The sequence below is a fragment of the Oncorhynchus masou genome, chromosome 12 (assembly GCF_036934945.1).
Source record: "Oncorhynchus masou masou isolate Uvic2021 chromosome 12, UVic_Omas_1.1, whole genome shotgun sequence".
Classification (NCBI taxonomy): Eukaryota; Metazoa; Chordata; class Actinopteri; order Salmoniformes; family Salmonidae; genus Oncorhynchus; species Oncorhynchus masou.
The window spans coordinates 78,471,966-78,616,144 of NC_088223.1; the positions used below are offsets into that span (position 1 = coordinate 78,471,966).

The following is a 144,179-nucleotide window of genomic DNA, read 5'->3' on the forward strand; positions in this document are numbered from 1 at the left end:
CCTCCACAATGGAGAACCTCCTTGTGGTAACCCAAATCCACCTTCCCAAAAGACTCCTTCTCCTGGGCACACAATGGGCTCCGTTCAGCCCAACCTGCCCTTGGTCCAGCTCCATAATGCAATGGGGGAGATCAGGATACCGCCTGCCCGGCCAGGTCTTAGATACGGAACAAGGGCGTGAAGAGGTAACGCAACAACTCACCCCCCACCACCTCCCAACCTCTGCGTGACCCTGCATTAGCGGGGCAGCCTCGTTTTCACAGCCTGGTAACCCTATCACCAGCCTGTTTGTCTCCAGAAGCCTAGACTTCCCTCTGTGGAGGAACTGGAACTGGTGGGCCTGGTGCTCCAGTCAGAGAAGGCCCAGGCCAAGGAGACCTCAGCTCAAACCCCTGCCTGGTGGCAGAGCTTCTGCTGGGGCTGGAAGTTGGGATTTAGAGCCGGCCGGCTGAATTGGCTGAGGGAGGTCGCGATGGCATCAGCCAAATGTGTCTCATGTGGTTCACAGTCACATTATGGCTGGAGGATGGGGAGTGAGGGGAGGTGGAGCTTTCAGCACCTCCAGGCTGGGTGACACCAATTAAGCCTGATTATTTTGCAGCCAAGTTGTTGCAGTGATCCAGGCGGTTGTGGGACTGGCTCCAGTTGGAAGACTTGAGCTCCGTGGTGGTGACTGCAGTAGTTGGCTTTTTCAGGTCTCCCACAAAACAGGTCAGGAAAGCAACTTCCTATCAGTCAAAACTATAAATTATGAAATGTACGACCTAAAGCCAGTGGATCATAATCAAAAACCACCCAGACTATTTGCATTGCCCCTCTCCTTTTACACCGCTGCTACTCTATTGGTATCATCTATGCATAGCCACTTTAATATCCCTACCTACATGTACATATTACTTCAACCAACCAGTGCTCCCCCCCCCCCAACCATTGACTCTGTACCAATACCCCTCTGCATATAGTTTTGCTATTGTTATTTTACTGCTGCTCTTGAATTACTTGTTACTTTTATTTCTTTTTCATATCTTTATTTAAACTGCATTGTTGGTTAAGGGCTTGTAAGTAAGCATTTCACTGTAAGGTCTAAACCTGTTGTATTCGGCGCATGTGACTAATACAATTTGATAGGTCTTTCAGACACGGCATAGTTAGAAAGACACCAGCCAACAAGAGTGCAGACATCATTTGCATCAGGAACCAGACAACTCAATTTACAAAGGTGAGAGGCCAATGAGAATGCACCTGAGGAAGGATTCCCATTTCGGTAGAAGTGAGTAAGGTATGACGTGACATGATACATGTCTGTGAATATCCTCAGATGCCACAGAGTTGTCAAGTCACACCCAGACCTGTATAACCTCTATCCCACTAAATGTGGACCCATTTGGGATATGAGAAGCACCTCTGAGCCTAATCTGAAGTCCCTAATGGGTCTTGAGTTCCAGTTGACACCCTTCACCGGGATAGTGTTGCACTGAGTTGCCTTGAGAAGGGGTCTTGTGGTGGTGGACATAGCTATACCACTCATAGGCTCCGGATTAAATACATTTTGGTGGGAAATGAAGGAGGGGAGTAGAGAGGGGAATCCCCAGAAACCCAACACCTGGCACCTATGGAATGGAAACATAGCTGCAGCTAAGCTTAAACATGAATGCCGGAGAGAGAGAACCGAGGTTTGTGGAATGGACCTGACGTGTCTCCCTTACCGAGCCCACAAGGCTACTGCAGCCTATGAAATGGAGCTGCATTGGCTGGACTGTATGCAGGCAGCGTTTACAAAATCGTCAGTGGAAGTGCTTACATCGTATCGTCTGAGAATTCTAGATTGGAAAGCAGCCGTGGTCATCCCCCTCTTCAAAGAGGGAGACACTCTAGACCTAAACTGTTACAGACCTATAATCCATCCTGCCCTGCCTTTATAAAGTCTTTAAAAGCCAAGTTAAACAGATCACCGACCGTTTTGAATCCCACAGTACCTTATCCGCTCTGCAATCCAGATTCCGAGCTGGTCACGAGTGCACCTCAGCCACGCTCAAGGTCCAAAACGATATCTTAACCGCCATTGATAAAAGACAGTACTGTGCAGCAGTCTTCATCGACCTGACCAAGGCTATCGGCTCTGTCAATCACCACATTCTTATCGGCAGACTCAACAGACTTGGTTTCTCTAATGATTGCCTTGCCTGGTTCACCAACTATTTCTCAGATAGAGTTCAGTGTGTCAAATTGGAGGGCCTGTTGTACGGACCACTGGCAGTCTCTATGGGGTGCCACAGGGTTCAATTCTCGGGCAGACTCTTCTCTGTATATATCAATGATGTCACTCTTGCTGCGGGTGACTCTATGATCCATCTCTATGCAGACGACACCATTCTGTATACTTTCGTCCCTTCTTTGGACACTGTGTTAACAAACCTCCAAACGAGCCTCAATGCCATACAACACTCCTTCCGTGGCCTCCAACTGCTCTTAAATGCTAGTAAAACTAAATGCATGCTCTTCAACCGATTGCTGCCCGCACCCGCCCGTCAGACTAGCATCACTACTCTGGACGGTTCTGACTTGGATTGTGTGGACAACTATAAATACCTAGGTGTCTGGTTAGACTGTAAACTCTCCTTGCAGACTCACATTAAAGCATCTCCAATCCAAAATTAAATCTAGAATCGGCTACCTATTTCGCAACAAAACCTCCTTCATTCATGCTGCCAAACATACCCTCGTAAAACTGACCATCCTACCGATCCTCCATGATGTCATTTATAAAATAGCCTCCAATACTCTACTCAACAAATTGGATGCAGTCTATCACAGTGCCATCCGTTTTGTCACCAAAGCCCCATATACTACCCACCATTGCGACCTGTATGCTCTCGTTGGCTGGTCCTCACTACATATTCGTCGCCAAACCCACTGGCTCCAGGTCGTCTATAAGTCTTTGCTAGGTAAAGCTCTGCCTTATCTCAGCTCACTGGTCACCATAGCAACATCCACCCGTAGCACACGCTCCAGCAGGTATATTTCACCTGTCATCCCCAAAGTAAACACCTACTTTGGCCGCCTTTCCTTCAAGTTCTCTGCTGCCAATGACTGGAACGTATTGCAAACATCACTGAAGTTGGAGACATATCTTCATCACTAACTTTAAGCATCAGCTGTCAGTGCAGCTGTACACAGCCCATCTGTAAATAGCCCATCCAACCACCTACATCATCCCCATATGTTTTTCTGCTCTTTTGCACACCAGTATTTCTACTTGCACATCCTCATCTGCACATCGATCACTCCAGTGTTATTTGCTAAATTGTAATTACTTTGCCACTATGGCCTATTTATTGCCTTACCTCCTTACTTCATTTGCACACACTGTATACAGATATTCTATTGTGTTATTGACTGTACGTTTGTTTATCCCATGTGCAACTCTGTGTTGTTTGTGTCACACTGCTTTGCTTTGCTTTATCTTGGCCAGGTCGCAATTGTAAATGAGAACTTGTTATCAACTGGCCCACTTGGTTAAATAAAGGTGAAATAAACAACAACATTAAAACAGCCATGTGACGATATGGTCCTAAAGCCTCTATGTCAGCATACAGTTAATATTAAAAAGTAAAAGAAAAATGCAATGCTTTATTCCTTAGTCCAATATTTACTTATATTATTTCTAAAACAAACAATTATATAACAATTTCCTTCTGGTTTCTTTGGCATTCATTGATACAAAGACCACTACCACAATTTGGTGGAATGTTACCAACTATATTGAATTCCTTGAAGTACCTAGATTAAGTTGCAGAAAATATCCATTGTTATCCCGTAATTCCGTTATACAAGAAGTTCAAGGTACGATCTGAAATAGGGCTGTAAAATAAAGCATTGCCAATATAAGAGAAAACCATAAAACACCACCATAATAAAGCAAAACGTTCTCATAAAACCAGAAGTATCTAAAACATTTATTTACAGATATCAAGGCGATGGTAAAAGGTTGTAGACAGAAGTAAATTACAGTGCTACAAATAGTCAGATTTAACAGTCTGCAGGAAAACATTGGTACATTAATTATCTACGTGTGCATTCAATTTGATTTTAGCCAAAGACAAAATAACATTTTTAAAAATGTACTGGAGGCATTGAAGCTTTCAGAAAAAAATCTTAATCACTAAACAATAGTTATCGATCTGATCATCCTCCAATAACTTCATGTAACATCAGATAAACACATATGTACTATAGTATACACTTTTAGTGTAAGTTCCTCTAATTTGTTAAAAGTCCATGCAATCCCAAATATTAAATGGCCCACTTTAAAAAAAATCCATGGTCCCAGCCCAGTGGCCTAGTGGTTAGAACTAGTAACCGAAAGGTTGCAAGTTCAAATCCCCGAGCTGACAAGGTACAAAATCTGTCGTTCTGCCCCTGAACAGGCAGTTAACCCACTGTTCCTAGGCCGTCATTGAAAATAAGAATTAGTTCTTAACTGACTTGCCTAGTGAAATAAAGGTTAAAAATTTTTTAAATAAAAATACCATATATTACACACTTTACCATTACCAATCATGCAAACACAACATAAAGGATCAAGAAGCACCTGAGATTCACCTAAAATAATTCCCAAAGGACAAAAGTCATCCAGTTATTTAAACAAAGCCGAGCTGTGACAGATAGTCACGTTCATTCAGCTTTTGCAAACATACTTTTCTTACGGTTTCCCACATAATGTCATGTAAAAACCATCACAGAGGAATTTAGATTAAAAAGGGAAATGTAATTGGTAGAGTAATTGGTAAATAAACCCAGTATGTGGTTCACCTTGGTTTACTGATTTCTCCCAACTATAAGAGTAGATGCAAACTAATGCAAACAAACGCTGATTGAAATTATTCATAGGACTGGGGAACAACAAGATCTGATTTCCCATTGGTCATTTCTCACATCTATCCGCCAATTGGAGAAAGTCTCTGAATCTGAAGACACCTATTGGACAACATGCACCAATGGGAGAGCACAAATTCTGGGGGTGTATCATTGACCCAGGGTTGACTAAAACAATGGACACTGGTTCCAGTGGAGGTGTGAGACGGGGAGGGAGGACGAGAGAGGGAGCGATAGAGAGAGGTGAGGAAGGCCACAGCCTGTTGGGTGAACCAATTGAAATCCAAGCACAGAGGAAGTGACCGTGACACAGCGGCCGGTTTGTGGTTTCCCAGTGAGGTTGGGCTGGGGTTCTCCTTCCAACACCCACTCCCCCTCACATCCCATCCCCACTCCCCTCAGCAAGGGGGTAGAGAGCTGCTCCATTCATGAGGAAACAGACAGCAAGACGACCTGAAGCAACCTGAGTGCAGTGCACCTCCCCTCCTCTTTCCGCCAGGTCACCTGTGTGAGTTGAGGTCAGTGATGTTCCGTGTGGTCTCTGTGTGTCACAAGCTCTATCATCCTCAAAGCACAACGGAGCGTCTCTCAGTGCACCACCCTCTAATTCTGACTCAGAGGTTATCTCAGGACATCTGAAGCACGTGGTTCAAGACTGAGTGGGAGAGAGGGGGACTATGCTATTGGGTTAACATTACTTAAAAACCATAAATATTTCTGATAAAAGACTCTTCTGTGCTCTCTTTTGACAGACCAAACGCAATGGCAAATCGCAGTGCGGTGCTTCACAACTAGCCATAAATTGAGCCCTCAGTGTGATAGTGTGCATGTAGCATACATGCTTGAGTCGTGTGTGTGTGTGCGTATGTGTGTAGGTGTGTGTACAGTAAGAGGCTTTGCTAATAAACATCTTTACAATCAACGTAATTTAGGAAACAGAATAAAATAATGAAAAAAAGAGACTGCATAGAAAGTTGGTGGCCAGAAGCTGGTCAGTCTGTAATTAAGCCCTGAGTCCTCCACACACACACACACACACACACACACACCACTTCTTAGGAGTCCGAGGAGGTGGATGAGATGGTGCGGCTCTTGGTTTTGGGCACCACCAGGATCTCATCCCCGTCTTGGATCATGTACGAGTGGAGTGCCCGGCTGCTGTACTTCATCTCTTCAGGTCCCAGCGCGGAGCCCAGCTCGCGGGCGATGTAGTACAGTCGCATGCCGTTGGCTGGCAGCCCCACAAGCGCCCTGAGCTCCTTCTTGAGCTCCCCAACGGTCTGCTCCAGCCGCAGGCTCAGCGCCTCCGTCCGCTCGCCCCAGCGCACCTCCAGGGTGGCCGTGCAGGGCGGACGCAGGTCCACCTCTGCCAACGGGGCAAGCTGCCCGTACTTGGACACCAGGATGTGGTACCTTTTGAGATAGGATGGATGGGAGGTTGGGATTGGTCATTTGTTCGAGAATAGTGGTGATTGGTCATTTGACAGGCAGTCTTGTACATACAGTACCTTCGGAAAGTATTCAGACCCCTTGACTTTTCCACATTTTGGTACGTTACAACTTTATACTAAAATTGATCAAATAAATAAAAAGAATCCTCAGCAATCTACATGCAATACTCCATAATGACAAAGTGAAACATTTATTTTTTTTAAAGTTTGCACATGAATAAAAATAAAACAGAAATGCCTTATTTACATAAGTATTCAGACCCTTTGCTATGACTCGAAATTGAGCTCTGGTTCATCTTGTTTCCATTAATCATCCTTGAGATGTTTCTACAACTTCATCGGAGTTCACTTGTGGTAAATTAAATTGATTGGACATGATTTGGAAAGATACACACCTGTCTATATAAAAGGTCCCGAGCTGGCTGCCCTGTGAAACTGAGCAATCGGGGCAAAGGGCCTTGGTCAGGGAGGTGACCAAGAACCTGATGGTCACTCTGACAGAGCTCTAGATTTCCTTTGTGGAGATGTGAGAACCTTCGGGAAGGAAACCATCTCTGCCCACCAATCAGGTCATTATGGTACAGTGGCCAGACGGAAGCCACTCCTCAGTAAAATGCAAATGACGTCCCGCTTGAAGTTTGCCAAAAAGCACCTAAAGACTCTCAGACCATGAGAACAAGATTCCCTGGTCTGATGAAACCAAGATTGAACTCTTTGGCCTGAATGCCAAGCATCACATCTGGTGGAAACCTGGCACCATCCTTACAGTGAAGCACGGTGGTGGCAGCATTATGCTGCTGGGATGTTTTTTAGCGGCAGGGACTGGGAGACTAGTCAGGACTAAGGCAAAGATGAACGGAGCAAAGTAGAGACATACTTGATGAAAACCTGTTCCAGAGACTCTCAGGACCTCAGACTGGGGCGAAGGTTCACCTGTGAAAAGGACAACGACCCTAAGCACACAGCCAAGACAATGCAGGAGTGGCTTCGGGACAAGTCTCTGAATGTCCTTGAGTGGTCCAGCCAGAGCCCGGACTTGAACCAGATCGAACATCATAAAAATAGCTGAGGATCTGCAGAGAAGAATGGGAGAAACTCCCCAAGTGCAGGTGTGCCAAGCTTGTAGCATCATACCCAAGAGGACTTGAGGCTGTAATCACTGCCAAAGGTGCTTCAACAAAGTACTGAGTAAAGGGTCTGAATACTTATGTAAATGTGATATCCGTTTATTATTTCTAATAGATTTGCAAACATTTCTGAAAACATAATTCCACTTTGACATTATGAGGTATTATGCGTAGGCCAATGACACAATCTCAATTGAATCCTTTTTAAATTCAGGCTGTAACACAACAAAATGTGGAGAATGTCCAGGGGTGGGAATACTTTCCAAATGTCTTCAGAAAGTATTCACAAGCCTGGACATTCTCCACATTTTGTTGTGTTACAGCCTGAATTTAAAATGGATTCAATTGAGATTGTGACATTGGCCTACGCATAATACCTCATAATGTCAAAGTTGAATTATGTTTTTAGAAATGTGTATAAATTAATTCAAAATGAAAAGCTGAAATGTCTTGAGTCAATAAATATTCAACCCTTTGTTATGTTATGCCTAAATTAAGTTCAAGAGTAAAAATGTGCTTAACAAGTCACATAATAAGCTGCATTGACTCACTCTGTTGCAATAAGTTTTTAAGATGATTTTTTAATGTCAGTCTCTAGCTGCTTGCTACTTTCAGTCTGCTACTCTGTGGCAATATACACCGCTGTCCTGGTCCAAACACCACAAAGCAAGCTAAAAACCTATGCCCAAACAGTGGTAAGACCGAAAAACTCAAAAACGGTGGCCTGTGACATTTGTGATGTGTTTGTTCACATAAAGTATGGAGATATCCAACCCATGTCATATAATGAAGTAACATTTAGCTTGTTTGCAATGTATGTTTAAACGCAGCGCCAAACATTGGGATGCTGGACACAAGCAGGGATGATGAGTGCAATCTAGATGAGATAGTCGACTTATCAGTAGTGGGGACAGAAAATTACATGTTTGACTGTTACAATCGGAGAGGACTTCACTTTATCCGTGTGAACGCATGGAGCCTGCAATTGGAATTGGAGGAATTAAAACACCTCGCTTCCAACACCTGGGCTGCAGTAGTTGCTGTGACTGAGACATGGCTCGATGGGTCAATTGAGGACAATAACGTTGAGCTAACGGGGTTATAGCATTCATAGAATTCACCGAAACGGTGGCGGTGTGTTTTTCCTTGGTATTAAGTGTTTTTTAACCCTTGTTTATAACTGAAAATAGGTCTTGAAGTTGGGTAGATACACTTCTTCCTAAATGTCATCCTGTCACTGTTGGTGTCTGCTATTGGCCTCCTAAGCAGAATAATGTCTATGATTTACTTGAATCAAATTGGTGTGATCACAAAGTATTTGCTGATAGAGAATGTATTGTGCAAGGTTATTTTAATACAAATGTGCAGTTATCACCCAAGAACAGTACACAAGTAAATGCCCTGTATAACTTGAATCAGTTATTTGGACTGAAACAACTGGTTGAGCCAACCCAGGTATGTATTGACAGTAAATCAACTTTGGACTTGATTATTGTGTCAAACGAAGAGAACATATGTCAGTCAAGACTTTTAAATATTGCATTTAGTGATCATATGGTAACCTACTGTACCTGTAAGAAATCCAAAATGCTGCTTGAGCCAGGTAATAACTTCATGAAGGTACGGTCTATGAAACAATACTCAAAGGAATGTTTTGTAGAAGTACTTGGGAATTTGGATTGGGCTCATGTACTAAACTGTGATGTTGATCAAACTTGGTATCTTTTTAAAGATCTGTTTGTCGGCACTCGACTCTCTGGCTCCGATGAAACTAATTTGAATCAAACAGTGGTCAGGGAAATGGATCACCTCCGAGATCTTAGACTTTATAAGGAAAGGGATCACTACCTGGCCAAATTCAAAAGGACAAATCTACAATACGATTATGATGGTTATATTAACTATAGGAAAGATACAAAACGGATAAGGCCAAATCCCAACATTATAGCGACGTTGTTAATAATGACAACTTACACTAGCCTCGTAAACTGTGGAAAATGTAAGAACATTGGCTCAAAAACTCCCCAATTAGGTAAAATCCTGTAATATTGGCCTGGATATTGATTATGTTTTACCACTATAGCCTCATCTCTGGTTAAGAAGTTACCCACCTGCTCTGGACACTATGGCCAGTCTTTCATTAATAACCTTTACCATAGCATAGGTATGTTTGAGCTGTGCATGGTAACAGAGGACACAGTTTCCAATCTACTATGCTTAATGAGCACAAACAAAGCAAATGGGCTGAATAACCTTCCTGCAAGATTCATAAAGGATAGCGCTTGTGTCACTAAACTACTACTTTATGCTGATGACTCAGCCATAGCGGTATCTGGGAAGGATACATTTTACATAGAGGAGACCGTGAGTAAGGAATTGCATTTTGTTAGAGATTGGTTGACTGACAACAAATTGTCGCTACATTTAGGAAAAACTTAAATCGATTTTGTTTGGAACAAAACTTAGATTGCTTAGGGCTGACAAGATAAAAAGGTAAACTGTGCAAGCCAGGATAATTAATCTAAAACAAGTGTACCTTATCATGGTCTGTCCCTACATCAATCCCTTTCTGGAGACCTGCTAAAATTATTTCTAAAATGGTGAACAAATTTACATTTTTTATATCATAACACTAGATATTTTAACATTAAAGTTAAGAAACTGCTGGTCTCAACCTTGATTCATTTTGATCATGCCTGCTCTGCTTGGTATAGTGGGCTATGAAAAAAGTAGAAAAAGAGAATGCTGGTTATGCAAAATAATGTTATCAGGTATATGCTTAATGTCCCCTCTAGGACCCATATAGGGGTACAGAAGGTGGGCTTGTTACCTTTGAAGTGCAGAGTGGACCAACTTAAATGTAATCGTATGTTTGACATCTTAAATGATCATGCTTCAGGCTATATGAAAAATCACATTGATATGGGTCTTAACCAACACAGTCACAATACCAGTGCTAGTGTGATGTCTTGTAAAACCCCAAGAGTAAACAGTACTGCAAGGAGCACGTTTTCTATACAGGCATTTGTCTATGGAATAGCCTCGCCTTGGAGATCAAAGCAAAGAAAAAAAGTATAAGCTATAAAACGCAGGCAAAGGTTTTTCATTTGGACATGGTTGTCTAAGGAAGAGAAACCCCTCCACTGCCCCATGTGCCCCCTACTGCTGGTCAGGTGTATTTATTTGAATGATAGGTATGATGTGCAATGAGGTTGAGGTTGAAATGTGAAAGTAATATGGTTGATTTTTAAGGTTAGGGAAAAGTGCAGTGAATAGTGCCACTTTTTAGGATGTCAATATAAATGAATGTATTTATGGTAGTTTGTCATTTTGTCTTGCCTTTTATTCATTTTTTGTGTTATTGTATTTGCCAATCGAGAACCACGTTGGAAACAAGCGTTTTAATTAATAATTTTAAGTGAGATCCTCGGTCCACATTGTACATTTTGTTGTATGTCTGTTAGCCAAAATAAATTAAATTCAATCTCATCTCTGTACCCCACACATAGACTTGTCTGTAAGGTCCCCGAGTCAAGCAGTACATTTCAAACACAGATTCAATCACAAAGAACAGTGAGGTTTTCCATTGCCTCGCAAAGAAGGGCACCTATTGGTAGATGGGTTAAAAAAAGCAGACATTGAAGAATATCTCTTTGAGCCGGTGGAGTTATTAATTACACTTTGGATAGTGTATCAATGCAACCAGTCAATACAAAGATACAGGCATCCTTTAATGGCTGTGATAGGCGATAACCGAGGATGGATCAACGACATTGTTGTTACTCCACAGTACTAACCTAAATGACAGAGTGAAAAGAAGGAAGCCTGTATAGAATAAAAATATTCCAAAACATGCATCCTGTTTGCAATAAGGCACTAAAGTAAAACTTTTTTTTAAATCTGGCAAAGAAATTGGCTTTAGGTCCTGAATAAAAAGCTTTATGTTTGGGGAAAATCCTACAACACAGAGCTTGAAGAATTTTTTAAATAATACATGTTCAAATATTGTACACTCCAGATGTGCAAAGCTCTTAAGAGACTTACTCAGAAAGACATTCAGCTGTAATTGCTGCCAATGGTGATTCTAACATGTATTTGCTCAGGGTTGTGAATACTTATGTAAAGTATATATTTCCATATTTAATTATCAATACATTTGCAAAGGTTTATACTAACAAATTTTCACTAATTGTGTGTTGAAGGGTGGGAAAAATAATCACTTTAAATCAATTCTGAATTCAGGCTGTAACAACAAAATGTGGAAGAATTCAAGGGGTATGAATACTTCCTGAAAGCATTGTACATTATGGGAAACAGACCATTTTAATCCCACATGTTTTGCAGACGTGATGTACACCGAGACAAACTGTTCTCTCTCAAACAAGCATATTATTTTTCAGTTTAATACACAATGAATATATCTGAACGAAAACACCAGCAAAAACATAGTGAAAATGTTTGCAGTATTTTATAGTCTAATCATTATCTAAGAAAAAAGCTTTTTCTGACACTGTGGGGGTAAGTTGGGACAAATGTGTTAGTGAATGAGTGTGTTTGTGTGTGCTCGCTAAGAGTGGTGTGCTCGTTCAGAAAACAGTGAGCCCTCTACCCCTCTCTCAGCCGTGAGAAAGCCCCCCCCCCCAAGGGAACACTGAGGTAGAGATAAGGAACGATTAAATAAAATCCCAGAGAAAAAGCCTTTCTCTTTTCAAAGCTACTATACCATCTGGGCCAATCAAAGCAATTTCCCCTTCCCACCCCCAAAACCCTGCCTGGCCGGGGTTTCAGTGCGTGTGTGTGTGCCACCGCCATGGGAATTCTACTCCAAGGCCCCAGTCAGTGCACAAAGTGCCATTCTGTGAGAAGCCCATTTCTACTCTCACTTAAAGGTCTCATTTAATGTGGTAACTAACCACTCATACACCTCTGTAAATTACATTGCGAGAGATAATGGAGGTATGGTAATGCTAAATGCCATATTTAATGGTCCTGTGGTGCCTGAAAAAAAGCTGTGGCATTCATTTAATACCTGTGTTTCTATACACGGCCAAAAGTATTGGGGCTAATACCTTACCTTGTATCTACCCGAGATCTCTTAGGGACTTATCGTCTGGCATTTCATGCCACTCTCACTCTCTGTTCTTTAATCCTCCTCAGCTGCCTGGTTGAGAGATGACGTGCTAAAAGGTTTGTGTTACGTTGCATTTCCTCACTTCCCCGGTATGCTCTCAATCCCCTTACTCTGTCTCTTAATAATGACCCCATGCCCCATCTCTACATATCACAAGGCCCTTCCTCTTTATAACCCCCCTTCTTTACCCAGACCCCTCTGTAGCCCCTTCTTTCTCTCCTTACCTCAAGTGCACTCCTCTCCTCACTTTCCTTACCACACGCCTCTTGTAAACCCCTCCTCTCTCTCTCTCTCCTTACCCCAAGCCTCCCCAGTCTCTCCACTCTCGCATCGTTTCAATCTCCCCAAGCTGTTTCAGAAAGCTGCTTACGACCACCAAATAGCTCTATTTTCATGTCACCTGACCATAGCACTGGTTCAAATCCAAGTGCCAATTCCGTTTATCAAACTCCAGGCGGTGCTTTGATCAGTTGACATGAAAATATTTATCTTTGGCCATGCACAACAGCGGTGGTTTTGGTGTTGAAAAACAGAAGCATATGCAGAAAAGTAGCTCATACCTACTGTAAAATATGGTGGTGGATCTTTGATGTTATGGGGATTTTATTTTAAAAAATATTTTTTTTTTTACATCCACTGGTCCTGGAGCCCTTAAGGTCAACGGCATCATGAACTTTACTACGTACCAGAGCATTTTAGCCAAAAACCTGGTTGCCTCTGCCATGAGACTGACACTTGGCCACAAGTTGGTCTTGCAGCAAGAAAATATGCCAAAACACATCAAAATCCACAAAAAAAGTGGTTAATTGACCACAAAACCCATATTTTGCAATGGCCATCTCAGTCTTCAGTCTTGAACCCCATTGAAAACCTGTGGTTTGAATTGAAGAGGGCAGTCTAAGAGCAGACGAAGGCTATCAAGGATCTGGAAATATTCTGTTTGGAGGAATGGTCTAAGAACCCTCCCAACATGTTCTCCAATCTCATAAAACATTGTAGAGAACGGCTCAGTGTCGTTATCCTCGCAAGGAGAGAGTGCTACAGTATTGCAAACAGAATCTCTTTCTCTGAGCAATTGTATTAGTATAATAATATATTATTTTTAGGTGATCTGCTTATCTATAGCTATGACTAAAACTAGGCTATGGTTATTCAAAGGCAGTTGTCCGTCAAATCTGTGCAGGCTGCCGTGTTCACCAGTTGTTTAAAAAGCAAGGAGAGAGAAATATAATTAAACAGAGTAAAAGTGAGCAAAAGAAAACCAAGAAAGCGGTTTGCGGCTTTGAAACACTTCCATTGCAGTTCCCTGATTAATCTGAGACACTGTGGGGACGCTGTGTTGGTTTGGAGTCATTGGTCCACTGGCAGAAACACACCTGCAGAGAAAAAGAAAACCCAAGCACCCCCCCACCAAAAAAGGCACTTTCCCCACATAATTAGGAGGACAATATTCACACAGAGCCGAGCTACAACAGGTCTGGTTACAGGGAAATGAGTCAAGCTCTCAATCTCCCCCTTAAAGGAAAAGAAAAGAGAGAGCGAATGAACGAGTGAAGGAGGAGGAGGTCAAAAAAATAATCTACCTGCCACCTTGTGTATCGGTTTTCCGATCTGAGTATTCAGAGGCACAAAGAAGTCATTGAGTAGGCAGTGACTGGTGCCATTGTCTCGCAAAGGTTACTTTCCCCCAGTCAAGGAGCGCGCTTTCCCCCCGAAAATCCTTCCATCACATTCTCCTAAGGTTAAGTGGAATGTGGCTGGCAAAAAGCGTGGGCCGATTCATTTTTATGCATGGGCCCGAAACCCCCCCCCCCCCATCATGGGAAGTCCTGAGATGACAATATGTTACGGGATGTCAGGTGTGTTAGAACACTGAGGGGAGTGTTAACATAAGCAGAGAGAGGTACTGACTCAGTGATTCCTGTCTGCTGTTGAAGTTGTTGTCTCAGAGGAATGATAGTGCTATTAAGAACAACCTCCATCTGGTTCATATCAGAAGAAAAATGTGTGTGTGTGCTTACAGTTCCTCTACCTCAACAGAGTGTGGAGTGTGTATGTGTGTCAACAGTACCTCTGAGGCAGCGTCTCTTCAGAACAGTCCAGGTAATGTCTGATGAAGAACCTCTCAGCGTCTTCCCTCTCTCCTTCCGTCACCACACTCCCATTCAACACAGTCACAGATGGCAACCTGCAAAAGGACAAAGATTATGAGTATGTGTGTGACACATTTACACAAATCAAACAGGTGTGTACTCAATTGTGTTTGTGTGAACCTCTTCAACAGGTTCAATAACCCCCCCCCCCCCCAAACTCAAATAAATGATTAACACCCTGCCATTGTACTTGTACTTTTCTTGCACTAACACCTGTACTTGCCTCTTCTCACTAGTACTGACTTTGCTGATAGCTGCTTAATTGAATAATTTTTTTACATGCTATTGTGACATGTGGTTGCCTTTCCTAGCTACCTTAAGATGAAGCACTAACTCAATCACTCTGGATAAGACTAAAATGTAAATGTGTGTGTGTGTGTACACTCACTGTGCCACGGTGAGGCTGCGTCTTTCTTTGTTGGTGTAAGGCTGCAGTAAGGGAATCCCCATCAGCCTCACCTCCTCCAGCTTAGGGAAGAAATTCAGCCTCTCTATGTCCTCCCATCGGTTAAGTCCTTTAGGACACACATGTGCAAACACACGCATGCATGCACACACCCAAGGATATGGAAATGATCAGCACTCATTCTCTATGGAAGGCCAGGATACAGTATTGACTATGGCGTACAGAAGTAGTACAATACGATACTTAGTCCTCATCTATTTTCACATCAGAGAGATCATAGAGGGCTCTTTCAGTGATTGAATGAGTTTGTATATTAGTTTAATGTATTTAGCCTATATAAAAAGGGGGTAAAATGCCTTTAAAATGCCAAACGTAGTGTTAAAATACATTGGAATGTAACAGAACTCAAGCTCTTCTCAGTAGACCTACTGATTTCCAGAGGGTTCCCTGTCCTGCATGAGAAAGGTACAGCAGAGGAGTAAGAACAGGAGAAAAGGGAAGGAAAACAGGAATAGTGGATGAAGAGTTATTAGGTAGAGGAAAGAGGGATTTGTGTTTATACAACGGATGGGTCTAATCCTGAATGTAGATTAAAACCGCATTCCAGAAGGTGTCTATTCCACAAGTTAACACCAGCTAAATCCTGATGTTAAAATGCCCATTTACTCTGTTCCATCTCACTGAGCAATCTGTCTCATTAGCCCAGCCAGGCTGTCTCATCACCACTATAAAAAGTATCTCACATTTCCTTTAGACTAACATTTTGTTGTTTTCAACAGCGGAGATTTGTATAAACCTTGCAGTCTGTCTCTCCGACATTTGCAACATTGAATTTGCATATTTGAACAATCTCCAGATGTCCCTCCATATTAATGAACATGTCGGGAGTTGGGACGAGACACAGGCAGGCAACCTTTCACAGCCTGTCGAAATCATGAATCAGCATCATTTTTATGGATATATACAGTTGTAGCCAAAAGTTGAGAGAATGACACAAATATTAATTTTTACAAAGTCTGCTGCCTCAGTTTGTATGATGGCAATTTGCATATATTCCAGAATGTTATGAAGATGCAAGATGCAAGATCAGATGAATTGCAATTAATTGCAATGTCCCTCTTTGCCATGCAAATGAACTGAATCCCCCCAAAAACATTTCCATTGCATTTGAGTCCTGCCACAAAAGGACCAGCTGACATGTCAGTGATTCTCTCGTTAACACAGGTGTGAGTGTTGACGAGGAAAAGATGGATATCACTCTGTCATGCTGATTGAGTTGGAATAACAGACTGGGAGCTTCAAAAGGAAGCTGGTGCTTGGAATCATTGTTTTCCTCTGTCAACCAAGGTTACTTGCAAGGAAACACTTGCCGTCATCATTGCTTTGCACAAAAAGGGCTTCACAGGAAAGGATATTGCTGCCAGTAAGATTGATCCGATAAATGGTTGATTTAGGTGCATCAAGAACTTCAAGGAGAGCGGTTCAATTATTGTGAAGGCGGCTTCAGGGCACCCAAGAAAGTCCAGCAAGCGCCAGTATCGTCTCCTAAAGTTGATTCAGCTGCGGGATCGGGGCACCACCAGTATAGAGCTTGCTTAGGAATGGCAGCAGGCAAGTGTGAGTGCATCTGCACGCACAGTGAGGCGAAGATGTTTGGAGGATGGCCTGGTGTCAAGAAGGGCAGCAAAGAAGCCACTTCTCTCCAGGAAAACATCAGGGACAGACTGATATTATGCAAAAGGTACAGGGATTGGATTGCTGAGGACTGGGGTAAAGTCATTTTCTCTGATGAATCCCCTTTCCGATTGTTTGGGGCATCCGGAAAAAAAGCTTGTCCGGAGAAGACAAGGTGAGCGCTACCATCAGTCCTGTGTCATGCCAACAATAAAGCATCCTGAGACCATTCATGTGTGGGGTTGCTTCTCAGCCAAGGGAGTGGGCTCACTCACAATCTTGCCTAAGAACACAGCCATGAATAAAGAATGGTACCAACACATCCTCCGAGTGCAACTTCTCCCAACCATCCAGGAACAGTTTGGTGACGAACAATGCCTTTTCCAGCATGATGGAGCATCTTGCCATAAGGCAAAAGTGATAACTAAGTGGCTCAGGGAACAAAACATTGATATTTTGGGTCCATGGCCTGGAAACTCCCCAGACCTTAATCCCATTGAGAACTTGTGGTCAATCCTCAAGAGGCGGGTGGACAAACAAAAACCCACAAATTCTGACAAACCCCAAGCATTGATTATGCAAGAATGGGCTGCCATCAGTCAGGATGTGGCCCAGAAGTTAATTGACAGCATGCCAGGGCGGATTTGCAGAGGTCTTGAAAAGGGTCAACACTGCAAATAATGACTCTTTGCATCAACCTCATGTAATTGTCAAAAAAAGCCTTTGGCACTTCTGAAATGCTTGTAATTATACTTCAATATTCAATAGTATCATCTGAAAAAAATATCTAGAGACACTGAAGCAGCAAACTTCGTGGAAATTAATATTTGTGTCATTCTCAAAACGTTTGGCCAAGACTGTACAAAGAACTATCAATAGAAAACAGGTAAAACACAAAGTGCAGCTAGTTTGCAGTCTTTCCATTTTCAGTTTAAGTGGTTGTGTTCGCTGTGTTGTTGGCTAACTCGTCTGAATAAGTGTCCGGACGAGAGAGCACATTTTTTACACCAGGCGAAATCGCTCATCATTATTATCTCATTCTTACCGATGTATCCAAATAAATGTCACAAGAAAACAGCTTAAACAAACGCAAATGCAGCTACTTTGCTGTTATTCTGGCTGCACTGTTTGACGTGACTGTAAGTTAGCTGTGGTTGGCTGGCTAGCAAGCAAGGGATAAGAACGTTGGCAGCCAGTATGGCAATGGAACATTTAGAATGAACGACTGGGTCGCGTCTCTGGCAACCGAACCAATAGAATGTTAGACCAGCCGGCTTGGGTAGCAACCCTAGATTTGTGTTGGGACTATATCTTGTGGAAGGATGAAATAGTATGAATAAATTAATCAAAAATATTTTAAAATATGAAAATATGTCAAATCTTTATTTGAATATGTTGGTAACCCATTGTAAAAAAGTGTTAATGCCCTCAAAGCCGGTGTTTGGAGGACATATTGTCCCGGTTTTCCTGCCAGAAATGAAGACTTGGGCCTAACAACACACCAATATATCCTCCAAACACAGGCTTCTCGAGCATTATCACTTAAGTATGCTCCTGCTGTGTGTGTGTTTGCATGTGTATGAGACTCCCTTCGCAAACCTGAGTTGTTGAGGTTGATGCTGCGCAGGTTAGGAAACAGGCGCTGCAGTGTGTCCTGAGGTGTGTCCTCCTCCACAGAGCTGAGTCTGTTGTTGGACAACACCAGGGTGTCCAGGCACGGGTACATCGGCCCAAACTTACGGACCTCACTCCACTCCTGTAGCTGGTTGTCTGTGATCTGGAGCAGGCGCAGGGAGGGGCAGGGGACCGGGGACTCAGCAACCTGGTCATAATCATTCAGACAAAGGAAGAGCTCCTCCAGTCTGCAGGGGGAGATAGTATGAGTATCAGAGGTAGCTGGGTCGTTCCACAAAGAGTGCCGTTTGCATCCCCTTTTCACTTAAAATATCACTTTGTTCACCAATATTGAATTTTAAAAGCCTGTTATGTTAAATGAAGTGCCCTTTAATATAGATCACTTTGAGAATTCAATAAAAATATATTTTTTATATAAAGACTTAATAAGCGGCCAAATTCTGCATTTTGACATGTCCCACCGTCAACCCTGTGCCACTTCTAGGAAGTTTCAACCCACTTAATCCCAAAATGTATCCATGTTTTTACCATCATTGTAAAGCCATAGTTATTGTGTTGCTTTGATAAAGTAATTTCTGAAGATTACTATTTATTTAATGCGATTAGTGATTCATTTGTTCCTCGTTTTATGGTCAATCCTGTTACGTGAACTGATCTCACATTTTAATACTGTATAACTATATCTTTTTAAATAATTTTTTTCAAAACAAACATTGAACATGTAATAGTCAAATCATAGTGTAAAAACTGGTGAGGTCAACCCTGGTACTTTATTTGGCACTTAACAGGCACGTACTAGTGCTTTTTTGTAGCTCTTGAGATTGAAAACGTGTTTATGAAGATGAACATGTCCTCTTTATGACAATGTTAAAATTAGGTGAAATTAAAAATATATTTGGACCAAGTTACACTTCTTAAAAGGCACCGAATTGTATTCACGTGTGCAATGTGTCTGGTTTGTGATTCAGTCCACTATCTGTCATGACTTACTCAGGGGTCTGGCGTGTGAGTGTGTGTACCGTGTCCCAGGTGACACGCGTGTTGATGAGGACCAGGCGGCGGACTCGGGAGAACACCTCAGCCAGGCCTGGCTCCAGTTCAATCCCACTCAGAGGGTTCATACTCAGGTTAAGGAAGTCCAGGTTGGGGATGTTAGACACAATCGTGCAGATCTGGCAACCCAAAAGACAGATTGGAGCCAAAACACTTAGCTGACTGTACAGACAACATAAAAGACAGATTGGAGATATTATACACATATCACACTGTATTTGTCACATGCACCAAATACAACAGGTGTAGACTTTCGCTACAATGCAGAGTTAAAAAGGAAGAAGGATGAGCAAAAAAAACAATCAAATAGTAACACAAAATAACATTGGTTTTGGGTTGTTGCATTGAAAAGGGGCTGATATAACATTGATTCGACCACAGAAAAAAAGTTGATAATATAGTGCAAACTAATGGGGCAAACTCAGTGAAGTTCAATCTCGTGCGTCTCTGTGCAGCATGGCATTTGTTCTGCGCAGCAGTCCTGGAGGAGGTGCGCGGCGGCCAGTTCTGGAGGAGGTGCGTGTGCAGTTGAGGGAACATTGCATGTATGTAGGGGTAAAAGTGACTAGGCAATCAGGATAGATAATAAATAGAATAGCAGCAACATATGTGGAGTGTGAAAGTGTGTGTGTGTGGCATCAATATGCACTTAGAGGAAGGCATCTGTTTTCTCATTTGCATATGCCTGTATATGTTTATGTCTATGTCGCTCTATTAAACCTTTGAAGCAGCAATATGTAACTTTTTTGGTGACCCACATATAAATGTGAGTTATAGATCTGTCATGCTCATAGAACGCAAGTCAGAAACAGTAGATTTCTTCTACGTGCGCTATATATATATATATATATATATATATATATATGCTTCCCGTTATTACATTTAGTTTTATAATCTTTTACTTTTGTACACCAGCGGTTTTGAACACCATAGCTGAAAATACAATATTTTTGGTAATGGAAAATATATTTCACAGCGGTTTAGATGGTACAATGATTCTCTACACTATAATTGCTTGTTTTGTCAAACTGAAATGGTGGAGTGCACCTTTAAATATATAGCCTTATACTTTACATAATTTATACACACGTTGACCGGTTTTGAATTCCTGTAGTATTTACTATAGTTGTTTTATTTTTATCATCTTTTTGTGTCTTTCTTTAAAAGAAACCTTCTGAACAAATACTAAAAGAGCAAAAAGTAGGTAGGATTGGGGCCTGAACGGCTGGGCTCAGCACTTCTGCTCTTTTTTTATAACTTGCACGGAGCACAATATATTAGTCTACACTTGGCATGTACAGTTGAAGTCGGACATTTACATACGCTTTAGCCAAATATATTTAAACTCAGTTTCACAATTCCTGACATTTAATCAGAGTAAAAATTCACTGTCTTGGGTCAGTTAGAATCACCACTTTATTTTAAGAATGTGAAATGTCAGAATAATAGTAGAGAGAATTATCGATTTCAGCTTTTATTTCTTTCATCGCATTCCCAGGGGGTCAGAAGTTTACATACACTCAATTAGTATTTGGTAGCATTGCCTTTAAATTCTTTAACATTGGTCAAACATTTTGGGTAGCCTTCCACAAGTTGGGTGAATTTTGGCCCATTCCTCCTAACCAGAGCTGGTGTAACTGAGTCAGGTTTGTAGGCCTTCATGCTCACAAACACTTTTTCAGTTCTGCCCACAAACTTTCTATATGATTGAGGTCAGGGCTTTGTGATGGCCACTCCAATACCTTGTTGTCCTTATGCCATTTTGCCACAACTTTGGAAGTATGCTTGGGGTCATTGTCCATTTGGAAGACCCATTTGCGACCAAGCTTTAACTTCCTGACTGATGTCTTGAGATGTTGCTTCAATATATCCACATCATTTTCCTGTCTCATGATGCCATCTATTTTGTGAAGTGCACCTGTCACTCCTGCAGAAAAGCACCCCACAACATGATGCTGCCACCCCCGTTGTCACGACTTCCGCCGAAGTTGGCTCTCCTGCCCATTCGGGTGGTGCTCGGCGGTCGTCGTCACCGTCCTATTAGCCACTACTGATCCTTTTTTCGTGTATCTGTTGGTTTTGTCTAATTGGTTTCACCTGTTGTGTTGTTTAGTTAATTAGTATCTGTATTTATGTAGGTTGTCCCGCCCTTGTGTTTTGTGCGGGATTGTTATTTTGTCATTTCGTTTTGTCTGTCGGTGTTTGCTGTTTTTTCTCCCGGTTATTTCTTTTCCCTGTTTTGGTGTTTTTCACCCTGTCTTGCTTTTGGGTTGACTGTTGTTTTGTACACCGGAGAATAAACTTTATTATTCGCATTTCTGCTCTCTGCGCCTGATTCCACCCACCTTGACCAGACGTGACACCCGTGCTTCATGGTTGGGATGGCGATCTTCAGCTTGCAAAAGCCTCCCCATTTTTCCTCCAAACATAACAATGGTCATTATGGCCAAACAGTTCTATTTTTGTTTCATCAGACCAGAGGACATTTCTTCAAAAAGTACGATCTTTGTCCCCATGTGCAGTTGCAAACCATAGTCTGGCATTTTTATGGCGGTTTTGGAGCAGTGGTTTCTTCCTTGCTGAGCGGCCTTTCAGACTCATTTTATTGTGGATATAGATACTTTTGTACCCGTTTCCTCCAGCATCTTCAAGAGGTCCTTTGCTGTTGTTCAGGGATTCATTTGCACTTTTCGCACCAAAAAACATTCATCTCTAGGAGACAGAACACGTCTCCATCCTGAGCGGTATGACGGCTGCGTGGTCCCATGGTGTTAATACTTGCGTACTATTGTTTGTACAAATGAACGTGGTACCTTCACGCGTTTGTAACTTGCTCCCAAGGATGAACCAGACAACAAGGCAGTATGGTCAATTTGCTACATGCTTCTTTAATGCTAGCCAAGAGGTGCTGGACATTTAAAAAGTACAATAGTTGGTTATTTTGTAAAAAACTGTCCAGATAAAACACCTTAGACGTGTAGAAAATAAGTCAAACTTTTATCAAAAAAGTTAACAATCTCTGAAAATTATGAAAACAATGAAAAATGTGTAAAAGAAATGTGTTGACCATGCCTTCGTGCTAATAACTAGCTGCTTATAAATAAATGGTGCATAACATGGAAGCAAGGGTGAGGAGGATAAGGAGAACTACTACCTCCCCCCAGTCTTGCAGCTGGTTGTGGGACAGGTCCAGCTCCACCACATGGGCACAAAAGGTGGCCACTTCAGCCTTGTCCCCAGCTTTACTGATGCCACAGCCGTCCAGGACCAGCACACTGGGCAGGTTCAGACGATCTGGAGCGAGACAATCTTTCTAGTGAATAATTGTTCTTTATTTAATCAAACTGTACCGTCAATAAGAATCACATTCACATTACAGGGGACAACAACCTGGTATCACTTATTGTCATTACTTATTTTGGCATCACTACATAGGCAGTATCATTGGGGAGCTAAGGCATTAGAGAATGACTCATGATGTGTAGATACACTATATCCCTTATAGGGTAAGTACATGGAGTTTAAAGTATTCCTGGGTAACTAGAAGATGATAACTTGTGTGACTTCCCTGTATAACACATGCAAGTAAGCCTACATGGAGTTATTACCGCTTAATTCAGGTGTTTTTGTAAAACAGAAAGTAGGCTGTAAAGTATGGCCCTTGACTCTTCTACCTTGAGAAATAACAACTTTTTCAGTTCATTAGAGTAAAATCACATCGCACCCACCAACTCAGTTTAGCACGTAACATAACAAATGCTACAGAGAAAAGATGCATAGGCCACCATATCACTGAGTTTTTACTCAAAGTGAGCGCGCTAATGCGGCCTTCAAATGCTTGTCGGAACTGGAAAACTTCAAAGTTATGAAGTCATAAGTCCGACATGACTGTGTTCAGGTGGTTTTGAAGTCAGAATAATTCCTCAAACAATGAGATTTTATCTAGCTTGAGGAGCAAGCTAACGTTGCTAATGATAAAGTTAGCTAACTTGTTTAACGTTGCCAATATGGTCAAACTAGCTACATTATCTACATTGATAAGTTTGACAATGTCAAAAATGTATTTGCTTTATAATCGTCACAACTAGTGTAAAATGATCTCCAACATTCCCACGGAACCTCGTATTTCCTACTTGCGAGGAGCATTTGAAGGCAGCATAAGCTACGGATCCAAACACCTTGATTTCTGACCTTTGATGGGCGACCCCTGTGGACGAGACACTACCACGACACCCATGCCGTTCCCACGACAGTATGGGAAATTCTCTGGGTTGTACTTCTCACTGACCACCTGGACAAAGGTGCGCCCCTCCTCTTCATCAGAGGACTCCATGGCCCCAACTGTCTGATCAGAGAGAGCGAGAGGCTTACACCCAGGGGTATGGTTACAAAGTACAGTAGGACTTGTTGGGTACACCACATGTCCATGCCAATCAGACTTGTGTACACTTGGTATAGCATATAGAGGCTATAGGTCTTTACAGATAAAGCACATGGCTTTAGTTACATGCCCTTTCAACTGACTTGTCTACTGCTAGCATACATGCTAACAAGTCAAATCTTGTTCACATACCAAAACATTGACTTAAGGTTAGCAGATAATGTTTGAAATATTGACTCACAAATATGACTCCTCTAAGGGTAAAGTTGGTGTGGACCACAGACAGACACCTCTGGGCTGTAGTGTTGTGAGGAGGTGCTGTCTCTCTCCCTCTCTGGCACCGGCCAGGCCTGGTGGATGAGGAGGCAGTGCCAGTGGCTCACGCAGCACAGGCCTGGTACACTGCGGCTTAGGGAGAGAGAGAGGGCCCAAGAGGGGGGGAGAAAAAGAAAGAGAGCATGTCACATGAGCTAAAAGAGTGAACCCATTATCCTTCCACATTGTGACATCATCTCAATGAAGTAACCATAGATATAATAATGACCTTTTCAATAGAGGTAACAATGATTCACTCTACTCTGTTCTTTAACATATCCTGTTCAACTCTCGTTTGATTTAATACTAGTCTGACAGAAATCACTGATCTCTAACATTTGTGGTTCACTTAGCCTGCATAAGGTTTACGCAACAGTCTATTGTTGAGTCAAAAGAAAAGTCCATACACTCTCTCCAACTCCAACGGTCATGGAGTGCTACTGGGTACACAGGCTTTAGTGAAAGCTTACAAAGATTTCAGTTTTTAAACTGCAGTAAAAGGGCAGTAACTGCAGTCAACTGTGGTATTTTGGATGCAGTAATTGCAGTTACACATTCTGGATGCAGTATTTGCTGCATACTGCAGTTATACTGCACTAACTGCAATTATACTTCAGTTAAAATGCACTCTAACTTCAATATTTTTTCGTAATGGCAGCACTGTTTCAATTTTAAATAATCAACTAATGATGGTCTTCAGTCTGACTCTGAACCACAATTTGTTGAATCAAGGCTTGGTGTGTTTCTGCTGGGCTGGAACAAAAGCCTACACTCTCAGTGGCTCTCCAGGTATGAAGTTAGAATTATGTAATCCATTTCGTAAGAACACAGGTGTCTGAGCAGGTGTCGGATTCTTACAGTGCTATCTAAATGATCAGACTTATTCGCTATCTGATTGGGTTAAGCTCGGTCTATCTGCAAACTGATTCTCTGGCCTGGACCCATCTGAACTCACAACATACCCTTTTCACACCATCATGCTGACTCAAACCATACAGAACTAGCCTAACTCAGGTATTTTATTTTCACTTTGCCCTTTCCAGCACTATGGTGGATACGTTACCAGGCCAGCGCAGTTCAGCTTGGCTCACTAGTGTAAAGCAGCCAATAAACCAGTAGGCATATCTCAAGTGGTTCTGTTCCCAGCCCTGAGCAGTCTGAGACAACATGATGACACCATACAGACAGGGTTCTGTCAAGAACCTGTGTGAAGTCCAGTTAGAGAAGGTTTCCCATATCAGAGACCCTCTGGTTTCAATCTTCAATACACCTGGGATCAAAGATGTGACTCCTAATAGCCCAGATCAGGTGCTTCTGACGGCAAACTGGGATTAACACTGAGATAACTTTGTGTATGAGTATGAATCCAGGAAGATTAGCCCTGATAGTCATGGGTATTTTAGCTCATTGTCAGGGCCAAGAGAGTGACAGTGGTACTACAGGTGCAACATTTGTTTATAGTTACATTACCAAGCGATCTTGGCTGGTATTTTCATGTATGTCTGATAAAATAGACTATAGCAATGTGATTTTTGTGGTTCTAAACCACAACCATAGCCTGCTTGCCTTTACAAGTCAGCCAGACTTGAGATATGCTCTTCAATAATAACTGGAGTTAACTCAAATTCTTTAACATGCTTGTTGTCAATGTGAACACTATTCTGTAACCACTAGGAAAACTGTACGCTCAAACATAGGCTACTACCTCAAAACATGGGCATATGCCATATCATAAGGACACAACAGAAACAGGTTTTGGATGTCAAGGTTACATGTGACAAAACTCAACGATAATCTCCGATAGAGCACGACTTCCATCACAAAAGACTACCGGTAGGGTATATGTATGTATATTTATTATTATTACTATTAATATTTTTTTCGGTAGCGTATATTAATGAAGAGCGGAGGACATGGTTGGCCTATGGGAGAAGGTGGGGGTAGGGGTCATGCGCACAGCTGCCATGACAACACCTTTGTGGCCCAACGCGTAATGGGGGGGGGGGGGGGGGGGGGGCATTAGAACAAGACATAACAATTAGTTAATAATTCTTGAACGTGGCCAATGTGACTGTGACGTAATTGGATTTCCTACATTGTTAGGAAACTTGCTATTCTGCTTGAATAACTTTTTTGTATGTGTATAGAAAACTTGCACGGTTCTATACGTTTATTTATCCTGAACCGGTTTTCATGCTATGCCGCAGCCAATTTTTTGAATTGAGAAAAACATTCCCCGAAATCAGAATGATTCCAGAAAAAAAAGTCGACAGTGAATAAAAACACCCAAAATGCATCAAATTACATTGCTTTAAAACCAAGCTGTATAAATCGACATGATCAATAGATTATTATTTGATTGCGACAATGATATGTGTTTGAAGTAACAGGTTGTAGGCTACTTGTACGATACATCCATGCTCATTTACTGTAGCTATGATTTAGGGAATATATTGTAACCTAAAACAATGGTCCTTAACAAAAATCATCGGGAAATATACCTACGCCGTCAGACCATTGAAATATATATATATTTCGAATACGCATTGAGAGAACATTCGATTCCACTTACCGTTCTCTGTCGTTCACTTCGAATGTTTGTTATTTTCGTTCGGTTAGGTAAGGGTCGTCACTAGTTACAACACAGCCACAAAGTCATAAACCCCGCCTATTTCTACAATTTCTCTTCTTAAAATATGATTTTAAGCCTAACCGTAACCTTAACCACACTGCTAACTTTATATTAAGACCAATAAGTTATTTTACGATGTAGTTTACAGCTATGGCTGTAATATTTACTATAGTGGAAATATTAAGTGTACTCAAAGACCCACCTCCTTCGTTGAGGAAGTGACGCAATTTAAAATAACAGTCAATCAACTCTCAAACGAAAACACTTTTTAAAAGTCCATTTTGTAGATATTTTACAGATGATGACAAAAAATTGTTGTGGAGAAATACTGTGCAAATGACTAAATACAATTCCCAATCGCATTGATGAAAAAAATCCCCAGTGTTATGTAAATGAGAATATAGGACCTATGAACACACTGGAATAATGGAATAACTGTGATTCATCACACATCAATGCTTATCAGGAGCAGAAAAACGAACATTTTATGACGCAATGTTTTTATATATCTAATATAATCCAGAGCCATATATAGCTTTTCATGGCTCTGAAATAAACAGTGAAAAAGCATTTCCATGTCTCGCTGTATCAGCCATAAACCTGACCTGAGTAATGTCAAAGTGTAGATATTCTCCCCAAAAAATAAACTAATGTTCAGAATTCACAGACGCACAAGTAGGTCAATGTATTGAATCTGGAGACACCTTTAGTTCCCTCTACTGGAGAAAGGGGTAATTGTTATGGCTGTGTGTCTCCTGTCAATATGAATAAATAGTAATGGAGTATCCCTTTTAAACTCTACCATGAGTTGTCCAATCTCCTCTCTTTTATTTATTTTAGCCACAGATTTACTAGCCGTATTTCTTAAAAAATCTGAGAATTTAAAAGGAATACGTATTTTTGGTAAAGATATAAATATCAGTCAATTTGCAGATGATACTGCCCTTTTCCTAAAGTATAGAGCGGCTATTCCCTTGGCTATTGACAGAATCAAGACATTTTCAATGGCCTCTGAATTGACTCTCAAACTTAACAAATGTGATCTCATGCCAATTCATTGCTGTGACTCCGTCAACATTGCCTCCATACCTGTTAAAAAGGTAGTTAAATATTTAGGAATTGTTATCACTAAAAACATCTTTAAACGTCAGTAGTAAAATTAATTCCATGAGAGTTTCATTAAGTGAATGGCTGCAACGTGATATCTAAATTTAGGGTCGTATTCTTTTGTCCAAGACTGATGGTTTATCTAGAATCATTTAATCATCACCCTTTATCTTTCTTCTAATAACATCGAAAACAGTTCATTATGTTATACTTAGATTTGTTTGGAGGAATAAAACACATTATTTTTGGGAATCTCAATTAGTGAAAGACTATGACCGTGGAGGTTTACAGGCTATTGATTTTGAGTCGTTAGTGGGTGCTTTTAGAATTAAATGGTTGAAATTGTCTGTCTAATCCTACCTCTAGGTGGTATCATAGCCCTAACAGTTGGTTTTATAAACTTCGTGAACTTAAATTCCGAATGAAATGCGATTTTGACCCTCCAAAATTACCTGTGAAAGTGTTTAAGTTTCACCAGCAAATTAGATTTTTCTGGTAAATTATATTCAAGCCCAAAAAATTGATTTGGAATAATAGAATTATTAAAATGAATAGGAAATCCATTTTCAAAGGCCTTTGGTTTGACAAGGGTATTAATTTTGTATGTGACCTGTTCGACAACACTGGGGAGTTTCTGCAGTTTTATGAATTAATTGGTACATTTCAGGTTAATATTACTCAGAGAGAATATATGAAGGTTTGCAAAGCAATTACACATCCTTTACTTGGACTTATTAAGAACACTGTTATATCATGAGATTGTTCCCTCTTTTCCAAGTTTACAAATTAATGACACATTAATAAAAATCTTCAATAAGTGGATACGATTGGCAGTTAATGAAGTATATTTATAATTCAATATATTGCTATGGAAGTGACGAACCCATGCAATGGTCAAAAATGACTACCTTTAACCTTAATTATCCAGTTGTGTAAAAAATTATTGAAACTAATTTTAAAATATTTTCTTCCATCTACCCCGTTTTAAGGATTTCTTGCACAAAATATTCAATTTTGGCAAAATCCCTTGTTTTTTTCCCTCTGATTCAGAATCTATAAAGCATTTATTTTTTTCATTCAGCCATTCTAGTAAACTATGGATTGAAAAAAATAAAATCCCTAATTTTTTTATAAATCCCTAAATTTGTGAAACTTGAAATGTTGGAAAAATTATTAGAATTTACGCCTCTGAACGTCTGTTAATGTCTCAATGCCTTGTCACATATAAATTATGTCCTGAATTATTATTTATTTATTTTCTGGGGGGAGGGGGGGTGGGTGTTCGCCTGTTGTTTTGTTTTATTTTTACAGATATGTCCCTGTATTGATGTGCAATATTGTTATTGTTGCAATTAATGTTTATATATTTTTTTAAACTCTACCAAAAATTCACAAAAAGTTACGTTAGCTGATGAAGGTTATCTCATAGAACAAAATCTCCTAAACCTGTGTATATCACTACAAGAACGCCATTCATTTTCTCCATAGGCTTTGTCCAACAAACAAAGCCTATGGAGAAAATGAATGGCGTTCTTGTAGGGTTTTTGGATAAACGCTGAAAATAAGTTATGTGGTATACACAGGTTTAGGAGATTTTCTACGTTTTGTTCTATGAGATAACCTTCATCAGCTAACGTAACTTGTGAATTTTTAAGCATTTACGTAATAAAAAACACAAAGCACATAATTCATAAAATGTTAACTGACTGCTATTATCACAAAGAACCAAAAGTATAAGACCTCCTAAACCTGTGTTAACCTCAGATCTCATTTTCAGGGTTTATTCCAAAACCCTATTCATTCCCAATTCATTTTCCCATAGGGATGGCTGAATGAACCTGCATTTTTGCGCTACAAGCTGGCGAGCTCTATTTAGTCTAAAATAGGTTCATTAGTCAAGGCTTTGATCAACAGTGTTCAGGAGTGTCACCTGCTGGTCAAAAGAATTTAGAGCAGCCAAATTATTATAGATGATGTCCCACACTCCGTAGCTTGTGTGCATCGAAGGCTTTTTGTCTTCTAACAAATCACTACCAAACCAATCAGGTGGTTGTTCGACAAAATGAAGCTTCTGACGTCATTTATCACGTGCTTCTGATAACGTTTTTGTATACATGTATTTTATTGCCAATGAACAAATACAATAAGGCATAACATGCATTCAAATAATCAGTGGGAATCAGAGCACACAAGGGTTACACCACAGCTAAATAAACAAACCAAAATACAAAAGCAAATAAATAAACCATAATAAAATAAGGGCTACAAATTAGGCATAACTTAAGCTATGGGGTCTTCTAATAAATCTAATCTATTAATCAATTTTATGTTAAGCGGTGAGACACAGGGGAACCCAAGAGCATTCTCAGATGAGGAAACTGGGATGAATGAACCAAAATATTAATTGTTATGAATTGTTACACATGGAGTGCAGATCCGGGAAGCTCGGATGAGTTGCAGAAAAAACAGATGTGGAGACGGAGGTTGGAGTCAGCTGAGTAGAACAGGGTAAACAGGTCCTGGGGGGAATCCAAGGTAGTGGTGTTGAGTAAAATCCAGAGCAAGGTAGACAGGAACCAGAGACAGAGCGGTAACTACAATGAGAGGATAAACGGTGTCAAGCAGGGAAACAGGCACAGCAGCGTAACAGGATCTTGCATAATCATAAATGGCTAGAATCATGAACTGACTGAGCAGAGATTACGATCTGGCAGAGTGGAAGTGGCAGGACTGAGTGTTTGTAGAGGTCTTGATTATGCAACAAGTTGCAGCTGGTAGGGATCTGCTCTGACTCCAGCACACCTGTCTCCAACCACACAATCACACAGAGAGGGAGAGGGAGAGAGAAAGTGTGTACAGGGGGAGTAACTGCAGGTCAAGAAGACACCGGATGAACACCAGAGGGCATAGCAGGAGCAGATGTGACATTTCAAGAGTCTTTTAGACAACTTTTTTTCCATACACATTTCAATGAATTGAAGTAATTAACATATTATTTCTGAAAAACAATAAGCAAAGGCTGTATTTACTTTTAATATGAATATCACATTTACCAAAAATAAGTAAAACATTCAATAGAAATTCTATGTTCTTATCTTCCAATTTTTATATCGAAAGTTACATTATCTCTAGTAAACTGGGTTATTGGAAAGATTTTTTCTTCTTCTAACCAGTCATACATATCACTCCAGGATGTGTTGCTGTAAACACAAATGGTCTGTAGTTTCAAATTCTGAGACACAAAATATGCAGTTATTGTGACCAAAATTGAATCTATGCCGAAGGAATTCTCTCGAGGGATATATATCATTAAATATTTTGAAGTGCAATTCCTTCACTTTAGGCGGTACAGGAAAAGACAAGTAATTAATACATTTCCTACTAATGGGTTTCGAATAAATTAGAGATATGGATTTTTTGCTGAATTGCATAGGAAATCAATTGTTGGTTTAAAGTTGATGGATTAATTTGTTTGGCAATTTATCACTTGTGAAATCATGCCCATCAATCAGTAATGACGGCAAATGAGGGATGTCAACCATATGATGTACTGTGTTTTTAACAATGAGAGCAAAATACTTTGGGATACTCTTGAAGAGACAACCTTGCTTTATGACATATCTCCTTATAATGTTGTTCACCACTGTAGAGACGTGTCCATTTTTGTTCATAAATGTTTTAAATTCTTTGTAAGAGAGGACCTCGCACTTACAGATGACATTGATTTTGTAGAAATTCCCTGGTATCGGCCACCTGATTCTGACATTGGTCGTTTCATTGATATCCTTTTTAAAATGTATTATGATATATATTTTTTTGCCCTTTTTCTTCCCAATTGGTAGTTACAGTCTTTTCCCATCGCTGCAACTCCCGTGTGGACTCGGGAGAGGCGAAGGTCGAGAGCCATGCATCCTCTGAAACACGACCCTTCCAAGCCGCACTGCTTCTTGACACACTACTCACTTAACCCAGCCGCACCAATGTGTCGGAGGAAACACCGTACAGTTGGCAATCGAAGCCAGTGTACATGCACCCAGCTGCCACAAGGAGTCGCTAGAGCACAATGGGACAAGGACATCCCACCTGGCCAAACCCTTCCCTAACCCGAATGACGCTGGGCCAATTGTGCGTTGCCTCATGGGTCTCCCGGTCGCGGCTGGCTGCGACACAGCCCGGGATCGAACCCAGATCTGTAGTGACACCTCTAGCACTGATCAGTGACTAAAAACACTGCGCCACTCGGAAGGCATCATTGATATCCTCGCATCAACTTTGGATTTGATTAATAGTGAAGGTTAGATTTGTTTTCTATTTTGTGACTACAAAATACCTTATTTAAAAGTAAGAACCACTCACTGACATCTGATGTTTGAAAACTTTATACTCCAGCTATATGTATCCCCTCATCTATAAGTCCATAAGTGACCAGTTCATCTGCCACCCTTATTGATAATATAGAGTCTGCTTACCATACTCACATCTTTCAATTCTGTATTTTACCACAGCTTTTCTTTAGTTAAATCACGTAAGAGAGCTGGAAACCTTGGTTTACAACCGGTTTTAAAAAATCCTCAGTTAAAATCCTGTATAAAAACTTTATCAAAATCCCTCTACCCTGAATTCTGCAAATTACAAAAAGTATAAGAACAAATTTACTCATCTACTTTGGATATCCCCCAAAAATTATTTTACAAACAAATTCCAAAAATCCTTAAATAATAAAGTCAAAATCCTCAATCAACTGTTGAATAAAAAGACATCTACAACTATTCCATCTCAATTTATTGTTGAAAAGAGGACCTACAGTGATCCTGAGGTTATTTCATGTTAATTGTATAACATTTTTGTGAATGTAGGTTCCTTCCTCTCTGTCAAACAAAAAACTGATGGAAATCCTTTGGATTACATTAAGATTACATTCCCTTCTCTGCTTCAGTTTGATCCTCCTGATGTAATGGAGGTGATGGAGATAATTGTTCACTTTAAGATATCAGCAGCAGGTCATGACAAGATTGGTTCCTCTGGGGAAATCAGTGTCTTCCTCGATTACTGAGCCTCTGAAATATATCTTCACCAAATCAATGCAAACGGGTATTGTTCCTAAATATTTGAAAATTGCCAAAGTTATTCATCCCAGATCTTTTACAAATTATCGCTCAATATCTGTACGAGCATGTTTTTCTAAACTCATTGAAAAATTGGTGATTAAGAGAATGTTGAAACATTTAAATCGACACTGTGTTCTATATGAGCACCAATATGGTTTCGTAAAAACTACTCCACAGATATGGCTCTTTTGCAACTTGTGGATCAAATCTTTACAGCCCTGAACAACAATGAATACCTCTAGGCATCTTTTTTAGATTTAGCCAAAGCGTTGGACACGGTTGATCATGAAATATTACTTTCTACATTTTATTATTACTGTTTTCACGATTTTATATATAATTGGCTATATATTTATGTTTATGTTAGAGAACAATATGTTTATGCAAATGTTTAATTCATTTGTTTTATTTAGTATAGTAAAAGCTTCTGTCTTAAGCATCCTAAATAATGCCATAGATTCAGTTTTTGAAAAATAGTCAACTTCAAGGCAAAAAAAGGGGAAGCATGATGTAAACATAGTATTCCAACTGATTATAAACTACTAACATGCTGACCAGACCTGACAGGTAGCAAAATAAATTTAGAAATCCATGTTATTCAATTATTACACCCACACTGCTTGCGTGTGAACCAGGGACCCTCTGCGCACATCAACATCAGTCACCCACGAAGCATCGTTACCCATCGCTCCACAAAAGCCGCGGCCCTTGCAGAGCGCACTATTCCACCGCTAACTAAGCTAGCCGTTTCACATCCGTTACACTCATCCCCCCCTTTTGACCTCCTCCTTTTCCGCAGCAACCAGTAATCCTGGTCAACAGCATCAATGTAACTCTGCACACATCAACAACAGTCACCCACGAAGCATCGCTACCCATCCCTCCACAAAAGCCGCGGCCCTTGCAGAGCAAGGGGAACTACTACTTCAAGGTCTCAGAGCAAGTGACGTCACCGATTGAAACGCTATTTAGCTCGCACCACTGCTAACTAAGCTAGCCGTTTTACATCCGTTACACCAACGAGCGTCTGCGATGCCAAGGGCTAAAATAGAACTCCTTTCTATTTCTGTCGCAGATCGTGCTGAAAGTCCTGCCTCTATAGAAGCAGGTACCCACGTGCCATCTCCTCATTGATTATACCCACATGGGTGATTGAAAGACGAACTGTTTTGCTGGTGGTTGTTGTTTGACTGTTAAATGACGAGACAGAGGCATTGATGCGAGTAACCAGTCTTGTTCAGTACATCACAACCCATCCGGGTATCTCAAGCACCCCGGTAAAACACAAGAGTTGCAGTAATGAACATTTACCGACAGATGGCATCACTGTGCCATCTTACACCCATAACATCTTCCATTTAATAAAATAGGACAGGAGGTGTCAATTCACTAACAAAACAAACCTAGTAACAATTTCCAACATGAACAGTTTAGTATTTTTTTTTCTTCTTTTTTTCTCAGGTAAAAACACATTTTGATATTCTCTTCACTCTTCACTCTGTCAACAATCCATGATGGGAAACCTACAGATTAAGTATTTTTGGTGGCTGGGACAGACGCCCACAGCGTGAAAAGACAGGGGGCTTGTCTGCGAGGACTGCGGGTTCGAGCACAGGCGTGTCACCTGAATGTCTAAGGGGAGAATTGATGGGCGAAGGAGCGGCCGCCCCATGTGACTTGCTGGGGTTCTGTCTTTTGTCATGCGACCCCTTTGGCCATCAGGGTTCTGAGTAGGTGCTGGCTCAGCAATCCGAAGGTCAACCTTGTTACGACGGTACAGTGATCCATTCACTTCGACCAAGTAGGAACGTGGTGCCACACAGGATCCAGAGGCCTGTCCGGTCCCCTGGTAGTGGCTTCATTCGCACCGTTTCACCCACCCTGAGCTCAAGTTAAGTCTTTTTCTGATTTGTCGTAGATGAACTTGGAGACCTGTCTTCTGTGACGTAGCTTCACCAGCACGTCTCTCACCACACATGGCTCCAGGAGAGTGCTGGCTACTGGCAGAGCTGCTTTTAAGCGCTGTGCCATGAGGCGCTGTGCCGGGCTGCTATCCATGCCTTCTGTCGGGGTATTGCGCCACTGCAGGATTGCTTTCCAGGCAACTTTGCCCTCTCGCAGAGTCTTTTTACAGAGGTTCTTTGCCATTTTTACTGCGGACTCCACCTTCCCATTAGCTTTTGGGTGTCGTGGTGATGAAGTGACGTGCTCGAATTCCCATCCTGCAGCAAATTTTCGGAACTCAACTCCGGAGAATTGGGTTCCATTGTCTGAAATTATCTGGCTGGCCATAGCGGGCAAACTGAGCCTTGCAGCGTTTGATCGTTGTCTCTGCTGAAAGGTCGGGGAGGAGGTCGGTCTCCCAAAAGTCTGAGTAATGATCGACTACCAGCAGAAAGTCTTTGCCACTGTGCTGGAAGAGATCTAGACGTACTATCTGCCAGGGGCGCATCGGTAGCTCGTGGGACATCATCGTCTCTCTCTGCTGCTCAATGGCATATTCATTGCAGATTGTGCATTTACTGACATAGTCTTTGATTTCACTCTGCATTCCTGGCCAATACGGTGTGTCACGTGCTTGTCTGTAACAGGCCTCACCTCCTATGTGACTTGAGTGCACGCGTGCCAATATCTCAGGGCGCAGAGACCGGGGAATAACGACTCTCTGACTCTTGAATATTACTCCGTTTTGAACACTGAGCTCCTCTTTGACTGGCCAATATTCTCTGATGGCTAAAGCAGTTTCTTCCCTGCAGTCGGGCCAGCCCATCAGAATCACAGACCTCAATGCCTGGAGTTGCCCGTCCCTGTCTGTGTGCTGTCTGATTTGTATAAGGTGCTGGTCCGTAACATTGAGGTAGTCAGCCTGGTTGATGTGTTCAACATCCACTTGCTCTGTTCGTAAGCTGCACACTGCGTGTTGTTCATGCATGGAGCGTGTGTGAGTGCCTAATGCAAGTAGCCCTGCTGAGCGTGTCACTCACATACATCTCTGGCCCTGGCTTATACACCACCTTGAGGTTGTAGTTTTGTAGGGCCAGTAGCATGCTCTGCAGTCGTTTTGGGACATTCAGGAGAGGCTTGCTGAATATAGCAATAAGGGGCTTGTGATCTGTCTCTGCGGTAATATTGTCACGCCCCGTACAGGTAGTGGTGGAAGCGTTGGCATGCAAACACAATGCTGAGGCACTCCTTCTCTATCTGGGCATAGTTCTGCCACAGGCTGGCCCTCCTGCATGAGGCAACAGCCAAGTCCATACTGGCTTGAGTCACTCTGAACCGTGACAGGTTTTGACACATTGTAGTATCGCAGTACAGGTGTCTGGGTGACCAGTTGTTTTATTTCTCTCACCGCTGTCTCATGTTTTGGGAGCCAATGCCAGATGGTGTCCTTGTCCATGAGCCTCCTCAGTGACTCACACACTTCAGAGAGCCGCGGTAGGAATTTGGCCAGGTAGGTGACGAATCCGACGAAGTGCTACACTCCCTTCACGTCAGATGGGTGGGGCATTTCCAAGACAACCTTCACTTTTTCAGGATCTGCCTTCAATCCGGTGGAGGACAAGATGTGCCCATGAAAGCGGACCTCTGGCACTTTAAACTGAAGCTTTTTTTATTTTTATTTATTTGTTTATTTTACCTTTATTTAACCAGGCAAGTCAGTTAAGAACACATTCTTATTTTCAATGACGGCCTGGGAACAGTGGGTTAACTGCCTGTTCAGGGGCAGAACGACAGATTTGTACCTTGTCAGCTCGGGGGTTTGAACTTGCAACCTTCCGGTTACTAGTCCAACGCTCTAACCACTAGGCTACCCTGCCGCTTAGCCTTAGCTTGACCTGTCTGCATCTGACCATCAGGGCCAGCAGCTTGGCGTCATGGTCACATTCTGCCTCCTCATCACTGTCCCCACAGCCCACTACGTCATCTGCTATGGGTTCCACACCACTGAGTCTCATCAACAGCTCATGCTGTTTCCGCTGATACACCTCTGGAGCCACGGAGACACCAAACGGAAGCTTCAACCACCTCTTCCTGCCCCAGGGTGTCCAAAAGGTGGTCATGTAGCTGCTGGGATCATCGAGCTTGCACTGCAGGAAGGCATCTCTGGCATCCATGAGCGTGAAGACTCTGGCCTTTGGGAGCTTGTAAAGAACATCCTCCAACATGGGCATAATGTAATGTGAACGTCGCAGAGCCCGGTTGAGGTGTTTAGGATCAATGCATATCCGTAGCCTGTCTGGTTTCTTGACGATAACCATATTACTTATCCAGTCCGTAGGCTCGGTGACAGATATGATGTGGCCATCTGCTTCGAATTTGTCAAGCTGAGCCTTCGTAGCTGCTTTCATGGCCACTGGTACATTGCGGGGTGCACACTGGACAGGCTGGATTGCTGCGTCCAACTCAAAGTGGACTTCCCCAGGAACTGACTCAACCGGTGCGTTGAAGACATCATGGTACTTGCTTAGGAGTGTCTCCTTGCTCAGGGGCCCAGCCTGGACTTTGTCTATAATGTTAAGATCAGCTGGGATGGTGAAGTTAATAAGTCCAAGGCGCTCGCATGTAGAACCTGACAGTAATGGCTGTTGACCAGCCTCAACTATTTCAACTCAAGGGTGTATTTCTGGCCACGTAAAACACACTCTGTCACAAACAGGCCTAAAGAGGTCATGAACTGGCCCGAATACAGTTTCAGCTTGGTGCTACTCTGTGCGAGTTTGTCTCTGGGCGCGAGCCTCCTTTTGTCTTTAAGGCTCATAAGTTGCATGTGGCCCCTGAATCTAGCTGGCATTGCTGTGGTTTATTATTAAGTAGCAGAGTGACAAACCACTTTTGTCCTTTTGCCCTCACTGTCCCTATGCACTTGCTAGCATATACATCCTCTGTGCTGTCGTTCCCTTCATCTGTGTTTGTTTCCATGGAGTGCACTTTACCCTCCTTTCACTTGCTTTTCATGCAGACCCTTGCGAAGTGATTAGCTGTACCACAGGATTTGCATATTTTTCCATAGGCTGGGCAGTGTTCTTTTCCTCGTCCATGAGAAATGCCACAATATCGGCATGTATTGGGGTTGTCTACTGCAGAGTTGGCTGTAGTATTAGCATTCGCTGTGGCAAAGGGGAATTTCTTTACTGGCTGCCTGAATGTAGCATTGACATTGTCCGTATGTTGCCTTTCTAGCTCCATGGACCTTATCCGTATATCAGTAAGCTCTGCTGCACAGCATGTCTCCACTGCCAAGGCCAGCGTCAGGTCACGTTCTCTCAGCAAACGTCTGCGGGTGCCGTCATCAGTTATGCCAAGCACAATCTTATCTCTGATCAGTTCATCTCTTAAAGCACCATAGTCACATGTAGCTGTCTTTTACCTTAACCTAGTGACAAAGCTGTCAATGGACTCCCAGTCCTCCTGTTTGCAACGACCGAAAACATAACGCTCGTAGATGACGTTCTTTGCTGGCGTAAAGTAATGTTCAAGAGCATCAAGAATAGCTATAGCGTTACCTTGCTGAGCTGCTGTTAAGTTCAGGTTGTGTTTGTATACGTGTCGCCATTCAGTTCCCATTATAGTCCTCAAAGTGGCAGCCACTACCTCATCGTCCTTTTCCAGAAGTCCCATTGCTAGCGCATAGGCTTCCCATTCACTTCTAAACGTATCCCAGTTCGTGCTCCAATCCCCGCTGAGCTTCATAATGGCGGGAGGGGGAATGTTCGCTGCCATGTCTAACCGGTGCAAACTCACTCTAGCTAAGGCCAATTCCGGGTGAAATTTTACACAAATAAGCATTTGTTTGTAAACCAGAGCAGGTGACTCTAATTTGCGGAAAGCATGGTTAGTTATCTGACTCTTGACACCATGTTTGAATGTTAAATGACGAGACAGAGGCATTGATGCGAGGAACCAGTCTTGTTCAGTACCTCACAACCCATCTGGGTATCTCAAGCACCCCGGGAAAACACAAGAGTTGCAGTAATGAACATTTACCAACAGATGGCATCACTGTGCCATCTTACACCAATAACAGTTGTGGTAATACTATGAAAGTTTAGATGCAATCACCATATATGTTCAAAGATGAAAAAGCCTGGAAGGAGGAGAGATGACGAGAAACGATTCGGGTGGACGTTATATGTGTGGATTATTGTCGGAGTAGAGGACCTTATGCATTTCAGGTAAAATAAGAACTCAATGTTTATATCCCAGGACAAATTAGCTAGCAGCAGCAAGCTAGCTAAATAGGACAAATTAGCTAGCAAGTGCAAGCTAACTAGCCAAATTGCCATACATGTTTAATGCTTTGCGACCTGTCCCCAAATTAATGTAATTGGTTCAGAGTTTGTTTTGATATTTTAACCTGCGTGTCGTGATCGCGTTTGGTGTAGGGGGACAAAATAAATGTGCGCACGAGCGCAGCCGGTTTGGATTCCGTGTAAGGCGAACGATGTATCGCTGCGCCACGGAGTATGTATGAAAACAGCGGAGGAAAAAAACGTATATCTGAACATCTCACGCTGCTATTTATTGCTGACCAGCAGATGTCACTAATGAATATTATGAACAGATAATGATGCTCTGAGTGATGAACTGAACCGTTTTTTCAGCAACAATTTGGTGAAAGGGCTCGGAGCTTTTAAGAAAGCCTCGGTTTCCCATCAATACTAAGGGTCCGTTCATAAATGCACTCTGGCTATCTACTCCGATTTCACAGCACTCTCGTCTGAGCATGCCAGAGCGCAAAATAACTGATTAATTTACAAACGCTCAGCACGCATTGAATATGGCAGGTGTCAGTGAACGTGGCAACTGTTACAATCACCAACGCTCTCGATAACATGAAAACAGCCTAGTTTTGTTTTGGTAATGGATCAATAAAGATGCATGTATTATTGTGTTGGTTAAATTAAATGTTTTGTCTCTTCTTGGCCATTTGTAGTGTGGAGATCCCAGGTGGATGGTATTATATTGTTATGTGTGCTTCTCAAAAATCGACAGTGAGTGAACTAAAACGTGTTTACAGCACTGAGGAATGTATGCTTGCCCTGCAGGATTGTTATAGTTCAAGCTCCACCCGTGGTTCCCTCTCAGTCCTTACAATGCTGACAGAAGTAGGCCTAAAGTCTGCCTCTGGTTGCATTGTGGTTTGAACATGGGTCACTTTTCAAGTGAAGGGGAATAGTAGCCTAGCTGGACATTCATGGCAATTGGTAGTGGATGGTTGGTTGCTCTATACTTCTGTTACTTTCAACATCTTGATGGGATATAATGGACTTCAAAAAATAAACACTGTGTCCAGCATAGGTTACCTAAATGGGCTTTACATTTTTTTAATATCAAAAGTAGCCTACTTCCTATTTCATAATGAATGTCACTGTATGAGTTCAATTAAGCCTACGTAGTTTCATAAGAGTTTCTATTGTAAACGAATTGAGTTACAATTGTATCCGTTTTAATTTCAAATTGCAATTTTCTCACGTAAACAACTGGCACAACAGCCCATTTACAAATAACTATTTTGTATCTTTGAAACAAATTTTCAAAACTAGAATTACCTTCACACTGTCTTACCTGCACTGGTAGAAAATATTGACAATTTGTTTTGTAATCAATCGTTAGAGTTTCAACCCACTTGTACAACACTATGAAATGCATGCTAATTTTGGCCAATAAGGTAAATGAGACAGACCACGTTTTGTGGCGCACTGCCAAGCTGTGTGGTTGCTACTTCTCCGTTAGATGGCGCCGTTGCAGTTGTATAGCAGCGAGCCATTTCACTACAAGGTTGACAACGCATAAGGGGGAGTGAACGAGTGCACACTTCTGGAGAAGGGTAGAGAATCGGTAGCAGCCATAATAAATTGACTCAGTGATAAGACCCTAACTCAAGTGTATACTGCTAAACATCCCGTGGTCCCCAAAGAGCCTTCCTCTGTATAGTTATGGGCCGGCTCATTACTTAGGGTTTCCACCACTTCAGAATTTGCCAAAGCCCCGCCCCATTCAATTTCAACAGGAGCACGTGAAGAAATGGGCAGGGGATTGTGGGAAGGTGAGCTGGCGAACCCTTCTTACTGAGCAGACGTTTGCTTGAAAGTCTTCCATTCATGAAACATAGTTCCAGGCAATCACAACCAACAGAGATGGAGGAAAGCCAATCCCTGCTGTGTCTGGTTTTCCAATTATATATGGTTTTGCTTTGCTAGAATACAGAGACAAAATCATAAGGTCAAAAGCATGATTGCAGAGACTGTTGGTGTTGCTTGAAAGTCTTCCATTCATGAAACATAGTCCCAGGCAATCACAACCAACAGAGATGGAGGAAAGCCAATCCCTGCTGTGTCTGGTTTTCCAATTATATATGGTTTTGCTTTGCTAGAATACAGAGACAAAATCATAAGGTCAAAAGCATGATTGCAGAGACTGTTGATGGTGAGTGAAGAGAGATTTGCACGTTTGCTTGTGCTGCTAGCTAGTTATGAACATTGAGCAGCCTAAACCTCAAAACTGAAATTGCGAAATGTCCCACCAAAGGATAGACATCACCAGTAACATGCATTAAAAACATTGTAAATGATACACTAAGCATGAATTGTCCATGTAATATGCTACCAGTGGTATTATGGTATCTTGATTCTCATCATAGCTTATCGCTCTTTCATTATACTGGTGTCATGGCATTGAGCCTAGCTATTCTCTGCTTCAGATGTACAATGACAAGGGGCACATTGATCGCACGTGCCCATTAGACCAGTTATGTCATCATACTGTAGGACTATGGCTGCATTGGTGATGCATGACATTATGATAAGCTGCATAATGAGTTCACATGGCTGATATCCTGAGACAGTGACAATCAAATAAAACCAATTGGAGAGCTCACAACTGGACAAAAAGGTCATGTAATTTGAGAAAGCAACATACAGACATATATTGTTGATTAAAACATTTGCTACCATAAGTGCACATACAACCCATGGCATACAACAATGTGCCAGAAATCTCTTGGGGCATTCACTGGGCCCTCTTCATCTGCAGACATGCTTTCACAGCTCTCCATATCCAAGGACAGACATCACAAAGAAACAGGCTTCGCTTTATTACAATTAGACAGCCCTGACTTATCTCTCTGTCTTCAGTTTTCCTCTCTAGGGACTAAAACTGGAGAATATTTTCATCCCACAACCCACCCTATATTAACTAGTCCACCTACACCCTTTAAGACAGCTGGAGCAGGAAACCCTTTCACATTGCTGTTATCTTTTTGTTTATTTTACCTTAAGCAAGTCAGTTAAGAACAAATTCTTATTTTCAATGACTGCCTAGGAAGAGTGGGTTAACTGCCTGTTCAGGGTAGAACGACAGATTTGTACCTTGTCAGCTCAGGGGTTTGAACTTGCAACCTTCCGGTTACTAGTCCAACGCTCTAACCACTAGGCTACCCTGCCGTCTATACTGAACAAAAATATAAACACAACATGCAACAACTTTACTTAAATAAATTAGGCCCTAATCTATGGTAATGAGGCCGGTTGGACATACTGTCAAATTCTCTAAAACAACAGGGGCAGCTTATAGTAGAGAAATTAACATTTAATTATTTGGCAACATCTCTGGTGGACATTCCTGCAGTCAGCAAGCCAATTGTACGCTTCCTCAAAACTTGAGACATCTGTGGCAGTGTTGTGTGACAGAACTGCACATTTTATAGAGGCATTTTATTGTCCCCAGCACAAGGTGCACCTGTGTAATGATCCGGCTATTTAATCTGCTTTTTTTAATTAAAAATGCCACACCTGTCACGTGGATGGATGATCTTGACAAAGGAGAAAAACTCACTAACAGGGATGTAAACAAATTTGTGCACATTTTAGAGAAATAATATTTTTGTGCATATGGAATATTTCTGGAACGTTTTAATTCCGTTCATGAAACATTGTACCAACACTGCATTTATATTTTCGTTCAGTACAAATGCATTTGGAGCATACATGTTTAATTTACAATGATACATAGGCAAACGTCAAGATAACAAGCTAATATGAAGTTAACGTTAGTTGGTGATATTTCACTTAGTTATGTAAAGTTGGCTAGCTAGCTAACAAGCAGCTCAATAGCATACACAGCTAGCTAATAATACTTAAAAACATATATATATATATATAACATTTTCCAAATGTATTTACTTACTTGAATAGGTTCACGCCTACGCCCATGAAGCGGCCAATCTCTTAGAGCTGTCAAACCCATCACTTCTGAAGCATAGCCTTTGCAGCGCAGATTGAAGGCGGACATTTCTGAACTGACCAAGGCGCACCTCCAACAACAAATAAAACCTCACATTATTTTGCCAAAAAACAAAGACGATTTAGCTCAACCAGTGGCATATGGGCTTGTTAGGTGAGCGCTGATGCCGCCCTGTGATAAGCAGTGGTCACTTTTTCAATAGCGCAAAATAGTTCGCTTGTCCATTCCGAGCACGCCTCTCCATGGTGCTGTTGGAGAGACGCGAGGCCTCACCAACTTTCCGTCCCCCTAAAATATTTGAACATAAATCACGTAGCAGATATAGACTACATCATGGAGGTTTCTCCGATCAAATAGCCTAACCTAAATGGCACCCAAGCCCCAAAAATATGAACAAACAAACATCCCCCAAAAACAGGAGGTCAAAGTAAAATGGATAATCTCACAACTGCGGTCCAGGAGTTTCCTTTACGAAAAAAGATTGCAGTCAGAGTGCAGTACGACTAACTGTAGTATGCTGTAAATACTGCGTCCAATAATAATGTTAATAATGTTTTACTGCAATCACTGCGTCCAAAATACCAGTCGACTGCAGTTACTGCACTTTCATAACATTTTTTGTAGGGTTCACCCCGTGGGCTAAGTAGTCATGATGGTTTCAAGTTTGTATCCATCATTTTTTTATGATCATAGCGAAAAATAAAATACATCGGCATTTCCCGCTGTGTACACACATTGATTCTCGTTGCAATTAGGCCCAGGATAACTCCTGATAACGTTGTGTAGCTGCTGATATTCATCTTATAAATAGCCATTCATTCGTCACAGGAATCAGGACTAAAGCCAATGCAACGGCCTGTTTTACAAACGGTGGGCCTACCGCAGATGGGCATTCATACAATTCCAATGCAACCAGACATGTAGCCTCAACCCTTGTGTAAGCAAGGACCGACGCAGACGTCTTTTATGCGTATTTTCTTGGTCCCATCTGGACCAACAGGCTTTTGGTGTTTCACAAACATTATGCCTTCCACATTGATGGGCATTCATAAAATTCCATTGCAGGCAGCCACTGTAGGCTACACCCCAGTACACACAGACCGATGCCTTTGACATATCTTTTTGGTCCTGTCCAGACCGGCCTAGATTTCCACATTGGTTTTTAGTCCTGACCAAATCTGAACCAATCATAGACGTCTATGTTTGGTCTAGATTTTGTCCAGTCTGGACCAGCCTTAATTTGGGCTATATACTTCCATGTTTGGTTCTGGTTTCAACTTTCATTTAGAACCTAAATTGAACCTAATTTCTGAAAAAGAAATATTTTCAAACTTGCTTACTGGGACTATTCTATTTTTTTGGAAAGGGGGGTAATGTTTTTTGTCATGCCTAGGGTGGCAGAAAGGCCAGGTCTGATAACCGCTGCTCTCCTCAGAGCACATATCATCCAGCCTAAGTTCACAGACCTCCGCAACTTCAGTGTAACTGTAGAACCAAGAAAGTCTGTTTGCATACAGACACTTTGCATTGGAAGGTCTGGGGGTGTTAAGAGCCTATGCACAGACTCAGACCGAGCCCAACCACATCCCCTGGTCTACTCCCCCGCTTTCCCCAAGCAATGTTGATGTATTTGATGTGTTTCCAGTCAATAAAGTGTGTTAACTGTAAATGTAATATTGTGTTTCAGATCTGTAAACAGACACACACACAAACCACATTGAACACATTTAAATTAGATGAAGTAAGCCGTAGAATAAAGGACCCTTGATTTATTGTGTGACCAAATGGAAAGCAGTGGTTGTTGGTGTCAGAGTATGCTGTTGGGGTATTAGCACACCTCCAGCAGGCCCTCCGACCAGAGCACCAGGGCCATCTGGACTTTGTCATTGTCCAATTGCCTTTTTAGCTGAGACACAGGGATGGGCTGACCCGCCTGCAGCTGCCTGATGGCCGGGAGGTCTTCGAAGGGGAAGGTCATGCCGGGGGTCTAGGAGATAGGCGGAGAGATATGACAGACAGAACTTTACAGACAGTTTCAGACATGACCATGCATTTTGCCTGTGTAAACAAAATATCAGGAATTGGGCCTTATCTACAGACATATAGCTTCTGATTCGATACTGTAATTCATATTGACTCTCATCAAAGTAACACAAACATCTTCATTCATAAACCATTCAAATCCTGGCTGACTGGCAGTGTATAATCTACTTTAAGAATTCTATATAATATCCAAATGGTAGAGGTACTTTAACTCAAATCCTATATCCATATTGTCAACTAAGTACATTGTCTTGGCAAAATGTGCCAGGTTACCTCAGAGGGTGCATCTTCCTCCTCTTCACCACTATCATCATCACCACCACTATCATCATCATCATCACCACTCTGTCCCATCATATGTTTCTCCCTTCTGTTCCTCAGAGAGTGCATCACATCAACCACCAACGATACCGACCCATCCTAAACACACACAAACACACACTTTAGTCCAAGAGCAGCTAGGTAAAATATGTAAACTGTTAAAACTGAAGGCACTTACTGATGGGCTTTGACACGTCTCTAAAGACACCAGGATGTGGTCTTTAAACCTCAGACACACCGTATCTTCTAAAGCAGGCATCTTTCCAGCTGTGAAGAACACACACACAGAAAGACCTAGGCTAAAACATATACACTCATGCCCAATAAACTCCTCCTGGGAACTTCTTGTAGCTCTGCAAGGATTGGATAAGTTGTACCATATTAGTTACTTATATATATATATATTTTTTTTTTTTACCTTTAATTTAACTAGGCAAGTCAGTTAAGAACAAATTCTTGTTTTACAATGGCGGCCTACCCTGGCCAAACCCTCCCTTAACCCGGACGAATCTGTGCCAATTGTGCGCCGCCCTATGGGATTCTGACCACGACCGGTTGTGATACAGCCTGGGATCAAACCAGGGTCTGTAGTGATGCCTCTAACACTGAGATGCGGTGCCTTAGACCACTGTGCCACTCGGGAGTTGAAACTTAATACTCTTGGTTCTGAAGGAAGGTGCTAAAGTTTTGTGCTGCTTTCTTCACCTTTGGTAATGACAGGTACCATATTACTGAGATAAATCTTTCAGATCTACAAGAGGCAGGATTTGACCATGGAATAAGTCTCCTTGCTTTATTATTTACAGCACAAGCAGTGGTTCCAAAAGGCTTGGTTTCAGCAAGATGGTGACTGGTCTTTCTATAAACTGTGATACCAGTGGGGATTTCCTACGCTGGACAACTTATTACAGCTGTTGAAAACCTCTGGAATTTTTGCACCAGGAATGGCATAAAGTCACCCAACATCAATGTGAAAGACTGGTGGAGAGCATGCCAAGATGCATGAAAGCTGTGATTGGAATAACCCTGATTTACACCAAATATTGATTTTGAACTCCTCCTAAATTAAAACATTAGTATTGTGTTGTCTTGCAGTATTCGAGGTCAGACAACACTGCATCCTTCTTGTTATTATAAAACAAAAATGTTCATTTAACCCAAACACATACCTACCTATAAATAACAAAACCAGTGAAACCGATCATTTTGCAGTCTTAATTTTTTCCCAGAGCCATATGTACAGTTGAAGTCGGAAGTTTACATACACCTTAGCCAAATACATTTCAACTCAGTTTTTCACAATTCCTGACATTTAATCAGAGTAAAAATTCCCTGTCATAGGTCAATTAAGATCACCACTTTATTTTAAGAATGTGAAATGTCAGAATAATAGTAGAAAGAATTATTTATTTCAGCATTTATTTATTTCATCACATTCCCAGTGGGTCAGAAGTTTACATACACTCAATTAGTATCTGGTAGCATTGCCTTTAAATTGTTTTACTTGGGCCAAACGTTTATGATAGCCTTCCTCAAGCTTCCCACAATAAGTTGGGGGAATTTTGGCCCATTTTGTTGCTTCAATATATCCACATAATTTTCCTGCCTCATGATGTAATCTATTTTGTGAATTGCACCGGTCCCTCCTGCAGCAAAGCACCCCCACAACATGATGCTGTCACCCCCGTACTTCACGGTTGGCATGGTGTTCTTCGGCTTGCAAGCCTCACCCTTTTTCCTCCAAACATAACAATGGTCATTATGGCCAAACAGTTCTATTTTGTTTCATCAGACCAGAGGACATTTCTCCAAAAAGTATGATCTTTGTCCCCATGTGCAGTTGCAAACCGTAGTCGGTATTTTTTATGGCGGATTTGGAGCAGTGGCTTCTTCCTTGCTGAGCGGCCTTTCAGGTTATGTCGATATAGGACTCGTTTTACTGTGGATATAGATACTTTTGTACCTGTTTCCTCCAGCATCTTCACAAGGTCCTTTGCTGTTGTTCTGTAATTGATTAATACTTTTCGCACCAAAGTTCGTTCATCTTTAGGAGACAGAATGTGTCTCCTTCCTGAGCAGTATGATGGCTATGTGGTCCCATGGTGTTTATACTTGCGTACTATTGTTTGTACAGATGAACGTGGTACCTTCAGGCGTTTGGAAAATGCTCCCAAGGATGGACCAGACTTGTGGAGGTCTACATTTTTTCCCCCTGAGGTCTTAGCTGATTTATTTTAATTTTCCCATGATGTCAAGCAAAGTGGCACTGAGTTTGAAGGTAGGCCTTGAAATACATCCACATGTACACCTCCAATTTCCAAGCTGTTTAAAAGGCACAGTCAACTTTGTGTATATAAACTTCTAACCCACTGGAATTGTGATACAATGAATTATAAGTTAAATAATCTGTCTGTAAACAATTGTTGGAAAAATTACATGTGTAAGGCACAATGTAGATGTCCTAACAGCCTTCCCAAAACTATAGTTTGTTAACAATAAATTTGTGGAGTGGTTGAAAAACAAGTTTTATTGACTCCAACCTAAGTGTATGTAAACTTTCGACTACCACTCTACATAAATGTAAAGTATTACATCTTAGTCATTTAGCACACTCTTATCCAGAGCGACTTACAGGAGCAATTAGGGTTAAGTGTCTTGCTCAATGGCACAGACATATTTTTCAGTCTGCTCGGGGATTCAAACCGGCAACCTTTCGGTTATTGGCCCAATGCTCTTAACAGCAAGGCTACCTGCCGCACAATTGTATAATATTGATGTCCTTGAAAATTACAATTAAGTGCTTGAAAAAGTCCATGAATTTGACTTGCCAATGTCTGTATGAACCCTGCTCAAAGGATGTATTGTCCTAGGCCTATGTTGTATAGGTGGAGTTATGGATCAATTTGCATATATTCCTCAAAGTACACATGAGGAACTGCATGGAAAATAATTTGTTTCAAACCAGTTTGAAATTTTGATCCCAATGTCACACATTGGCCCCATTATTTATAGAAAGACCCGATCCACAACAAAGTGGCTAGCGATACTGTACCTATCCATATTCAATGCCCCAACACTATTTTCCAGACCTTACTATAAATGTTACTCTCCCTGCTTAGCTCAGATTCAGCAAGCGTCCGGACAGATGTTAACACATATGTTAAGTCTGTCAGAAAAACGTAAGAGGCACATTCTAAAGTATCAATGCACATCACTATTTAAATGCATATCTGTAGCCTGTACAGAAACATCACTTCTTAGTAGAAAAACACCACTGTCCATTTCTAATTTAAACAGATTCATATCTCAGAATGTGTCCAGTTACTGTTTCAAATTCTATGGGCAACACACACTGTCTGTAATAAACATTCTACTCATTGGACTTTTAAATATTATTCAGCAAGACACACACCTGATGATGAGATGTCATCTTGCTCTGGTGTGTAAGGTGGCAGTCTGTGGAGGGCAAAGTCCCTCTTCATGTCCCCGGTACGGAGTTCGTGTTCGCCCCTCTCCATCTGATCTGCCACGCTCCTCAATAATGAGGCCAACTGCCTGCTTGTGTCTGGGGCTGCGTTGGCTCCCTTGTACACACACAATGTTATAGTGCTTAATAGATAGCAGTAGGTAAGACTGAACTACGCAGATAGGACACTATTATTTTCAATAGGCATACATTGTAATTTCTATTATGAAACTAAATTTAGCAGAACATGCAACCAGTGAGAACTAAAGTTTAGACATTAAAAACATTCAACACATCGTTCAGTGCAAATTCCTTATTCCTCCTTTAGGTAAATCACTGAACTGTAAGTTATCACTCACATTCACCAATCTGACCATGGCAGATGAGTGTTTCCCTCAAGGAAGGACAGAAGGAAGGATGAAATGTTTAAGTGTTGGAACAGAGTACGGAAGCAGACCTCACCATCAAGATTCTCCTGGGCATGCCTACCCTCCTGGTGATGTCACTGGTCTTAAGGGAGTCATACAAGAAATTGGGGAACACGTTGGCCAGATAGTCTCCCCATGACCTGAGGTGAAAAAAAGTTTAAGTAACTTTACACATCAAGATTATGAATTTCCATTGTTTCAAATGAGAGAATGAAGAAGTGGTGGGGCTGAGATAGCGTTGAGGTTAGAGAGGTATAGCCAGTTCGAAACCCAGAGGAAGATCTGTCAGGCTACGAGTTGGCAAATTCTGACTAAGGCCATTGATGGCTGAAACATGATATTAATAGATAAAATATCAGGTTTTTAATAGTGTGCAAGCGTTGCACGTATTACTTTTCAAGGAATGAGTTCACAACCAGAGGATCGCTGGTATCAATTTCTTAGGTGCCACAGTGAGTCTCACGTACGTGTTCTGGTAGGTACTGAGGGTTAGGTGGGTAGAATGATCCACTCCCACGGGGGTGTCCGCCTGATGGATGGTTCCTCTGGGGAAGTAGAGCAGATCACCTGCCTATGGGAAAAAAAGGACAAACACCCCCCCCCACTTAAACTCAATAGCTCAGGCCACAAGTCACACTACGTTGCAAAATACTCCAGTGAAGCGTTTTCCAAATGTGGATCAAGACTCTTAAGTGCACTACTGTGGATTACTTTCAGGTTGTGGCCTTTGACTGGTCTTGCCTAGAGAGACATTGGTTTTGTTTAGTCGACAGGAAACCCCTAAAGCGTGATGACCCTGCCACTGTTTTGGTCAAATTCATAGACAAAGCTATGGATGCAAGGACTGACCGTCCATGGTATTAAAATGATGGTTAAAACTTGTTTTGAAGCTACACAGTGTTTGTTTACAATTACATTGTTTGCAAACAATGAAGTAAAACAGGCTTAAAATGTTGGGTTCTGATAGTGTATGACAATTAAACTAAGCTCATGAGGCATTTATAGTTGGGCCGGGACAACATCAGTAGGGCAATACTCAATATTGATACTCAATATTGTGGCAAGGAAACAAACTTCTATAGGAAAATAGCCCTACTATTGGAAACAAACTTCATGTTGTCATCCAGTCACATTTATTTATTTTGCAAGCTATAGCACACAATATTTGACATATAGCAAGTTTGTACAGGACCAAAGAGTCTATGTAGTCTGCGATACTGGTAAAGAAAAGAAAAGAAAATATCACATTTACATAAGTATTCAGGCCCTTTACTTAGTACTTTGTTGAAGCACCTTTGGTAGCGATTACAGCCTCGAGTCTTCTTGGGTATAACACTACAAGCTTGGCACACCAATATTTGGGGAATTCTTCTCTGCAGATCCTCTCAAGCTCTGTCAGGTTGGATGGGGAGCATCACTGCACAGATATTTTCAGGTCTCTCCAGAGATGTTTGATTGTGTTCAAGTCCAGGCTCTAGTTGGGCCACTCAAGAACATTGACTTGTCCCGAAGCCACTCCTGCTTTATCTTGGCTGTGTGCTTAGGGGCGTTATCCTGTTGGAAGGTGTACCTTCGCCCCAGTCTGAGGTCCTGAGAGTCCTGGAGCAGGTTTTCATCAAGGATCTCTCTGTATTCTGCAAAAGGTACAGGGATTGGACTGCTGAGGACTGGGGTAAAGTCATTTTCTCTGATGAATCCCCTTTCCGATTGTTTGGGGCATCCGGAAAAAAAGCTTGTCCGGAGAAGACAAGGTGAGCGCTACCATCAGTCCTGTGTCATGCTAACGGAAAAGCATCCTGAGACCATTCATGTGTGGGGTTGCTCCTCAGCCAAGGGAGTGGGCTCACTCACAATTTTGCCTAAGAACACAGCCATGAACAAAGAATGGTACAAACACATCCTCCGAGAGCAACTTCTTCCAACCATCCAGGTACAGTTTGGTGACGAACAATGTATTTTCCAGCATGATGGAGCACCTTGTCATGAGGCAAAAGTGATAACTAAGTGACTTGGGGAACAAAACATTGATATTTTGGGTCCATGGCCAGGACACTCCCCAGTCCTTAACTTCTTGGTGACAGGGGGCAGTATTTTCACATCCGGATGAAATGCATGCCAAATTCAACTGCCCGCTACTCATCCCCAGAAGATAAGATATGCATATTATTAGTGGATTTGGATAGAAAACACTATGAAGTTTCTACAACTGTTTTAATCATGTCTGTGAGTATCACAGAACTTATTTAGCAGGCGAAACCCCGAGGACAAACCATTCAGATTTTAGTTTTTTGAGGTCACTCTTTTCAATGGGTTTTCATTGGGAATCCAGATTTCTAAAAGGGACCTTCTTGCAGTTCCTATCGCTTCCACTGGATGTCAGTCTTTAGATAATGGTTAAGGTTATTCCTTTGTGTAATGAAGAAGTACGGCCATCTTGAACGAGGGTCACTTGAAGTGTACTGTTAGATAGAGGCGTGTGACCAGAAAGCTAGCTACAGTTTGTTTTCCTCCTGTATTGAACACAGATCATCTCGTCTTAAATTTTATCGATTATTTAAGTTAAATACGTAAAGTTGTATTACAAAAGTAGTTTGAAATGTTTTGGCAAAGTTTACAGGTAACTTTTGAGATATTTTGTAGTCACGTTGCGCAAGTTGGAACCGGTGTTTTTCTGGATCAAACGCGCCAAATAAATGGACATTTTGGATATATATCGATGGAATTAATCGAACAAAAGGACCATTTGTGATGTTTATGGGACATATTGGAGTGCCAACAAAAGAAGCTTGTCAAAGCTAAGGCATGAATTATATTTTTATTTCTGTGTTTTGTGTTGCGCCTGCAGGGTTGAAATATGGTTTCTCTCTTTGTTTATGGAGGTGCTATCCTCAGATAATAGCATTGTTTGCTTTCGGCGAAAAGCCTTTTTGAAATCTGACATGTTGGCTGGATTCACAACAAGTGTAGCTTTAATTTGCTATCTTGCATGTGTGAATTAATGAAAGTTAGATTTTTATAGTAATTTATTTGATTTTGGCACTCTGCATTTTCCTTGGCTTTTGGCCAGGTGGGATGCTAGCGTCCCACATATCCCAGAGAGGTTTTAATCCCATTGAGAACTTGTGGTCAATCCTCAAGAGGCGGGTGGACAAACAAAAACCAACAAATTCTGACAAACCCCAAGCATTGATTATGCACGAATAGGCTGCCATCAGTCAGGATGTGGCCCAGAAGTTAATTGACAGCATGCCAGGATGGATTGCAGAGGTCTTGAAAAAGAAGGGTCAACACTGCAAATATTGACTCTTTGCATCAACTTCATGTAATTGTCAATAAAAGCCTTTGACACTGCTTGTAATTATACTTCAGCATTCCATAGTAACATCTGACAAAAATATCTAAAGATACTGAGGCAGCAGACTTTGTGACAATGTATATTCGTGTCATTCTCAAAACTTTTGGCCACGACTGTATATCATTCATTTTAAAGTCCCAAAATGTATGTCGCAATTGCCCCCAATAAATGCAAACTGACACAGATTATGGGCAGCGTCACCCTGCTCCTAACGTACCTTCAGTATGATGTCGTGTGTGGGGCTGCCGATGCGCTCCTCAAGAGCCACGCAGTACTCTCTGGCCAGGGGCACCGTGGGGCTGTACAGACGCCAATGTTTCTCACCCTCCAACTGGAGGATAAACACCTGGGGAAAGGCGTACACATATTTAGCAGATGTTATCGCAGGTGCAGCAAAATACTTGTTTCTGGCTCAAACAGTTATACCGAACATTACAAAACAGTACACTCAAATCCCCAAAATTCTAGAAATAGCATAATGAGCAATGTCTGTGTCCAGAATATAAATATATACACTGAACAAAAATAAAAGCAACATGTAACAATTTCAAAGATTTACAGTTCATATAAGGAATTCAGTCAATTGAAATACATTCTTTAGGCCATAGTCTATGGATTTCACATGACTGGGAATACAGATATGCGTCTGTTGGTCACAGATACCTTAAACAAATGGTAGGGGCATGGATCAGAAAACCAGTCAGTATCTGCTGTGACCAGCATTTGCCTCATGTAGAGTGACATCTCCTTTGCAAAGATAATCAGACTATTGATTAAGGTCAGTGGAATGTTGTCCCACTACTCTTCAATAGCTGTGTGAAGTTGCTTGATATTGGCGGGAACTGGAACACGTCGTTGTACAAGTTGATCCAGAGCATGACGAGCACGCAGATGAGCTTCCCCGAGATGGTCTGAGTTTTGTTCGACTTACTGCCAAATTCTCTAAAACGACACTTCTGGTAGAGAAATTAACATTCAATTCTCTAGCAACAGCTCTGGTGGACATTCCTGCAGTCAGCATGCCAATTGCACGCTCCCTCAAAACTTGAGACATCTGTAGCATTTTGTTGTGTGACAAAACTGTACATTTTAAAGTATATTTTTATTGTCCCCAGCACAAGGTGCACCTGTTTAATCAGCTTCTTGATATGCCAGATCTGTCAAGTGGATGGATTATATTGGCAAAGGAGAAATGCTCACTAACAGGGATGTAAACACATATGCACAACATTTGAGAGAAATAAGCTTTTTGTGCATATAGAAAACTTTGGTATCTTTTATTTCAGCTCATGAAACCAAACTTTTCATGATGCCTTTATATTTTTGTTCAGTATATATATATATATGTATGTATGTATATATATATATATATATATATATATAAAATATATACACACAGTGCCTTGCGAAAGTATTCGGCCCCCTTGAACTTTGTGACCTTTTGCCACATTTCAGGCTTCAAACATAAAGATATAAAACTGTATTTTTTTGTGAAGAATCAACAACAAGTGGGACACAATCATGAAGTGGAACGACATTTATTGGATATTTCAAACTTTTTTAACAAATCAAAAACTGAAAAATTGGGCGTGCAAAATTATTCAAAAAAAATAACGGGAACACTTAAACAACACAATGTAACTCCAAGTCAATCACACTTCTGTGAAATCAAACTGTCCACTTACGAAGCAACACTGATTGACAGTAAATTTCACATGCTGTTGTGCAAGTGGAATAGACAACAGGTGGAAATTATAGGCAATTAGCAAGACACCCCCAATAAAGGAGTGGTTCTGCAGGTGGGGACCACAGACCACTTCTCAGTTCCTATGCTTCCTGGCTGATGTTTTGGTCACTTTTGAATGCTGGCGGTGCTTTCACTCTAGTGGTAGCATGAGACGGAGTCTACAACCCACACAAGTGGCTCAGGTAGTGCAGCTCATCAGGATGGAACATCAATGCGAGCTGTGGCAAGAAGGTTTGCTGTGTCTGTCAGCGTAGTGTCCAGAGCATGGAGGCGCTACCAGGAGACAGGCCAGTACATCAGGAGATGTGGAGGAGGCCGTAGGAGGGCAACAACCCAGCAGCAGGGCCCCTACCTCCGCCTTTGTGCAAGGAGGAGCACTGCCAGAGCCCTGCAAAATGACCTCCAGCAGGCCACAAATGTGCATGTGTCTGCTCAAACGGTCAGAAACAGACTCCATGAGGGTGGTATGAGGGTCCGACGTCCACAGGTGGAGAGTTTGATTTCACAGAAGCGTGATTGACTTGGAGTTACATTGTGTTGTTTAAGTGTTCCCGTTATTTTTTTTAAGCAGTGTATATATATATATTGAACAAAAATATAAACGCATCATGTAAAGTTTTGGTTTCATGAGCTGAAATAAAAGATACCAAAGTTTTCTATATGCACAAAAAGCTTATTTCTCTCAAATGTTGTGCATATGTGTTTACATCCCTGTTAGTGAGCATTTCTCCTTTGCCAATATAATCCATCCACTTGACAGTATATATCAATATATATATATATATGTATATTGGCCATAGTGGAGTTTGGAGTGTGACTGTGAGGTTGTGGACAAGTGTCTTTTATACTGATAACAAGTTCAAACAGTTGTCATTAATACAGGTAACGAGTGGAGGACAGAGGAGCCTCTTAAAGAAGAAGTTACAGGTCTGTGAGAGCCAGAAATCTTGCTTGTTTGTAGGTGACCAAATACTTATTTTCCACCATAATATGCAAATAAATTCATTAAAAATCCTACAATGTGATTTTCTGAATTTTTTTTCTTCTCATTTTGTCTGTCATAGTTGAAGTGTACCTATGATGAAAATTACAGGCCTCATCTTTTTAAGTGGGAGAACTTGCACAATTGGTGGCTGACTAAATACTTTTTTGCCCCACTGTGTGTAAATATATATATATGATGGTATGTAGACAGTATGGACAGTATATGAATAGGAAAGGTGTACAGCAGTAGATATATAGGATTACTAGAATAAAGCATATACATATGAAGTGGGTAAAAGAGTATGTAAACATTTAAATATTTTCTAACCCTCAAAACTATACTACAAATGTTGCAGCCAGGGTTATGTTCAGTAGGGAACACTGTAGCAAAATTATTTGAAATGTAAAGGTGAAATTTTAGTTTCTTATGGGTAGCTATGACATGTTCTGGTTCCCACTGAACACTACCCTGATGTGGACCATTTTGGGGCCAGTTCAGTGGTGTACCTCCACGTCGTCGTAGTGTGGGGGTAGCCCTTGGGAATCCTGTGGGGTGATGTAGACGTTGGAGCCCACAAGAGCGCCGAAGAAACACTCCAGCCTCTCCTGAATCCGCCACAACTCGTCCTGGAGACACACGGTTAGTTAGAGGAGAGCAGGCATCTTAGAATCTCCGAATATAATACTATTGGGTTCAGCTTTGCACAAATATGGAATGATCAAGATGTTCAGATATCTGTGCAATAGATTTTAATTCATGTTGTGTTCACCAACATATTCAAGGTGTTCACATTTAAAATAGGCAAATCTGAATCTGAGCTAAACAACATCTTAGCTAAAGGATATATGTCACTACCAGTCCCTTTCTGTTAGCACAGAGCCACTGCCACAGTGCTGCATTAACTAGGACCTTCACTCCATTTTCTACAGGGATGCAGTTTTGGCAGGCCAAGATCTAATAATACCTTATTCAACTGATCAACAATCATAATTAATACAATCAAGCTGAATCAAGTGTTTAGGTAATAATGCTAGGCTGGGAAAACCCTTCCCCACATACTGTGGCCATACAGGAGCAGAGTTATGTTCAGTAGAAACAAAACATGTTCTCCTGTTTCATACTATCACAGACCAGAACCCATGACTCGGGAGTACAAAACACTGTGGATAAACACATGTCCACTACTCTCACCTTAAACCTCTGAGGCTGGTGGAACTGGATGGTGGCCTTCTGGTTGAAGTCCTTTTTGAGCTGGCTGTAGTTGACACGGCCTTCCTTGTTCAACACAGTCTTGTTGCCCTGGACGCTGCGGCACACATTGAGGTCTCTGGCATACGTCAGGCCCTGAGCGCACAGCCCCTTCAGGTCTGAAAGCTGGAACAGAGACTTGTAGTAGGAGGCCAGGCCTGGGTCAGACCTCTGGAGGTGGAGGGGCTTCTTCTCCCAGTAGTCAGCGAAAAATTCCTCCTGTCCCACTGGGGAAATTAGGCTCTGGAAGACAGTGTCTGGGGTGTCGAAGCAGAAAGGAGAGGGGACCCCATTGGAGTCTGTTTTCCTATGTTTGGGAGCGACCTCTTCGTCTCCGGATGCTGCTTTTCTTCCTTTCCTGGGCATCTTTAGCTGATAGAGAACGTTACATCAGTGGCATTAGATTAGAAGATAGCTAGTTAGCAGTTTCAATTTTCCATTGCTATCAAATTACGATTTACAGTGCAGTTGGAATAGCCCGTTCGATAGCAAATACTTGGGGTTATGTAGCTACTGTAGCAAGCTTCAGATACAAATGTTAGCTAGCTAATAACGTTTATGGGCTAACGTTAATTAACGTTAGCTAGCTTTCAAACTGTAGCTAATGTTATATAATGCTAAAATATAGCGAACGTTACCTGTTTTGCGTATGTTCCCACCTTCAGATTTAACACATATTAGCTATAAACTCTCCCTTTTCCCAAATCAGTTTGATAGCTACACGTGAGAATCGTGTTCTGTCCTGTAGCATAAAATGTCCGAAGGCAAACAAGTACTTTCCATTCCGCTCTGGTGATTCATGTCTCGAGTGTGGATTATTTCCAAATTGTATTCAATACAGAAATGATACACAACCACTACAATAAATGTTTGCATGTTAAGGCTAAATACTTTTATTAGTTGACATTTATATTGAATACAATAAAACAAGCAGAGCTGAGCAGGTTCTGTAAGGAGACCGTTCTATTACAACAGCGAGCTAGATCAAAATCTTAGTTTGAAAAGGGGGAAAGGTAGGGAGATGTCATTAAAGTGAGATGCACAACAGAAGGGCTCCTCGACTTCAGCAGTGAGCTCTCCTCTAATCAAGATCCAATGTCCAGTAAAAGATTAAACACATACAAAAAGTTAATTTATTTACATATTGGCTCTTTCAACATTTTGATAACATGAGGAATGGATCTCTATGATAGCACAACATTCAAATATCAGACTACTTTATGTGGAATTCAACAAACCCATTATGTGGAGTTCTAATAGAAAAGACGCAATTATCACAATTTTCCAACCAAAATATTTACGTTGAGGAAATGTGAAATAACACTAAAAATAAGAGGCCACTTGAAAATGCCAAAATGAAGTTCCATTAACTGTTGTTTTTCCTGTGTATGGAGGGAGGCAGGTGCAGTGTTTTGGTAAAAAAAAAAAAAAAAGTATTTCTTTGAAGAGCGGAGGGAGGATGAACTCTGCCTTGGTTGGCAGACGCTCATCTTAAGTCCAGGCAGGAGAGAATTTGATGTCCAATCACAGGACCCAGCCTGCTCTCCATCACTGGGGGACCTCTGTGTCCCCTGGATGGGGGCCTGTCTCAGGGAGCTCCAACTTCTCGCACTCGGTCAACTTCAAAGTTAAGTGCTGGGCGATCTCGTTGGGGTCAGTATACAGAGCAGCAGGGACGTTCTGGAAGGCAAAGAGAGAGAAACTAAATGCTGTTGTCTTTTCTAGATATTGCCATTGACTAATTGTTCTCCATTTACAATAGTGGTATGATTGCATCAGCTGCACAGTGACATATACGCATGTAGCATGAATGTTTTGGACAATATTTTAGTGATGTCACTGCACAATGCTGAGCTTGCTCTGACTTGCCAGCGGACTTCCGCTACACATGTACTTTTCAAACGGGGAAGAAAAATCTCACCTTCAATTCTGAAATTTTGCTTTCCCGAGTGCTAAACTCTCTGATCATGTAATTCTTTCCAGTCTGTAAAGAGAACCTCTGTAAGCGATCAGTCATTTCATAAGTAGGCATAACCATCATGTAGTTACATAGAAGGAAATGGACATCACTAAAGTTACCCATAGAATTTGATTCCAATGCACATCCATTCTGGTGGTTACCGTTAATCGATTGCCATTTCCCAGGAAAGCCCAGTCACACTTGCCTCGTGATAGAGCCGTGTGTCATTTATCCGGATCAAAACTCCATCCACCCGCAGGAAGAACCGCAGAAGCAGGAAGAAACTGGTGGGCATCACTCTCTGTATCACACACAAGTGGGTATGAAGGGAGTAAGTCTTTCTTCAAAATGTCCTCAGAACAAATTAATCTGTCTCTCAAAGATGCAAGCGTTTAAGAAAATCCATTAAACATAATTACATAGGTGAATATAAAAAGCCTTTTTATTCCTGGTCTTACAGCCCCCGCAAGGACATGTCCTTTGGTGCTTGTCACACAGCCACAGACATCATATGGGGCGAATCTGCATAATCATAAAGTGTCAGTTCCTGTCTGAAAGTGGCACTCACTATTTTGACGCTGATCATGGACACGCCGTGGTCGTGAAGCTCGTCCTCAAAAAGCAGCACGTCATCGAAGAACATGATCTGTTCTCGCGCCTTCAGCTTCTCCATGTCGATGCGCTCCAACGTTTCTGTCGCCTGATGGAATAAAGAGTGATTTATTAGTGCAAACCGTAGCAAAAAACAAAACGTTTTGCAACTGAAAATTTTTTTATTGGACACATTCAGGTAGGTAGGTCTCTCGTTGTTTCGGCATGTTTGCCTCAATTTGATTCCTAATGAATAAGGCAATTGACAGCTTGAGATAAGTTAATGAATATTATGCCTATGCGAAAGAAACATTGCATTCCAGGCGGACTACATTGCAGTTGTTGCATTGCATCAGCCGATGGTTGTGTTCCACATCATTGACGGTGCAGTCGGGCGTCAGACTGATATACCATATGGTGTGGTTAGTTGATATGTTAATCACCGATAGATTTGGCAGGAGTTTGCAATATAGACGACCTGAAACGCAGCAATGACTTGGGGGTGAATCCTTCTCTTCCACTTACAGTACCAGTCAACAGTTTGGACACACCTACTCATTCAAGGTTTTAATTATTTTTTATTTATATATTTGAACCTGCGCTGTGAGGAAAATGCATTCCAGGTGACTACCTCATGAAGCAAAGGGTGGCTACTTGGAAGCATCTCAAATAAAATATTTTGATTTGTTTAACTTTTTTGGTTACTACATGATACCATGTGTTATTTCATAGTTTTGATGTTGTCACTATTACTCTACAATGTAGAAAATAGTACAAATTAAGAAAAACCCTGTAATGAGTAAGTGTCCAAACCTTTGACCGGTACTGTATGTCAAATATACATTTAGTCATGTATCAATGTGAGACTAAGTTCAATTTTTACTTAAATTCATATTAAGATTTGCCCCTTATTTTGTAATGTGTTTGTTTGGGATACTGTATTGTATCCAGTGTGAACTGAAAGGCCTTTCACCCTCATCTGCTGGTCCTCTCCTAACAAAGTGCCTCTGTAGTCTGTGGTATATGTCCAGTCGTAGTGTTTCACAGCCTCTTTGGAGTGTTCAGAATCGGCCCTGGGAATACAACCACATGACAACAGTCTCAGATCCATTCTCCATAACGGGACTAGTAATGACTGATTATTCAACACTTTTTCATCAAAACAATTTAAAAATGCCATTTTTTGTTGTATTTATTTTACAAGCATATAGACAATGAAGGTGGATATTGTTATCACAGTGGTATTATGTTAGTGGTTGTACCTGCTCTCTTGCCATTCCTGTGCACAGGCCACTTTCACAGAGTCCTGCATGTTGTTGACCCTCTTGAGGGCATCGATGGCATTAAACTCAATGCCATAGCCGTCTGTGTGCTGAATGCGTAGAACGTTGTCCCCAAACAGCATCTCTGGGAGTGAGGGCATGTGCATCTCCTCCCCTAACCTGGGACAAAACTGTCAAGATTGAAACCTGAACAACTAACCTCAATGTAGCTAGCCAAGTAAGTTGACAATATTTATTTGACCTTTATTTAACTAGGCAAGTCAGTTAAGAACAAATTCTTATTTTCAATGACGGCCTAGAAACAGTGGGTTAACTGCCTGTTCAGGGGTAGAACGACAAATTTGTACATTGTCAGCTCGGGGATTTGAACTTGCAACCATTTTGGTTACTAGTCTTTAAAGTAAGACCAAGTCGATAAACAAGCTCCCCAATGTAGACTAAACCTTAAGAATACTAGACAGACAACATTAAAGAAAAAGTTTAGTCTGACACAAAAATCGGCAAAATACTTGGACCAGGTTACCGTTCAATGTCCTTAGACTTCATAATGTGGGTTTTTGCTGCAGTCACTTTCCATGGTCCGAATATGAAGTCTTGCTTACTGCTCTTAAACCCATGGGTCATCATGGCTGACAAATTGGCCAACATCAACTGCAAATACAGTCAAACACCAAGCCCATCAGAGACATAAGTAAATAAACAGTACATGCAAGTACAGAATACATTGCATATCGACCACTGCAGAACTGTAGATAGTTGAGTACGTTCAGCCCTCAGAAATGACCTAGCAATCCAATGTCTTTATTGGCGAGTTGTAAAAGTAGTTACCTAGTTAGCTAGGATATATATGGTTAGCTATAACAAGATAATTTTACCCGCTGTACAGGCTTGCTAGTTAGCTAGCTAGTAACTTTGCTAGCCTACCTAACTAGCTATTGTAACATTCAACGTTATATAAAATGCGAAGCAGGCAGCTGACAAAACAGCCAAACGTGTTTATGGAATAGGTGTCGACAATGCAATAACTAGAGTACGCATTCCACAACCTTATTTATCTAGCTAAAGTAGCTAACTGAGCCTCCGGATGTTAGTGACAAGCTGGCTGTTTCAGCATCACTTCAATCATCATCATCACACTAACTTGTCATCTTAACTTCATTACTAATGGATATACATACAACATCAATACCCTACTGACAAGAGACTTCATGGAAATAGAAATAAAAGATTCAATATAAAATAAATGTAAAAGTTAATCCACTTACTCCTGGATTTTGATTGTCAACTAACGTCCGTGAAAGAGAGAGCTTCACAAAAAGCTTCCGATGTACTTTTCATTCCACTATTATATGGTTCCGCATCCAGTAATCCTGTAAATTTGCACAAAATATACAGTGGCGCAAAAAAGTATTTAGTCAGCCACCAATTGTGCATGTTCTCCCACTTAAAAAGATGAGAGAGGCCTGTAATTTTAATCATAGGTACACTTCATCTATGACAGAAAAAATGAGAGAAAACAAAAATCCAGAAAATCACATTGTAGGATTTTAAATTAATTTATTTGCAAATTATGGTGGAAAATAAGTATTTGGTCACCTACAAACAAGCAAGATTTCTGGCTCTCACAGACCTGGAACTTCTTCTTTAAGAGGCTCATCTGTCCTCATCTGTGTTACCTGTATTAATAGCACCTGTTTGAACTTGTTATCAGTATAAAAGACACCTGTCCACAACCTCAAACCTCACACTCCAAACTCCACTATGGCCAAGACCAAAGAGCTGTCAAAGAACACCAGAAACAAAATTGTAGACCTGCACCAGGCTGGGAAGACTGAATCTGCAATAGATAAGCAGCTTGGTTTGAAGAAATCAACTGTGGGAGCAATTATTAGGAAATGGAAGACATACAAGACCACTGATAATCTCCCTCGATCTGGGGCTCCACGCAAGATCTCACCCCGTGGGGTCAAAATGATCACAAGAACGGTGAGCAAAAATCCCAGAACCACACGGGGGGACCTAGTGAATGACCTGCAGAGAGCTGGGACCAAGGTAACAAAGCCTACCATCAGTAACACACTATGCTTCCAGGGACTCAAATCCTGCAGTGCCAGACGTGTCCCCCTGCTTAAGCCAGTACATGTCCAGGCCCGTCTGAAGTTTGCTAGAGAGCATTTGGATGATCCAGAAGACGATTGGGAGAATGTCATATGGTCAGATGAAATCAAAATAGAACTTTTTGGTAAAAACTCAACTCGTTGTGTTTGGAGGACAAAGAATGCTGAGTTGCATCCAAAGAACACCATACCTACTGTGAAGCATGGGGGTGGAAACATCATGCTTTGGGGCTGTTTTTCTGCAAAGGGACCAGGACGACTGATCCGTGTAAAGGAAAGAATGAATGGGGCCATGTATCGTGAGATTTTGAGTGAAAACCTTCTTCCATCAGCAAGGGCATTGAAGATGAAACATGGCTGGGTCTTTCAGCATGACAATGATCCCAAACACACCGCCCGGGCAACGAAGGAGTGGCTTCGTAAGAAGCATTTCAAGGTCCTGGAGTGGCCTAGCCAGTCTCCAGATCTCAACCCCATAGAACATCTTTGGAGGGAGTTGAAAGTCCGTGTTGCCCAGCAACAGCCCCAAAACATCACTGCTCTAGAGGAGATCTGCATGGAGGAATGGGCCAAAATACCAGCAACAGTGTGTGAAAACCTTGTGAAGACTTACAGAAAACGTTTGACCTCTGTCATTGCCAACAAAGAGTATATAACAAAGTATTGAGATAAACCTTTGTTATTGACCAAATACTTATTTTCCACCATAATTTGCAAATAAATTCATTAAAAATCATACAATGTGATTTTTCAGGATTTTTTTCCTCATTTTGTCTGTCATAGTTGAAGTGTACCTATGATGAAAATTACAGGCCTCTCTCATCTTTTTAAGTGGGAGACCTTGCCCAATTGTTGGCTGACTAAATACTTTTTTGCCCCACTGTATATATTGCTTTGTTGCTACATGTCCTAAATGTATGATAGTGTGCTGTGTTTATACAAGTTGCTCTCTAAGGGAGGTCTCCATCAAAAATACATTTCACAGAAATAAAATGTAATATGTTTTTTAATGGCATATCATTTTTTAAATGTTATTTTTGTATTTATTTTATTTCACCTTTATTTAACCAGGTAGGCTAGTTGAGAACAAGTTTTCATTTACAACTGCGACCTGGCCAAGATAAAGCAACACAAACAACAACACGAGTTTCACATGGAATAAACAAACGTACAGCCTGTAATACAACAGAGAAAATGTAGGGGTAGCCAGGTGGAAAGCATGGCAGCAGCATGGCAGGGTAGCCTAGTGGTTAGAGCGTTGGACTAGTAACTGAAAGGTTGCAAGTTCAAATCCCTGAGCTGGCAAGGTACAAATCTGTCATTCTGCCCCTGAACAGGCAGTTAACCCACTGTTCCTAGGCCATCATTGAAAATAAGAATTTGTTCTTAACTGACTTACCTAGTAAAATAAAAGTTAAAAATAAAAATGGCCAGCTGTAGAAAAATGCTTATTGAAATTCTCAATTGTCATGGATTTATCAGTGGTGACAGTGTTTCCTAGCCTCAGTGCAGTGGGCAGCTGGGAGGAGGAATTGTACTGGGCTGCTACCCAGACATAGAGACTATTACTGGTATCAATGACAGTCGTCATTGGATTATCATAGATTAACATAATCAGAGGCATTACAGTATGGACAACCATTCAACATCAAATTGATTTTATGCACATCATTAGAATAGATAGCCTACAAGCAAATTTATATTTTTTCATTCCCCAGTCAAGTGTCCCAAACATGGTGATTCTCAGAAAGTCCTACATGATTCATCTGCAGCTAGGATCCCATCCTAGGATTTGGTACATCAGGTGGTACTGTCTATGGCCCTATTGGTACAGTACTGCTTGTTGATCCCTTGTCTATGTTGGTACAGCAGTGGAGAGAGTGATTGGATGATGGTCTCCCAGTGTTGAGTAGATGATGTTCTCAGTCATGGAGGAGACAGTGTGGACAGGTTCTTGAAGAAGAAAAAGGTGTTTGACTCTCTCTGGATAAAAATCAATGTGACATTGATCAACTGAACCAAATGCACTGTAACAAAATATGTTAGATTGGGATATATGTCACAAATAATTCCCCTAGAAAAAACCTGACTCCCAAACATTACTGTATGTTTATGACTTGTACTGTAATTGGAAATGTGCACGAATAGTTAACCATTTTTAGTGTTTTCTAATGCATTACACATCTAGTGCTTGATACTTAGAGATGCACTCGCAAACTCTTGTATAATTTCAGCCAGTAGTTTGAAAGTGGTGCTCACGAGCCAAAACAGGTCCCTGTTTTTTGTGTACTACGTCATCCAATTGTGTACTACATCATACATTTTGTGTCATGTTGCAAATTTTGCAATTCGTATTATATCATATGAATTTCGCAATTTGTGTGATGTTACAAACCTCATTCGTGCAATATGTTATGAATTTGTTGAGCTTAAAATCCCAGAGTGCATCTTTAATATATCATATCATGCTACCACGATGTCAAGCATGCGAAACAGAAAAGCTAATTACTCACTGAAATGTGTACACTTGATGATCATGATGATAAGGACCACTAGAATCAAGACTGCTCCAATGCTGACTAAAATAAATGGCCAACGCACTGGGACACCTAAAAAAATATCAGGAAAAGTGTGTGATGTTCATTAAATAATGAGAAAAATTATTGACATACAGTACCCCAAAACATAATTATTGCCAGAAAGAATAGAAGTTAGATCAGTATATTGAAAAATGGATGGTGAGCTCCAAAAGTATTGGGACAGTAACACATTGGTTGTTGTTTTGGCTCTGTACTCTAGCACTTTCAATTTGAAATTATACAGTGAATATGAGGTTAAAGTGCAGACTGTCAGATTTAATCTGAGGTTATTTTCATCCATATTGGGTGAACCATTTGAAACATAACCAAAACAAACAGCAAATGCATCCAACAAATCTGTAGAGTCACAAATTTGATGTAGTTGTTGTGTGATATGAATATGGGACCAAATACTTTATACTACTTGAATACACATGTAAGTGAATTTGTCCCAATATTTTTTGTCCTGTAAAATAGGGGGACAATGTACAAAAAGTGCTGTAATTTCTAACCAGATCATTTCAAATCCAAAGTGCTGGAGTACAAAGCCAAAACCACAAAAATATGTCACTGTCCCAACACTTTTGGAGTACACTGTATCACAAGATATTATGGAAAAGTTGTGTAGACCACCAACATTATATTACATAGATATAGAAATCAACCGATTACATTGTCAACTAGTAATCCTGATTCATTAACACTTAGCTCTCACCATTGGACATGACTGTGTGATTGACAGTGATGGGATGGCTGAGGGAAGAGTGGTTGACCCAGCAGAGATAGAGGCCAGCCTGGCTGGGTCCTGAGGACAGAGGCAGGTAGGAGTGGACGTTGATGGATCCATCTGTGTTGACCTCTCTCTGCCTGTCTGAAAGTTTGGTGTTGAGGAGCTGACCATCTCTAAACCACGCCTGCTCTATGGTCTTCGGGTAAAACCCCTGAGAGGAGCACAGCAACATGGGAAGTCCACTACTGGACTCCTTTACATCAGACACAGACACTGCAGGAGGGGCTGGATGCACAAACAGAAAGTTGCAGATGCAGAAATTAAAGTGTAAACAAAGAGTTTAAACTGTAGACAAATTATTTTCAATTTGAAGGCAACTTGCATTCACATACCATGTGATGACAGGGTCATAATAGTTTTACATGTAGATTGTAGTTCTATCAAGTATTTTCAGAGATCACTAACCTGTTACACAAATAGTTATGTTTTTTGAGAAAACTTGTGCAGGTGGAGGTGCAGCTCTTTTCACTTCACAAGAGTAAAGTCCAGAATCACTTATCTGTAGATTCATCAGTGAAAAGAAGATTTCTCTGGTCTCATTATTCCACTTAATTTGTATGCTTTCTTTACATGTCTTCAACACCAGCCACTCTTCTATGTTAAACTGAGAAAAGCACAGCACCTCTATTCCTTTTATAGTTACTGTAAATATTTCAATGTCATTGGGTAAATTGTGGGTGCAGTGGATCGTCACTGAATTTCCTTTGTGTAATATGACTGCTGTTGGATTTGGCAGTGTAGTTAGGTTCTGCAAACCTGTAGAAAAATAGATCAATGTTGATCAGTCTGAGAAAACAGATGATGAACTGGTTCAGGTGGTGATACACCTCATGACAATTGTAAAACTATTTTAAGCCACTTCACTTCCCAGCTCCATACTGGCTGGGACAAATGTATTAAGTCAATAAATGTTGGGTCTGTCTACTATATTTACCACTAGTGTTAAACCAAACAGCAATTCTCTCAGCAATCACTTTTCATTTCAGTTCCATAATTTTCATATTTCAGTTGTAAAGGCACTGATTCTGTCTTATCCAATCATAAATTATAATTTGACCAACGATAGTCCACCCCACACCCCTCCCCCTTGGAACAAAACTGTACCTTAAGTGTCCACAGTTTTCATAGTAAGTGCAGTCTCTAAATGTATCATGTATCATGTATGAAGAGGTTTTGTCAAAGCATTTAACATTACCTGAGTGGAGACTCAGAAGCATTGCCAAATGCAGAACAGAAGAATAGAGCACCGACATCTGTTCCAAAAAGAGCAACGACAAAGATAGTTACTTAAACACAAAATTTCAGTGGTTTTTCAACCTTCACATCCTGTGATTACAAGAGGTTCAGTACGTGAAGTGTGGCTTGTATCATACACTGAAAACATGCATGGAATGACAGAAATGTTTTTTTTTTGTCAAGTTTCCAAAATAACAAATACTTTAATGTCTACCATTCAAAATAAAATGTATGTTGAATATTGCAGTTCTATCGCAGTTTTTGTTGCAAGATTCTGACACAGAAGTGTGGAGTCTTGCGGACCTAAAGCATATGCAAGTCTCTCAGCGAATAGATTTAACAGAAGTTGAATACAAAAATTGTTCAAGAAGTATTCCGTTTACTCTCATATTCGACTGATTTTTCCATAGTGCAGTTAAAATAATAACATTTTTAACATTTAAATATAATTTTTTTAATTAAGATGGAATGAACAAATCTGTTTGAATACACCATATCTATTAGTTAAAGACACCTGCATCCAAATCCTCAAGATATGCACTGTACTTACGTCCTCTGTGTTGTGTGAACCACTATCATTTATATGACCATTGCGTATCAATTTCCTCACAGCGCAGGTTCAATGAGTGTGAGTCTAGTGCTTCTGTGTTCAACATCTCATGTTAGCTGATTGGTGCTAGCTACCCTCTACCACACAACACGCCTTGAGTGACATTTACAGACCCATTTATAAAACATTGAAACAGTTTGCAACAGCATGCAGATACTCAGCCCATGGTCATATGTTGAATTGAAACAGAGAGTTCACAGCTCATGTGAATCTTTTTTTTACACACTTAATAATACTATGGTTTAACGCTTTTCATTACAGAGTTATCTTAAAGCTCTACTTTGGCAAGAAACATACAATAAAAATGTATTTAGAGAAGGCAAGTAAAATTGCAATAGTTAGCTAGGTGTTAAAACTCATTTTCAGATTAGAACTAGACCCAGAAAGAGTATCAGGTTATAATGGGTAGCTAGGTTTTAAGATTAGTTTTAAGATTTTGTCCAGCAAAACAAAATGTGAAAATTACCCACATGCATCACCACCTCTCCTCCAATTCTCACACTCTCTTATCCTACCTTTTAGATACCTTCTCTCTGACTTGGTGAACAGAGGGGACTTGAGAATTTATGAAGACTATGGCTAATGTCATGAAACTGTGAAAAAAACTCCACATCAAAAGCATACTGCAGTCTACGATGGAGAAAACTGCGAAGTGGCCACAGCATTACTGAGTGGTGGTTGTGAGAGGCTGCACCACAGTTGTTTTCAGTTCAGCAAAAGTAGACCACAGCATTGACAGGAATGTTGACACTGAAACAGGAAGTCAGAGTTGTTAAGCCTTTTCTGGCACAACCAATGCGTACTTACAAATAACTGAAAAGTCATGAATCTGCATGTGTAACGCAGATGAACAGATCATTAAACCCGTTTCCTGATTTTTTTTTTTAGCAATACATGTTTACAGGATTGATATATTAGGTTTGACTTTTCATCTCCAAGTCAGAAAATATATATAATGCAAAGCTCATACAAAATAAGTCCTAAGCAGCAGTTGAGGACGTTACATTCATTGGCCCAAACACTCTTATCGAGTGATTCACACATGCACATTAAGGTTTTATGTCACATTAAAAATGACAGCAAGAGGAAAACGTTATATACAATGTAATTATATAACTGGCAACCATCATATTTCTGTCCAGAGTGAATGTAGGGTAGGAGTTTATGGGTGACTGTCAGATATACTAAATAACTATTTCTGTAGCTTGGACATGTTCAACTGAGCTAGTATTCAAGACACACTGGTCCAATGTTTGATCGATTCAACAATACCTTGATCTGGGATAGTAAAGCATCACACAACAATACTACCATATTTGAAAATTGGCTAAAGGCTACAAATATCTATGAACTCAAATAAAAAGAGGAAAAAGGAGTGACAGTGAGATTTAAATGGTTTTGTTCTCATAAATGCATTGTTCCTGGATGGATGCAGTGGTCGCCTGTCTCTGTTGGGTTTGAAAACTGATGTTTTCAAACACCTTGTTGTTGTATGAGACTGAATCCCCTTTATCATTGGTCCTCTGTCGACCTGCTTGGGGAGAAGGACAATCAACTAATCACATTTAGGGTTGAAGCTCATGCTGAATAGTTGCCTACTGCTAAGTGTCAAAAGATTTGTTAAGGTGTTTGGCATTACAGGCAACATTTTTTTGGTACAAAATAACACAGATCTGTGCAGAAAAGTATCAAATTAAATCAAATGACCGTTTTTGAATAGAGCTGACATTTTTGTACCACCATAAGTGAGTTATTTTGTATCCAAGTGTTTGGAAGACTATCATACAACATGTTAAATAAAGCTCATACTAAAAGTGCATTTTGCTTGTGGGCTGATACCTTGAAACACATTAGTGGCTCTCAGCTTTAAATTTCATACCTCTGTTGTGTTTCATGACAAGGTATAATGCCATATTAAGGTCTGATGCGAGCTGTGCTGTGCTGAGCTCAAGGGCCACCCATTTTTTCTAGAGCAGGATTTGACAACTGGCAGCCCAGGTGCCGGAAACAAACCAACCTTGCCTTGTATCTGGACTGAAATGTGAGTTATAGATCTGTCATTCTCATTGAAAGCAAGTCTAAGAAGTGGTAGATCTGTTCTTTGTGCGCTATTTTTATGCTTCACATTTTATGTTCAAACAGCTGAAAATCCAATGTTTTAATATGGTTATTTAAAATATATTTCAAAGAGGTCTAGATGGTACATTGGTTCTCTACACTCTGAGTGCTTGTTTTGTCACATAAACTCGAAATTAGGCTAATTATTTTGACAACCAGGAAATGACAGAGCAAATTCTGCATTTTGCACCTTTACACTTTATAGGATCATTAAAACACTCACAAATCTAATATGGTGGCAAAAATGGTGCCGGTGTGACATACTGCATATTTGCTGCGCTAAAATAAAGTATAAAAGTCCTGATTCAAAATGTAAATTGGTGATGGAAAATACATTTATGTGCTGAAATGAAGATAGACTCACACACAGGTATATGCACAGACCTGACAGAGTCCATCTGCTGACCTCTAGTGGAAATAAAAAATTAAGCATGTAGTTGCATGGCCATTGAATCCGTTACATCACACTCAAAAGGCAGTTTAGAATATCCAATCAGTTCTAAACCTTCAAGACTCCTGTTGGATGAGATGAAACAGTTGTGATTCAAATAACATCATGTAACATAACACACTAAGTCCTAAAATGGAAGCTGATGTGACTTGTGGTTTAGTGCCATAAATAGGTAGCCTATAAAACAGAATGTCAACACAAGACAGCAGGCAAAGGCGTCAAAAGCAGGGGTGGTGGGAATGTAGTCATTTACTCTGACTTCATGAGGGGGCTAGATCTTGCTCCGATGACAGTAAATATCACTTGGAAATATAAGTACATTCTGTAGCCAAGATATCAGACTCTGGGTTAAGGGTTTACTTCTGCTTTCTCTGTTCCGGATTCCAGTGAATCCAAAGTATTACTGAACACAAATATAAATGCAACATGCAACAATTTCAAGGATTTTACTGAGTTACAGTTCATATAAGGAAATTAGTCAATTTAAATTAATTAATTAGGCCCTAATCTATGGATTTCACATGACTGGGAATACATATACATACAACTGGGAATGCACTTAAAAAAAGGTATATTTTACCAGATATGAAAACCAGTCAGTATCTGGTGTGAACACCATTTGCCTCATGCAGAGCAACACATCTCTTTCGCATAGAGCTAATCAGGCTGTTGATTGTGGCTTGTGCAATGTTGTCCCACTCCTCTTCAATGGCTGTGTGAAGTTTCTGGCTATTGGCGGGAACTGGAACATGCTATCGTACACGCCGATCCAGAGCATCCCAAAATGCTCAGTAGGTGATATGTCTGGTGAGTATGCAGACAGCTTCCAGGAATTGGGTACAGATCCTTGCGACATGGGGCCATGTATTATCATGCTGAAACATGGGGTGATGGTGGCTGATGAATGTCACGACAATGGACCTCAGGATCTTGTCACGGTACCTTTGTGCATTCAAATTGCCATTGACAAAATGCAATTGTGTTTGTTGTTGATAGCTTATGCATGATCATACCCTAACCCCACCATATGGCACTCTGTTCACAGCATTGACATCAGCAAACCGCTTCCCCATACACATGATCTGCGGTTTTGAGGCTGGTTAGACCTACTGCCAAATTGTCTAAAACAATGTTGGAGGCGGCTTACGGTAGAGAAATGATCATAACATTCTCAGGTAACAGCTCTGAGGGACATTCCTGCAGTCATTCCTGCAGTGAAGCTTATTATGTTAGCTTTTATCTCATACTTTTGTAGCCTACTGGACTCATAGAGTGGTCATTCTCTCTCTCTCCCCTTACCCATCTGTCTATCGCCTCCTTTGAATTCCATGCTGTCACAGTTACCAGCCCTTTCAAGCTTAACATCCTTATCATTTATCGCCCTCCAGGTTCCCTCGGAGAGTTCATCAATGAGCTTGATGCCTTGATAAGCTCCTTTCCTGAGGACGGCTCACCTCTCACAGTCCTGGGCGACTTTAACCTCCCCACGTCTACCTTTGACTCATTCCTCTCTGCCTCCTTCTTTCCACTCCTCTCCTCTTTTGACCTCACCCTCTCACCTTCCCCCCTACTCACAAGGCAGGCAATACGCTCGACCTCATCTTTACTAGATGCTGTTCTTCCACTAACCTCATTGCAACTCCCCTCCAAGTCTCCGACCACTACCTTGTATCCTTTTCCCTCTCGCTCTCATCCAACACTTCCCACACTGCCCCTACTCGGATGGTATCGCGCCGTCCCAACCTTCGCTCTCTCTCCCCCGCTACTCTCTCCTCTTCCATCCTATCATCTCTTCCCTCTGCTCATACCTTCTCCAACCTATCTCCTGATTCTGCCTCCTCAACCCTCCTCTCTTCCCTTTCTGCATCCTTTGACTCTCTATGTCCCCTATCCTCCAGGCCGGCTCGGTCCTCCCCTCCCGCTCCGTGGCTCGATGACTCATTGCGAGCTCACAGAACAGAGCTCCGGGCAGCCGAGCGGAAATGGAGGAAAACTCGCCTCCCTGCGGACCTGGCATCCTTTCACTCCCTCCTCTCTACATTTTCCTCCTCTGTCTCTGCTGCTAAAGCCACTTTCTACCACTCTAAATTCCAAGCATCTGCCTCTAACCCTAGGAAGCTCTTTGCCACCTTCTCCTCCCTCCTGAATCCTCCTCCCCCTCCCCCCTCCTCCCTCTCTGCAGATGACTTCGTCAACCATTTTGAAAAGAAGGTCGACGACATCCGATCCTCGTTTGCTAAGTCAAACGACACCGCTGGTTCTGCTCACACTGCCCTACCCTGTGCTCTGACCTCTTTCTCCCTCTCTCTCCAGATGAAATCTCGCTTCTTGTGACGGCCGGCCGCCCAACAACCTGCCCGCTTGACCCTATCCCCTCCTCTCTTCTCCAGACCATTTCCGGAGACCTTCTCCCTTACCTCACCTCGCTCATCAACTCATCCCTGACCGCTGGCTACGTCCCTTCCGTCTTCAAGAGAGCGAGAGTTGCACCCCTTCTGAAAAAACCTACACTCGATCCCTCCGATGTCAACAACTACAGACCAGTATCCCTTCTTTCTTTTCTCTCCAAAACTCTTGAACGTGCCGTCCTTGGCCAGCTCTCCCGCTATCTCTCTCAGAATGACCTTCTTGATCCAAATCAGTCAGGTTTCAAGACTAGTCATTCAACTGAGACTGCTCTTCTCTGTATCATGGAGGCGCTCCGCACTGCTAAAGCTAACTCTCTCTCCTTTGCTCTCATCCTTCTAGACCTATCGGCTGCCTTCGATACTGTGAACCATCAGATCCTCCTCTCCACCCTCTCCGAGTTGGGCATCTCCGGCGCGGCCCACGCTTGGATTGCGTCCTACCTGACAGGTCGCTCCTACCAGGTGGCGTGGCGAGAATCTGTCTCCTCGCCACGCGCTCTCACCACTGGTGTCCCCCAGGGCTCTGTTCTAGGCCCTCTCCTATTCTCGCTATACACCAAGTCACTTGGCTCTGTCATAACCTCACATGGTCTCTCCTATCATTGCTATGCAGACGACACACAATTAATCTTCTCTTTTCCCCCTTCTGATGACCAGGTGGCAAATCGCATCTCTGCATGTCTGGCAGACATATCAGTGTGGATGACGGATCACCACCTCAAGCTGAACCTCGGCAAGACGGAGCTGCTCTTCCTCCCGGGGAAGGACTGCCCGTTCCATGATCTCGCCATCACGGTTGACAACTCCATTGTGTCCTCCTCCCAGAGCGCTAAGAACCTTGGCGTGATCCTGGACAACACCCTGTCGTTCTCAACCAACATAATGGCGGTGGCCCGTTCCTGTAGGTTCATGCTCTACAACATCCGCAGAGTACGACCCTGCCTCACACAGGAAGCGGCGCAGGTCCTAATCCAGGCACTTGTCATCTCCCGTCTGGATTACTGCAACTCGCTGTTGGCTGGGCTCCCTGCCTGTGCCATTAAACCCCTACAACTCATCCAGAACGCCGCAGCCCATCTGGTGTTCAACCTTCCCAAGTTCTCTCACGTCACCCCACTCCTCCGCTCTCTCCACTGGCTTCCAGTTGAAGCTCGCATCTGCTACAAGACCATGGTGCTTGCCTACGGAGCTGTGAGGGGAACGGCACCGCAGTACCTCCAGGCTCTGATCAGGCCCTACACCCAAACAAGGGCACTGCATTCATCCACCTCTGGCCTGCTCGCCTCCCTACCACTGAGGAAGTACAGTTCCCGCTCAGCCCAGTCAAAACTGTTCGCTGCTCTGGCCCCCCAATGGTGGAACAAACTCCCTCACGACGCCAGGACAGCGGAGTCAATCACCACCTTCCGGAGACACCTGAAACCCCACCTCTTCAAGGAATACCTAGGATAGGATAAGTAATCCTTCTCACCCCCCCCCCTTTAATGATTTAGATGCACTATTGTAAAGTGGCTGTTCCACTGGATGTCAGAAGGTGAATTCACCAATTTGTAAGTCGCTCTGGATAAGAGCGTCTGCTAAATGACTTAAATGTAATGTAATGTAGAGAGCTACTCTCTCAAGTTATCTTGTTGGGGCAGTGACTCTTTGAACTTACTAGCCCCAAGTCGTTCTATTTTGTTCTTATGCTTCATGCTATTTTTCTCATGACTCCTGTGTGCTTTGTTGACTATGAAATTGCTTGTTTACCCAACTGAGGGACAGACTGTTTGTTCCTCAAAACGATGAGAAAACTTACTGTTCAAAGCACGCAGCAGCGATGTATACTTCTCCTGCTGGTTATCTGATAGGGAACAAGCTAGAAGTGTCGGAAGGTGGGTGAGATTGTTGGCACCTACTTGGCGGGTTAGGAGGAGTAATTTTCCCTTGAATGCCTTGACAAGGCCGTACATCTGATGTGCAAAAAGGCCCTTCCCTTGTAGATAGGAATTCAGTTTATTCATGAGGGCTATGATGTCCACGGTGAAGGCAAAATCAGCCAACCATTCTTTAACTTGCAGTTGAGGGAAATCCACATGTTTTCGTTTCATTTGAAATAACTCTCAGACTTCAGGTCCCACATCCTTTTAAGCACCTTCCTCAGACTCAGACTCATGACATGTTTGTGTGGTAGGGGAGATCTGCAGGGCCCGACTCAGTCTCTTCCAACAGTGAGATAAACTGCCTGTGGTTTAAAGATTTTGGTCTTATGAAGTTTACCACTTCAGTGACAGTATCCACAACATGGCTCATTTTCAGAACACATTTACAGAGAACCTCCTGATGAATAATGCAATGCAGGAAAATAATTTTCTGATCTGGGTTCAACTCAGCTACTTGATCTTGTATCCTTATCAAAAGGCCAAGTTTGGGCACTCATCAGTGGTCACACAATTTTTCAAAACTCAGTACCAGCTTTGCCGCACACTTATTAACATCCTCCAATATATATTTTCCTGTGGTTGTTCTCTTCATTGACTGCACTGAAGCAAGCTCCTCTGTAATTTCAAAGTCTGGGGTTATGCCTCGTAAGAATATCAACAACTGCGCCGTGTCACATGCATCATTGCTCTCATCCAAGGCCAAGGAGAAATAGGTGAAATCCTTTACCTTGTCTTTCAACTGTTGTTCCACATTCTCTGCGAAGTCCTCAACACGTTGTGTCACTGTTCTTCTTGACAGAGAAACATTTTCAAACAGATCTTTCTTGTCGGGGCAAAGTATTGCTGCAGTCAATTAAACATTCTTTAACGAATTCACCCTCAGCAAATGGCTTGTTCTGTTTAGCAATTTTGTGGGACTGTAAATAGCTAGCTCTCGCAATTGTGTCGTTTGCTGAATGCAGTTTTGTGAAAAGTCCTTGCTGCCATTGCAGCTGAGAAAGTAACTATTTTGAAGCACAAGTTGTAGTCTTTCAAGACAGCGATGCTGTCTTTGCACACTAAGCACACATATTTCAATGTTCGCTCTTGCTGGAACACCCTACATTCATTGTCTACTTTCCTTTAATTTGAAATCTTTGAAAAACTCATGTGGTTTGGTAAGACGAATGCCCCTCGCTCCACCGGTGTGATTACTACCTCTGAGGGCTTAGAGCTTGAGGTAGTCTTCTCATACATATAGTATCTATGTTTGCATATGTATCTATCTGTAAATAGCCCATCCAACCACCTCATCCCCATACTCTATTTATCTTGCTCTTTTGCACCCCAGCATCTCTACTTGCATATTCATCTTCTGCCCATCTACCATTCCAGTGTTTTATTGCTATATTGTAATTACTTCGCCACCATGGCCTATTTATTGCCTTACCTCCCTTATCTTACCTCATTTGCACATACTGTATATATACTTTCTGTATATATACTATTGACTGTATGTTTATTTATTCCATGTGTAACTCTGTGTTGTTGCATGTGTCGAACTGCTTTGCTTGATCTTGGCCAGGTCGCAGTTGTAAATGAGAAAGTGTTCTCAACTAGCCTACCTGGTTAAATAAAGGTGAAAAAAACATATAAAACAATCAAATTTCAAATTTATTTATATAGCCCTTCGTACATCAGCTGATATCTCAAAGTGCTGTACAGAAACCCAGCCTAAAACCCCAAACAGCAAGCAATGCAGGTGTAGAAGCACGGTGGCTAGGAAAAACTCCCTAGAAAAGCCAAAACCTAGGAAGAAACCTAGAGAGGAACCAGGCTATGTGGGGTGGCCAGTCCTCTTCTGGCTGTGCCGGGTAGAGATTATAACAGAACATGGCCAAGATGTTCAAATGTTCATAAATGACCAGCATGGTCGAATAATAATAAGGCAGAACAGTTGAAACTGGAGCAGCAGCACGGCCAGGTGGACTGGGGACAGCAAGGAGTCATCATGTCAGGTAGTCCTGGGGCATGGTCCTAGGGCTCAGGTCCTCCGAGAGAGAGAAGGAGAGAATTAGAGAACGCACACTTAGATTCACACAGGACACCGAATTGGACAGGAGAAGTACTCCAGATATAACAAAAGTGTACAATGCAAAAGTGTACAATGCCTGTTGCTATTCATGTCCAGTAACTTCAAACATGTTAACTAACTTTAGCTAAGCTAACCGGCTGGTTAGCTAACGTGAGACTCATGTCAAGAAGTTTTGCATATGCGTTTAGAACGCATACATTCTAAATTGTCCAGTTGTATTCTTCTGATTAGCTACAAGAACATTCTATGATGTCTGGTGACATCTTCTTCTTAATGCTCTACACTTGCTAAATAGCTACAGCCAGCTAGCTAGTGCCCACATAGTCCTTGATCATCTCTCAGTTCCATTACACATAAGAGTTATTGGACGAAAACGCCTTCTGTATGGGGCAGTTTTGTTATTAAGAGCCCTGACGCTTGGTCTGAACATTAACATGCATTGCTTGCAGGACAGGTTTGGAAGCATAAGGACCATATTTTTCATATTGGCGATAAAAAAAACAAAAAGACACAAAAGGTTTAATTGATACACACCTTTTAAGGGTTAGTGTTCCCACATGGCCTTATCTCCATGTTACCGCACTTGTTTATGGAAAACAGACAGAAGACAGAGACTAATACTTTTGCTAATTAGCTATCTAGCATGTTCCGAACACCAACTAGGGCCATATGTTTAGAAAGTCATATCACATGCGATGATTAATGACATTTATAAAAGTTAAAACACAGCGTCGGGAATGTAGTTCACATGAGCCAGTCGTGGGCTAAGCTAACCACTGAAAACTGTAGGGAGAAGGCAGAATGTTGCCTAGTTTTCTTGAGCTAGCTCCCAAATGGCCGACATCAAATCACATTGGGAATTTTCCACCATGTACGAGGGAGGGTAAATAGTAAATACAGTCTCTTTTCTTTACAAAATACTAAACTTGTAATTTACATGGTCATATATATTTTCTGTTATTCTCCTCTGTTCGATGTTGGCAAGAGACTTGACTTAACTAGATAGCTCCGTACAACAACACTCAGAAAGGAGCAAGGAGTTTTGACTGAGCTGACGGAGGTTTTGGATTATTCTGGTGCAAGTGTCAGTTTAGTGTACATGGTTGCATGCATGGGGGAGCAGTGAGTGACAGGGTTGTGAGTGATGTCTGCAACAGAGAAACAAGTGGTAGGCATGGATGAGGGGAAGGAGAAGACAAGTAGTAGCAGTTTAGTGGCAGTGCACTGCAGACACAACAGACAGCACACAATGCTATGCAATGGTACTGAGCAATAAAACAATTTTATTTTTCAGACAGCACAAAACGCAGCACAGTGTGACTGAGGGATGAGCTAAGAAAAATTTAACAAAATCGCAGAGCTCCTGTGGGATGTGTGTCCCCTATTTTTAAGCAGATTGAGTCTCTGCTGTGGTGTTCATTTCCTTACAGAGCAGGTTCAATGTGTGTGAATCTAGTGGATCTTTGCTCAAAATCTCAGGTTAGCGCAAAGGTGGGTGCTAGCTACGTTCTACCACACAACAGTGATATCATGTACATTTACAAACCCAACTGCCCAGTTCATCTCATGTGATTTTTTTCACCATTGGGATTAACCACAGATGGCGGGCTGCCTTCTGAGGAGTAGGAGGCAATCGAATAAACCCCCACTTCCCTCAATTCTGCTCGCAAACATGCAATCTTTGGACAATAAAATGGACAAGTTATTGGGAAGATTAAGCTACCAATGGGACATTAAAAACTATAACATCTTATGCTTCATGGAGTCATGGCTGAACGACGACAATATCAACATACACCTGGCTGGCTATACGACATACCAGCAGGATAGAACAGTGGCGTCTGGTAAGACAAGGGGCGACGTTCTATGTATTTTTTAAACAATGGCTGGTCCACGATATCTAAGGAAGTCTCGAGCTATTGCTCGCCTGAGGTAGAGTTTCTCATGATAAGCTGCAGACCACATTACCTACCGAGAGAGTTTTCATCTATATTCTTTGTAGATGTTTACATACCACCACAGTCAGAGGCTGGTACTAATATAGCATTAAATGAGCTGTATTCCGCCATAAGCAAAAAAGAAAACGCTCACCCAGAGGTGGCGCTCCTAGTAGCCGGGGACTTTTATGCAGGGAAATTTTTATCATCATGTGAAATGTGCCATCAGAGGGAAAAGAACTCTGCATTGTCCAAAGATTACATGTTTGCGAGCAGAATTGAGGTTTGTATGCATCTCTGTGTGTGGAGTATAGGTGGTACAGAGTTGAGGGAAGTGGGGGTTTATTCAATCGCTCTCCCATTTGGCAAATCTGACAATAATTATATCCTCGTGATTCCTGCTTACAATCAAAAATGTAAAGCACCAGTAACTAGATTGATTAAAAAAGTGGTCAGATGAAGCAGATGCTAAGCTACAGGACTGTTTTGCTAGCACAGACTGGAATATGTTCCGGGATTCCTCCACTGGCATTGGGGAGTACACCACATCTGTCATTGGCCTCATCAATAAGTGCATCGATGATGTCGTCCCCACAGTGACTGTACATACATATCCCAACCAGCATCCGCACTGAGCTAAAGGCTAGCGCTGCCACTTTCAAGGAGCGGGACTCTAACCCGGAGGCTTACAAGAAATCCCGCTATGCCATCAAATGAATCATCAAACAGGCAAGGCGTCAACACAGGACGAAGATCGAGTCATATTACAATGGCTCTGACACTTGTTTATTTGACCTTTAACCAGGCAAGTCAGTTAGGAACAAATTATTTTAATGACAGCCTAGGAACAGTGGGTTAACTGCCTTGTTCAGGGGCAGAAAGACTTTTACCTTGTAAGCTCGTGGATTCGATATTACTAGTCCAACGCTCTAACCACTAGGCTACCTGCCGCCCAATGTGGCAGGGCTTGCAAACCATTTACAGACTACAAAGGGAAGCACAGCCGAGAGCTGCCCAGTGACATGAGCCTACCAGACGAACTAAACTACTTCTATGCTCGCTTCGTGGCAATTAACACTGAAACATGCATGAGAGCACCAGCTGTACCGGAAGACTGTCTGATCACACTCTCCACAGCCGATGTGAATAAGACCATTAGACAGGTCAACATACACAAGGCCGCAGGGCCAGACGGATTACCAGGACGTGTACTACGAGCATGCGCTGACCAACTAGCAAGTGTCTCCACTAACATTTTTAACCTCTCCCTGTCCGGGTCTATAATACTAACATGTTTTAAGCAGACCATCATAGTGCCTGTGCCCAAGAACACTAAGTTAACCTGCCGAAATGACGACCGACCCGTAGCACTCACAACTGTAGCCATGAAGTGCTTTGAAAGGCTGGTCATGGCTCACATGAACACCCTCATCCCAGAAACCCTAGACCCACTCCAATTTGTATACCGCCCCAACAGATCCACAGATGATGCAGTGTCTATTGCACTCCACACTGCACTTTCCCACCTGGACAAAAGGAACACCTATGTGAGAATGCTATTCATTGACTACAGCTCAGTGTTCAACACCATAGTGCCCTCAAAGCTCATCAATAAGCTAAGGACACCGGGACTAAACTCCTCCCTATGCACCTGGATTCTGGACTTCCTGTGTTGTTACCTACCCTTACCACCCCCAAGTGGTAAGGGTAGGTAACAACACATCCGCCACGCTGATCCTCAACACAGGGGCCCCTCAGGGGTGCGTGCTCAGCCCCCTCCTGTACTCCCTGTTCACTTATGACTGCACGGCCAGGCACGACTCCAACACCATCATTAAATTTGTCGATGACACTACAGTGGTAGGCCTGATCACCGACAACAACAAGACAGCCTATAGGGAGGAGGTCAGAACCTGGCCGTGTGGTGCCAGGACAACAATCTCTCCCTCAACGTGATCAAGACAAAGGAGATGATTGTGGACTACAGGAAAAATATGAATGAGCACGCCTCCCTTTCATCGACGGGGCTGCAGTGGAGCAGGTTGGGAGATTCAAGTTCCTTGGTGACCACATCACCAACAAACTAACATGGTCGATGCACACCATGACAGTTGTGAAGGAGACAAAACCTATTCCCCCTCAGGAGACTGAAAAGATTTGTCATGGGTCCTCAGATCCTCAAAAGGTTCTACAGCTGCATCATCGAGAGCATCCTGGTTGCAGCACTGTCTGCTATTGCAACTGAATGCAAGGCACTACAGAGGGTAGTGCGAAAGGCCCAGTACATCACTGGGGCCAAGCATCCTGCCATCCAGGACCTTTATACCAGGCGGTGTCAGAGGAGGGCCCTAAAAATGATCAAAGACTCCAGCCAACCCAGTCACAGACTGTTCTCTCTGCTACCACACGGCAAGCGGTACCGGAGCTTCTGCCGAAGTCGGTTCCTCTCCTTGTTCGGGCGGTGTTTGGCGATCGACGTCACCGGTCTTCTAGCCATCTCCCATCCATTTTTCATTTTTCATTTTCCATTTGTTTTGTCTTGTTTTCCCACTCACCTGGTTTTCATTCCCTCATTACGTGTTGTGTATTTAACCTTCTGTTCCCCCCATGTCTTTGTGTGTTATTGTTTGTTTGTAAGTGCTTGTGCACATGTTGACTGGCGCGCGTCGGGTTTTGTACTCAAGTTGTTATTTTCTTGATGCCCTTGGTTTTGGAATTAAACTGCTCCGGCTATTACCTAGTTCTTCACTCCTGCGTCTGACTTCCCTGCCACCAGTTACGCACCCCTTACAGCCAAATCTAGGTCCAAGAGGCTTCTAAACAGCTTCTACCCCCAAGCCATAAGATTCCTGAACATCTAGTCAAATGGCTACCCAGACAATTCACATTGCCCCCCTCTCCACACCGCTGCCACTCTCTGTTGTCGTCTATGCCTAGTCACTTTAATTAACTATACCTACATGTACATACTACCTCAACTAACCGGTGCCCCCGGAACTCCCCTGTATATATTGTTATATTTTGCTGCTCCTCCTTTAATTACATGTTACTTTTATCTTATTCTTATCTGTATTTTTTGAAACTGAACTGTTGGTTAGGGGCTCGTCAGTAAGCATTTCACTGTAATGTCATGTTGTATTCAGAGCATGTGACTAATAAAATTAGATTTGATTTGACTTCTAACTCTAGTTGTAGTTAGCATGGTGAATCCAGAATTTCCTATGTTCACTATTTTTCAATCAACAATACTGAATGTAGCATTCATTCTGGATTCATCAATCTAAGTTGTAGTTGTATTCTAAAATACACAAACATCCATATTAGCTTTAGAAATACCTTTCACATAGTATTAAAAAACATTTGAAACAGTTTACAAAAGCATGCAGATACTATCATCAACCCACCCTCAGATTAGGACAAGACCAAGAAGGTCTGTAGACCTTTTAGTGTCAGGTTAAAAGGGGCAGGTTTAAAGGTTAGTTATGATTTTTCCCCACACTTTTTTTGGTGTAAGTTGTCACGCAAAACAAAATGTGAAAAATACCCAAATGCTTCACCAGCTCCCCTCCCACTCTCAGATTCTTATCTTACCTTCTTTATACATTCTCTCTAGCTTTGGTGAGCAAAGCAAAATGTTTTCTCTGAAGACTGTGGCTAACGTCATGAAATTGTTAAAAAAAACTCCACATCATACTGCAGTCAATGATGGCAAAAACTGCTGAGGGTCCTGCAGAAGTGGCCACATCATTGCTGAGTGGTGAATGTGAGAGGCTTGTGGTAGTTAATTTCTGTATTATCAAACAAGGAGAGACAAACTTACCACACAAGTCGAGTTATACGAGTTATACTACTAAATCTTTAATAAGAAGAGCTTTGCAATAGCAATGACTTTCAACGATTCACCATTTCTAATGAACCGTTGAGAGTAAATTAACAAAAGTACAAAGTTCTTTTAAAGCCAAGATACACCCCTCTCAACCTACATGACGAACAACAGATACATAGAATGGTCACAAGGTTAAGATCTGTATGAAAGATATCTATAATACATAGCAGACAGCAACTGCTGTGTCAACAGTTTTCATTGTATAGACCAGTGTCTGGCCCTCCTACTCCAAACTGGAACCATTTCACCCTGGTACAGTATAGAGCAGAAACATTAACTCATGTTCTCTGGAATGTTCTTTAGGTTTTATCACCCAAAGACATCGTAAATCTTCTCTGTCAGTGTTATCTCATAGAGGCCCATCCTCTGTAGAACACACACACACAATAGTTAACAGAATACTCTATTCTGTCAAATAAAACAACCATTATAATGCAATGCAAACATTATAACAAAATCTTTCAATTTCCATGACAGGCTGCGCCATAGCTGTTTCCAGTCACGTGAAAGCAGACCGTAGCATTGACACCGATGTTGGCACTAAAACAGGAACTCAGAGTTGTTCAACCTTTTCTGGAACAACCCATGTGTACTCGTAATAACTGAACAAGTCAAGAAAAGTCATGAATCTGTAGGTGCAACGCAGATAACCCGTACATTAAATTAGTTTCCTACATGTTTATTTAGCAATGAATGTCCACAGGACAGATATATTAGGTTTGACTTCAGTTATCTCCAAGTTAGAAAATTCAAATCATGCAAATCTCAGTTGCGGACATTACATTAATTTACCAGTAATCATTGGCCAAAACACTCTCATTCAGAGGGATGCGCTATGGACATATTTAGGTCAAGTCACCAAAAGTGTCAACATGTAGTATGCATGGAAACCGTACAATCTGATGGTCACTGTAAAGCAATGCATTTCCTTCTCCACATGACCTTGTATGCATCATCCACATGCACTGTTCAGTTAGCTCATTGTTTACAATAGCAAAAGTGAACGGGAAAAAAGGTTTGAAGTTCCTTTACCTGTCTGTGTCTTATTTTTAATTGTTTAACTACATAACTTGAAAGCCCTGATTGCTAAGGTCATTTTAAGATTTTAGGCTTAAATCTTTTCCGCCATTTTGGAACAGTGACTCACTACCCAAACCAGGTGCAACTGGTTTCAAGGCGGCAAGAGACGTCATGTGATGTACTACTGTTATCTGTTGGATGAACTAGGAATCAGACATCAATAGAAAGGTAGAGACTTCAGCTTTCCTCGTATGTACACTACCGTTCAAAAGTTTGGGGTCACTTAGAAATGTCCTTGTTCTTGAAAGCAAAGCACATTTTTTGCCCATTAAAATATCATCAAATTGATCAGAAATACAGTGTAGATATTGTTAATGTTGTAAATGACTATTGTAGCCGGAAACGGCTGATATGTAATGGAATATCTACATAGGCGTACAGAGGCCCATTATCAGCAACCATCACTCCTGTGTTCCAATGGCACATTGTGTTATCTAATCCAAGTTTATCATTTTAAAAGGCTAATTGAGCATTAGAAAACTATTTTCCAATTATGTTAGCACAGCTGAAAACTGTTGTGCTCATTAAAGAAGCATTGAAACTGGCCTTTAGATTAGTTGAGAATCTGGAGCTCCAGCATTTGTGGGTTCGATAACAGGCTCAAAATGGCAAGAAACAAATAACTTTCTTCTGAAACTCGTCAGTCTATTCTTGAAGGCTAATAAAATGAAAGCTATTCCATGCAAGAAATTGCCAAGAAATTGAAGATCTCGTGCAACGCTGTGGACTACCTCCTTCACAGAACAGTGTGGGAGGCCCCAGAGCACAACTGAGCAAGTGGACAAGTACATTTGAGTGTCTAGTTTGAGAAACAAACGCCTCACAAGTCCTCAACTGGCAGCTTCATTAAATAGTACCCACAAAACCCGTCTCAACGTCAACAGTGAAGATGTGACTCCCGGCCTTCTAGGCAGAGTTGCAAAGAAAAAGCCATATCACAGACTGGACAATAAAAAGAAAAGATTAAGATGGGCGAAAGAACACAGACACTGGACAGAGGAACTCTGCCTAGAATAAAATAAAATAAAATGTGATTACTTATTTACGAGCTCCTAACCAACAATGCTATTTAAAAAAATACGGATAAGAATAAGAGCTAAAAGTAACAAGTAATTAAAGAGCAGCAATAAAATAACAATAGTGAGACTATATACTGTACACGGAGGTCCTGATACAGAGTCAATGTGCGGGGGCACCGATTAGTTGAGGTAGTATGTACATGTAGATAGAGTTATTAAAGTGACAATGCATAGAAGACAACAGAGAGGAGCAACGGTGTAAAGGGGGGGTGGGCCAATGCAAATAGTCTTGGTAGCCATTTAACTAGATGTTCAGGAGTCTTATGGCTTGGGGGTAGAAGCTGTTTAGAAGCCTCTTGGACCTAGACTTGGCGCTATGGTACCGCTTGCCGTGCGGTAACAGAGAGAAGGGTGGCTGGAGTCGTTTTTTTTTTTTTTAGGGCCCTCCTCTGACACCTCCTGGTATAGAGGTCCTGGATGGCATGAAGCTTGGCCCCAGTGATATACTGGGCCTTTCGCACTACCCTCTATAGTGCCTTGCGGTTGGAGTCCGTGCAGTTGCCATACCAGGCAGTGATGAAACCAATCAGGATGCTCTCAATGGTGCAGCTGTAGAACATTTTTAGGATCTGAGGACCCATGACAAATCTTTTCAGTCTCTTGAGGGGGAATAGGTTTTGTCGTGCCCACTCCATAACTCTCTTGGTGTGCTTGGACCATGTTAGTTTGTTGGTGATGTGGACACCAAGGAACTTGAAACTCCCAACCTGCTCCACTGCAGCCCCGTCAATGAGAATGGGAGCGTGCTCGGTCCTCTTTTTCCTGTAGTCCACAATCATCTCCTTTGTCTTGATCACATTGAGGGAGAGGTTGTTGTCTTGGCACCACCCGGCCAGGTCTCTGACCTCCTCCCTATAGGCTGTCTTGTTGTTGTCGGTGATCAGGCCTACCACTGTTGTGTCATAGGCAAATTTAATGATGGTGTTGGAGTCGTGCCTGGCCGTGCAGTCATGAGTGAACAGGGAGTACAGGAGGGGACTAAGCACGCACCCCTGAGGGGCCCCTGTATTGAGGATCAGTGTGGCGATGTGTTGTTACCTATCCTTACCACCTGGGGGCGGCCCGTCAGGAAGTCCAAGATCCAGTTGCAGAGGGCGGTGTTGGGAAAGGGAAGTGTGGAGTGCAATAGAGGTTCCATCATCTGTGGATCTGTTGGGGCGGAATGCAAATTTCAGTGGGTCTTGTGTTTCTGGGATGATGGTGTTCACTCTAACCAGCCTTTCAAAGCACTTCATGGCTACAGACGTGAGGGCTACAGGTCGGTAGTCATTTTGGCAGGTTACCTTAGTGTTCTCGGGCACAGGCACTATGGTGGTCTGCTTAAAACATGTTGGTATTACAGACTCGGACAGGGAGAGGTTGAAAATGTCAGTGAAGACACTTGCTTTGCATGCTCGCAGTAAATGTCCTGGTAATCCGTCTGGCCCTGCGGCCTTGTGAATATTGACCTGTCTAAAGGTCTTACTCACATTGGCTGCAGAGAGCGTCATCACACAGTCTTCCGGAACAGCTGGTGCTCTCATGCATGTTTCAATATTTTTGCCTCGAAGCGAGCATAGAAGTAGTTTAGCTCGTCTGGTAAGGATTGTGTCACTGGGCAGCTCTCGGCTGTGCTACCCTTTGTAGTCTGTAATGGTTTGCAAGCCCTGCCACATCCGACGAGCGTCAGAGACGGTGTAGTATGACACAATCTTAGGCCTGTATTGACGCTTTGCCTGTTTAATGGTTCGTCGGAGCGCATTGCTGGATTTCTTATCAGCTTCCGGGTTAGAGTCCCGCTCCTTGAACGCGGCAGCTCTATCCTTCAGCTCAGTGTGGATGCCTCCTGTAGTACATGGCTTCTGGTTGGGGTATGTACATACGGTCACTGTGTGGACAACTTCATCGTTGCACTTATTGATGAAGCCAATGACTGATGTGGTGTACTCCTCAGTAGTTGCCTACTACTAAATTCCAAAAGACTTACTGAGGTTTTTGGCATTAAAGGCAGCATAAAGGCAACATAAGGTTGCCACGGTTATTTCTCTGCTGACCCGGCGTGCATTGGAATGGGCTACGGCCATCTGGGAGAAAGGAGAGGAGGAGCTAGGTTCTTATGAGGGGTTCATGGCTCTGTTTAAATGCGTTTTCGATCAGAGTGGGATGTGAGCGTCTGCTTCTGCTACAGCAGGGGAATCAGACGGCTGCTGAGTATGCACTCACCTTCAAGACAGTAGCAGCTCCAGTGGATGGAATGAGCCCGTGCTTCACACGCTATTCAGATGAGGTCTGCTCGAGGAGGTCCAGACGTAACTGCCCTGTCGGGACGACAGCCTCACCCTGGACGCACTCATTGCGATAACCATCCGCCTGGATAACCTTCTCCAGGAGAGTCGGCATTCTCATCGCTTCTCTCCCTCCTTCGGCGATTACTCTGGATCAACGCCTGAACCCATGGAGGTAGAGGTCACATGTTTTTCCGCGGCAGAATAACACAGATGGATACAGCTGGGGCTATGTCTGTATTGCGGGCAAGGAAGGCACAAACTCCAGCGGTGTCAGGTACTTCTGAATCTGGGATTCACTAGAGCAGAGGGACAGTCATGTGATGTTCCATCCCCTGGACCAGGAGTGAGTATTCCATATTCATCTCTTCCTGCTAGACTCTGGATCAGACCCTTGCCTACTCCCTCTACATTACCATCTATCTGCTCTCCTCTCCTTTTCCAGTTCAAGGACTTTAGGATCTGGGTCTATCACACACACCACTCAACCACTCACCCTCACCATGGAGTCCAATCACCAGGAGAGCATCATTCTTCATCACAAGTGCACCAGGTCATAAAATTGGCCTCCTTTGGCTCCACATGCCATAACCCTATCTCATGGTTGGGGATGAAAATTAGAAAATCATCTACCCTCTGTCTGTGGCTGAGACCCAAACCATGGAGGATTACATTCAAGAGGCGCTCCAACAGGGTTTCATCCGCACATCCACGTCCCCTGCGTCGGCTGGTTTCTTCTTCATGACCAAAAAGGAGGGACGATTCCTTCCCTGTGAAGAGTACGCTCTGAGCTCCCTATGTCACTCCCCCATTGGGTTGACCTCCTTCCAGTGTGTTTTGGGTTTCCAGCCGGCCCCGTGGCCCCGTGGAGCCCGGGCCTGACCACAGCTCCTTTGCAGTAGATGAGTGGTTCTGGCATCAGGAACAGGCAGACCGTCACCGCAGTGAGACCCCTGTGTTCCATCCTGAGGACTGCATCTGGCTCTCTACCAGGAACCTCACACGCCGCCTGCCCTGGAAGAAACTGAGCCCCCGGTTTGTGAGGCTGTTCAAGGTTCTCCAGAGAGTCAGTGAGGTGACATACAGGTTACAACTACCCAGTCACTATCGCGTCTCCCTTCTCAGGCCGGTGGTTCCTGGTCCTCTAGCTGATACTGTTCCCCAGGCCTACGCTGTCAGATCCCTACTGGACTTCCTATGTATTGGGGGGCCAGCTCTAGTATCTGGTGGACTGGGAGTGGTTTGGCCCAGAGGAGAGGTGTTGGGTTCCAGTGGAGGACAATCTGGACCCTCCACATCATCCGTGATCTCCACCTTCACCGCCCGGTCCGACCCGCTCCTCGGGGTCATTCATCTGGTCAGCGTCGTCCTGTGGCTGGAGCCGCGCGTCAGAGGGTGGGTACTGTCACATCTTCTCCTGCTCCTCCCCCTCCGGCATACAACATCGCCAGAATACTAACCACTGGTCCTGGGATTCATCATTACGCGCACCTGTTAATCATGATTCACACCAGGACTTCCTTACCTTCATAATTTCCTCCCCTTTATATGTCACTCCCTCATGTTCTCTACCAGTTGGTATTATTGTTTTATTAAATGTTGCATCTGCTTCCTGACTCACAGCGCTGATATTTTGACTCCGTACTCCAGCACTTCGGATTTGCAATGATACAAAGTGCATACAGTCAGCTTCAATTTGAGTGTATCTTCATCCATATTGGGTAAACCGTTAAGAAATTATATCACTTGATATTTGTGGCGAACTTTATCACTCATCATTATTCAGCACTAACCATAATCATGGTAGTATTCAAATTAATGTAGAAGTGTCTAGAAATGTATTCTTATTTACAAAAGGGGCTCCAAAATAACACCATACATTATTTACCATTCATATTGGGCGCAGCATAACGTGAAACGCAACCAAAACAAACAGCAAATGCATCCAAGTTTTTTAAAAAGTAGCTCTTCAGTCTCATTATTCCAATTAAATTGTATGCTTTCTTTACACGTCTTCGACACCAGCCACTCGTCTGTTAAACTGAGAAAAGCACAGCACCTCTGTTCCTTTTATAGTTAATCGTAACTGAATTTCCTTTGTGTAATATGACTGCAGTTGGATTTGAAAGTAAACCTGAAGAAAAAAAGAGACCAATATTGATCAGTCCGAGAACAGGTGATTAACTCAGGTTCAGGTGGTGATACATATGACAATTGTAAAAATATTTTAAGCCACTTCACTTCCCAGCTCCAAACTGGCTGGGACAAATGTATTGCGTTAATAAATGTAGCATCTGTCTACTATATTGTCACGGCTTTCATTGTGGGAAGGAGGAGAGGACCAAAATGCAGCGTAGTTGTGATTCATTTTATTTAATAAGGAAACTATACACGATTAAACATAATAACAAACGTACGAAAACCGAAAACAGCCCTATCTGGTGAAAAACACAGAGACAGGAACAATCACCCACAAACACACCGTGAAACCCAGGCTACCTAAATATGGTTCCCAATCAGAGACAATGACTAACACCTGCCTCTGATTGAGAACCATATCAGGCCAGACATAGAAATAGACAAACAAGACATCCAACATAGAATGCCCACTCAGATCACACCCTGACCAACCAAAACATAGAAACATACAAATAAACTATGGTCAGGGTGTGACATATATTTACCACAAGTGTAAAACCAAACAGCAAGTCTCTCAGCAATCACTTTTCATTTTGGTTCCGTAATTTTCATATTTCAGTTGCAAAGGCATTGATTCTTTCTTATGCAATCATAAATTGTAATTTGACCTACGATAGTCCACCCCCACCCCTCCCCATTGGAACAAAACTGTACCTTAAGTGTCCACAGTTTTCAAAGTAAGTGCAGTCTCTAAATGTATCATGTATGAAGAGGTTTGGTCAATGCATTTCAAATGACCTGAGTGGAGACTCTGAAGAATTGCCAAATGCAGAACAGAAGAGTAGGACACCGACTTCTGGTCCAAAAAGAGCAATGACACAAAGAAAAGAGTTACTTCAACACTTAATTTCAGTGTTTTTTTTTCAAGCTACACATCCTATGATTACAAGAGGTACAGCACGTAAAGTGTGACTTGTATCAAACAACATGCATGGAAAGACAGATGTTTTTGTGAAGTTTCCAAAATAACAAATACATTTTACTTTGAATGCTAGACATTAAAGTATGTTGAATATTGCCGTTCTATTGCAGTTTTGTTGCAACCATTCTGACACAATTGTGTAGTCCTGTGAACTGAAAGCATTGGCCGGGCTTGAGTGGGCATCGAGCCAGGAGCTATGAAGCCGGATCAGCGCATCTGGTCTCCAGTGCGTCTCCTCGGCCCGGGTTATATGGCACCAGCCCTATGCATGGTGTCCCCAGTTCGCCAGCACAGCCCAGTGCGGTCTGTTCCACCCCGCCGCACTTGCCGGGCTATGGGGAGTATCCAGCCAGGACAGGTTGTGCAGGCTCGGTGCTCAAGAACTTCAGTGCGCCTCCACGGTCCGGTTCATCCGGTGCCTCCTCCACGCACCAGGCCTCCGGTGGCAGCCCCGCTTCCAGAGTCTTCCTCCTGTCCAGTGCTTCCAGAGTCTCCCTCCTGTCCAGCGCTTCCAGAGTCTCCCTCCTGTCCAGCGCTTCCAGAGTCTCCCTCCTGTCCAGCGCTTCCAGAGTCTCCCTCCTGTCCTGCATTGCCAGAGCCGCCCATCTGTCCTGAGCTGCCAGAGCCGCCCATCTGTCCTGAGCTGCCAGAGCCGCCCGTCTGTCCTGAGCTGCCAGAGTCCCCCGTTAGTCAGGAGCTGCCAGAGCCGCCCATCAGTCAGGAGCTGCCAGAGCCGCCCGTCAGTCAGGAGCTGACGTATACTGTAAACGAACCGTATCGTTTAAGTTGAGCGTACTAGTGCTTCGCCTGTCTACCGGAAGTTGATGCTATTGCTAGCTTGTTAGCATAGCAAATGACTAGCTAGACATTTTACGATTTTGGGTGTGTTCGTGAATTCAATCTGGAGTGCCAGAGTGCACTGTGGGCGTTCGTAAATCCATAGTGTTGTCAGATTGTCTGTTTGTAAATTTTGAGCGTTCCGCTCTCAAAGCGAACACTGGATGCTTTGGCCAAGGAGTAGGGTTGATCCAGCGTTCAACGGCAGTCAAGCACCCAAGCTAACTGGGAACTCCTTCAAGACTGTTGGAAAAAGCATTCCAGGTGAAGCTGGTTGAGAGAATGCCTAGAGTGTGCAAAGCGGCCATCAAGGCAAAGGATGGCTACTTTGAATAATCTAAAATATAAATATATTTTGAATTGTTTCACATCTTTTGGTTACTACATGATTCCATATGTGTTATTTCATAGTTTTCATGTCTTCAGTATTATTCTACAATGTAGAAAATAGTAAAAATAAAGAAAACCCCTTGAATGAGTAGCTGTGTCCAAACTTTTGACGGGCACTGTATATACTCTGTGGCTTTGGTGAGAAAAAAAGAGACCTTGAGAAATTATGAATTGTTCACTCTGAAGACTGTGAAAAGTCATAAAGTCATAAAACTGTGAACTGTGAAAAAAACTCCACATCAAAAAGAATACTGCAATCAATGATGGCGAAAATGGCTGAGGGGCCTCCAGAAGTAGACAGCAACATTGCTGAGTGGTGAACGTGATAGACTGCACCATAATTGTTTCCAGTCACGTGAAAGCAGACCGTAGCATTGACACCGATGTTGGCACTAAAACAGGAACTCAGAGTTGTTCAACCTTTTCTGGAACAACCAATGTGTACTTGTAATAACAGAACAAGTCAAGAAAATTCATGAGTCTGCAGGTGCAACGCAGATAACCAGTACATTAAACCATTTACATACATGTTAATTTAGCAATGAATTTCCACAGGATTGATATTCAGAACATGCAAATCTCATACAAAATAAGTCCCAAGCAGGTGTTGAGGACATTACATTAATTTACCAGTAGTCATTGGCCCAAACACTCTTATCCAGAGTGATTCACACATGCACAGTAAGGTTTTATATCACGTTAAAAAGGACAGCAAGAGGAAAACGTTATATACAATTTAATGATATCAATGGCAACCACCCAATGTATGCCTAGAGTAAATGTTTGGAAAGAGTTTCTGCGTGATTGTCAGATATATTTTAACCTGTTAAACTCCAAAAAAATAATAATCAGAAAATAGAAATTGACATATCATTTGAAAGCTACAGGCCTTGTCTTTTTGGAAATCAAGCTAAAATCTTACTGCTGGCAATGTCATAATGTCACATCAATGAACTCGGATGAAAAGAGGAACAAGGATGTCAGAGTGAGATTAAGATTGTCTAGTTCTCATAAATGCATTGTTCCTGGATGGACGCAGTGGTCGTCTGTCTCTGTTGGGTTTGTGTGCTGAAACTGAAGTTCTCATACACCTTGTTGTTATATGAGACGGAATCACCATCATTGGTCCTCTGCCGACCTGCATGGGGAGAAGGCCAATCAACTAATCACATTTTGTGTTGACTCTTAAGCTGAATAGTTGCCTACTACTGCATTCCAGGCAACATTTTGGTGGTGCAAAATAGCACAGATTAATCAAATTAAATTACAGTTTTTAAACAGAGCTGTAACAGAGCTGTAACACCAGAAATGTATTTGTATCCAATATTTTTTTAGACGATCATGCACATATTAAATAAAGCACATACTAAAATAGCATTTTGCATGTGGGCTGATTGATACCGTACTACTCTTGAAAAACATTGGTAAATCTCAATTTAGCTTAATTTTTCACACCTCTGTTGTGTTGTATAACAGGTTTGTGGGAACTATAAGGTCATATTGAGATTTGAGCTGAGCTGTGCTGAGCTCAGGGCCACCCATCTTTTTTCTACAGTAGGATTGGGCAACTGGTGTTCCGGGGACATGAAAGGCTAATTAATTATTAATTAATTAAAGCCCTCTTAAATCAAAACATTTTGCCAAAAATAGTGCCGGTGTGACACAAAGCAACTTCAATGCGCTAGTCTAAAGTCTAGAAGTGATTCATCATTTTGATATGTGGTGAATGAAAAATAAAATGGTGTCATGTTAAAGGTTAAAGGTCCAATATCAAATCATTTCTAGGTAAAAATTAAGAACCTTACTGTGATTGTTTTAAATTAAAATAAACAAAAAATAGCTTCCTAGCAAAGAACAATTTCTCAAGCAACAATTTTGCTAAGACTGCCTGGAAGTGGTCTGAAGGAAAAAATATACATTTTTTTTAATATAAAATAAAAACGCTTTCACTGCATATCTTGACTAGATAAGTTAACATCCCCCTGAGTCAATACATGTTAGAATCACCTTTGGCAGCGATTACAGCTGAGTCAATCTGGGTAAGTCTCTAAGAGCTTTGCACACCTGGATTGTACAATATTTGCCCATTATTATGTTCAAATTGGTTGTTGATCATTGCTAGACAACCATTTTTAGGTCTTGACACAGATGTTCAACACAGGTTGGTGGCACCTTATTTGGGGAGGACGGGCTTGTGGTAATGGCTGGAGCGGAATGAGTGGAATGGTATCAAACACATCAAAAACATGGTTTGGTCCCATTCCATTCGCTCTCTTCCAGCTATTATTATGAGCCGTCCTCCCCACAGCAACCTCCCCTGATGTTCATGTAGATTTAAGTCAATACTATAACTCAGCCACTCACTCAACATTCACTTTCTTCTTGGTAAGCAACTCCAGTGTAGATTTGGTCTTGTGTTTTAGGTTATTGTCCTGCTGAAAAGGTGAATTTGTCTCCCAGTGTCTGAAAAGCAGACTGAACCAAGTTTCCCTCTAGGATTTTGCCTGTGCTTAGCTCTATTCCCTTTCATTTTATTGTAAAAAACGTCATAGTCCTTGCCGATGACAGGCATACAAATACATGATGCAGCCAACACCATGCTTGAAAATATGAAGTAGTATTCAGTGATGTGTTGTGTTGGATTTGCCACAAACATAACACTTTGTATTCAGGACCAAAAGTTTATTTCTTAGCAATTGTTTTGGGCAGTATTACTTTTTTGAATATTTGTATTCTATATAGGCTTCCTTCTTTTTACTCATTTATTTTAATATTGTGGAGTAACTACAATGTTGTTGATGCATTCTTAGTTTTGTCCTCTAACAGCCTTTAATTTCTGTAACTGTTTTAAAATCATGGTGAAATCCTTGAGTGGTTTCTTTCCTCTCTGACAAAGGAAGGGTCACTGTATATTTGTAATGACTATGTGTATTGATTCACCATCCAATGTGTAATAAAAACTGCACCATGCTCAAAAGGATAGTCAATGTCTTTTTTTTGTTTTACACATCTACCAATAGGTGCCCTTTGCGAACCATTGGAAAACCTCCCTGGTCTTTGTGGTTGAATCTGTGCTTGAAATTCACTGCTCGACTGAGGGACCTTACAGATAATTGTATGTGTGTATCATGTTAAACACTATTATTGCATGCAGAGTGAGTCCATGCAACTAATTATGTGACTTGTTAAGCACATTTTTACTCCATAACAAACAAGTTGAACACTTATTGACTCAAGACCTTTCAGCTTTTCATTTTTTATAAATTTTTAAAATGTCTGGAAACATAAATTCACTTTTACATTATGAGGTATTGTGTGTAGATCAGTGACACAACAAAATGTGGAAAAAGTCAAGGAATATGACTACTTATATGACTACTTTCTGAAGAAACTGTAGGTCTATGCACAGACCTCACAGAGTCCAAATGCTGAAAATGACTCACCTGTAGTTGCATGCCCTGCATAGAATCCCTGTGTCACGCCCTGACCATAGAGAGCTGTTTATTCTCTATGTTGGTTAGGTCGGGGTGTGACTAGGGTGGGTTATCTAGGTTATTATCTGTCTCTGTTGGCCTGGTATGGTTCCCAGCTGATTGGGGATCATATTTAGGCAGCCTTTTCCCACTGGGTTTTTGTGGGACCTTGTTTTTGTGTAGTTGTTGTTGAGCACTGTATTTACTTCACGCTTCGTTTGTTCTGTATTTTTTTGGTGAGTTTCATTTATTAAACATGTGGAACTCTACGCACGCTGCGTCTTGGTCCGTTACTGCTTTCGATGATCGTGACAGAAGATCCCACCACACAACAGGACCAAGCAGTGTGCCCAGGTGGAGATATCATGGACTTGGGAGGAGATTTTGGATGGGAAGGGATCCTGGACTTGGGAGGAAATCGCCTTCCTTGGAGGGAGATGCAAGAAGAGAAGGCAGGACAGGTAGAAAGCCCAAAAGACAGCCAAAAAAATGCACACGGGGTGGTCGGCGGAGCCAAGGGGTGAACCAGAGCCAGTCAGGGAAAAAATTCTGGAGAGAGGTGTTGGCAATGAGAACGCTGCAGAGCGGGCGTGCTGAGGAGCGTGACACCAGTCCGGTGTCATATGCACCAGTTTCACGCATCTGGCCTCCAGTGCGCCTCCCCAGTCTGGTACGTCCTGTGTCTCCTCCTCGCACTCTCCCTGAAGTGCGTGTCCCCAGTCCAGTACGTCCTGTGCCTGCTCCCCGCACTCGCCCTGAAGTGCGTGTCACTAGTCCGGTGCCACCTGTACCGGCCCCACGCATCAGGCCTCCAGTGCGCCTCCCCAGTACGGTATGTCCTGTGCCTGCACCGGAGCCGCCCCCGACGTGAGATGCCCACCTGGACCCTCCCCTATTGAGTCAGGTTTTGCGGCCGGAGTCCGCACTTTGGGGTGGGGAGTACTGTCATGCCCTGACCATAGAGAGCCTTTTATTCTCTATGTTGGTTAGGTTGGGGTATGACTAGGGTTGGTTATGTTGGCCTGGTATGATTCCCAATCAAGAGGCAGCTGTTTATCGTTGTCTCTGATTGAGGATCATATTTAGGCTGCCTTTTTTCACACTGGGTTTTTGTGGGATCTTGTTTTTGTGTAGTTGCTGTTGAGCACTGCATTTACTTCACGCTTCGTTCGTTCTGTATTGTTTTGGTGAGTTTCATTTAATGAACATGTGGAACTCTACGCACGCTGCGCCTTGGTCCGTTAATTCTTTAGATGATCGTGACGCCCTGTTAAATCACAAACACACAAGACAGTTTAGACTGTACAGTCTTAAACCTTCAAGATTTGTTTTCGAAATGCTGTAACAGTTGTAAACTAAGCTGTGCAAAATTCACAATGACTTATCATTGTGTGGTGGTAAAAGAAAGACAACTATAGCATCAAATTATAATATCAGAGCCAAGGGGTGAACCAGAGCCAGTCAGGGAGTCGAAGGAGGAACTCGACGAACAATTCTGGAGAGAGGTGTTGGCGATGAGAACGCTGCAGAGCGGGCGTGCTCCAACACACTGAGTCCTAAAATGGAAGCTGATGTGATTCGTGGTTTAGTCCATAAATTGGTAGCCTACAAGCCAGGATGTCAACACAAGATAGCAGGCAAAGGCGTCAACAGCAGGGGTGGTGGGAAGGTAGTCATTTCCTCTTTGAGTATGAGGGGGCTGAATTTTTCTCCAATGAGAGTAAATATCACTTTGAAATGTAAGGTGACGCTGTGGCCAAGATTTTGTCTGTAAGTAATGGTCCACTTCTGCTTTCTTTGTTCAGGATTCCAGTGAATCCAAACAACACACCACAATTTAAAGTGAACTGGTTACAAGACCAGTGACTTGAGAGTTACCTCAAATGATCAAGCCTGTGAATAAAGTAATTGACCATGGAACTTACATGGCCTTTTGTGTAAATAGAAAAATATGTCTAAATTATGTAAGCTTAAGAAAGCACTGACCCAAAAAAATCACTAGACTACAAGACTTACATTTGTAAATACTTATGGTGACAGCTGCGATGGCCACAACCCCGATGGATGTGCTGACACAGATGATAGTCAAAAGGTTGTTCTCATGGTACGTCTCTGAAACAACAAGACCATCAAGGGTCAGAGATTTATTGTTATAGATAGTGTCATCAATCAAAGTGTCCAGCCTGCCATATGTGATTGTGAAGCTTGGGGCAAAATAACAACCTGATTTAGCTAACCCCACTATTCAGTGTCTGTTTATCACAGTTTTTCTATGACCTTGTGTGTCAAGAATCTTGTCAGGTTACACTTAACAGTCAACCAATGAATTAGAGGGAGAAAAATAACAAAAGCAGAAGTTAATTACTATTAAAAGTAGACTGCACTACTTAACAGTACATTTATTATGTCTGAATGTCACCCACCTTGTTCACTGTAGGGAAGTCTGATGCTCAGGTCGGTGTTATTGGCTAGGAGTCTGACATTGCAGGTGATCGTGTCACCCTCTCTCCACACTGATTGGCACAGGGTCAGTAAGCTGCTCTGTTTAGAGGCGCTGTGATTGGTCAACAGTGTCTCCGGTGAACCCTGACCTTGTCGGGTCCAAGTGAAGTTGACGTCCTGGGGGTCAAGGCCCTCCAAAGTACAGAGAAGCTGGATGCAGCCAGGATCCCTGCTGTTCTGCCTCTCTAGGACTAGACCTGGAAGCACTGCAGAAGAGAAAAGCACTGGAACTAGAACGACAGTGTAAAGACTGTAAATGCCATTCTAATATCCTACTGTATGCTTTGATTTAGAGACACAAAAACCAGTAAACACGTGTTTATAAAATGATATATTCAACAAGATAAATTACCTGTAACTTGAAGATCAACAGTGGAGGATTTCTCAATGGTTGGTGGTGGTATGACTCTTGACATTAAGCAGGTATATAGACCAGAGTCGGTGCTCTTTGGCTCTGTAACATACAGCTTAGGAGGATGTCCGGTTACCTTGAATTGAGATTTACAGGATACGACTGAACTGATTTCTCTATTCACATTGTATTCGCAAATAATGCCAGGACTTCCAATTTTCTTCCATTTAAAAACAACTTTCCCATCAAATCCAAAGGGTGAGGGACAAGGAAGGTGGGAAGGACTGCCTTTGGCTGCTCTAACGGTCTCCTCAACACCTGCGGAACCAAACAGGATTTTTTTTCAATCCAAAGTTAACACAATAAAATAGGACACAGGTTATGTGCTCATTCATATTCAGGATACTGTACACTCATGATACTACGTGAGAGTAAAGGAAATGAACAAAAATACAAATAATGGTAATAACAACAAAGTTCATCCCATATTAAGATCATGCTATATTAGGCCATACTATTTACATACGTCCAGTACTGAAAATAGCTATATGAAGTGGTTAAAAGTTGATGTTCCAGATGAATGCAACCAAAGCAGTGGAGACTCCTCGGAGGAAGGGGTTTACCAATGCATTAGTTCTTTAAGCTATGTTGACTATGACATTAGCTAATATGGTGACAATGAAGTAGGCTGTGTGTAGAGTTGAGATCTTATGGTATGAAGGTTTGGCTTGGAAAGGTTTTTTCGCCTGCTCACTGAGAGCGGTTTTGTTGTGCACTGAAGTCCACAAGCGAAGGGAAAAGATGAGAAGAGGAGAGTGTGTACATGCAAGAAGAAATTGTACAATGAGAAAAGTGATCATGCTGTTTGTATGTCACTGTATTGAAAGTGAACTGAGTGTGCAGGTGAACAGGGGTGTATTCATTCCGCCAATTCTGTTGAAAAACATTTCTTAAACGGAAGCAAACGGAATGTTGATAAACATACAGTACCTCAATTTGTCCAATACAAACTCTCGTTTACAACTGTTTGTACTATTGATTACACCGTAGATAAGCTAGATGCAGGCAAGAGTATGCAAAGCGGTATTGAATTGTCGGTTACCTTGATTACTGACATTTTTCTCACAACCTGTGTACCTACGTTGTAAACTTGAATTCATAGGCTAGATGGAAGCAACCTCATGATGGGTATAGGGAACATTTTTGTATCATGTAGTAGCCTAAACCTATCGATATTACATTGAACTGGGTGAATGGAATAAGAATGACAGTCATCCAATATGCTCTAATAGAAATAAGGCCATCCTCATCAAAAACAGCACCGACCGCTACTGAAACAAAGCAAACCCAAATAGCTGTTACAATATAATATTCATATCTACATTGACTGGTCAATCAATAACTGGTTTTCAACTGTTACAGTATGTTAATTCAGACAACTAAACCACTGAATGGACGAATCACCCTGAAATACTACTGTAGCTTACAATTTTTTTTACAATGAATCATTGTACAACTGTACAACTAATAGATAAATCCAACCAAAATGCAACAATAAGACATAAATACTCACCAGTAAAGGGGGTAGAGAGGGTGAGGGTGGTTAGGAGAGAGAAAGCTTGTGGCAACAGCATTGTGAACAGGCAGACCTACACCCTCTAGCCAAAGACTCTGTGTACCGGTATGTCTGTATGTCTTTCAGACACACTAGCTGATCATGAATGCAAGTACGCATGTACACTCACACACACATACATTCCCTGTCATGTCTTCCTGTCCAATGGAGGAAAACGCCCACTGCAGAACTAAGCAGCTCACAAGTGCCAAAACCACAACTCTTTCCTTTCTACAAGAGACCATTTTCCCCCAACAGTGTAACTATCTTTTTATCCATCGATCACTCTAAATGACATGATCCACAACTAATAAAGCTAAAATATGATGCTCACACAACTCTCAGAATTAGTATTTCATTTGGCTAAAATCCTAAGAGACATGTAAAGTTACTTTAAAGTTCTCAGTTGGTACAGAAAGTGTGCTAGAGTAAGAACCACTCAGAGACCTAATTATTTTGCTCTTGATTGGTTGAGGCCATACCACCTGCTCGTCAGCAGTCTGCACATTCTCAGTTTCACAGGGAGATCAAAGAAACCTCTACCTTAAGACTGGTTGGAACTCAAAGTATATGAAGGAAATAACGGAACACTGTGAAACAACAACCTGTGGTTAGTTAGTGGACAGACTTTTCCTACAAGTAGCAGTTCCCTCAAGTAGTTTATTGCACAAACTCAAAACTTAGAAAGCAGTGTCTGAAGTTGTCAAAAGGTTTTAGATATCTGTTAGCTCATGCTCGTTACCGGATCTAGGTTAGCAAAAAACAAACACTGCTCACAGGAAGTGGAAACCATACTGTAGCGTCATGCATCAGCAAATCTTTATTGCACATTTGGAGTGTAGGATTATTGTCACGCCCTGGTCGAAATATATTGTGTTTGTCTTTATTTATTTGGTCAGGCCAGGGTGTGACATGGGTTTATTGTGGTGTGTTTTGTCTTGGGGTTTTGTTAGGTATTGGGTGTGTGGTTTAGTGAGGGGATCTAGCATAGTCTATGGCTGTCTAGAGTGGTTCTCAATCAGAGGCAGGTGTTTATCGTTGTCTCTGATTGGGAACCATATTTAGGCAGCCATATTCTCTGAGTATTTCATGGGTGATTGTTCTTGTCTCTGTGTTTATTGTCACCAGATAGGCTGTATAGGTTTTCACACATTTATTGTTTTGTTATTTCATGTCGATTTTATTAAAGAACATGAATAACCACCACGCTGCATTTTGGTCCGCTTCTCCTTCGACGGAAGAAAACCGTTACAATTATACTTCACCAGGGTAACAATAGAGCGCTTACAGGGAGTGGAAATGTACCATTTAAGTTGTGGCATCATGATATAAAAGGATATCTAAAGACTCTAAACAGAGTGTCACGTTCTGACCTTTATTTCCTTTGTTTTGTCGTTATTTAGTATGGTCAGGGCGTGAGTTGGGGTGGGCAGTCTGTTTGTTTTTCTATGATTTTGGGATTTCTATGTTTCGGCCTAGTATGGTTCTCAATCAGAGGCAGGTGTCATTAGTTGTCTCTGATGGAGAATCGTACTTAGGTAGCCTGGGTTTCACTGTTTGTTTGTGGGTGATTGTCTATGTTAGTTGCTTGTGTCAGCACAGTTCTCGTTATAGCTTCAGTCGTTATTCGTTTATTGTTTTGTATAGGTTCCGGCAGGAACCTATACAAGGGTAGCCTAGTGGTTAGAGGGCTGGACTTGTAACCGGAAGGTTGCAAGTTCAAATCCCTGAGCTGACAAGGTACAAATCTGTTGTTCTGCCCCTGAACAGACAGTTAACCCACTGTTCCTAGGCTGTCATTGAAAATAAAAATTTGTTCGTAACTGACTTGCCTGGTTAAATAAAGGTTAAAAAAAGGTTGTATTTCTTGTTCAGTGCTTTCTTTAATTAAAAAATCATTAACACATACCATGCTGGATTTTGGTACACTACATTATGCACACCTGAGCTGCAGAAGCAGCCCTTCACAGACCGACCAACACACAGATGAAAATCTAAAGTAAATTTTCCAGCAACAAGATTAGAATGTTCCAGGTCTTAAAAATCAGAAAAATGGAAATCACTTTAACACCACCAATCAGAAGGTTGTGGGTTTTATGAAGTTCATGGATTTTACAAAACACTTCTCTGATAACCTACAGAATTACAACCTATCTCAGAGATGGCTAACTCTGGAGATCCCTTCCATCTCCACTTGCTTGAGGAATGGTCTACAGCAGTGGTCACCATCCAGTCATTCCTATTCGATCACCAAATATTTCTGAAAAACCAACGATAAAGGCTTGCTCCTTGTTTTTGTATTTTTTGTTCACTGTTGGAGATATAGGGGCACTTGATTTTGAAGCCCTGTGCATCAGGATAATTGTATTTATTATGGATCCCCATTAGCTGCTGCCAAAGTAGCAGCTACTCTCCAGTTTATAAAATGTTTAAACATTACAATACATTCATAGATTTCACAACACACGGTGTGCCCTCAGGCTCCTATTCCACCACTACCACACATCTACAGTACTAAATCCTTGTGTATGTATAGTGCGTATGTTATCGTGCCTGTGCCTTTGCCCGTGCCTGTACCCGTGCCTGTGTTGCTTCACAGTCCCCGCTGTTCCATAAGGTGTTTTTTTTATCTGTTTTTTTTTTAATCAAATTTTACTGCTTGTGTCAGTTACTTGATATGGAATAGAGTTCCATGTAGTCATGGCTCTCTGTAGTACTGTGTGCCTCCCATAATCTGTTATGGACTTGGGGACTGTGAAGAGACCTCTTGTGGTATGTCTTATGTGGTATGCATGTGGTGTCCAAGCTGTGTGCCAGTAGTTGAGACAGACAGCTCAGTGCATTCAACAATACATCTCATAAATAAAAGTAGTGATGAAGTCAATCTCTCCTCCACTTTCAGCCAGGAGAGATTGACATTCATATTATTAATATTCACTCTCTGTGTACATCCAAGGGCCAGCCGTGCTGCCCTGTTCTGAGCCAATTGCAATTTTCCTAAGTCCTTTTTGTGGCACCTGACCACATGACTGAACAGTAGTCAAGGTGTGACAAAACTAGGGCCTGTAGGATCTGCCTTCTTGATAGTGTTGTTAAGAAGGCAGAGCATCGCTTTATTATAGACAGACTTCTCCCCATCTTAGCTACTACTGCATCAATATGTTCTGACCATGACAGTTTGCAATCTAGTGTTACTCCAAGCAGTTTAGTAATCTCAACTTCCTCAATTTCCACATAATTTATTACAAGACTTCGTTGAGGTTTAGGGTTTAGTGAGTGTTTTGTTCCAAATACAATGCTTTTAGTTGTAGATATATTGGCATGTCATCCCTAAGTTTGCTTATCTTGCTAATGAAAAAGTCATTAAAGTAGTTGGCAATATCAGTGTTGCTTTGTGATGAATGAGCCATCTTATTCAATAAATGAAGGAGCCGAGTTGGCTTTTCCCCCCAAATTTTAATTTAAGGTTCCCCAAAGCTTTTTACTGTCATTCTTTATATAATTTATCTTTGTTTCATAGTGTAGTTTATTTGTAATTTTTATTTAGTTTAGTCACATGATTTCTTAATTTGCAGTACATTTGCCAATCAGTTGGGCTGCCAGACTTAATTGCCATACTTTTTGCCTCATCCCTCTCAACCATGCGATTTTTCAATTCCTCATCAATCCAAGTGGATTTAACCGTTTTTACAGTCCTTTTCTTAATGGGTGCTGCTTATTAGCAACTGGAATAAGTTGTTTCATAAATGTGTCTGTTTGCTCCTGATTACACACCACAGACAAGCAAATATTCTTTACATCATCATATGAATCACTACAAAACTTATTGTATGACCTCTTATACACTATATTAGGCCCAGCCTTTGGAACTTTGCTTTTCCTAGATATGGCTACTATATTGTGATCACTACATCCATGGATTGGGATACTGCTTTAAAAAGCAAATATCTGCAGCGTTAGTAAAAATGTGATCAATACATGATGATGATTTAATTCCTGTGCTGTTTGTAACAACCCTGGTAGGTTGACTGACAACCTGATCCAAGTTGCAGGCACTGGTTACAGTTTTATTTTTTTTCCTGAGTGGGCAACTTGATGATAGCCAATTAATATTTAAATCACACAGAAAATATAGTTCTCTGTTGGTATCACATACATTATCAAGCATTTCACACATATTATCCAGATACTGACTGTTAGCACTTGGTCTATAGCAGCTTCCCACAAGAATGGGCTTTAGGTGAGGCAGATGAACCTGCAGCCATTACTTCATCAATATTTAGCATTAGATCGTCTCTAAGCTTTACAGGAATATGCTTCTGAATATAGACAGCGAAGACCGCTTTTTGGTAGATGTTTTAACCATGTATTGCTACCACTGTATCATCAAAGGTATTATCTAAGTGAGTTTCAGAGTCAGAATATGAATCTGTTACCAGCAAGTTATTGACTTCATGGACCTTGTTTCTTAGGCTACATATGTTAATATGGGTTATTTGTAGCACTTTTCTGGGTTGCTTGATTGTTTTTAATGCTCTACTGGGAAGCTTATCAGGGGTAGACTTACTCATGTTATTTACATTGGTGCTGATAGTGGGTGAGCTGCAAAAAGTGGTCTTCCTACTATTGCACACTGCCTCAGTGCTAACAGTGTAACTCCGTTTTATAGGCTCATCATTATTGCTTACAAGAGCTGTAGGATAAACAGATGTATTTTGTGCAATTGGGGGTACATCAATTAAATTACTTACATTGTGTTTGCCAATGCCCCTAATATCATGTACTGTACATTTGATGCAGCATTATGATGACTAATTGTCACAATGGTAGGGATTAGCTGAGCTGGTCTTGGATCATTTACCAGTCATTGTTTCAACACAGCTTTGAAATGTGTGGACAGAGGCCAGGAGCCAAGATTATTTGGATGGACTCCGTCATTACTGTAGAGTATCTTCTGTTTCCAGAAGGTGTCAAAGTAATCAATAAAAGTGACTCCAGCAGAGCTACAGTTGTCTTTTAGCAAGATGTGTAATGCCAGCAGTCTGCTGAATCTTTCACAACCGCAGCCCAACAATGGTACTGGACTTGAAATTGTTGGCCATTTTTTGAAGTCTTTTAATGCTAAAATTAAGGGTAGGCAAAGTGTTCCCATTCTGAACCATTTCATTTGTCTGAAATACAAACTCTGCCTACTTGACAGATCTGTGGCTAAATCGAGTGTACCTACTGCACTGGCCAATCGGATAGCACAAATCACCGTGCCTACAGGGACCACGGCCACAGTAAAGTTTAATACTAGCCTGAGATTTTGTAACTTTTAAAACAATGACCAGGGAGAGACTGTCAAAGAATACTGCAGAGCTGCTGTTTTTATGAATGAGTTCATGCCTAATTCTCTAATGTCAACACTTTTTTTCAACACTATCACAAAACAGAACTAGCTTCGCGGTAATTTCACTCGCGCTACAGCTGCAATGAATGAGTAGACAAGTGTATTGAAAGCCTTCTGTTTTCATTATTATTAGCAGCTCATCATGTCTATTTTCATATAAATTATCAATTCATATTTCACTTTCTCTGGTCATAGGAACAACCTGAATTTGTGCATGAGGCAAATGCGGTGTGACTTGAGTTTCGCCATCAGGTTGAAGAAGGTGTCCCCTCTCTGGTCAGTCTCACAGCTGAGACTAATGCCATGTTCAAAACAACTGGGAAGTCGGAAATAGCTGACTTCAGTGAGTTCAAGATAACTGGGAACTCAGAAAATGTTTTGATCCGACTGGGAAAAATAGTTTTGAACGGTCATCCATCTCGGAATTCGAAGTTGGAAACTTGGGCATCTTTCTAGAGCTCCGACTTTCCAACTTGAAGATAACTAATGTCATGATTTGATCTCGTTTTATTCCGTGTTGTCTTTGTCAGGATAGGGAGTGAACATTTAATGAATGAAACGATGAAACGAAACAAGGACAGCGTCTGGACAAGGGAAACATAACGACAATAATGCTGACACGGGGATGAAACTGAGGAATAGACAGATATAGGGGAGGCAATCAAAAACGTGAAGGAGTCCAGGTGAGTCGAAAGAAGCACTGATACAGGTAATGATGGTGACAGGTGTGCGTAATGATGGGAAACCTCTTGCACTCGAGCGCAAGAGAGGCGTTTCTCTAGGGGTAGAATAGCAGAAGCTTGAGAAAGCCACATTCTCGCAGATGGTACTTCAGGTGTGGACCACAGTTACAATTATTTTTTTGGCTAAGTAAACAAGGGTATTGAACAGATGTTCAGAGTCAAAACACAAAGTTACAATTAAAGTAGAGCGAATATAAGGTGAAAAAGCAAATTTTCTACCCAAGATATTCTGGATGTGTAAATGAATATCATTCCAATAAGACTGGATTCTGCTACAATACCAAAAAACGTGCATGAAGGTGCCAGTATCCTGTTTACATTTGAAACACAAATGATGCATTGGAAAACATTCTGTGAAGGCGGACAGGTGTAAAGTAGGTTCTATTAAAAAATTATGGTTATTGGATGTTTATGGCGGTGCATTTGGAGTAGAGCCTTTCACAGATAGTATGCATGTCCAATGTCTCTCTTCCAAACATGTCTCAACACATCATGGGATGAGGCACTTCTGTTCAATAAAATGTCGGAGATTAAACCTCTCCAAACAGCAGGATTCGTAAATAGTGTTATAACTTCAGTCATTTGAAAACTGTCACACCCTGATCTGTTTCACCTGTCCTGTGATTGTCTCCACTCCCTCCAGGTGTCACTTATTTTCCCCAGTATATTTATCCCTGTTTCCTGTCTCTCTGTGCCAGTTTGTCTTGTATGTTTCCAAGTCAACCAGCGGATTTCCTGTTCTCCTGCTTTTTGCGGTCTCCTTTTTCTAGTCCTCTCAGTTTTGACCCTTGCCTGTTTCTGGACTTTGTACCCGCCTGCCTGACCATTCTGCTTGCCTTGACCACGAGCCTGTCTGCTACTCTGTACCTCCTGGACTCTGATCTGGTTTTGACCTTTTTGCCTGTCCACAACCATTCTCTTGCCTACCCATTTGGATTCGTAAACATTGTAAGACTCCAACCATCTGCCTCCTGTGTCTGCATTTGGGTTTCGCCTTGTGCCTTGATAAAAAATATAGTTAATTAACTTTCTTCTGACCCTCTATGAAGTGTCTAAGTTGTAGGTTCCTAAAATAATATTTGTTGGGTAAGTCAAACTCAGTTTTTATCTGTTGGAATGATTTCAGAGTGTCCTGAGTAAATAAAGGTGTAAGGTCAGCAATACCCTTTGTCTTCCAGTCCAGAAGTCCAATACTCCTTATTTGGGGGGAAAAGCTGGATTAAGGGCAATCGGTGACCAGAGTGATATATGGTCTGGAATCAGCAGGTACGTCCTTGCATCTTTCCAAAGCTAAGAGTGTATTGTGTATTGTCAGATAATTGTCAGATAAGGCTAATGCACTTGGATGACATGCTATTGATTCCATCCAAACCCAAAGTAAGTGGTGTCTGTCTAGGCACCAACTAATCATGTGTTTCATATGAGCAGACCAGTAATATAGTTGCAGATTTGGCAAAGAGACTGCTCCTAAATCCTTCGGCTTAATTCGTTTGGTAAATTTGGTTCTAGGTTTCTTATTGTTCCAGATATATTTAAAAATTGGCATTCATTTCCTGACAAAAAGTACTGAGATAGATGGCAGGGGATATTTTGGAATAGAGGATGGACATTCATATTGCCAAACAGAGAGTTTGGTAGAGTAGACCAGTTAATCAGGTCCTGTTTAATCTTAGTGAGCAAAAGCATATACAGTGCCTTGCGAAAGTATTCGGCCCCCTTGAACTTTGCGACCTTTTGCCACATTTCAGGCTTCAAACATAAAGATATAAAACTGTATTTTTTTGTGAAGAATCAACAACAAGTGGGACACAATCATGAAGTGGAACGACATTTATTGGATATTTCAAACTTTTTTAACAAATCAAAAACTGAAAAATTGAGGGTGCAAAATTATTCAGCCCCTTTACTTTCAGTGCAGCAAACTCTCTCCAGAAGTTCAGTGAGGATCTCTGAATGATCCAATGTTGACCTAAATGACTAATGATGATAAATACAATCCACCTGTGTGTAATCAAGTCTCTGTATAAATGCACCTGCACTGTGATAGTCTCAGAGGTCCGTTAAAAGCGCAGAGAGCATCATGAAGAACAAGGAACACACCAGGCAGGTCCGAGATACTGTTGTGAAGAAGTTTAAAGCCGGATTTGGATACAAAAAGATTTCCCAAGCTTTAAACATCCCAAGGAGCAATGTGCAAGCGATAATATTGAAATGGAAGGAGTATCAGACCACTGCAAATCTACCAAGACCTGGCCGTCCCTCTAAACTTTCAGCTCATACAAGGAGAAGACTGACCAGAGATGCAGCCAAGAGGCCCATGATCACTCTGGATGAACTGCAGAGATCTACAGCTGAGGTGGGAGACTCTGTCCATAGGACAGCAATCAGTCGTATATTGCACAAATCTGGCCTTTATGGAAGAGTGGCAAGAAGAAAGCCATTTCTTAAAGATATCCATAAAAAGTGTCGTTTAAAGTTTGCCACAAGCCACCTGGGAGACACACCAAACATGTGGAAGAAGGTGCTCTGATCAGATGAAACCAAAATTGAACTTTTTGGCAACAATGCAAAACGTTATGTTTGGCGTAAAAGCAACACAGCTCATCACCCTGAACACACCATACCCACTCTCAAACATGGTGGTGGCAGCATCATGGTTTGGGCCTGCTTTTCTTCAGCAGGGACAGGGAAGATGGTTAAAATTGATGGGAAGATGGATGGAGCCAAATACAGGAAAATTTCTGGAAGAAAACCTGATGGAGTCTGCAAAAGACCTGAGACTGGGACGGAGATTTGTCTTCCAACAAGACAATGATCCAAAACATAAAGCAAAATCTACAATGGAATGGTTCAAAAATAAACATATCCCGGTGTTAGAATGGCCAAGTCAAAGTCCAGACCTGAATCCAATCGAGAATCTGTGGAAAGAACTGAAAACTGCTGTTCACAAATGCTCTCCATCCAACCTCACTGAGCTCGAGCTGTTTTGCAAGGAGGAATGGGAAAAAATTTCAGTCTCTCGATGTGCAAAACTGATAGAGACATACCCCAAGCGACTTACAGCTGTAATCGCAGCAAAAGGTGGCGCTACAAAGTATTAACTAAAGGGGGCTGAATAATTTTGCACGCCCAATTTTAAAGTTTTTGATTTGTTAAAAGTTTGAAATATCCAATAAATGTCGTTCCACTTCATGATTGTGTCCCACTTGTTGTTGATTCTTCACAAAAAAATACAGTTTTATATCTTTATGTTTGAAGCCTGAAATGTGGCAAAAGGTCGCAAAGTTCAAGGGGGCCGAATGCTTTCGCAAGGCACTGTACTTTTAAGTGAACACATCTTTAAGATTTGGAGTAATATTTTGTATTATTTAAAGTAGCCACCCTTTGCCTTGATGGCAGCTTTGCATACTCTTGGCATTCTCTCAACCAGATTCATGAGGTAGTTACCTGGAATGCATTTCAGTTAACAGGTGTGCCTTAAAAGTTCATTGGTGGAATTTTTGTTCCTTCTTAATACGTTTCAGTCAATCAGTTGTGTTGTGACAAGGTAGGGGTGTTATACAGAAGATAGCACTATTTGGTAAAAGACAGAACATTTCAGAAACGTGGAAAGTTTCTTCAAAAGCAGTTGCAAAAACCATAAAGCGCTATGATGAACTGGCTCTCATGAGGACCACCACAGGAATGGAAGATCCAGAGTTACCTCTGCTGCAGAGGATAAGTTCATTAGAATTACCATCCTCCCTGGGTTCGCGCCCAGGCTCTGTCGTAACCGGCCGCGACCGGGTGGTCCGTTGGGCGACGCACAATTGGCCTAGCGTCGTCCGGGTTAGGGAGGGCTTGGTCGGTATGGATGTCCTTGTCTCATCGCACACCAGCAACTCCCGTGGCGGACCGGGCGCAGTGCGCGCTAACCAAGGTTGCCAGGTGCACGGTGTTTCCTCTGACACATTGGTGCGGCTGGCTTCCGGGTTGGATGCGCGCTGTGTTAAGAAGCAGTGCGGCTAGGTTGGGTTGTGTATCGGAGGACGCATGACTTTCAACCTTCGCCTCCCCCGAGCCCGTACGGGAGTTGTAGCGATGAGACAAGATAGTAGCTACTAAAACAATTGGACACTACGAAATTGGGGAGAAAAAGGGGTAAAATTCAACAAAAAAAATAAATAATAATAATTACCAGCCTCCGAAATTGCAGCCCAAATGAATGCTTCACAGAGTTCACGTAACAGACACATCTCAACATGAACTGTTCAGAGAAGACTGTGTGAATCAAGCCTTCATAGTCGAATTGCTGCAAAGAAACCATTACTAAAAGGACAGCAAAAAGAAGAAGACTTGCTTGGGCCAAGAAACACGAGCATTGGACATTAGACCGGTGGAAGTTTGTCCTTTTGGTCTGGAGTCCAAAACTGTGTAAGGGCTATTTTACCAAGAAGGAGAGTTATGGAGTGCTGCATCAGATGACCTGGCCTCCACAATCCCCCAACCTCAACCCAATTGAGATGGTTTGGGATGAGTTGGACCGCAGAGTGAAGGGAAAGCAGCCATCAAGTGCTCAGCATATGTGGAAACTCCTTGAAGAATGTTGGAAAAGCATTCCAGGTGAAGCTGGTTAAGAGAATGCCAAGAGTGTGCAAAGCTGCCATCAAGGCAAAGGGTGGCTATTTGAAGAATCTCGAATATTAAATATATTATGATTTGTTTTACACTTGTTTGGTTACTACATGATGCCGTATATGTTATTTCATAGTTTTGATGTCTTCACTATTATGTTGTAACTCAGACTTCTGAGTGGTGCAGTGGTCTAAGGCACTGCATTTCAGCGCTTAAGGTGTCACTACAGACACACTGGTTCAAATCCAGGCTGTATCACAACCAGGTTGTGATTGGGAGTCCCACAGTGCTTCAATAGTCAAGTTCAACATTAACAATGTCTACGCTGTATTTTTGATCAATTTGATGTTATTTTAATGGACAAAAAAATTGCTTTTCTTTCAAGAACAAGGACATTTCTAAGTGAACCCAAACTTTTGAATGGTAGTTTACCTTGGTCCAAATGTCTAATATAGTTCTGTGTTGTTCACTCCCTGTTAATTATAATGAATTTTAACTTTTTTAAAAACTATTTTGAACAAATATGCCGCTGCTGAGAAGGACTTTACTCTTCCCCTCTCTTGGCACATTTAAATACAGTATATGCATTTTAATACCATTAGGTGGCCATACATCCATTTTGGCCAATGTGTTTGCAATACTGCAGTAGTGTACAGATAACAGATTGTCTGAGGGCTTGAAATAATCACATTTCACTACTTCAACTCCGCCACAAATTCCTCTTTTCATGAGCATTGTATTTGGTACAAATCGTTCCCTTAACTCTAGACCTCAGTTGAATCTGATAATGAATGGTGTGACTGTTGAACAAGTTGAGGAGAATAAATTACTTGGAGTTACCTTAGATTGTAAACTGTCATACTCAAAACATATAGATTCAATGGTTGTAAAGATGGGGAGAGGTCTTGCCATAATAAAGAGATGCTCTGCTTTTTTGACACCACACTCCAAAAAACAAGTCCTGCAGCCTCTAGTTGTCATACCTTGATTATTGTCCAGTCATGTGGTCAAGTACTGCAAAGAAAGACATAGTTAAGCTGCAGCTGGCCCAGAACAGAACGGCACACCTTTCTCTTCATTGTAATAAGAGGGCTAATATAAATAGTATGCATGCCAGTCTCCCTTGGCGAAGAGTTGAGGAGAGACTGACTGCGTCACTTCTTTTTATAAGAAACATTAATGTTCTACAAATTCCAAATAGTTTGAATAATCAACGTACACACACCTCTTTCACACACACTTACCCCTCCAGACATGCCACCAAGGGTGTTTTCATAGTCCCCAAATCCAGAGCAAATTTAAGAAAGTGTACAGTGTTATATAGAGCCATTATTGCATGTAACTCCCTTCCATCTCATATTGCTCAAATGAACAGCAAAGATGGTTTTAAATACCCCCCAGATAAAACAGCACCTAACAGGCACAATGCATGTCCCCTATTTGACCTAGATATTTTGTGTGTATGTATTAATATGTATGTAGGCTGTGTGCCGTTTTTACCTTTATGTAGTTCTGTCTTTGAGATATTATTTTCTATTAATGTTCTGTATTATGTCATGTTTGTGTTTTGTGTGGACCCCAGGATGAGTAGCTGCTGCGTTCACAACATCTAATGGGGATCCTAATGAAATGTTAGTTCATATAAGGAATCAGTCAATTTAAATAAATAAATTAGGCCCTAATCTATGGATTTCACAGCCATGGGTGGGCCTGGGAGGAGGGGGGGGGTATAAGCCCACCCACTTGAGAGCCAGGCATACCCACTGGCTAGCCAGGCCCAGCCAATCAGGGGGAAACAATCCCCACAAAAGGGCTTTATTCCAGCCCAAAATGCTCCTCAGTTACATCAGCTGTCCGGGTGGCTGGTTTAAGACAATCCTGCAGGTGAAGAAGCCGGACGTGGAGATCTTGGGCTGGCGTGGTTACATGTGGTCTGCAGTTGTGAGGCCGGTTGGATGTACTGTCAAATTGTCTAAAATTATGTTGGAAGCGACTTGTGGTAGAGAAATTAAAATTCTATTATCTCATATGTCAGTTGGCTATGAAAAGCCAACTGACATTTACTCCTGGGGTTTACTCCATTTACTCCTTGACAACCACTGTGATTATTATTATTTGACCATGCTGGTCATTTATGAACATATGAACATCTTTGCTATGTTCTGTTATCTCCACCCGGCACAGCCAGAAGAGGACTGGCCACACCTCATAGCCTGGTTCCTCTCTAGGTTTCTTCCTAGGTTTTGGCCTTTCTAGGGAGTTTTTCCTAGCCACCGTGCTTCTACACCTGCATTGCTTGCTGTTTGGGGTTTTAGGCTGGGTTTCTGTACAGCACTTTGAGATATCAGCTGATTTAAGAAGAGCTATATAAATACAACTTTTTTGTAAACACACAGTTCCATAATCCTGAGGACATTGTCCCAGACAGCGGTTCCCCCAAGAAAGGTAAATGCAAAAACTGTTTGCGTAACGAGACATTAAGAGACAAAAAAATAATAAGTTATGTCTTTCATATCATTCCTGCAACAAACATTGTTAGAAATGGGTGTATTTGGCAAATATCATCCTCTTCTCTGCAACTGCGTACATGTGTGAGTTTGAGTGAGCAACCGGGAAAGAGAAAAGGGAGAAACTTTACAGGGCATTCAGAAAGTTTTCAGACGCCTTCACTTTTCAACATTTTGTTATGTTACAGCCTTATTCTAAAACATTTTTTAAAATCCTCATGAATCTAAACACAATACCCCATAATCACAAAGCAAAAACAGGTTTTTAGAAATGCTTGCAAATTTACATAAAACAAACCCCGGAAATATCAAATTTACACAAGTATTAAGATCCTTTACTCATTATTTTGTTGTAGCACCTTTGGTAGCAATTACAGCCTTGAGTATTCTTGGTTATGACGCTACAAGCTTGGCACACCTGTATTTGGGGAATTTCTCCCATTCTTCTCTGCAGATTCTCTCAAGCTCAGTTAAGTTGGATGGGGAGTGTAATGGTTTTCTTCTGTTGAAGGAGAGGAGGACCAAAATGCAGCGTGGTTCGTGTTCAACATGTTTAATAAGGACAATAAACGTGAACACTACAAAATACAAAACAACAAATGTGAAAAAACCGAAACAGTCCTATCTGGTGCATAAACACAAAGACAGAAGACAATCACACACAAAACAGGCTACCTAAATATGGTTCCCAATCAGAGACAATGACAAACACCTGCCTCTGATTGAGAACCATATCAGGCCAAACATAGAAATGGGAAAACTAGACACACAACATAGAATGCCCACGCAGCTCACGTCCTGACCAGCACTAAAACAAAGAAAACACAAAAGAACTATGGTCAGAACGTGACAGTACCCCCCCCCCCCACACACACACTCCAAGGTGCGGACTCCGGCCTCAAAACCTGAACATATAGGGGAGGGTCTGGGTGGGCATCTGTCCGCGGTGGCGGCTCTGGCGCAGGACGTGGACCCCACTCCACCAGAGTCTTTGTCCGCTTTAGTCTCCTCCTAGGAACGACGACCCTCGCCGCCAACCTAGGACTGGCAACCCTACTAAAGTGCCCCACTGGACTAAACAAACTCCTCCGGACTGAGGGGCAGCTCCGGACTGAGGGGTAGCTCAGAACTGAGGAGCAGCTCAGGACTGAGGGGTAGCTCAGGACTGAGGGGTAGCTCAGGACTGAGGGGTAGCTCAGGACTGAGAGATCGTTTAGGCTGGTTGACGGCTCTGGCAGATCCTGGCTAAATGGCGGCTCTGGCGGATCCTGGCTGACTGGCGGCTCTGGAGGATCCTGGCTGACTGGCGGCTCTGGCGGATCCTGGCTGACTGGCGGCTCTGGCGGATCCTGGCTGACTGGCGGCTCTGGAGGATCCTGGCTGACTGGCGGCTCTGGCGGATCCTGGCTGACTGGCGGCTCTGGCGGATCCTGGCTGACTGGCGGCTCTGGCGGATCCTGGCTGACTGGCGGCTCTGGCGGATCCTGGCTGACTGGCGGCTCTGGCGGATCCTGGCTGTCTGGCGGCTAACCAACAACTATAACAACATATTTTAGAGACAACAAGTGCTCAATGTGCAAATGTATTTGTTTTCAACAGTCTAAGCGAACCCCACAATTGATACAATTATATGGACAGGAGGGAACTAATCCAAGAACAGCTCTCCTACTTGGAGACGATCGATACATATACAACCCATGGTGCATTGGGTGATATCATATCACTGATATGATTCGCTCACACCCAAATGAAGAGAAACTAGATGTGTACTCAGAAATAACTTGTCAATCAAACACTGTCACATTAACAGTTCAATGTGGATGTGCTGATTGTCACATACATTGACATTTCGAGACAGAGGCAAACACTATCCAATTAAACCAATTTGTATTCTCAAATGTGAACATTTTTCCCAAGCATCTGATGTAGACTCTGTTGAAATTGGCAGGCAACAATGAGGGACTGAGTTACTCTTGTGAGTATGTTGCCATGGATACCTGCAGAGTGAAGAAATTCCTCCTGAAGTGAAATCTCAACACTTTGTTTATACAGTGTTTTAACTGCCACAAGCCCTTTTCCTATCTAATGAAATAGGACTCTAACTATTACATGGCTAGTAAGCAATAACAATATCATGCGGTGTCTGAGGAAGGCCCGAAGATTGTTGAGGACTCCGTCACCCATGGACTGTTCACTCTGCTACTATCTGGCAAATGGTATCGGATCATCAGGTCTCGGAACAATAGGCTCCAAGACAGCTTCTACAACCAGGCCATCAGACTGCTAAACAGGTAACCCTAGCTGTCGACCTGCACAGACCTGCACCTCAGAGATTATCTGCACTACTGACTCTCCACACATCCAACCCTTACACACAAGCACAGCCATACACAACCACACACAACCACACATAAACACACATAAACACACACACAACCACACATTAACACAAACAAGCACACACACACACACAGTCAATGCTGCTGTTCTATTGTATGCTATATATTATACTGTGCGACCAAGACACTACCAATACACTACCCCCTTTACTCACACAATTCTAGGGATTGCGTGAGCATCACCAAGTGATATTGCTTGTCTGCGTTCTCAAGGGAGAATGCTATATTTGGATGAACCTGTCACTTCCGTTTTATTTCATACACTGTATTAATCCGTTTTATCCGTTTGTATCCGTTTTGTCACCAAAGCCCTATATACTACCCACCACTGCGACCTGTGCGCTCTCGTTGTCTGGCCCTCGCTTCATACTCGTCGCCAAACCCACTGGCTCCAGGTCATCTACAAGACCCTGCTAGGTAAAATCCCCCCTTAGCTCAGCTCGCTGGTCACCATAGCAGCACCCACCTGTAGCACGCGCTCCAGCAGATAAAGCTCTCTGGTCACCCCCAAAACCAATTCTTCCTTTGGCCGCCTCTCCTTCCAGTTCTCTGCTGCCAATGACTGGAACGAACTACAAAAATCTCTGAAACTGGAAACACTTATCTCCCTCACTAGCTTTAACTACTGCACCTGTACATAGCCCACCTATAATTTAGCCCAAACGACTACCTCTTTCCCTACTGTATTTATTTATTTTGCTCCTTTGCACCCCCTTTTTTCTATCACTCCTCAGCACATTCTTCCACTGCAAATCAACCATTCCAGTGTTTTACTCGCTATATTGTATTTACTTCGCTGAGAGAACTTGTTCTCAACTTGCCTACCTGGTTAAATAAAGGTGAAATGTAAAAAATAAAAATGTTTTTTGATGTGTACCCTTTTTTTATTGTTTTATAATTGAAAACCGATTCAACAAAAGCATATGCTTGCACACAGAGTAGGCACGGTAGGCTAATTATGCACAGTTAAGCTTTGGATATAACCTTTTTGCATAGGTCCTGTATAACATACCATTCCTGCAATGCCATTCTAATCAATATTTATTCCATTATGTGAGAAGTTAAAGTGACAATTTGCCCACTCAGACAGACCAAACTGTATTTGAACTGTCTAAGGGAGTTGTGTGATGATTGCTCTTAAAATAACACCACAGAAGAAAATAATTGAACAAAGATGTGGAAACATATTTTCATAACACCACATGGTAGGGAAGTTAGAGGAGGAACATAGAGCCAACACTGATGAACAGCCTACAGAGACTGGAAAGATCCCACAGGAAACAAGGTTTTCACATCTGCTATGGTACTGTTCTGCCTGAACAAAGTATGACATGTTAGATACAGTATGGTTTAAGTATGATATGTAAAATATGTTAAATTTGTACTTTAGAAACAACGTCAGATTTTCAACGTTATATCCACTATCAGAAAAACAATAGGCCGGGCAGTACCTCTTACTGGAGAATGTATCTTTTTACAGCTACCCTTTGGTCTCCCATCCAGGCTGGTAGGGATATCCTTGTCTCAACGCGCACTACTGCTCCTACTCCTGTGGCGGGCGGGGCGCAGTGCACGCTAACCAGGTCGCCAGGTGCACAGTGTTTCCTAAGACACATTGGTGCAGCTGGCTTCCAGGTTGGATGCTCGCTGTGTTAAGAAGCAGTGTGGCTTGGTTGGGTTGTGTTTCGGGGGACGCATGGCTTTCGACCTTCGTCTCTCCCGAGCCCGTATGGGAATTGTAGCGATGAGACAAGATAGTAACTACTAACAATTGGATAATAAGGAAAAGGAGAAATAAATAAATAGTAATGAAATAATAACGAGGCTATACACAAGGAGTATCAGTACCGAGTAAATGTGCAGGGGTACGATGTAGTTGAGTTATTGAAGTAATACATTAGGGATAAAAGTGACTAGGCAACAGCCCTATAGGCTGTCTCATTGTTGTTGTTGATCAGGCCTACCACTGTTGTGTCCTCGGCAAACTTAATGATTGTGTTGGAGACATTTTGATGACAACTAAACCAAAAATCTGACATTGTTTTCCATTGGAATTTGGTTGTGCTTCTAGATGGTGATAACAAGTCGGGGATTCAACTACTGGCTGTCTTTTTGAGTGGTTGAATAATGTTTGCAATCTCATTGTTCAACATCTCAACCAAATATTAGCCACATTTATAAGTTGAAATGATATGGTTTGGCCAGTGGGGAATTTACAGGCTGTCAGTATGTAATATTAGGAAGATAACGAGGGAAAATGCATTGAACAATTGCTATCATGAGTTATTGCCATAACCTTTTCGTACACTTCTGTAATGTTTTTTTTTGTGATTTCGGAGAGCAGGGCAAGGAATCACGTCAGAGCTCGTTCATGTGCTATCAGCTGATTGGAGAATGAATCCCGATTTGCATGCCTACTGCCATATAGGAGTAAAATAGTTCGGGGAAAGACGTGACGAAGAGGACGAAGTTTATTCTTCAAAAATATCAAACAAAAAGTCTGAGAAGTGAACGTTACAGTACAGGATTCTTCTTTTCCATTCTCTCGCAATGGAATGTCGAAATGTAAGTATCGAACTCTAGGCTACATTTGTCCAAATTTGAAACGTTGAACATAAAGTCTTACGTTTTAGGCTACCTTGTTAGATGTATTTCACAATGAAAATAACGGGAGACAGGTAAACTAATGGATATAGTAAATCAATCGGATAAAACGGCATTCAGCCATTGACATGACATTCCAAGGTACCGAAATGGGTACAACAAAATTGACGTTCCAAAGTCAATGTGTTTTTGGTGCGTTTATGAAAAGAAAACTACATCGGCTAGCCTTCTAATCATGGAGGTGGGAGAGCAGCTGCAGGCTCAGCCTGGCATTTATTTGATTGATTTCAAATCAGTAGTGCATAGAACTGTTGACAATGTTTTAACTCATCTGATGTAAATTACATTTACTACAGTTTTTGTACTGTTTTAGTAAACTGTGTTTTTGGCTGTATGTCATTTTCAGTCCAATGTACATTTGCGTAATAATTGGAAAGATTTAAAACTATGCTAAAACAGGATGATAATGCCAACCATGGGCGGACTGGGACAAAAATTCAGCTACACCAGCCCACATCTCATCGGTGCCACTCGCAATCCAATGCCTGTACCCCAATGGTCAGCCAAATGCTCAATATAGATTATCATGACAAATTGTTCAAATGTCATTAAAAAAAGCAGGTCCATGGGCTGCCGGCAGTGTCAATTATTATTATTTTTTTATTAATGATTTAATATTATATATTTAATATTTCGATCAGCCCACCCCAATAAAAGATGGTCCGGCCCTATTACCATTTGCCAAAATTGCCAGACTGCCCAAAATCGCCATGGTACCAACATTTGATTGAGGGTGGTGAAAATATCTTGTGCAGGTGTTTGGACTGGTTCCAACAGATAACGTTAACCTTATTGACCTTCAGTATAATAAGCACAGGCACATGCAAATCACCCAGGAAAATCCAGGCTAGAATGAGGACAAACATTTGGTCAAATACTGTATTACCTGTACTCCAATGACTGGTTTGTGCATGCAGGTATAATGCATTATACACTACATGACCAGAACTATGTGGACACCTGCACGTTGAACATCTCATTCCAAAATCATGGGCATTAATATGGAGTTGGTCCCCCCCCCTTTGCTGCTGTAACAGCCTCCACTATTCTGGGAAGGCTTTCCACTAGATGTTGGAACATTGCTGTGGGGACTTGCTTCCATTCAGCCACAAGAGCATTAGTGAGGTTGGGCACTAATGTTGGGTGATTAGGCCTGGCTCGCAGTCGGTGTTCCAATTCATCCCAAACGTGTTCGATAGGGTTCTGTGCTATGTCAGGGCTCTGTGCAGGCCAGTCAAGATCTTCCACACCAATCTCAACAACGCATTTCTGTATGGACCTCGCTTTGTGCACAGGGATATTGTAATGCTGAAACAGGAAAGGGCCTTCCCCAAACTGCATTGAATGTCATTGAATGCCACAGCTTTAAGGGCCCTAACACAAAACATGAAAAACAGCCCCAGACCATTATTCCTCCTCCACCAAACTTTACAGTTGGCACTAGTGTTGCAAAGTGACGGAAACTTTCCACCGAATGTCCAGAATGTTTCCGGATATTTTCCATGAGAAGTTAAGCACTGGAATTTTGCTTAAATTCATCATAAAGGTAGCTTATATCAGTGAATCTTTTTTTTTGTGGGATACACAAGGCAATTCTAGGTCTTGTGGCATATTTTTGTTAAACTATAGCAACTCTCTGCATGCACAGTGCATTCTTCCATCACATGTACAACTGATTCTCAAGATCTTGCACACTAATGAGATGCTATTGAGCCCACACTACTACACTGTCTGAGCCAAGGACTACATGCTTTCTGGTAAGTTTTGATTACAATACTGGGTGGGGTGAATATATTTTATGACATCATTTTTTTGTTAACTAGTAAATAGTAGCCTACAGCAAAGTATGTTTAAATCATTTCTAACTTGTTAACAATTTCTGCTAGTTAGTTTTTGCTACCATGTGGATTTTAGCTTGCTTGAGGCTGCTAACTGAGGAGTGTTAATTCACCTGTTTCCATACATGATTAATTTTACAACATTTACAAAGGAGTTGTGTGATCTAACTGCTTAACTATTTATCTGTACATGGAATTGTATTATTTATTTTTTTCCTATTTTTTTTCCTAATCTTTACAGGAAAATGCCACGTGTGGAGACATTTCATTGCAGCTAATGTAGAAGGAAAAGCTGTGTACATTTGCAAATACTGTGCCAAATCATATGTGAAGAATGCAACAAAGATGCAGAATCATCTGGCCATGTGCATAAAGTTCCCTCAGAGTTCACAACAAGCAACCTCTGACAAAAGTCCCTCTACTTCTATTCGAGGTGAAAATTATGAATCAGACACTTTATCGATAGCACCAGCACATGGTCCTTCTGGAATCCAATGTTTTTTTTGACACAATGGAGGAACGTAGTCAGAGAAATGCTGATGAATGTCTTGCTCGAGCTGTGTATGCAACTGGTTCACCTCTGATGCTCACAGGCAATGTGTATTGGAAGAGATTTCTGAATGTTATTCGCCCAGCATAGACCCCTCCAACCAGACATGCTTTATCTACTCATTTGCTGGATGCAGACTTCAACAGAGTTCAAGTGAAGGTCAAGCACATCATGGAGAAAGCAGAATATATTGCAATCATCTCTGATGGCTGGTTGAATGTTCATGGGCAAGGAATAATTAACTACATCATCTCCACCCCTCAACCAGTATTCTACAAGAGCACAGACACGAAAGACAACAGACACACCGGTCTCTACATTGCAGATGAGCTGAAGGCAGTCAATGACCTTGGACCACAGAAGGTATTTGCACTGGTGACAGACAATGCTGCGAACATGAAGGCTGCTTGGTCTAAAGTGGATTCCATGCATGTGCTGATCATGCATTGAATCTGCTCCTCAAGGACATCATGGCACTGAAAACAATGGATACACTCTACAAGAGAGCCAATGAAATGGTTACCCATCCCGTATCTGGGATCGTGAATACAGCCTCAGACTCATTACCATACCGCAACGTTAACGATTTCTAAAAATCGCAAATGAAATAAATATGCCTGCTCTCAAGCTTAGCCTTTTCTTAACAACACTGTCATCTCAGATTTTCAAAATATGCTTTTGAACCATAGCAAATCAAGCATTTGTGTAAGAGTTTTGATAGCTAGCGTAGCATTTAGCATAGCATTTAGCGTAGCAACATTTTCACAAAAAACAGAAAACCAATCAAATAAAATCATTTACCTTTGAAGAACTTCGGATGTTTTCAATGAGGAGACTTTCAGTTACATAGCAAATGTTCAGTTTTTCCTGAAAGATTCTTTGTGTAGGAGAAATCGCTCCGTTTTGCACATCACATTTGGCTACTGACACGAACCAAAAATTCAGTCACCAAAACGTCAAACTTTTTTCCAAATTAACTCCATAATATCGACCGAAACATGGCAAACGTTGTTTAGAATCAATCCTCAAGGTGTTTTTTCACATATCTCTTCCTTGATATGCCGTTCGTGGAAGCCTGCTTTCGTCTCAGAATCCCATGGAAAAATACCAGCAGCTGAGTTTTGCGCACCAATTTCCACGCAGGACACCGGGCGGACACCTGGCAAATGTAGTCTCTTATGGTCAATCTTCCAATGATATGCCTACTAATACGTCACAATGCTGCAGACACCTTGGGGAAACGATAGATCGGGCAGGCTCATTCCTTGCGCATTCACAGCCATATAAGGAGACAATGAAAAACAGAGCCTCAAAAATCCTGCTCATTTCCTGGTTGAAGTTTCATCTTGGTTTTGCCTGTAGCATCTGTTCTGGGGCACTCACAGACAATATCTTTGCAGTTCTGGAAACGTCAGTGTTTTCTTTCCAAAGCTATCAATTATATGCATAGTCGAGCATCTGTTTGTGACAAAATATTGCTCTTAAAACGTGCACGTCTTTTTATCCAAAAATGAAATAGCACCCCCATATTTATTTTATCCTTATTTAACCAGGCAAGTCAGTTAAGAACAAATTCTTATTTTCAATGACGGCCTGGGAACAGTGGGTTAACTGCCTGTTCAGGGGCAGAACAACAGATTTGTTCCTTGTCAGCTCGGGGGTTTGAACTCGCAACCTTCCGGTTGCTAGTCCAATGCTCTAACCACTAGGCTACCCTGCCGCCCCATAGATGTAACAGGTTAAGGGTCATCAAGTTTTAGCAGCAGGAGTCTCTCCAAGAAATGGCCATTTCAGTCTGACAATATGGACAGCCCTTCAAGAGGATCCTCCTGGATGATGTATTTTGGGAGAGAGTGGTAAGCAGCCTGAAACTCCTGAAACCTATAGCAGTAGCCATTGCATGGATTGAGGGAGACAATGCCATCCTGCCTGATGTTCAGACTCTACTTGCAGAAGTAAGAGAAGAAACCCGTACTCCCCTGCCCACTTCACTGCTGCTCCAAGCAGAAGAAACTGCAGTTCTGAAATGCATCAAAAAGCATGAAGTCTTTTGCCTGAAGCCCATACACGGCGCAGCGTACATGTTGGACCCCAAGTATGCTGGCAAGATCATCCTGTCTGGTGCAGAGATCAACAAGGCTTATGGTGTCATCACTACCGTGTCTTGCCACCTTGGCCTGGATGAGGGCAGGTTCTTGGCAGTCTGGCAAAGTGTACTTTCAAGCAAGGGCTTTGGGATGGAGATGCAATATGGCAGTCATGCCAACATACAGTATCTCATCAGTGGCGGGGACTTTGTTCATCTAAAGCTCTTTCCCCTGTTGCCTCCATCATTCTCCAAATCCCACCAACATCAGCAGAATCAGAGCGCAACTGGTCCTTGTTTGGGAACACACACACACAACAGGCTGACCAATACAAGGATATTCGTGGCCATCCGGGCAAATTTGAGGCTTTTTGAGCCTGACAACGAGTCATCTTCAACAAGGTTGGAAAGTGAAGATGAGGCCTCAGAGTCTGATCAAGAGGTGGACATTGAGGAGGTCCAGGGAGAAGACTTGGAAGCCTGAGAGGAAGACAACCAAAGCTTTAGTTTCATTTTACAGAAGAATGTTAAATGTTTTTGGAAGATGCAATGGATCATTGGAGATTTTTCTATATTCCCGTTCTTTTGTTATTCAGTGAAATCATCCCATGTGAAGAGTCAACTCATTTAATTAAATTTGTAACTAATTTTTTTTTTTTCTATTGGAAGGATTTAATCATTTGCAATTATATCTATTTATGATAAGGTAAAATGTTTCTGTCTCCATATGATATGGTAAATATATCCAATGCAAAAAATAAATTGATGAACTGACTTGTTGGAAAGGTGGCATCCTCTGACCGTGCTACATTGAAAGTCACTGGCCTCTTCTGTAAGGCCAATGTAGATTGCATGGCTGTGTGCTTGATTTTATATACCTGTCAGCAACAGGTGTTGCTGAAATAGCCGAATACACTAATTTGAAGGGGTGTCCACATACTTTTGTGTGTGTATAGTGTAACACAGGTATAATGCATCGTAAGCCTTGTTATAAGCATATATAACCCCTTATGTCTTATCTCACAAGGACCTTGGCTAAATACCAGCCACTTTGAGTTAGTTTAAATGAAATGTGGACACATTGAGACATAACACATCCCTTGTTTATAAGACATTATAAAGGCTTATACATTTTTATAACAAGTTATAAAGCACTATACCTGCAGGCTTTAAGTTGAATACTACCAAGTTCATAACCTTCACCTGCAAGGCTGCCCTGTGTACTGTAACCAGTTCAGTTGTAGATTCTTGATTCCTATGGCATAGTAACATGACAGCTTAACCTTTTACTGCAACCATAGATATATAAACACCTAGACTAGAAAACCACTAGATATACAAAAAACCCTAGACAATACAAAAACACACATACCACCCTCGTCACACCCTGACCTAACCAAAATAATAAAGAAAACAAAGATAACCAAGGTCAGGGCGTGACAGATATAGAGTTGAAATGTATTACATATTGAGTTTGCATCCCAATATTACACTTTATATACTTTGCATCATAGAAGACTGAAATATAACAAAATTGTTTGACATTGAAACTGTCAGGATTTGGCCAGGGTTGTTCCGGGTTTTGGTCACTAGATGCCCCCATTGTGCTTTTTGACCTTATGTTTTTTTCCCTTGTTCCCCATTATTATTTGCACCTGTGCCTCGTTTCTCCTGATTGTATTTAAACTCCTGACTCTCCACCAAGGTTGGCGCAGCGTGACGGACTATGCCATCCAGTTCCGCACGGTGGCAGCAGCAAGTGGCTGGAACAACGAGGCGCTCACGGTGTGCTTTCTGAAAGGCCTTTCCGACACTATCCAAGATGAACTGGCCACTCGGGAACCACCGGACAATCTCGAGTCCCTGATCAAGTTGGCCTCACGCATTGACCAGCGTCTGAGAGAGAGAACTCAACCGTAGACCTCTAGCCCCTATCAGTCCCAGCTCCGAGTCCCCACCTTTATCCTCGCTGGCTCCATCGGAACCCATGCAGATTGGACGCATCTCCCAGGCTGAGAGAGACCGCCGGATGAGGGAGCGACGCTGTCTATATTGCGGCAAACCGGGCCATTTCCGTTCCACGTGTCCCGGGCTCCAGGGAAACGCTCTGTCCCGTACAGACCGGGGGAACTGTAACGGGAAACATAACCTCCTCCCATCCATCCAACTCCCGTCTGCTCATTCCAGTCACCCTCTCCTGGGACAACCACAAGCTTCACCTTCAAGCCTTGGTAGACTCTGGAGCCGCAGGTAACATCATGGATGGTGTCTGGGCGAAGGAGAATGGCGTTCCCTCTGAACCTCTAAGTGAACCCATGAGGGTCACTACATTGGATGGAAGCCCTTTGGGATCTGGACTTGTCACTCATGTCACTACCTCCTTGCGACTTTCAGTTTCACAACACCAGGAATTGATGAACTTCCATTTGATCTCCTGTTCCGAGTTCCCTCTCGTCCTTGGATACCCCTGGCTTCACAGCCATAACCCTCACATCGACTGGTCTGTGGGCACTATCAAGCAGTGGGGTCCTACGTGCCAAGCTACTTGTATTTTCCAGAATTCCCGAGTTCTACTCCCGAGTCTTTAGAATCCATCGACCTGACCCGAGTTCCCGAGTGTTACCATGACCTCAAACTGGTGTTTAGCAAACAGAGGGCCACCATGCTACCACCCCATAGACCTTACGATTGCCCCATCGACCTGTTTCCGGGCACTTGCCCCCCAGGGGTCGGATCTTTTCCCTATCTCCACCCGAACGAGCTGCTATGGATACCTACATCAAGGACGCTCTGGAAGCAGGCCTCATGCGTCCATCCACCTCCCCGGCGGGAGCAGGGTTTTTCTTTGTGGCCAAGAAAGACGGTGGATTACGTCCTTGCATCGACTACCGGGGACTCAATGCCATAACCGTCCGTAACCGTTACCCGCTACCCCTTATGGCCACAGCCTTCGAGCTGCTCCAGGAAGCAGTTGTTTTCACTAAGCTTGACCTGCGGAACGCATACCATCTTGTGCGGATCAGACCTGGTGACGAGTGGAAGACCGCTTTCAACACGCCTACTGGTCACTATGAATACTTGGTGATGCCCTTCGGCCTGACCAACGCCCCAGCGGTGTTCCAAGCGCTCATGAACGATGTGCTTAGGGATATGCTTAACATATTTGTGTTCGTTTACTTGGATGACATCCTCATCTTTTCGAGCTCCCTTCAAGAACACACTAAGCATGTCAGACAAGTACTCAAACGCCTCCTGGACAGCCATCTGTACGTTAAGCCGGAAAAATGTGAATTCCATTCATCCCGAGTACAATTCCTGGGATTTGTAGTGGAACCCGGTCGAGTCCAAATGGACCCCAGGAAGGTAGGGGCGGTAGCGGATTGGCCCACCCCCAAATCCGTTAAGGAAGTTCAGCGTTTCCTGGGCTTCACAAACTTTTACCGCAAGTTCATCAAGAACTTCAGCTTGGTGGCAGCCCCTCTCTCAGCTTTAACCAAGGGTGGCAATGCAAGGTTTTTGTGGGGAAGAGAAGCTGAGACGGCCTTCCAAGGACTCAAGCAGCGCGTTCTCTCTGCTCCCATCCTGATACTACGGATGAACCATTTGTGGTGGAGGTAGACGCATCAGAGGTTGGTGTTGGAGCTGTCCTGTCTCAGAGGGGTGAAGACAAGAAGCTTCATCCGTGCGCTTTCTTCTCACACCGGCTTACCCCGACTGAGAGGAACTACGATGTGGGGGATCGTGAACTCCTAGCGGTTAAGATGGCATTGAAGGAATGGAGACACTGGCTCGAGGGGGCTTCTCACCCGTTTCAAGTGCTTACGGACCACAAAAATCTGGAGTATATCCAGCAGGCGAAGCGGTTGAACTCTAGACAAGCTAGATGGTCTCTTTTCTTCAATCGATTCCAGTTTATCCTCACCTATCGGCCCGGGTCGAAGAATCTCAAACCGGATGCCCTGTCCCGAGTCTACGCTCCTGCCATTCGAGATGACACGGACATGCCTGTCCTTCCTGCTGCTAAGATTGTGGCTCCGATCTCGTGGCAAGTTGAGGATACCGTGAGACGTGCTCAAGCTAGCGAACCGGACCCGAAAGGAGGTCCTGCCAATCGGTTGTTTGTCCCCAAGGCAGTGAGGACTCAGGTCCTTCTGTGGGGGCACTCCTCTCGCCTCACCTGTCATCCGGGCGTAGGTCGCACCTTGGAGTTCATCCAGCGTAAGTTCTGGTGGCCTACCATAAGAGAAGACGTTGCCACTTTCGTCAATGCCTGTCCCGTGTGCTGCCAGGGCAAATCTTCTCACCTCCGCCCTCAAGGACTCCTTCACCCTTTACCTGTTCCCCACAGACCCTGGTCCCATATCTCATTGGACTTTATTACTGGACTTCCTCCATCCCATGGCAATACTACTATCCTAGTCATAATCGACAGGTTTTCAAAGGCGGCCAGGTTCGTCCCTCTGACTAAGTTACCTTCTGCCAAGGAAACGGCTGAGTTGGTAATTAATCATGTGTTCCGAGTCTTCGGCATTCCTCAAGATATGGTTTCTGACAGAGGTCCCCAGTTCGCCTCAAGGTTTTGGAAGGCCTTCTGCCAACTCATGGGGGCTTCTGCCAGTCTATCTTCAGGGTACCATCCGGAGTCCAACGGCCAAACGGAGAGGATGAATCAAGAGCTGGAAACCACCCTCCGATGTATGACTCGTGACAACCCGTCCACATGGTCATCCTTTATTGTTTGGGCCGAATACGCGCACAACACCTTGCGCTCCTCCTCCACTGGTATGTCCCCGCACGAGTGTCAGTTTGGCTATGCTCCTCCATTGTTCCCGGACCAGCAGGCAGAAGTCAGAGTGCCTTCAGCCTTGAAGTTCGTCAGACGCTGTCGGCTTATGTGGAGGAAGACCCGTCTTAATCTTATGCATTCCTCACAGAGGTACCAACAACGAGCCAACAGACGTCGCCGTCCCGGGCCTACCCTGCGCCCCGGCCAGAGAGTCTGGCTCTCCACAAGAGACTTACCTCTACGGGTGGAGTCTCGCAAGCTGTCCCAAAAATACATCGGTCCCTTCAAGGTTGCCAGGAGAGTTAACCCAGTTTCTTATCGCCTACACTTACCCAGATCCCTTAAAATTAATCCCACATTTCACATTTCATTGTTAAAACCTGTTGTTTTTTCTCCCCTTGTCCCGGCAGACATACCTCCCCCTCCGCCTCGTGTCATTGGAGGCCAGCCGGCTTATACCGTCCATCGGATACTGGATTCCCGCCGGGTGCAGCGGTCCTGGCAGTATCTGGTGGACTGGGAAGGCTACGGTCCCGAGGAGCGCTCCTGGGTTCCTGCCAAAGACATCCTGGACCCTGACCTCATTCGTCAGTTCAGGGCCCTCCACCCTGAGAGAGCTGGTAGGAACGTCAGGAGCCGTTCCTAGGGGGGGATTCTGTCAGGATTTGGCCAGGGTTGTTCCGGGTTTTGGTCACTAGATGCCCCCATTGTGCTTTTTGACCTTATGTTTTTTCCCTTGTTCCCCATTATTATTTGCACCTGTGCCTCGTTTCCCCTGATTGTATTTAAACCCTTAGTTTCCCTCAGTTCTGTGCTCTGTGTTTGTATGTTAGCACCCAGCCCTAGTGTTCTGTGTATTCTTGTCGATTCCGGTGGATGCTCTTGTGGAATTCTGTTTTTGTTTTTGAGTGTCTCTTGAGGCTTTTTTGTGCTATTCCTACCACCTTTTGGATTTACCATTTTTGTATTGAAGGACTTCTCCTTTTTACTTTATTAAATACACCGTCTTAAGTACTGCTGTGTCTGCCTCATCTTCTGGGTTCTGCTGACTATTCGTGGCTCAGTTGGTTAAGTGACTGTTTCTCACTCCGGAGACCCAGGTTCGTAACCGGGTCCTGACAGAAACGCCATATTTTCGTCTTTTTTTCTCCAAAATAATTCTAATTATGAAAAATATGAATAACATTCCATCCATAAGGTCACGAGGTCATTTGACTGCAGGAAAGGGCTACATTGGCAGCTGCATAATGTGTAGCATAATCACTGAACTTCACTCTATGAATCATTTCAGAAAAGGAGATCTTCAAAAGCAATCCGACACTGACAACTTATTCTATTGGGATTTGAACAAAGAGGGCTATATTCAGTCGGGGTGGATGATTTCATGCAAAGTGTTTGGCTTTCATTTTTTTCCAGGTGGGATAGAAGCAGTTGGTACATTACACAACTCATCCTTGCTGAACTGCGTGGGCTTGAAAGTGCGTGTGTTTGAAGGTGGACCCCAGACTTTCAAGAAACTTCCATTATCTGTGTATAATTTGAATAATTAGAATTTGCTACCATGTGCTTGTGAATAGAGTAGACTGATGGTAATTTGTATACTAACTCTCACCAATCATTTTTTGATCTGCTTAATTTGAAGATTCATTATGTCAGACTTGGTCAATGATTGATAATTACATAAAAAGTATATATCTTGACACGTAGCTTGGATATTTTAAGCTAGGGTACATTTCTGCTAGGGTATGTTTCTGCCCAACAACATTGCATTCTATTTGAATATTAAAAAGATATTGGGTGCCACATGACCTAAATATTCCCTCTTCAATCTCGTTTCTGCTCATAGTATACTGCCTAAGATGTGTTTGGCACATGTAACTGTGTGTCTTGGCAAATGTAACTGCCACCAAGTTATTTCAGTGGTAACCACCTCGCAAACCACTCCTCGTCTTTGGTTTTTGTTTTGTGACCACATCATTGAATTAACTCAGGTCAACAGGTATAATGCATTATAGGTTGTTGTGATTAGGTATGAGCCCTTATCATGTTTAATTATGCACTCATTAATGCCTAGGGCTGATTATTCAGGATGAATCAGGAATAATGGTAAGACATCATACGAGGTCACGTGCTTATGTCAATAATGCATAAGGATTATGCATTATTACTGCATCATAATGAATTATGGCCTTTGTCTTAAATAAAGTTTCATTGTCTCACGCCAGATGGCGTCACTCCTCCGTGACGCTCGTCCGTCAAACTAATCTGTCTTGTCGAACGTGGAACTCATATTCATATTTGATGCTAATACTTTCAAATGTTATGGCAGCCCATTGTAGCCAGACTACTTTTGATTTATCCCATTACCCTTTGCGAGATACGAGACAGATCCGTGCAGGCAGAATCCAATGTTTTTTTTAATTTATTTTACCTTTATTTAACTAGGCAGGTCAGTTAAGAACAAATTATTATTTTCAATGACGGCCTAGGAACAGTGGGTAGAACGACAGATGTCTGATGTAAGACAATGGTAAAGTGTTGGAGGCCATTATCTAAAGATGGAAAAAACATCACCCACTAGAGTGGCCTATCGATTTACCTCTGTGAAAGTCAGATAGTTTAGGCCTCAGGAATAATTTATAACTGCGAGGCCACACTTGTTGTATAACATCCCCTTGTTTTCCTTGGCATGAAATTCACCTGAGGATCTTACTTTAATTTCACTAAAGTACCATCATGTAATAGCAAGCTTCATTAGACAAGGAAGGCTTCTGACCTATAGCAAACATCAGTTGTGTCCAAAATGTCACCCTATTTCATATATAGTGCATTACTTTTGACCAGGGCCAATAGGTCTCTGTAGTGCACTATACATGCAATAGAATGGTAATTGGGACACAGTCATCCCGTAACAGTCAAGAAAAAATAGTGCAGATGAAACTCAACTCAAGACCTGGCTGGAGAGCTACAGACAAAGCACAGGAAGCTATTTTCTTTGACGAGATTTTGTTCCTTAGCCTATTCCTTAGAGGTGAACAATGCGCTCTGAGACTGTTTATCTGCTCCGCAATGATATGACAATACAATGCCCAATGTCACTATGTTATTGGTATAGAATGATAAATCGACTTATAAGCCATTTGTTTTTTTCTGTTTACATTTTGTTTATTAGTGTATAGTTGATTATCTCGTATTTTACATGTGCATACTGATCATTAGGCTACCACAGAGACCTGCTTATCCCTATGTGCTGGTACTATACCTACAGTTGGAGTCAGAAGTTTACATACACCTTAGACAAATACATTTAAACTCCTGACACAATTCCTGACATTTAATCCTCGTAAAACTTCCCTGTCTTAGGTCAGTTAGGATCACCACTTTATTTTATAAATGTGAAATGTCAGAATATTAGTAGAGAATGATTTCTTTATTTCATCACATTCCCAGTGGTTCAAAAGTTTACATGCACTCAATTAGTATTTGGTAGCATTGCCTTTAAATTGTTTAACTTGGGTCAAATGTTTTGGGTAGCCTTCCACAAGCTTCCCACAATAAGTTGGGTGAATTTTGTCCCATTCCTCCTGACAGAGCTGGTGTAACTGAGTCAGGTTTATAGGCCTCCTTGCTCGCACACGCTTTTTCAATTCTGCCCACAAATTTTCTATGGGATTGAGGTCAGGGCTTTGTGATGGCCACTCCAATATCTTGACTTTGTTGTCCTTAAGCCATTTTGCCACAACTTTGGAAGTATGCTTGGGGTTATTTACCATTTGGAAGACCCACTTGCGACAAAGCTTTAACTTCCTGACTGATGTCTTGAGATGTTGCTTCAATATATCCACATCATTTTCCTTCCTCAATAAGCAATCTATTTTGTGAAGTGTACCAGTCCCTTCTGCAGCAAAGCACCCCCACAACATAATGCTGCCACTCCCGCGCTTAACGATGGTCATTATGGCCAAACAGTTCTATTTTTGTTTCATTAGACTGGAGGACATTTCTCCAAAAAGTACGATCTTTGTCCTCATGTGCAGTTGCAAACTGTAGTTTGGCTTTTTTTATGGCGGTTTTGGAGCAGTGGCTTCTTTCTTGCTGAGGGACCTTTCAGGTTATGTCAATATTGGACTTGTTTTACTGTGGATATAGATACTTTTGTACCTATTTCCTCCAGCATCTTCACAAGGTCCTTTGCTGTTGTTCTGGGATTGATTTGCACTTTTCGCACCAAAGTACGTTCATCTCTAGCAGACAAAACGCATCTCCTTCATGAGCGGTATGACGGCTGCGCGGTCCCATGGTGTTTATACTTGCAATCTGTTGTTTGTACAGATGAACGTGGTACCTTCAGGCATTTGAAATTGCTCCCAAGGATGAACCAGACTTGTGGAGGTCTACAATTTTTTTCTGAGGTCTTGACTGATTTCTTTTGATTTTCCCATGATGTCAAAGCAAAGGTAGGCCTTGGAGTACATCCACAGGTACAACTCTAATTGACTCAAATGATGTCAATTAGCCTATCAGAAGCTTCTAAAGCCATGACATCACTTTCTGGAAACTTCCAAGCTGTTTAAAGACAAAGTCAATTTAGTGTATGTAAACCTCTGATCCACTGGAATTGTGATACAGTGAAATCTTTCTGTAAGCAATTGTTGGAAGAATTATCCTAACCGACTTGCCAAAATTGTAGTTCGTTAACAAGAAATTTGTGGAGTGGTTGAAAAATGAGTTTTAATGACTCCAACCTAAGTGTATGTAAACTTCCGACTTCAACTGTGTTCTAACCCTTGTCATACAGTGGGGAGAACAAGTATTTGATACACTGCTGATTTTGTAGGTTTTCCTACTTACAAAGCATGTAGAGGTCTGTAATTTTTATCATTTGGTACACTTCAACTGTGAGAGACGGAATCTAAAACAAAAATCCAGAAAATCAAATTGTATGATTTATAAGTAATAAATTTGTTTTTTTTGCATGACATAAGTATTTGATAAAGCAGAACATAATATTTGGTACAGAAACCTTTGTTTGCAATTAGAGAGCATATGTTTCCTGTAGTTCTTGACCAGGTTTGCACACACTGCAGCAGGGATTTTGGCCAACTCCTCCACACAGACCTTCTCCAGATCCTTCAGGTTTCGGGGCTGTCGCTGGACAATACGGACTTTCAGCTCCCTCCAAAGATTTTCTATTGGGTTCAGGTCTGGAGACTGGCTAGGCCACTCCAGGACCTTGAGATGCTTCTTACGGAGCCACTCCTTAGTTGCCCTGGCTGTGTGTTTCGAGTCGTTGTCATGCTGGAAGAGCCAGCCACAACCCATCTTCAATGCTCTTACTGAGGGTAGGAGGTTGTTGGCCAAGATCTCGCGATTTTATTTTTATTTTTTTATTTCACCTTTATTTAACCAGGTAGGCTAGTTGAGAACAAGTTCTCATTTGCAACTGCGACCTGGCCAAGATAAAGCTTAGCAGTGTGAACAGACAACACAGAGTTACACATGGAGTAAACAATTAACAAGTCAATAACACAGTACAAAAAAAGGCGAGTCTATATACATTGTGTGCAAAAGGCATGAGGAGGTAGGCGAATAATTACAATTTTGCAGATTAGCACTGGAGTGATAAATGATCAGATGGTCATGTACAGGTAGAGATACTGGTGTGCAAAAGAGCAGAAAAGTAAATAAATAAAAACAGTGTGGGGATGAGGTAGGTGAAAATGGGTGGGCTATTTACCAATAGACTATGTACAGCTGCAGCGATCGGTTAGCTGCTCAGATAGCAGATGTTTGAAGTTGGTGAGGGAGATAAAAGTCTCCAACTTCAGGGATTTTTGCAATTCGTTCCAGTCACAGGCAGCAGAGTACTGGAACGAAAGGCGGCCAAATGAGGTGTTGGCTTTAGGGATGATCAGTGAGATACACCTGCTGGAGCGTGCTACGGATGGGTGTTGCCATCGTGACCAGTGAACTGAGATAAGGTGGAGCTTTACCTAGCATGGACTTGTAGATGACCTGGAGCCAGTGGGTCTGGCGACGAATATGTAGCGAGGGCCAGCCGACTAGAGCATACAAGTTGCAGTGGTGGGTGGTATAAGGTGCTTTAGTGACAAAACGGATGGCACTGTGATAAACTGCATCCAGTTTGCTGAGTAGAGTGTTGGAGGCAATTTTGTAGATGACATCGCCGAAGTCGAGGATCGGTAGGATAGTCAGTTTAACTAGGGTAAGTTTGGCGGCGTGAGTGAAGGAGGCTTTGTTGCGGAATAGAAAGCCGACTCTTGATTTGATTTTCGATTGGAGATGTTTGATATGAGTCTGGAAGGAGAGTTTACAGTCTAGCCAGACACCTAGGTACTTATAGGTGTCCACATATTCAAGGTCGGAACCGTCCAGGGTGGTGATGCTCGTCGGGCATGCGGGTGCAGGCAGCGATTGGTTGAAAAGCATGCATTTGGTTTTACTAGCGTTTAAGAGCAGTTGGAGGCCATGGAAGGAGTGTTGTATGGCATTGAAGCTCGTTTGGAGGTTAGATAGCACAGTGTCCAAGGACGGGCCGGAAGTATGGTGTCGTCTGCGTAGAGGTGGATCAGGGAATCGCCCGCAGCAAGAGCATCATCAGTGATATATACAGAGAAAAGAGTCGGCCCGAGAATTGAACCCTGTGGCACCCCCATAGAGACTGCCAGAGGACCGGACAGCATGCCCTCCGATTTGACACAATGAACTCTGTCTGCAAAGTAATTGGTGAACCAGGCAAGGCAGTCATCCGAAAAACCGAGGCTACTGAGTCTGCCGATAAGAATATGGTGATTGACAGAGTCGAAAGCCTTGGCAAGGTCGATGAAGACGGCTGCACAGTACTGTCTTTTATCGATGGCGGTTATGATATCGTTGAGTACCTTGAGTGTGGCTGAGGTTCACCCGTGACCGGCTCGGAAACCAGATTGCACAGCGGAGAAGGTACGGTGGGATTCGAGATGGTCAGTGACCTGTTTGTTGACTTGGCTTTCGAAGACCTTAGATAGGCAGGGCAGGATGGATATAGGTCTGTAACAGTTTGGGTCCAGGGTGTCTCCCCCTTTGAAGAGGGGGATGACTGCGGCAGCTTTCCAATCCTTGGCGATACATGGCCCCATCCATCCTCCCCTCAATACGGTGCAGTCGTCCTGTCCCCTGACGTCCTGTTTTTTAGTTATTGGGATTGCGGCTGAGTAGGGGTGTTGCATAGGTTTGGCTGCCTGAGGCGGTTCTCAATCAGAGTCAGGTGATTCTCGTTGTCTCTGATTGGGAACCATATTTAGGTAGCCTGGGTTTCACTTTGTATTTGTGGGTGATTGTTCCTGTCTCTGTGTTAGTGTTCACCAGACAGGCTGTATAGGTTTTTCACGTTCCGTTTGTTGTTTTTTGTTTTTATAAGTTATTTCATGTATCGTCATTTGTTTCATTAATGACATGAGTAACCAACACGCTGCATTTCGGTCCGACTCTCTTTCGACAAACGAAGAACGCCGTTACAAGGTGGGCTTCTTAAAGAAAAACTAACAGGTCTGTGAGAGCCGGAATTCTTACTGGTTGGTAGGTGATCAAGTACTTATGTCATGCAATAAAATGCTAATTAATTACTTAAAAATCATACAATTTGATTTTCTGGATTTTTGTTTTAGACTCCGTCTCTCACAGTTGAAGTGTACCTATGATAAAAATTACAGACCTCTACATGCTTTGTAAGTAGGAAACACTGCCGATTTCGCACGTTATCAAATACTTGTTCTCCCCACTGTATGTACTATACCTATACTGGGTTCTAACCCTTGTCATATGTACTATACCTATACTGTATTCTAACCCTTCTCATATGTACTGGTACTATACCTATACTGTGTTCTAACCCTTGTCATATGTACTATACCTATGCTGTGTTCTAACCCTTGTCATATGTACTATACCTATACTGTGTTCTAACCCTTGTCAATATTTTCTTTTTTCTATTATCAGTGAATTTTGAGCACCATTTGTCCTTCACTTTCATTTATATCAAATTGTTTGGAAATTATACCTCGTTACTTGGAGTAGCATATTTGGTCCACTTGACTCATAGCCATACATACAGACCAGACATTTTTGAACTTCCAATATCGGACCATCAAACCATGTTATAAGAGCTAGATAGCAACCTAAAAGTTTATGAGCAATCTATATAACTACAGTAAGTTACATCTGCCCTAGACAGATAAACAGATGGTTGGCCAAATCAAAGGAGCCTATATCTGTTACTGTATTCAGAATGATGGAAAATTTGCCTTCCATTGTTTGGCTGGACAGCAACAAGTTGGCTAAAGCAGAGACAGACATTTATTTTTTATTCCACCTTTATTTAACCAGGTAGGCTAGTTGAGAACAAGTTCTCATTTGCAACTGCGACCTGGCCAAAAAAGCATAGCAGTATGAACAGACAACACAGAGTTACACATGGAGTAAACAATTAACAAGTCAATAACACAGTAGGAAAAAAAGAGTCTATATACATTGTGTGCAAAAGGCATGAGGAGGTAGGCAAATAATTACAATTTTGCAGATTAACACTGGAGTGATAAATGATCAGATGGTTATGTACAGGTAGAGATATTGGTGTGCAAAAGAGCAGAAAAGTACATTAATAAAAACAGTATGGGGATGATGTAGGTAAAATTGGATGGGCTATTTACCGATAGACTATGTACAGCTGCAGCGATCGGTTAGCTGCTCAGATAGCAGATGTTTGAAGTTGGTGAGGGAGATAAAAGTCTCCAACTTCAGCGAAAGGCGGCCAAATGACATGGCACCCAGGCTAGCTTTAACATTGTACAAGAATCAGTCAGTGAATGGGATGAGAACAGCTGACCTTGGTGTTTCAAAGAGAATTAAAAAAAATAAAAGAATTCCAGTTAAATTAATTTGAAAAAGGAACCGACCCCAACCCGGTGTTTGTCCCCCTCAGGATGGGAGTCCCAGGACCCACGAGGATGACATCATGGATATCCCCCTGGATGACCCCGAGGCCAACAAGGCTGCTGCCAAGATCCAGGCCAGCTTCCGTGGTCACATGACTCGCAAGAGAATGAAGGAAGACAAACCCAGAGAGGAGGTGAGAGCTTCTGCAGAATTAGGGTAGCAACATTCTGGTAACTTTCCCAAGTCTACTAAGCTAACATACGGAATTGTTTTAATATGGTCATACTATGGATCATTTAGATATTAGATTTGGAATTTTAGGACCCCTGTAGGTATAAAATATATGCATTATTTTTTTTAAATAAAGTATTGAATTTGGCATTTACTACTATCGCTCTGTAAGGGTGCGTGCAGGTGGCAGGGAAGTCAGGCGCAGGAGATCGAACTTGGTATAAACGGAGCAGTTTAATAAGTGCTCAAACTCCGAAAACCAAAATATACAACATAAAAACAAGTGGGTACAAAACCTGTCGCACACCAGAACATAACTTGCACAATGCTAACAAACAAACAATCACGACAATGACAATGAGGGGGAACAGAGGGTTAAATACACAGCATATAATGAATGTGATTGAAACCAGGTGTGATACAAGACAAAACCAAAGTAATATCAAAAGAGGATCAGCGATGGCTAGAAGGTCGCCGTTCGGGCGAACAAGGAGAGGAACCCCCCCCACTGACGCGCGGCTCCAGCTGACGGTGGAACTCCTGTAGCGTTGATGGGTCCAACACATCCTCGACCGGAACCCAGCACGTCCTCGACCGGAACCCAGCACCTCTCCTCCGGACCGTACCCCTCCCACTCCAGGAGGGACTGAAGGCCCCTCGCCCGTCGCCTCAAATCCAGTATGGAGCTTACTGAGTACGCCGGGGTCCCCCCGATGTACAGAGGGGGCGGAGGAACCTCACGCACCTCAGACTCCTGGAGCTGGCCAGCCACCAACGGCCTGAGGAGAGACACATGGAACGAGGGGTTAATATGGTAATCGGGTGGAAGCTGTAACCTATAAGAAACCTCGTTCACTCTCCTCAGGACTTTAAATAGCCCAACAAACTGCGGACCCAGCTTCCAGCATGGCACGCGGAGGGGCAGTTTTCGGGTCGAGAGCCAGACCCGGTCCCCCGGTGCGAACACCATTAACCTTCTGGCGCATCACGCCCTGCTGAAGGTGGACCGAGACCCCCAGACGTTCCGAGACCCCCAGACGTTCCATGAACGCCTTCCAGACCCTAGACGTGAACTGGGGACCCCGATCAGACACCCCGTAGTGCCTAGAAGACGTGTGTAAACAAGGCCTCCGCAGTCTGTAGGGCTGTAAGGAGGCCGGGCAGAGGGAGGAGACAACAGGACTTAGAGAAACGATCCACAACAACCAGGATCGCGGTGTTACCCTGTGAGAGTGGAAGATCAGTAAGAAAATCCACCGACAGGTGCGACCAAGGCCGCTGTGGAACGGGTAAGGGGTGTAGCTTACCTCTGGGCAGGTGCCTAGGAGCCTTACACTGGGCGTACACCAAGCAGGAGGAAATAAACCCTCACGTCCTTAGCCAAGGTAGGCCACCAGTACCTCCTGCTCAAACAGCGCACTGTACGACCGATCCCAGGATGACCAGAGGAGGGTGACGTGTGGGCCCAATAGATCAACCGGTAACGGACAGCAGACGGGACGTACAGACGCCCAGCGGGACATTGGACGGGAGCTGGCTCTGCACGTAACGCCTGCTCAATGTCCGTGTTCAGCTCCCACACTACCAGCGCCACCAGGCAGGATGCGGGGAGTGTAGGAGTGGGATCCATGGGCTGCTCCTCTGTGTCATACAGCCGGGACAATGCGTCTGCCTTCGCGTTCTGGGAGCCTGGTCTGTAAGAAAGGGTAAACATAAAATGGGTGAAAAACATGGCCCACTTTGCCTGGCGAGGGTTCAGTCTCCTCGCTGTCGGGATGTACTCCAGATTGCGGGGGTCAGTCCAGATGAGAAAAGGGTGTCTAGCCCACTCAAGCCAATGTCTCCACACCTTCAAGGCCTTGACGACAGCCAACAACTCCCGGTCCCCCATGTCATAGTTTCGCTCCGCCGGGCTGAGCTTCTTCGAGAAGAAGGCACATGGGCGGAGCTTTGGTGGCGTACCTGAGCGCTGAGAGAGCACTGCTCCTATCCCAGCCTCGGATGCGTCCTCCTCCAATATGAACGCCAAAGAGGGATCCGGATGGGCCAGTAAGGGAGCCGAGGTAAACAGAGTCCTCAGGTGACTAAAACCCTGTCTGCCTCAGCTGTCCACTGCAAGCGCACCTGGCCCCCCTTCAGCAGTGAGGTAATGGGATAAACCTCCGGTAGTAGTTGGCAAACCCTAAGAGCCGCTGCACCTCCTTTACCATGGTGGAAGTCGGCCAATTTCGCACGGCTGCAATGCGGTCACTCTCCATCTCCACCCCTGAGGTGGAAATGCGATACCCTAGGAAGGAGACGGACTGTTGGAAGAACAGGCATTTCTCAGCCTTGACGTACAGGTCATACTCCAACAGGACATACTCCAACAGGTGACTAAGCACTCTGCACAACTGGGACACATGCTCGGCGTGTGTAGCGGAGTATATCAAAATGTCATCAATATACACCACTACACCCTGCCCATGCAGGTCCCTGAATATCTTGTCTACAAAGGCTTGGAAGACTGATGGCACGTTCATCAACCCATACAGCATGACGAGGTACTCATAGTGCTCAGAGGTGGTACTGAAAGCTGTCTTTCACTCGTCTCCCTCTCGGATACCAACCAGGTTGTAAGCGCTCTTGAGATCTAGTTTGGTGAAGAAGCGCGCCCTGTGCATTGATTCTGTCGCTGTGGCTATGTAGTGGGTAACTATACCTCACCGTGATCTGATTCAGACCCCGGTAGTCAATACACGGGCGCAGACCTCCCTCCATAAAAATGAAACTCGAGGAGGCGGGTGAAGTGGATGACCAAATGTACCCCTGACGCAGGGATTCGGAGACATGTTTCCATAGCCTCCGTCTCCGTCTGTGAGAGTGGGTACACGTGACTCCTGGGAAGTGCAGCGTCCACCGGGAGATCTATTGCACAAACGCCCCGTCGATGAGGTGGTAATTGGGTCGTCTTCATTTTGGAGAAGACGAGAGCGAAATCGGCATATTCAGGGGGAATGCGCACGGTGGAGACCTGGTCTGGACTCTCCACCATAGTAGCACCAACGGAAACCCCTAAACACCTACCTGAGCACTCTCGCGACCACCCCGTGAGAGCCCTATGTGGCCAAGAAACAGTGAGGGAATGACAAGCTAACCAGGGTAGGCCCAATACCACAGGAAACACAGGAGAGTCAATAAGGAAGAGACTAATTCTCTCTGTATGACCCCCCCCCCTGCATCACCATGCACAGAGGAGCGGTGACCTCCCTAATTAAACCTGACCCTAATGGTCGACTATCTGTGTGAACGGGAAAAGAACGATGGGGATCCCTAAACTATGGTCTAAAGCTCTATCAATAAAATTCCCATCCGCGCCTGAATCGACGAGCGCCTTATGCTGGGAATGCGGGGAAAACTCAGAAAGTGACAGACAAACATATGTGCAACTGAGGGCTCTGGGTGTTGACCTGGGGTGATGCCAAAGTGCCCAGCCTGTTGCCTCGATACCTAGAGGAACCAACCAGGCCAAAACCCGTCGCACACCAGAACATAACTTGCACATTGCTTACAAACAAACAATCACCGACAAGGACAATGAGGGGGAACAGAGGGTTAAATACACAACAAGTAATGAATGGGATTGAAACCAGGTGTGATACAATACAATACAATACAATACAATACAATACAATACAATACAATACAAAACCAAAGGAAAATGAAAGGAGGATCAGCGATGGCTGGAAGGTCGGCGACTTCGAATGCCGCCCGAACGAGGAGAGGGACCAACTTCAGAGGAAGTCGTGACACGCTCATAGAAACATAATGAATAATACATTCATAAATGGGAAAACAGACATTCAAAAAATAATCATAAGGTTTAAAAGTGTCTGTCCTATATCTAGGTGATAAAAGAAAGCTCGGGAAATATTTCTGTTTTGGACTCATATTGAAACCCATTTCTTTTTCTGGTTGGCATAAAACTAACTCCATAAAGCTGTACCGAGTTACCTTGTGGGGGTCGTAAATCAAAACGGAGAACACCATCGTGTTTATAAGAGTCTCCCCTTTCTATTATCATGCACCAGAAACATATTTTTTGTATTACAGATGTAGGATCTTAATTTGAGCCAGTTTGCTACAGCAGGAAAAGAATCCCAGAGAACGAGGAAATGTGAATTATTATGTGGATAATAATTAATGGACATTTTTTGTAGGAGTTCATAAATTGTTCTTTAGGCAAGTGTATATATTCCTTCAATTTTAAGTGGAAATTACAAACTTTAGGATACTTTAAACAACTTGAATACACAACAAGTTTGCCTTTTAGAGACAGGCTTTGGTACATAGACTGTGATCTTTAAGAAGTCATTCTAGTGATCAACTGTATTGTACAATGTAACAAGGTCATACGAAAGTTAGTAACTTTGTATACAGTTTTGTTTGTAATGTTAGAGGACTGGGAAAGAAAGTGGAAAATAATATTTAGTCACATAGTAGTGACATTGATCACAATAGGGATTAATGACCATGTTATTACATGATGCTAATATGCAATAACACTTACTGTCTATCATTCATTGGACACAACTTCAGGTTCCAAATTCCAATAAATCAAAGGTTATGTCATTGATACCCACAGTAGGGATGACTGGCATATATTAGCTGCCTTATCAGTACAAAATAATTGCCACAGTTTTACACAATGGCCGAGGTATGTTTCCTGTCAGAGTTAAGGTAGTCTTGTTGCTATTACTTAGTATTACTCTTAACATTAGTCTTATTCTTACTCTTTATATTACTAATATACTCTTAATTGTTTCAATACTCTCAACAGAGTGTTAGCAAACTGTGTGTGTTCCCTCAGGAATCAGTAACCCAGCCAGCCTCCTATCACCTAACCCCCAGATAGGAAAAAAAGCTTTCAGAGCATTGCTGACTTAATTCCGTATTTCTCAGCAATAATACAGATAGTATCCAGTTAATGTCATGAGAGTGCCAGATCTCGACTTTGTTTTGTATGAGTAATAAATACCGATGTAGACAAGGAGTTTTGTACCTATTTTCTATAATTACATTTACATCTATAAGTTGTTATCGCATTGTCTGACAGTTCTACATTATATGATTTACTTCATAAGATTTGATAAGACATCATTCATGATGGTTAGTTATAGTGGATATTTAGCATACCATACTACTTTGGACATGATGCACTCTTGATGATCTCACAACTTTTAGCACTACACAACTACTTTTAGCACTAAAGATTTAAGTGTGCATGTAGGAATGATGTTCCAATAAGCTTTCTTTCTTAACATTTTCACAGTTGCTAAAGTAATGGTGGTAATTTGCTCTCATCATTCAGTGAACCCTTTGAAAGCTGTATTTTAGATCACCATCGCTGTGCTAATGAGTTTGGACCAGTCTGTGATGCCGTGTTGTCTGTGTGTGTGCTTTTCAGAAGCGACGGGAGCAGAAGTAGAGGAGAGAGAGATGAAGCGTCAGAGCTTGAACTGTTAGGTCGTGGTTCCTGGCAGAAAGATGCATGCCACTCCAATATCAAGAGCTCTTTTCATGAAGAGAAAATGTCACCGTACCATATAACACAAATAGAACTAGATCTAGGTTTGGAAGACCCCCACAGACTCTCTTTCTCTAACACACACACACACTCTTACTTTCTTATTCACAAACACACTCTCCTTCCTCCCCAAGTATCGGGTCGATAAATGTCTATGGCCCAAAATAACATTTTACAGCATGATTTTGTTTGTTGTAAACAAAACAAGTGCACTCAAGTGGAAAGTGCATTTTGATGGATTTGAAATAGCAAGTTAGCAAGGTAATGGCAAGGTGTGGGCAGATGATTTGGGGGAATGTACGTTTGTACTCACTGAACTGGCTATATAATCGTATACATTTTACAATAAAGAAGTATGACTTTTCTGATCTGACAGTGAAACTTTTTTAATGTGTGTGTTTTGTGCAACTCTAAATTGAAATTAATTGAAATAGAATCGTTAGGACTGCTCAGTACATAACATTCAATTACGTTAATGTTTTATTATTTAGGGGACCTTCTTTGGTTGTCATGGTTGTGTGTGTGTGTGTATATATGTGTATATGTGTATATATTTATATATATATTATATATATATTTATTTATTTATTATTATATATATATATTTATTTATTATTATATATATATATTTATTTATATTTATTTATATTTATTTATTATTATATATTTATTATTATTATATTTATTATTATTATATATTTATTATTATTATATATATTTATTTATTTTTATTATATATATTTATTTATTTTTATTATATATATTTATTTATTTATTATTATATATATATTTATTTATTATTATTTATTTATTATTATTATATATTTATTATTATTATATATTTATTATTATTATATATTTATATTATTATTATATATATATATATATATATATATATATATTTATTATTATTATATATTATTTATTTATTTATTTATTATTATATATATATATATTTATTTATATTTATATATATATATTTATTTATATTTATTTATTTATTATTATATATTTATTATTATTATATATTTATTATTATTATTATTATATTTATTATTATATATTTATTTATTATTATATATTTATTATTATTATATATTTATTATTATTATATATTTATTATTATTATATATATTATATATATATATATTTATTATTATTATATATATTTATTTATTTATTTTATATATATATTTATATTTATTTATTATATATATATATATTTATTTATATTTATTTATTTATTATTATTATATATTTATTATTATATATTTATTATTATATATTTATTATATATATATATATTTATTATTATTATATATATATATATATATAACAGTAAAGTATCTACATGGTTCAATAAAAATGTCTTAAGTGTAGAAGTCTGTATGGTGTTTGGCAGGTTTGATTGTGGTGAAAAACAAATAATAGAATAGTGGAATAGCGATTGAAGTTCAGTTTGTTACCTTCTTCTTGCCATAGGCCCTTAACAGTGTGATTTCTTTCCCTTGTGTTGTGGCTAATCAATCTTTTAAACCTGGCAAATTTGGCTCATGTAGAACTGATTGCATGCTAAAAATGTATACAGTGAAATGCACTCACCACTCACTATGTGCACTCTTGCAGAATAACACATTACAACACCTTTACAGTGAATGTTTGGATTTATCTGTTTGGAAAGCTTTTCGGAGGATATTACTTGTAATCTACTGTACCAATGGTATGCACGCCCAGCCACCCACCTTATCACTCTCTCTCTTTGCCCCTGTCTCTCTCACTCACACACACCCATCCACACACAGACACCTTCCCAAAACACACATACTGTGTACAACAACAGCAATGATAAAAACCCACTCCTAAACACCTTCCCCTTCATCCATTTTCAAGTTTGTCCTCTTTTGACATTCTAGTTGCTTTCCACCCTCCATGGCTCCTGCCTTAACTAATACACTATGTGCAACTTTTAACCAGCAGCACTTATGTTTTAATTACTATGCACAAATCACAATGGACAGGAGAGGACAAGGGAAACTGGAGCATGTGGTAATTATCCCATCCTGCCTTCCGTTCCGGATAGTAACTACCTCAGTTATATTTAACGCCAGCTAAAAGGGCACAGGCTGAATCATGCTACCGATGTAGGATTCATACATTAGCCACATCAGCAACTGTTAAGTGAGACAGACCATCACGGTGCTATTCATTGTGGTGGTGGTGGTTGCTATGGAGTCGCTAGAGGTTTTTTTTTTTTTGTTGATTGGTTGTTGATTTTCGTCTAAAAACACCAAGCTACTGTGTAGGGATT

General features: G+C 42.1%; 5 protein-coding genes and 1 long non-coding RNA gene across 15 annotated transcripts; all 6 read right to left on the bottom strand.

The window, feature by feature from the left end:
- Positions 1–3,936: 3,936 nt before the first annotated feature.
- On the bottom strand, positions 3,937–27,053 carry LOC135550876 (tubulin-specific chaperone cofactor E-like protein). Of its 3 annotated transcripts, none has more exons than XM_064982066.1 (9): positions 26,774–27,053; positions 24,128–24,288; positions 23,697–23,850; positions 22,660–22,799; positions 19,443–19,624; positions 18,417–18,679; positions 15,126–15,252; positions 14,656–14,772; positions 3,937–6,288 (listed from the first exon to the last, which is right to left on the bottom strand). In XM_064982066.1, exons 3-9 carry the CDS (start codon positions 23,836–23,838, stop codon positions 5,931–5,933), a joined length of 1,329 nt encoding a protein of 442 aa, XP_064838138.1. In that variant the 5' UTR covers positions 23,839–23,850; positions 24,128–24,288; positions 26,774–27,053; the 3' UTR covers positions 3,937–5,930. The 3 variants fall into 3 exon arrangements, with proteins under 3 accessions (XP_064838138.1, XP_064838139.1, XP_064838137.1); XM_064982067.1 differs by having other exon boundaries at positions 23,697–23,846; positions 24,128–24,294; XM_064982065.1 differs by having other exon boundaries at positions 24,128–24,294.
- A 2,987-nt stretch (positions 27,054–30,040) lies between these two features.
- On the bottom strand, positions 30,041–30,795 carry LOC135550878 (uncharacterized). Its single transcript, XR_010457157.1, has 2 exons — positions 30,631–30,795; positions 30,041–30,534 (listed from the first exon to the last, which is right to left on the bottom strand). It is a non-coding gene; the product is annotated as an uncharacterized LOC135550878 (long non-coding RNA).
- A 14,230-nt stretch (positions 30,796–45,025) lies between these two features.
- Positions 45,026–57,650, bottom strand: riox2 (ribosomal oxygenase 2). The gene is made up of 10 exons (XM_064982068.1): positions 57,525–57,650; positions 56,830–57,258; positions 56,145–56,264; positions 53,124–53,252; positions 50,019–50,122; positions 49,586–49,691; positions 49,070–49,241; positions 45,836–45,924; positions 45,610–45,756; positions 45,026–45,280 (listed from the first exon to the last, which is right to left on the bottom strand). The coding sequence occupies exons 2-10, from the start codon at positions 57,250–57,252 to the stop codon at positions 45,122–45,124; spliced, it is 1,449 nt and encodes a 482-aa protein (XP_064838140.1). The 5' UTR covers positions 57,253–57,258; positions 57,525–57,650; the 3' UTR covers positions 45,026–45,121.
- A 101-nt stretch (positions 57,651–57,751) lies between these two features.
- Positions 57,752–62,068, bottom strand: tiprl (TIP41, TOR signaling pathway regulator-like (S. cerevisiae)). Of its 3 annotated transcripts, none has more exons than XM_064982070.1 (8): positions 61,986–62,068; positions 61,244–61,371; positions 60,700–60,879; positions 60,411–60,510; positions 59,415–59,546; positions 59,052–59,147; positions 58,808–58,870; positions 57,752–58,566 (listed from the first exon to the last, which is right to left on the bottom strand). In XM_064982070.1, exons 2-8 carry the CDS (start codon positions 61,366–61,368, stop codon positions 58,435–58,437), a joined length of 828 nt encoding a protein of 275 aa, XP_064838142.1. In that variant the 5' UTR covers positions 61,369–61,371; positions 61,986–62,068; the 3' UTR covers positions 57,752–58,434. The 3 variants fall into 3 exon arrangements, 2 of the variants coding, with proteins under 2 accessions (XP_064838142.1, XP_064838143.1); XR_010457158.1 differs by having other exon boundaries at positions 58,549–58,566; positions 59,008–59,147; XM_064982071.1 differs by lacking the exon at positions 61,986–62,068 and having other exon boundaries at positions 60,700–60,890; positions 61,244–61,332.
- A 1,757-nt stretch (positions 62,069–63,825) lies between these two features.
- On the bottom strand, positions 63,826–68,791 carry LOC135550880 (natural cytotoxicity triggering receptor 3 ligand 1-like). Of its 4 annotated transcripts, none has more exons than XM_064982075.1 (6): positions 68,523–68,791; positions 67,402–67,459; positions 66,612–66,962; positions 66,132–66,431; positions 65,351–65,446; positions 63,826–64,790 (listed from the first exon to the last, which is right to left on the bottom strand). In XM_064982075.1, the coding sequence occupies exons 1-6, from the start codon at positions 68,526–68,528 to the stop codon at positions 64,693–64,695; spliced, it is 909 nt and encodes a 302-aa protein (XP_064838147.1). In that variant the 5' UTR covers positions 68,529–68,791; the 3' UTR covers positions 63,826–64,692. The 4 variants fall into 4 exon arrangements, with proteins under 4 accessions (XP_064838147.1, XP_064838145.1, XP_064838144.1 ...); XM_064982073.1 differs by having other exon boundaries at positions 63,826–64,820; positions 68,568–68,790; XM_064982072.1 differs by having other exon boundaries at positions 63,826–64,820; positions 68,523–68,790.
- A 20,829-nt stretch (positions 68,792–89,620) lies between these two features.
- Positions 89,621–99,940, bottom strand: LOC135550881 (uncharacterized). 3 transcript variants are annotated; one of them, XM_064982076.1, is made up of 5 exons: positions 99,520–99,933; positions 97,947–98,264; positions 97,516–97,824; positions 97,109–97,204; positions 89,621–92,757 (listed from the first exon to the last, which is right to left on the bottom strand). In XM_064982076.1, exons 1-5 carry the CDS (start codon positions 99,578–99,580, stop codon positions 92,621–92,623), a joined length of 921 nt encoding a protein of 306 aa, XP_064838148.1. In that variant the 5' UTR covers positions 99,581–99,933; the 3' UTR covers positions 89,621–92,620. The 3 variants fall into 3 exon arrangements, with proteins under 3 accessions (XP_064838148.1, XP_064838149.1, XP_064838151.1); XM_064982077.1 differs by having other exon boundaries at positions 97,516–97,800; positions 99,520–99,925; XM_064982079.1 differs by lacking the exon at positions 89,621–92,757 and adding an exon at positions 95,289–96,359 and having other exon boundaries at positions 99,520–99,940.
- Between the last annotated feature and the right edge of the window lie 44,239 nt (positions 99,941–144,179).

Coding starts and splice junctions, on each gene's coding strand:
- LOC135550876 (XM_064982066.1), bottom strand. CDS start 23,838: ATGGAGTCCTCTGATGAAGAGGAGGGGCGCACCTTTGTCCAGGTGGTC. Junction 22,800..23,696: donor ACAGGGGTCGCCCATCAAAG/GTCAGAAATCAA, acceptor GTCTCGCTCCAG/ATCGTCTGAACCTGCCCAGT. Junction 19,625..22,659: donor AGCTGCAAGACTGGGGGGAG/GTAGTAGTTCTC, acceptor TTGGGTTGCCAG/ATCTGCACGATTGTGTCTAA.
- riox2 (XM_064982068.1), bottom strand. CDS start 57,252: ATGCCCAGGAAAGGAAGAAAAGCAGCATCCGGAGACGAAGAGGTCGCT. Junction 49,692..50,018: donor CTCAGTACCTACCAGAACAC/GTACGTGAGACT, acceptor TTTTCACCTCAG/GTCATGGGGAGACTATCTGG. Junction 45,281..45,609: donor AGGAAGATGCACCCTCTGAG/GTAACCTGGCAC, acceptor CCTATCTCCTAG/ACCCCCGGCATGACCTTCCC.
- tiprl (XM_064982070.1), bottom strand. CDS start 61,368: ATGTTGGCCAATTTGTCAGCCATGATGACCCATGGGTTTAAGAGCAGT. Junction 60,880..61,243: donor AAGTCTAAGGACATTGAACG/GTAACCTGGTCC, acceptor GTTTTGTCCCAG/GTTAGGGGAGGAGATGCACA. Junction 59,148..59,414: donor CCATGATCAGCGTCAAAATA/GTGAGTGCCACT, acceptor TGTGTGATACAG/AGAGTGATGCCCACCAGTTT.
- LOC135550880 (XM_064982072.1), bottom strand. Junction 66,963..67,401: donor GCTTCTGAGTCTCCACTCAG/GTAATGTTAAAT, acceptor ATTTTTCTACAG/GTTTGCAGAACCTAACTACA. Junction 66,432..66,611: donor CATAACTATTTGTGTAACAG/GTTAGTGATCTC, acceptor TTGTGCATCCAG/CCCCTCCTGCAGTGTCTGTG.
- LOC135550881 (XM_064982076.1), bottom strand. CDS start 99,580: ATGCTGTTGCCACAAGCTTTCTCTCTCCTAACCACCCTCACCCTCTCT. Junction 98,265..99,519: donor CCTCTCTACCCCCTTTACTG/GTGAGTATTTAT, acceptor TTGGTTCCGCAG/GTGTTGAGGAGACCGTTAGA. Junction 97,205..97,515: donor ACTTCCCTACAGTGAACAAG/GTGGGTGACATT, acceptor TTGTTGTTTCAG/AGACGTACCATGAGAACAAC.